Raw genomic sequence first — 121,896 nt, 5'->3', positions numbered from 1 at the left:
CTGTCTGTCTGTCTGTCTGTCTGTCTGTCTGTCTGTCTGTCTGTCTGTCTGTCTGTCTGTCTGTCTATCTATCTATCTATCTATCTATCTATCTATCTATCTATCTAATGTCGGTATTTTATAACACTTCCTTCAGATGAAAAATGATTTGCAAGAAGAGAGATTTCGCCGAAATAACCTCTTCACAGTGTCGGTTAATTTCTCTAGTTTTCCATAGGCTGTGTAGCCCAATAAGAAAATTATATCGAGTTTCATCAACATAGTGCACTCTGGCAAGGTGTGGTATGACACGAAAAGTCAAATAAATTCGCTTTTTCAAGATGCATTGCAAGACATACTAGAACAAAATTAGGTCCTAAAAATTAATAATGTAATGATCAATTTTTTCAGGGGCATCAAAGAGGTGGCAGTTCAGAGATAACGCAAACATGCCGTTTTTCTGGAGTCAAGTCTTCACCGGCAATGTTTCCGCATGTGGTTTAGTGAACGACGAAAGTAACCTTTTTCGTACCCGCGTAAGTACAATATGTCCTGGCAATCCAAACTAAATTGAGCGGTAAATACAATGAAACAAGAGCGTTTACATAAAGTGTTTGTGCTAGTTTTTTTGTAGGACTGAAATTAAGAACTCTATTGAAGAAGGGATTGCAAGAAAACGCACAGCAAAATATACCTCATGCATAAACCCTCCTTAACAAAGGAAAGTCAGAGAAATATAAAACACAATCATTGTGGTGAACATTAGTTAAAATTGTGCCCAGAAATGTTTGAAGTGCGCCAGTTAAAAAGTGTTGCTAAAATTGTAAAGTGGTTATCAATACTCCTCATATAGAGATGGACTAAACTTAGCCCACCCGCACTGACAGACCGGGAAAAATAATCACGTCGCATGCGTTCCATGAAAAACGCCCAGCCAAAAGTTGCAAAAACCCTGTGCAAGCGGTGAATAGAAATCGGGGCACCGTGAATAATCTACAAAGCATAATTTTTGTTGCCACAAACAAGTTACAGACTTTAGCCTTGCCGAATATTGACAGGCGATTAGGGACAAATGCCTCAGCATAGCGCTGTACAGCCGACACGCAATCTTTCCGATGTTGTTAACTGCGCCTATACGAGCTTAATGGTATTCCAAGGTACTTGGGCGGTACACACGTCCATAACACTACAGCATATACAGGTAGTGTAGATCTCCTCAATCCGAACTACAGACCACAACTCTTGGAAAGGTTCTTGTGGGCGGCCAAAACGGTGCCAAACTGTGCTACCACCGCAGCCCAACACCCCGCGTGCTTAATTTCCACTATGGGTTTGGACCTCGTTGTCTTCATCAGCGTCCATTAAGCTGGTGCGTACAGATCAGCTTGGCTGGCCACTATTTTAGAGTAGTGCGCCATCACTACAAATAAAATTTCTCTTGAAGCGGGTTTCGAACTCAGGCCGGTGCGAGAGATCAGCTTTGCTGACCACTTTATTAGAGCACTCGGCTATCGCCGCCGCACAACAGCCCGCGCGCTAAACGGCCAGTCTCTTGAGCTATGTTTGGATATATTCGCTTTCATTAACCCCCATTTCAGCGAGGTGGACAGAACAGCTATGGTGGCCACAGCATTAGAGTAGTACTTCATCGCCGCAGCCGGGCACTACGCGTGCGCGCTTTCGCATTCAACGCACGTAATTATTCCAAAGGGCCCTAAGTAATTTTTTATTGCTGCAGGGCTTTCGTATCACCGTAAAAGTCATCACTTGCGGAGGGAAAACGTTGAGTTCTCCGCTCACTTTCAAGACCTTTATAACGCTGATAACACATAGTTACTCATACGGCAAGGACCAGAAATAATCCGCTTGGGCAGTGTTCATTTGACAAAGTTTCTACGTGGCCATGTGAGGTCATTCATCCTGATATGGTAAGGTTAAACAGCGACCACGTTTTCATAGTACTTAGCTAGAATTGATCCAGTCGGTGCGCGTCAGTTACCTTCACCGAGTTGTCAGTTTGCCGATGGACGCCACCTGCGCAAGCTGAAAGAGCAACTCTTATGAAGATCACGCGTACTTGTGAAAGTAACCCATCTTACATTTGATGTTTTGCAACCACTACCATGTTTGGCGAAGAAACTTGCATAATACTGAACGTGTTACCGCTGTGTGCTAAAATGTGAACCACGAAAGTTTTGATTGAGACGGAGTCTTTAACAGGGACATTTCTTTTAAATTAGCAAATTGCCCTTATGGCTTATGTTTAGATTGTGGAAAGATAATTGCGCAAAGCAATTGCAAGGTGCTGAGCAGGCTCCGGCTCTTATTATTGTCCGTCAGCCAGATCGAACGGCATGTTCTCTTTTGGCCGTTAGTAGAACTTTGTTTTATCGTCTTGACCGTGCTATCGTGCACATATGGTCTGCTGGCGGCGGGCGCCAATATCAGCGTGCGACACTTTCAGACACGTGTTTACAGGCACGCAGACAGTGAATCTGCATATCGACAAATGCGTGCGGTTGGATGTGAGCGTCCGCACTGGGATATCCGGATTGTAAGGCCAATGCACATAGGTTAAAACGCGGGGGAAGCGAATACATTGGATTTGCGTAAATAAATAAACTTTGCGAACAAAAAACAGAATTTGGATTCCTTGGGGCGGAAGTATCACTCTGCCAAAAATCAGGTTATTGCATGCCGTGCGTGACATTTGTGAAATTTAACGTTGCAGATTTTTTAATATATACAAGGGAACAAATCTGGGACGTCCGGGGACCAACCGAAAACCGCTCTCTTTAAGAAAACAAAGGTATGTTGAACTTTTTCTTTTATTCAAAGCTTTTCAGAGCGAAACTCTTAGGCGCCCGTTCGTGCGTTCCGCGTCGTAGTCGTAGGCGTTGTCGGCGAAACCAGTGGTCCAAGTGGCAGACCGAAACGCCACCTGGAAGGTGGCTGGTGCGGGAAGATCCTGGAGAGTGACTAGCAGCGTAACAGGCCATCTGACAGCAGTGTCAGGTGGGGTGTAAACAGTTACAATCAAATTTTGCATTACCGACTACCGTAATCGTCTGTCAGTTTATCTTTTGTTTCGGTGGACTTGAACCACAATTAGTAATTACAGTATCAAAGTGAGCGTTTTATGTTATAGTTGTTAGCGAACTATTATATATCACATGTGTCGGTGCATTCTTCCAAATTGAAACGCAAAGTAGTGTCAAGTACTTATTTAGCAAAGAGCGGAAGATACATTGCAGTTGATTAGTGATCTGAATACAAAATCACTGTAAATGATAAATAATGACACTTATGGCCTGTTTTCATTTCTTAAAATCTGGCGCCTAGCTTCAGAAGAAATTACGCGAAACTTTGGTTGTTCATGTACTGAAGTGCTCTGTTTTGCATATTTCGAGTCGTTTACTAGAAGGTAAAGTGTCCGCTCACCGAGCTACAAATTATAGGACTGTTGCATAATTTTCAGTCATACAGCTTTTATGGATGTGTCTGCATGACAAATGAATGTTTTTTACGTCAATCTGTGGCAGTGCTTCGAGGGCAAAACTTTCGCTACAGCCATGTGCTTTCAGAATCGAAGGCTGTGCCCTCTGGCTCAAGTCCTGCCGAAAGCAGCGTAGCCCGAAATTCGGAGCCAGGATTGGCGGCGAGGCTGCTAGTAGGGCCGAATTCAATCACCCGTCCAGCCTCCATAACAAGGATCCTGCGTGGAAGAAACAGTGAAAGCAACCAACTAAAAAAACTGGCTATTACCAAACTTGCAAAAGCGCCCAAGATGGACTTTTGCCGTTCAAAGAAACAACGAGAGCTTTCTTTTCGGCTGCGGACAAAAAAGACGTCACCTATACTCAGTTAGGGCAGGAAACTTCCATCTACACCATTGTCCAGCAGATACAGAGGTCAGCGCTAATTCGTCCCATAGCGGCCGGAGGGAACCCAGCTAGATCTTCGTATCGTCGTCATGACCACTGTATCAAGCGGACAAAAACACCACCTCTAGCCAGATTCGAATCACCGTCCGTCAAAGAACGAGCAGCATCGTTTCACGTGCGCTCAGACAACTCAGCCACGGCCGCAGCCTTGTCACTCTACGGGCGCGGGCAGCACTCATTCAATTTTAAGCATTAGTCACCTTCACTCGCCAGATGCACTGAAGTACTTGAAACCGAGACTATCCTGAGTTGCCTACCCCTGATATCGCTACATGCAACTGTTTCACCGCTGACTCTGTCATAGCTAGCGTTCTTCTTTGTGCTGCCCACATCTGAGATAAAAAGTGGTGCGCTCCTTGTGTTGAGCGAAAAACATAAAAAACTTTCTTGTAGGCTCGTAAAGTAATGGAGTTGTCATGAACTTTTTTAAACGATGTGCTCCTGCTGAAAACTGCGCTCTAGCTTTCTCTTGACTTCGATAATTCGGCGGCCCAGCTGTGGCCGCCACCTTTCAATGGAAGTGAAACGCAAAAGGCGCCCTTTATAAATGAGTGCTTTTTGAGGGAGCGAAATTTCGTAGCAACTGTTTCAGTTCTAGGTAGACGCCTCAACCGCGACATGTTTTCCTGTGTTTTAAGTACTACAGATGGCGCCGACGTAGCCCTTGCTTTTAAAGACAAGCGATTTGAAAACATAATACTTCGGCGCACTTGGAACACGCGTTTTTACAAGCTCACACAATGGTTACGTTAGCCTGCGATTCATTTGTCCTGCAAATTTTAGCTTCCACCCTGACATTCAATCTTACCCGAAAACTATTCAGTATTTTTTTTTCTCTGAGCCTTCCCCTTCTAGAAAAAAAAGATTCATAAACGTTTTTCTGCTTCATGTCAATAAAATGGCTACGTAGGCAAAACATGTTAAATTACGCGGGCGTACTTGCATTGTTTTATCGACTTGTCACTAGTTGGGTACAGAGCCAACTGTACATTTAAGCGGAATGCATTATGACGTGATTCTTGTAGGTGCATGCGTCTATTCAGCGCGTAGAGTGCAGCTAATTGTAAAGGAAGGTATGGACACGTCAACAGTAAAGTAAAAAGCGCCTTCAGCGTAGCTGGATTATTCTTCCTACCTACAGCTGTCGGCTGCAAAATGTGAAGGCTTCCATCGAGAAGTATGTTGCTAGGTCCAAACTTTAGCCATTCAAGATCACTCACTTGTCGTAGTCGAGCACGGTGTCCAGCCTGTGGGCAATGGCCAGTACCGTGCAATGGGCGAAGCTGTCTCTCAGCGTTCTCTGGACCAGCCTATCTGTGTCGCGGTCCATGTGGGACGTGGCCTCGTCCAGCAGCAGCACGCGTGGTCGACGCAGCAGGGCCCTGGCTAGGCACACTAGCTGGCGCTGCCCCGCACTGCGCAGAAACAGTCATGGTTGGCTTGTTGCAGTAAAGGCAGACGAAGCTGATAGTTGTTCTAATTGGTACTATGTATGTCACGTTGTAGCTATGCTCTAAGGAGCATATCATGGCGGCTTGAGCGAACAAAAAAGTTCATGCACAGAAATAATTACTAAGAATATATAAGTAGGGTAAACCAGACACCCTTTCCGCCTGCCATTTTATTACTAGTTCAGTTAGCCTAGGTGACCTCTAATTCGGCAAGGTTACAAGTTATATTAGGGGTCTTTAATTAAGGCCAACTTGTAAACTATCGGAGCGGCGCAAATGAGTGTAGAGTTGCAAGAAAGCGGAAAGTGCGGAACGAGAACATAGAAGCAAAAGCCGGAGTCACAAATATTGAAAGACAGATAAAAGAAGAAAGGATACGGTTTTAATCATGCGTCCATCCAGAAGGAGGCACACAATAGAAAGCAGAGGATGAAACTAGAAAATATATGGAAGATGCTGGAAGGGTGACGTAGGAAGCAGTGGCAAGACGATGTGGAGAAAGACAAAATTGGGAAGCAGCTCAAGACGGAATAGGAAATGATGGCGCAAAGCAGGCGGCACTCATGGAATTGAGAGGACTTATTTAAAAACTGCCCACCACTTCAAAGACGAAGAGGCCTTCAGCCCGACATTCCCGTGTTAGCATGCGTATTTACCAGAAGTCTGCCGTGCAAGCATAACCGATACATGGAAGATGGATAGAAGATACAAGCGTCCTGTTTTAAAAGACGTGAAGGAAGTTCTCACCATCCTCGGATTTTTTTCTTTATTTCTTTATGCAGTCTGTCGGATGGAATGAATGGAAGATAGTAGCGTCACGTCTGAAATGGGTGGTGGCAGTTGCCGCCATATTCAGCTTGCTTTAACGGTGTTATAAATCAGTCTGTAACATCACCAGTTTCTTTAGATACATTTTTAATCCTACATTTCTAGCCTTACGACACCTCTCTGTTTTTAGTCACCTGTCAGCCTTTGCACTGTGGAAGGTATGCGCGACCTGACGGCGTAGATCCCACTTTTTGTGCACTCCTGGCATCTGCTAATTCAGTACACGTCCACCTGAGTGTGTCTGCGCTGTTTTAAATGTTCTATTAAAATTCCCACCTGAGACCGAACAGGTTCCTAACGCGCTCGATAGTTATCAAGGGGATTAGATGGAGAAAAAGTAGAAATGCCCGGCCTACTGGGCATTAACTCGGTGCGGACAACTACATTGTTCTGCATAGCCTCTTGATGAAAGCAAACATTAGTGGTTATTATTCACACAGGCCTCTTTGCACCTCCTCACCATTCTAAATCTTCCAGGTGCGGAATAAACTGTGATTTGATCGGAAAATTACCTAAGGTACAGCACGATGATGCTCTATGAACGATGCGGGCTTAGAATATGTTGCTGGAACCACACGCGACACCCACGGTTATTTATGTGTACTGCACGGCTGGAAGGAGATAAATTCATGCATGTCACGTAGAAGGCACACAACTCTCTTCACTCTACCTGAAGTTGTTGTCAACGTTCTCCACGTCCATGAGAATCTTCATCGGATGGCGTGACACGAAAGCCGTCAAATGCGCTTGCTCTAACGCCCACCACACATCCTCATCGGAGCAGGTATTAGTAGGGTCCAAGACATTGCGCAAGGTGCCGCCTGTCAAACAGGGGTCCTGTGTGGTGGCAGAGACAAAATATCGCTCATGAGCGCAAGGCATAAAAAAGTACTTGAAAGCGGTGTATGAAAGAACTTTATTTTGGAACCGAAACGTCCCATACAAAGAAACGGAAAATTTCATTTTTCCGAGAAGCCGCAATTATACCTTTGAGATGGCCATGTGCAGTGACAACAAAAGGTGCTGGAAGCAATTGACATGAAGCGACTGAATTTATTAAGGGACCATGAAGGCTCGACGAGTGCCTGAAAATTACGGCAAACACGCTTGTTCCGAGAACAAGTGGCCGTTAAAAAGCTCGCGTTGTTTTTGCGTCTGGGTGCAGTTGCTTCGGGTGTTCATGACTGCTGCGCTTGGTTTTGCTTGATTTTCACTCTATTTTTCATAACAAATTTTTTTTGAAAGTCTGTTCGCGCCCTATCAGCTTTTTTCAATTTGTCCCGCAACTGTTAATAGTCGTACATAAACCGCTGCAATGGCTGAGTGGTTCTGGCGTTCGGGTGCTGGCCCCCTGGTCGAATTATCGGCCCCAGCCCCGACTGCCACATTTTGATGCCGTTGGAAATCAAAAACTCCTGTGAGATGCGCGAGGCAAGAGCGCCTTTAAGGGTTACAGCTGTTCTAAAATAATTCGGAAGCCTCCAATAGGCGTCTCTTATAGCCTACGTGTCGAAGCTACACTTTCATTTAGAGAGAGATGCTTCATGTTTTCCTCTACAGCCCTGTTTTCCAAGTCGGTTCACCGCAACCGCGTAGTGCTCGCGCGGTATGCAACTGCTTTTCACAGGGAGCTCTCGACCATCGTATACGTATGCTAGCACCAGCGAGCCCGCCTGCTATGTTTGCGCTCACTTAACGCTTGAATAATGAAGGGAAACTTCAAGATGGCAATGTGAGTTTCTTGGTTATTCTATGAGCCATGTGTGTGTCACTATTTGGTTTTCCATATGAAGTGGCAAAGCAGCACAGTTGCTACATTAGCAAATAACATCGCCGCTGCTGAGCGTGCGTCCCATAGCGCACATTACTTCGATATTTGAAAACATTTCTCCTCTACGGATAATGTGCTAAATGTCACGTCTAGTTATCACTAATTTCCTGAATTCTGTATATATATTTGACCGCTGACCTCAATATCACTTCATAGGAATGTGGCTATCAGCAATCGTAGAAAGTCCTCAAAAAATTTGCTTGCTCATGCTGTTTGTTTGGACTGACAGGTAACGGCTGCGATAATTTGTTTCAAGCTAAATGTTTACTAGTGAAGTTACTGTGGGAAGTTAGCAGTTTAGGGGCCTTAGTAAGTACTTAATGCAAGTCCTTAGATGCACATTTTATAATTCTTTATGAATTTTTGTTCGGAACAGCTTACCACCCAAGTTACGCGCAGGAAGGCTAAGGTGGCTGCTTAATCTACACTTGAATAACTTCTCTGGCACTTTCCAAGCCGCACAGGTAATTGGTCATTTATTGGAAATGGATGGTTTCACATTGGTCCTTTGCAGGATCAGCCTTTATCAGTACATTTTCAATACTGGGCCTATTACCTCTGCTGCTTAGGATATGTGCAGGTGCATGCTATGCTGTTTCTATCATGACCTCAGGAAAGTCAGAGAGCAGTTTAACTGATCCTAGGAAAAGTGCGCCCTGCACAAAACTTGGCTTTGTGCTTATGCAGGACTGATAACGAGGCAAACGCATAATCACGTAAACCGAAGATAAAATTGTCAAATATTTACAAAGATTTTCCCAAGCTAATAATTCCCAATAAATATACACCATGATTAGACATACGATGTTTTTCTTTAATAGAGTCTGTAAAGAACGAAGGTTCAAAAGTTAGTGGTAACGCTTTCCAGACTATTTTCCATATTTTGCTTCGAAAATCATCCAGTATACTCCTTACAGCTAGGTAATTCCCCGTGCCACGAGGTTCCTTTTATGGCCATATTTATCCTCTGGTTTATCGCCAGCACTCAGCCTACTGGTTTTACGACTGATTCCAAGTATTTATTTCTAATATCATGAGTAAGGCTATTTATCCCTTCATCAGGAATATAGCAACTACCTGATCGTAGCAACTCAAGTGAAAATCCGCGTGCTGATAAAGGTCGCGAAATTACGGTGAAAGAAAATCGTTCGTACCTTTTCCAAACTGACCACTGTGCACACGGGAAAATCATAGAAAACATATTTCGGTGTACGCAATTATTTTTCCTCTTGCCGGAAACTAAAGCTAGACGAAAACGAAGACGGTGACTATGCTTAGAAAGATAGTTCAGAACTTTAGACAGTTGAATTGCCTTGGTGGCCTAGCAGTAGGTGGGCGGATATGGCCACACCCTCTTTTGGAAAAAAAAAATTATATCAATTCTACCTTTGGCAGACATGTTAGAACAGATGGCTTCAGAGCTGTGGTGCCTCAGAACACCGGTACATACAGGGCGTATTTTTTACCCCATACCTAAGAAAGACTTATTGTCTTACGCACCAGTTTTGTATAATTTCTGCTTGAGCTATGAAAGTAAAATTTGTGACAAGGTCAGCGTAGGTACAAAGTACGGAAGTTAAAAAAGATCATCTTGCCTGTGGAATGACGGTGACCACAGAACGCAGTCTCCGCAGTGGTACGGATGCTATATCGACGTCATCGATGCGAATGCATCCGGCGGATGCTTTCAACACGCGGAGCACTGCCATGAAGAGCGAGGACTTCCCGGCTCCGGTGCGGCCGACTATACCTACCTGAAAGAATCGGACACAGGTTGTGAATAAAAACTCTCAGGTGCTGATGCGGAGCGCAAGCAACAGTGAGTCCTGCTCTGACGCGGGTGGCGTCTGCACAGGAGTTTACAACTTTGTCCATGGTCACAGTTCAGAAGCCAACAATTGCAATGCAACAAGAGCACAGCAGTAATAGCGGCATTTCGGTCGAGTCAGGATGTGCCGACGTAAGATGCCAACTTGTTAAAAGCGAGGCTTCCTTCTGATGAGGCAGTAGTTTACGGAAGATTTGCTGTTCTCTAGTTTATAAAAAGTGCACGGATAATTACTTGTCACATCGTCACATCGTCTACAATAATTAAGAAGTAAGGCCGAAACAGCATTTCTATGAGCTGATATGTTTGTCGACTTCAAGGAAACCTGCCTTCTCGCGGGGCAGTACAACAAATGACACATCGTGAAGAACATCTGGCAAGATTCCAGGCTTGTAGGAGGCTGCGTATTTGTCAAACTCCAGCTTTCCCTTCGAAGGCCACGTCGCCGAGTCTAGCCGACCGGCAACAACGGGCTCGTGGCTACGGATACCTGGCGAAGTTTTCTCTCCCTCTGGTTCGCTGCCAGATTCTTCGTTCAAGCCCGCCTGGTTAGGTCGGAAGAAAAAGAAACAAAAATCAGCTATTGATGCAAAGTTTATTGAAAGGGAAGCGGCTATTGAATAAATTGTGGGCAGATTAGGTCTACGCAAAACAATGGATCAAAGAAAACGTGGATTGCGGTAATTATTACGAATCTAGCACATTGAACAAAAAGAAAAACTAGTCTGCTCACCATGGGCACATAACAATTGCATTTAATACGACATGCAAGTTTAAGCAGGATCACAGAAAAACTTGAATTGGGTGGCATTAAAACAAATCACACTTTTTGCTACTGCCTGTGCTAAAAGAAATTACGCGTCAGTGTTTCTTGAACAAAAGTATTATTTCTTGCAAGTCAACCTTCTAAATTTTATATCCAGATTAAACTCTCTAAGTGTTTGTATTTCTAACGTTTATAAGAAGGTTTGCCTGGTTAACTTCTTAATCTTTGAAACAACAAACTAATTGTAATGCTCACAGATTTCTGCATCAGTTCTGATTTCTCTGTCCCTATGTCAGTAAATTTCGTTAAGACAGTGAGTTGCTACGAATAAATTTTTCGGGAATATTGAAGAAATAGTGGCTATACAAAGATAAAGAATGTACACCTCAAAATACAAGTCGTTATCCGTTTCAAAATGCCTGCAGTGCGCTGTGTCGCTGAGATGTGGGCTTAGGCTTATTTGGGCGGAATTGCAGGCTTTACCGAATACACAACGCTGAGTGGGTTATGCCGCTTATTTTGAGATTTGTGTGTTTAACTGGCTTGGTTGCGGGGATTGAGTGACGAAAGCGCTTTGTCGGTAGTGATCACAAGCGTCAAATGTTTTTCGCTGGAACTGGAACTGCGTCGCCACCTGTCACACTGGGCGGAAAGTTATCTGTGCTTCAATGTGGCTTTTTCACCGGCTCATCAGACTTTCACGGTCTCCAACTGCAGGATATATTGAAGCCGCTCCATTCTTTTTTCAAGTTTATATACATGGTGCTTAACTGCTGGAGACGATATTGCATGAACCCAAACTTTGAAAAAAAAGTGCGCTTGCGAAAGTTGGTTTGAACGAAACCTACTGATAAAATACATCCGCTCAGGCATATTAATGGACGAGCGTTTCAGCGGCTTGTCCCGCATGACCCTTTTCACATCTTCCTCTCAGCTGCCCAGCCACCGAACATTTAATTCACATTCTTGTAATGCCTATTTAGTGTTTTCTCTGTGCGCATCTCGTTGCTCAGCAGTTTGCTATTTTAAGCGAATATTTATTACTACAATGTTCTGATAACTGGGCCGGTTCCAATACGAAACAACTGTTCGGGAAAATAAAATTTCCTGTTGATAAATAACGTCTTTTCACAATCGGCAACCAAAATATTGTGTCCCGAGATCACAAAATACTTGTTCAGTCCTTTCCAGTGACCTGGTACAGACCTCGGGAGGCAGTCGAGTGTAGTCCACGCAGCGCTCAACTGAGACGAACGTCTGGAGACAAAAGAACACTGAACCCGAGGAGCCCATTATGAGGAAAGCGACCTGTAAGAATGAAAAGCCTAGTCACAGAGAAGCAAATATATCACTTAAGGGAAAAATTCGTTGAAGCCACTTAGTTATCTCTAAACTGCGGGAAGGCGGAAGCCCTTTGCGACCCTTTGCACTGATTTGAATTGGCCGCGCCTGGCTTCATTTGATGACACAGAAGAACAGCTGGCGCGAGCCTGCTGCCACGTGATTTAGGTCCCGTGACCTAGGCGACGATGTAACGGACAGGCGGTCATTGAGAGTATGAGTGATTGAAGGCTGTCCCCTTCATTATTTCAATAGCTGCGACGAATAGTTGTCATTTCCAATTGCACTCACGTACAGAGATTCCATACCACAGACACTGCAGTACCGGAAGTTATGTGGGAATTCGTACGTCTACATATTAAGAAGTATATTTGGAAGAGCGGGGAACTAAAACACAGCTTAGAAATATGCCACTTGCAGATGCATTGTCTTGCTAAGTAAGTCGAGCACGACTCAAGTAACTCAAGCCAGAAAGTAAGGAGGGCAGATGATTACACTAAACTTCAGTGCTAAGGTGCCGCAGCTGCAGGAGACAGTTGAGTAGAGGCCAGCGGCAGAGAGCCTAACTGGTCTAGCAATGATTGTGAAGATGAAAACTTTAGTAGAGATCTCTCGTTTGGGCAGTTTATGTAAAAAAAAAACGAACCTCTGCTGTGGTTCGCAGGCATTGGCGCACGGCTTCTGACCTGAAAGACCCGGGTTCGATCCCGGCTGCGGCGGTCACATTTCGATGGAGACAAAATGCTACAGACCCGTGTACTGTGCGGTTTCAGAGCACGTTAAAAACCCCAGTGTGTTAAAATTTCCAGAAACCTTCAAGGCGGCGTCCCTAATAGCCTGGGGTACATTGGAAAGTTAAAGCCCGTTAACCCAACAAAATCAAACTTTATGAAAAACAAACTATTGATTTATTTAAATGGGTATCTTTCTTAAGTTACGGCACAGTTACGCCACAATTCGAACACAGAAGCCGCTTATTACCGCAGTTGTGAAATGAACCCTGAACGTTCTTTGTTCTAAAGAACTATAGGTCAAAACTGCTTTTGGCTCTTGCAATTCACATTGTTCTCTATCGTTCGCGAGTGACAAGCAGCGCCCCAGCGTCGTAAACTCACGCCCACAGATGCACTGAGAGCGAGCCCCACGGCGCTTCCGTTGTTGGCAACTTCTTGGCTTTGTCCAGGCAGAATCACAGCAAAGACCACAGACGCCATTACGACCAGGAACCCGCAGAGACCTCCCAGGAACCGCACGTTTCGGAGGCCGTTGGTAAGCGTGAGCAGCGCCCTCGCTGCAGCGTCGACTAGGCGATAGGAGTGCCGACAGAAGCGCTCCTCCACGCCGTACGATCGCAGTACGCTCAGTGTGTCTCGTGTCTCAGCCACGTGTTGAAGCAGGTGCGACGCCTGGACGCTCTCTAAACGGCGTGCCGCATTGCAGGCCTTGGCCATGATGACCTGCAGGTTGTTGCCTTGATTTGGACTGCTAGACAACGCTACACAATAATGCTATTTTAAAATTTTATGCTTTCTGATTCGCCAGCTTGTCAGGCGGCTTTTTTTGTTCCGCAACTAAATCACATAGACTGTTCCTACGGTTCTTTTTACGTATTGCTTTATACGTAAGGATGACGGCTGTCAAGAAAAGATAAAAGAGAGTTTTAGTTTCATGTACGTAGAGGCTTCACGTAAGTAGAGCTCTTACGAGTGACCAGTGCGCGTACGCAGAACGCAAAAGGTATGCGCGAGTTTCACGTACGTAGGTGAGATTCAGATTTTTACGTTGCGGTCACTGCGTTGCTCGCGTACATAGCGTTGACAAACATGGCGGCGCCCTGCCCGCCGCTTCACAGCGGTAACAGCTTCGTCGATAATCCCTCGACGCGATATCGTGTTCTAAACTGTTGTATTCACCTTCGATTTCCCCATTCTTCCCCTCGCAAAAAGTTTCAAGCGAAAAAAAAGCTTTGTTTTTTCAGATATAAAGGCGAATTCGCAGCTGTTAAGCCTAACGAAGCAGAGCTCCGACGCTCTTGAACAGCTTGACATTGACTCGTCTTTCATTAGAGCGGCTACAGCAGTGCCGGCATCTCTCAGTAGATGGCGATGGAAAAACGCGCGGCGTCTTTCGCGTAGGTGGTGGTGGTGGTAGTGGTTTTATTAAAAATAATAGTAAAAAGGAAGGAAAATATTTTTGCTTGCCCCAGCATCTGCCATCGATACTGAAGCAACTGAGCTGGGGCAGCGGAAATAAAGGATAGCAGGCAGAATGGAGAAATGAAATCAAAGAGGTGAGGGGACAGGAAGAGAGGATAGGGGCAGAAGTAATATGTACAAACTATTTACACAATAAGAAATAGTAGTGCGTAGGTGCAACTAAAATGGTGTGAAGCGACATGCGCGTATGCTGCGTAGACTTCTTACGTTTGCATACGTGAACTCAGTACGTACGTGAAACCAGAACTCTAAACTTAAGCCGGAGGTCATCGCTATTCCATGCATCACGAGTGCGTTATGTCGATGTTGCTAGTTTCTTTCATCATCTTTAACGCTTTAAACGGCTAGGGGCGCAATTGTGTGCAAAGCAAACTAGTAGATTTTTCTAACAGCGTGCTGGACCTAAGAGTGGCTTATCTGTCTTTTTCAGGTAAGTGTAGCGTCGCGTAAGATGCAAAGGGAGGTGTTTTACGATAACTGGTTAACACAGTTAGCAAGAATTTTTACAAAGAAAGTTTGGTTGCACGTCCTCTGCCATTTTCACGAAGACAGATTTCGTCACCAGCATTAATATAAGTTTATCGCCTAGCCTTTTGATGTTACAATCCAGAAACATTGTGAGTCTTTGGTGAAAGGTTGTTCATGCTTCTAGACATATTGGTCCTTGTTGTTTCGTGCCGAAAAACTAACCGATCAGTTTTCTTCAGTTGCGGATATACTTTTCCGGCGTAAAAATGTTTATTTTCAATATTTGCAGCTAACGGCGAAGGAAGCGGTTGATTTCACGCCATGGTAGTGTCCTCAATTCCTGCATGCGCAGTAGAGTTTGTGTTCAACTGAAAAAAAAAAACGACTGACACATTGGCGTACCATCGTGGCTAGGTAGAAGGCGGCAGTGACGCCTCCCAGCACCCCTGCGGCTGGTGCTTGGAAGCCCGTCACGACAATGCGAGCGATTACTGCGGGCAGTGTTTGCAGGATCTGCTTCAGCGACAGATAGAGGCAGCAGTCAACGTTCTCGAGCTCTGTTGAGAAGCGATTCAGAACACGGCCTCGTGGTGTAGAGTCGAAAAAATCCATCGGGCTGTCCAGCACCCGCCGCACCATCGCCCCTTGTAACCGGAAGGAGAGGTTCCTCAATGCGACTGCCAGGGTGAAGGCGCCCAACCAGCCAAGGAGGACTGTTTAATCATGCGAGCAATAGAGAGGTTTAAGGTGGTGGCGTGATTGACATTTTTATCATTAATCGTCACGAATTCAGCTTTAAAAACACCATCGATGAATAGTCTCAGTAAATGTTGACTCTGTTTCGAATGTAAGAGGAAACGCAAGCAAGTATTAACCAGGCAGCTTTAACCACAGCAACAATAAACCTGCGGTTTGTGCCCTGCACTGGAGTTGTTGATAAGAGATTTTATTTGTTAACCAATACTAAAAGTTCCTTGTTCGTTCATGCTCTGTGACACGGCGATACAATTGCAATTACAAAGCTTGCTGCTCACTGAACTATTTCAGACCCAGCTGCTGGGCTTCAGGCGTGGAAGGCGTTTTGAAGCGATGGCTTCAGTAGAATATGCCGCGTCCCGTCGATGACGCCCGACGTTGTTATGGCGCGAAACTCCGGATTGCTCTAAAATGCTTGACGTCCCACGAGGAGCGGCGGAATTGAAAGTAATTAAAAGATTTCATATAATTTTCTCAAGTTCTCAACATGAAACAAATGTCACTATGAAATCTCGGTATATTAGTTAAATGCACTGAAAACAACACTGGAGTAATTAAAGAGGAATTGAACCCTTTGATTTTGAGTAATGCATCATGGCGACACACGCACGTTCAGGCGGCTTGATTAAAGTGGAGTTTTTAATGTATGTCGTGTTTTCTTTCACGTAATGTGGAAGCTTACTGACCGAAATTACACAGGCACTAATTAAGGAATTAGTGACTAGCAAGCTGCATGCTAGAGAGGAGTGAGCCTGCGCGAACGACTACACGCTTGTGTCTTGTGACAGTGGTGCGTTACGCGTTCTGGTAGCATTGATAGAGGACAAGTTTTGGTAATATGCTAATGGAATCGAGTGGAGCCGCTTACAGGACACAGTAGCGCCGTCGTGACATAGCCTAATGGCTGACGTTAGGTGTCCCCGAAATTTCTCGCGTAGGAAGCATCAGTCCAGGAACTGGAATTAGCTACTGCACTTTGAAAACAGGCCCGTTCTGTGCCGAGCTGTTCAGTAGCAAACACGTAAATTTTAAGTTAGTGGCATTAAAAATTCCATAGCGGGTGGCCTTGCGTGTTGCCGTTTTCGGCCATTTATCGGAAAATCGAATGTTGTATCATTGAAAACAACATTATGAGTATTGCAGTATCACACCCTTAGATTCTTTTCTCTTTTACAACATTACTGTGTGTTTAGCGCTTGTGAACGAATATTTTGCTTTGAGGAAACGAAAATTCAACGTTCTTTGGTTGATGCTCTGCTGTAGGTCTCTGGTTACTCCCATCGCTCTTTCAGCTCTTTTCGCCCTCGTTTTTCGAAGCACAGCTCAAACAACGCTTTTATGGCGGCTCTTATACTACTTGAGCAAGGCGAGCGAGTTGGTGATACATATATGAAAAATTACAGCGCAGAAAACGGGGACTTCAAGGGTAGAAAACACAGGACAAGCGCTGACTCTCAACTAAAGTTTAATCACAGCAAACAGGCAAATATAAACGAACAGGCAACCGTTGAAGTCCCCGTTTTCCGCGCTGTAATTTTTCAAACTAATACTACGTGCCTGCTGGTTTTGTGCGGGATACAGCAGGTTCAAATCAAAGATGTCAGATTTTGAAAACACTTGCAAAGTCACGTATACGCGCTCTATCTTCAGCACTCTGTGTTCTCACACTCTTCAAGATGTTCACGAAACCATATATATCCCCCCGCCCCCCAAGTTTTGTCCATTTTGTTACATAAAACCACAGCTACAAGCTGGAATTAAGCATGCTGTTAAAATCAGAAATGTTGTAAGTAAAGTTTTTAAGCTTTTTTCGGTTGCTGATTTGAACTGGGCCTTCGGAGAAGGGAGATGCATAGCATGTAACTGCATTTTTCATTCCACCGCCAACCTTTCTCCGAGAGCAACCGAAAATAAAAAGATTTAGCATAGGGAAAACGCGGTAGCACAGACGTGTACTGGCTTAACGGATGTCGGTTGCGCAGGAGCAATGGTAGGGTGCAGCCATGCGAGGCCATGGCGCGTACGGAGCCAGCATCACAAATTTGCATACGCCTAAGCTAATATTTCTCCGCTATTCTAAATATATCTCATGTCACGTGGCTAGGAAAGCACCATGGACGCCGTTGCAAAGTTCTTTACGGCAAAGAGAACATCGACGGAAATGAAATTGATTTTGGGCAATTTTTTTTCTTAAACAGGAAAACAAGTGGGCAGCGGCTATTCGTTTTCGTCTGGTCTTCAGCTTAAGAATCGTGGCTAGAGTCGGCCGCGCTCGGTTTTACGGCGGCATAAAATCTTCGAGAAAGGGCGCCTGCAACACTCCAGTGGAACTGCTATCACTCAGGAAATATAGAATTGTCACTGGCGCGGCAAGCAAATGGATAACGCCACGCGCTTGTTTTGAACAAACAAGCCAATAAACCCCCCTCAAAATTTTGCACAACAAGAAAACCAAGATCATCTCCTCACCGTCCGAAAGGCAAATGGCCGCTAGACCCGCAATCCACACAGACGTTGGTGTCTCGTCGGTACCCGCGTCCGTCCACTGTTTCATCCAAACCAGATATGAACCCACTGCTCCTGCACGGGCTATGAAGCTTAGTGCAGCGACCACAATGGAGGGACCACTTATCCGTACTGCAGAGGAAAATAGGTCCATGGATCCCTGAAACATGGAAGTAACATCGTTCATAACAAAAGGTAGCTTTCTTCGGTGGTATTTTGTTTTCGTGGCCATAAGACAGCATTTCTTACTGTAGCTTCGTAAGGTTTTCGTAAGGAGTGTTTTTTTTTTGCGTTATCCGGATCATTTCGACGATCATCTAGTGGTCCTCGTCTTGGCATGCTGCGCAAACACAATGGCACTTCTAATGCGAAGGTGTAAGGGTCTACCTCCTACTTTTACAAGAATTGAAGCCTTATTTCTTTCACTAGCTAACAAATCTACGCTCATTCTTAAAACCAGTGACCTTCGACAAACACACATTCTCCTTTAAGTGAAATATGTTCAGCGATATGCAATGAGCAGCCGTCCCGCCTGCCTAAATTACCATGCTTGTTCACATTTTTGCAAAATCTATGCTCGATTGGATCATTCTCATTTGTACACGACCCTTTAATTTTTTCAGTGTGCTCTTCATCCCTACCATTACCACTCGACGTTCTGGACCTTGCTCATCTCTGGCAACCTTTAAATACAGCCGACCTTTGCGACATTGCCACCAGTTTTCATCGACACCGTGTGATGTGTTGTAAGAATAGTTTTTATGTCTTGCTAGCCCCCGTTGACCCCGTTGACAACCTCATTACTGCGCACACAATTTAGTCGCATTCAGATTAAAATAGCAGCATACTTTCCGGTACCTGCTTGATAGCGTAGTTAGCTCTTTCAACATATGTAACAAGCCCTAGCCAAGAAAGCACGCTTGCTGAGTTCTGAATGCTCAAGGCTGTACTTGCTGAATACACACTGCGTCCTCAGAAAATTGCACGTACCATAAGCGACTCCATACTTTCTTCTTCTGTTACTTGATGAGTAACTTTGCCAATTGCTTGAGTTAGGGCCAGGTTTCTGAAGCAGCAGTGACAGTAATGTTAAAAAGTTGTGGGTGCCGATATCTAAGAGTAAGGCAGGTAAAAAAACTGTTGGCTCTTTCATGGCAGTTATATTAGTGACCGCACGCGAAACCAAAGTATTTCGTTAACGTGAGAAGTTGCGCTAGTTTTGTTGTATTAATGGTTAACGAGCCAAAAAAAATTGGAAAACGGCAGAGAACACAACATAACCAAACTATTTGTTGTGCAGTATTTGTGCTCTGACCTTTCGAGAGATAAATAAACACTAATTTTCCTTTTAGATTGATTTCACTTATAATAACAATGATATAAAGCACATAATTCATACAGCTGCTGATACCCACCGTGGTGAATCAGTAATTTTGGCTTCTGTATCGTGATCTTAAATTCGCAAGATCGAATCAGGCCGAGCCAGCAGCGTTTCAAAGGAGGCAAATGCCAAAAAAGTCACTACGATGTGCGATGCCAGCACGCTTTATTGAGCCCCAGATGGTTTAAGTTAATACGGGCCGCTATAAAAAAGCGCTCTTTATAGGTCAGGTGTCTGTTGTAGACAAACTCTCTCAAACTACATCCATAGCAAAGATATATGAATTTTTTGGCACGCTGTGAGGACGTACATTCAAAATTCTCCTTTAAGCTTTAATGTTCCTACATGAAAAAGGTACATGCGTGATATGGAAACCCTTTAACTTTATTTTACTTAAGATTTTGATATATTTCTACTTACGTGCTGAATCCGTGTCTGCTTGTGTGCTTAGCATGAATTCCTTCCCTGATTGTGGTAGGGCATCTCGGGTCTTTGATAAGTTCACTGATGTCATCAAATATAGTAAGTTTCGAGTCGGCGACAAGCATAATTTGATCCATCTGCTTCAGGTAGCGAGTTTGGCTGCATACGATAACGCGTGTCTGGAAATGTAGAAGCTTAGAAATTATCCCCAAATGAGTTGCCCGCAGCATGCAATAGCTTGATCTGTGTACAAGTGACCATCATTTACTTTTATCTAACAGTTATTACATGAATGGACACAAAAATCACTGTGTGAAATAGTTTTGTGTTTCTGTAGAGGTCCAGTGCACTAACGTTTGACTAGAAAACACATCTAGGAGAGAAGCATTGTAAAATTGTATGTGCATAAAAATAATTGTGAAAGAATGAAGCGAAACCAGGATTAAAAGAAGAGAGCGTTTCTCAGCAAATAATCCCTCAAGTTGGCGGTGAGTTCAGTAAGGGAGCCATAACTATTAGTATCTACCTTAGCGTAACCCTGCGGGTACAGAGGAAAAGAGTAAGGGTTTTCAGAAGCTTTGCTTCTGGTAAAAATTTCATTCCTATCCAAGAATGAAACCCACCACCACAACTTCTCCGGGACAGGCGACGGCGTAGTGAGGATGCTTAAGGCTAAATACTCACTATAAAAAACGTTTCTGCTGTGAAGACCGATAATCCTTTAGTGAGGAAATACAAATGGGAAGGGACACTTAAGTATCGCCTTAGGGGTATTACTCAATAGTGCCATACCCTTAATTCCTGTATATGCAGACGGTAACCCTCTACATTCTAGATTACTGGGAGTCCTCATACGCAACCTGGCGCAGTGGTTAAGCGATGCGCAGGTGAACCCAGCGATAGGCCTTGTGTGACACAGGTTGCTCTTCCCGAGCGACCGATCATTAATTTTACTGCAATCTTCAACGGTGGGCAGTTTGCTCACTATTCAGTTGGCAGGATGTCATGACGCCACAAGGTCATGTTACCTAGGTGGTCCGCTTCCGTCCTAGGTCACTCTCCGGGCACCACCAGCCAGAGTCATGAGCTGGATTTTTTGCTCACAACGGCGACGCCGGTCAAATATAAACGCGGTCAAATATAAACTGATTGACTGGAATAAAAGTCAAATAGACTTACATGAGTGGCAGCATAAATTATCGCTGCTTCCAGCATAATTAGGTTTAGTGACTTCCACAGCTAAGTGCGCATGTGTTAGGATCAATCAGTAACAGTGGCAACGTTACGCCCAAGGCTTTGAATCAAGTGCTAAAAGTGCGCATTCTTTTAAAACAGAAGCATTTTAGCTTTACAATGAGGTTCCCTACGCACTCTTTTTCATTACCTAAAGAATACAGCGCTCATCAGGTTATGACATATTGCTTTAGACCTCCCGCTGGTCACTCAATGTAAGCGCTTATAAAAAGGCTAAGATTTCTCGGTGGGCGTCGACACATCAAGGTTAACTAAAATTCTTGGTCTTAAATATTGTAAAAAACAGTTCTATACAGTCTGTATTCACTGGCGCAGTCGTTCTTGGAATCGGCTACAGGACGGGCGAGCTGTCAAATTTCCACCATTTATAAAAGAAAAAAAAAACACCGTTAACTCTTCAATACCACCGTTCATCATAATAGGTCAGCCACAGATATCGATAATTCTTAAATCAGAGGACATATGCACAAATAAGAGACACGGCGGAAACAGAAAACGGCGGCTGCCTTCACAATATACTCCACATGAGCCGCGGCTTTTAGGAAGGCCTGTATAGCTTTTATGCTCCTTAGATAGGAAGTTTTGTTTTTCCTTTGTCAACATGCGCTCACTTTCTATGAATGACTTCAGCATGTTTTGATTCTAGAAATAGCGCTTATAATCACCGTTGTTTGTTTTGATTTTCGGTGTGCATTTGTTTTTTGTTCTGCCTTTCTGAAGCATAGGTTATAACCTCTTTCTTCGTATTCATTTAAAATAGTTGTTTCCCGGAGCTTTTGACAGGTATTCCTGCTCTTTGAGCTCAGAGTGGTGGCGATATTAGAGCTCGTGAAGAAGATCCTGCTTATTTTCCTACATCATAGTTTGCTTGGCAGAAGCGGATCAATGAATAACTGATAATCAAGGAAAATGAAAGCGAACAAGCATTTTCTTCAACTCGGAAACATTTGATAAATGAAGGATTATTCGCCCTGATTTTTGCAAGCTCTTCAAGGCTGTGACGAAAAAAAAATGATTTGTAGCTGAATTACTTGAGAGTTTTGATGAAATCACAGGTAAATTATTTTACCCACTTTTTCCTGCAGGATTCCTTTCTTTCCGATCACTTGTTTGAAGACCTTGGAAGCAACGCGGGCATCCAGCGCACTGAGGGTGTCGTCCAGAAGGTAGACACTGCTGTCGCTGTAAACTGCCCGAGCGAGGGCAATCCTCTGCTTTTGTCCGCCACTCAGTGTCGCCCCCTGTCGTAGGAAAGCGATAGCGCAAGGTTCACGCATGCTATGAAAGGAGCCGAAAGGGCAGTGCAATATGATATATAGTGCACTATTGTCCAGTCTCAATTTTACCAGAGTTCTCGAAAGTCTTTGAAAAGGATAATAGTGCGCGAATTGACAGTTTCAGTAGCAAAAATAGCCTGATAACAAGTCATCAATTTGGTTTAGGAAATGTCGCTCAACCCATGCTGTCCTTTTTATTCAGGAAGAAATGTTAGAAGTCGTGCAAACAAATTTATGACACGAGCGCCATACATGGATATCAGGAAATTCTTCAACTGTGCAAATCACACCATTTTAGTGAGTAAAATGAAACACTATAGGTTCAGAAGGATAGTGCTGGAAGTAATTCCTTCATACGATACACATCGATCGCAATATATTGCAACAGAAAATACAAATCGATTTTTAGAGAGATGATATCTGGGGTGCCACAGGGAAATATTGTGGAACATATTCTATTCCTTTTCTACAAAAAGGACATGGTAAAAAATTTTAAAATTGCAATTCTTTATCTATGCAGATCTTTTTAGTGTGTTTCTTTCTAGAAAAAGTTACAGCGCACGTTATAATAGAGGCAGATACTTTGGCTTGTAGTTTCGACGACTTGTGCAAGACAATTCGCCTAACGTTAAATGAATCAAAAACAAAGTATGCGTTGTTTTGTGCAGTCAGAACATTAGCTAAGGTGCCTGAATTCATTGTGCTTGAAGTGCCAAACCTTTCGACTGAAAGATGTGTGAAAACATTTGCTAGTGTATTTGCTGAACACATGTGCTGGAACCAGCACATACAGTTGCTATTGGATAAATCAAGCGAAGCAGTCCGTATAAGTAGTAGGCACCCATAAACTCTTCTAGCGGCGATTAGGAGACTGCTTTATGATGCTCTCTTCATCTTTATTTGTCCTATTGTGTATTGATTTCGGGAAATAGTACAGCTGAAAAGCTATACAAATTCACTATAGTCCAAAGAAGGCAGTCCGCGCGGAATCAAATGTTTTCTATTTACAACACACCGCGCCTCTCTTTTGAAAAGCGTAGAATCGTTCGAGTTCAGGGTTTGTACACATACACACTATTGTTTTCTTATAAGAAAGCGATGCAGGGCAGGTTACATGTTTTTCTCGACATTGCACAACTTGACCAAACCCCTGCAACTTGCGTTTTCCATTGTCAACCACTTTGACATGTTTGTTTCCCGCGCATGGTATGGCCGACAGAGAATTCAGCATAAAATGCCAACGATATTAAACCACAACGCCACAATGAATACTGACATCGCGACATTAACATAAAAATACATGTTTGTTTTCATAAGAAAAATGAAATGAACACATGTTTTTATAAGTGTATGGGTCAAGATTTCATAATTGTGTTCGGAGGGGGATCGCTACCACACTACCACCTTGACTCTAAGATGTGGATCCATTCTTTTTTTTGCTTTGTGCTTTATTCTGGTATTACTGCTTTAGCTTGTTTCACTATGCACTAAAGGCTATGTACTTGTAGCGGAGCGTTTCATTAAGAAAATATTCCTGCTTTATTAAGTCTGGCATTGTTCTTTACTATTTTTTAATGGATTTTCTTTTTCTTTCCTAAAGGGTGGCTGGAGCAGAGTCAAGCTGCACTGTAGAATATTTTGCTCCGGTAGCATTTTTCGCTTTGAAAAGTTGTGAAATTATGCTTCTTTGATTGTATTATTTATTTGCTCCAACCTACTTTAACTCGTGACTTAACATAGACACTTAACTCGTTCCTAAAAACAAAAAGTCACAAAATAATAGGTCGCAGGCAAACATTTTGTTACCTAATACCATATCTAGCCAATTATTTTGTTTGGAGATATCTCATTTATTAACTCCACCAACTTGGAACGGCAGCATTTGCAAGAGGCCGCAAAGCACTTGGCTGTAATAATAATAATAATAATAATGTTTTATTTTGTCCAACTGTTTACAAAGCGTACATTCCCGCACCGCTTAAGCACTGTTGTGCTTGTCTGCGGTGCCGGCAGCCTGCGAAATACACATGTTTTCTCGGTACCTTTCTAGAACTAAATCACTGGCTTGACAATCTTATCAAAGTACAACAAAAAAACAAGAGCACATGTTACCGTCGTCGCTATCTGGACAGCGGAAATTTTTGATTAAAGCACAAGATTATTCACAGTTTTTGTACACAAGCGCGACATGTCATCATCGTTAGTCTGTGGACAGATTGAATTTTGTTAGTAACTAAAGAATTGGGCAAGCATACACAGATACTACATCTTCTCTACGACACGGGGAAATTCCAAAAAAAAACAAAGTAAAAAGGCTAATATATATAATTACACATCTAGACACTTGAATAAAGAAAATGAAATAGTGAATGTGGAAATATACAACGTAACACATATACAGCATGTAATGTTAAGGTGCAAACCTTTTTATAGATTTTTAAGGAAAACATCCTTTAGTACTCGCTTTACCTTTTTTATCGATGTATGGCTGATCTCGACATCAGATAGTTTATTGAATAATGCAGGCACATAGTAAGCTCTGCACCGTTTGCCATAATTCCTATAAATTCTGGGGACGCTGAATCGTTCTATGTTTCTTAAGGTGAACTTGCTTTGAGGCTTCTCTGACTTAAACATATTGTCGTAATAGAACCTGGTATAGATAGTATTCGCATGATTAAATCTTATCGAACGACCATTCCATAATACAATGTTTATTCATTTTTTATGTACCCAGTAAAACACATTCATTGTTATCCTTGCTATCTAAAACAGATAAGGCTAGTTATAGAGGAAATATTGAAGCCAAAATACGTTAATTTGTGTCTGCACATCTCATTTAAAAGACGAAGCCCCTGCAACGGCCACAGCTTTCGACTGTTGACTTCTACGCTGGCTGTGGCGGTGCATTTTGATGGAGGCGAAATGAAAAAGTAGACGAGAGCAGTGGTTTAGGTTGCGCGCGAAAAACTCCAGGGGTAGAATTTCATTGCAAATCCTCAACACTGCATGGAATCAAATTTTAAAAAGTTGCTTTAAAGTCTGACAACCTATCGCCCGTTAAGATATACGGAAACCACTCTGCATGTAATAAACGTTTTCCGAAAGTCAGGAAACCGCAAAACATGAACTTTTTGAAGCTAGGTGCGATTGGTGGAGTTGGCAGGTGTTATACTGCAAATGTATGCTATCTGATACAGACTCATATGAATGTAGACCCCGAGATTAGTTGGAGCAGGTTCTGCATAGGAAGTGCAAAATGTCTTCATAGCTTCATTCACAGCAATTTACAGACACCATTTTCTCAGTACGCGAAAAAATTCCCGCGAGAACTTTTGGCTGACTAGCGCCAATAAACGCACCTTTTGTCCAACTTCTGTGAGGTCTCCTGCCGGGAAGGCAGCCATGTCTTTGAGTAGGTCGCAGGCACTCAGTACATGCTCGTAGAGCGTGACGTTTAGTGGCTTTCCGAAGAGGATGTTGTCCCTGATGGACATGTTGTAGATGCATGCAATCTGTGGAACGTACGCCACAGATCCCTGCAGAAGGAAGTGGCAAAGCGTTAAAAAGAATTTTTTTTGCTCTAGTTTCAGTATTGGGGCGGCTGGCTCTAGCAAACGGTATAGTTGTGTGCAATGTTATCACACGCTGCTAGATGTGATTACGGTACATGCATACATATCTGTAAAGCGCTGTGTTGTGCATGGCTTCATTGTAATATATGCATCTATTATCTAGCTTGCAATATTGAGATGAAAATTTCATGTTTTATTAACTGAACTCGAGTCCAAATGTGCACCTGCTAAACTTGCTGAATTTGCTATAAAGTCTTAGAGCTCATTATTGCTCCCCATCATTATCAATATTGCTACAGGTGCGGAGTGTCTATCGTTACCGAATTTCTTGAGATATTACTCTACTTCGCCAAAGCTCTTTTCGGCAAAAGTAAATAGATGTTATTTTTCTGGACGCTTCCATGGAAATTGACCGTGTCTCCAATGCCGAAACATATTTAGAGAATTTGCGATTTGTAGAAAGGGTCTCCAGATATTTATCTCATCATCACCATTTTGTACCAATCGGCGGCCACGTTTCAAGTACTTTCCCTGTCCTTTCTCTTTTTGCAACAGGCTCCGTTTCAGGCAATTTTCTGTTCCTTCTGGCAGCAAATAACAAACAAAGCGTAACACAGAAATAACACAACCACGTAGAATCCAAAATTAGATTATTGGCAGATGGTCGGTCCTGTACTTAGAAATAAAAAAATCCATCAAGGTCAAATCTCTAAAAATAATTTTGGCAAGATATCCCCAAATAGCAAAATGTGAAAACGAGAATTAACATTCACAAAACAACCTCAATGACGATAAAGGAAAAGATATATAACCTAAGTTTTGCTTAGCGCTAAACAACATCATTCGGCGTAACTATGTCTTCCTATGTAAAAGGGACGGATCGAAAATTGCATGTGGAAAGTAAAGCGATGCAAAAGCTGATGATCCTGAAATGAGCAATGCCTATTCTAAGGAGCAAGGAAACCTTTTCGTGCATATGACTATCATTAATCTGGTCTTAAAATACACAAACCACACGCACTTCCCGTTAAATCAAGCTAAAATTAGTGCGTTCGAAGTTATCGAGCGAAAAGCTGTGCGTTTGATCTTTAACGTATATAGGCGCAGTCACTAGCAGACTGAAATTCTGCCCGGAATCGGTCTTGATATTCAGGCCAGTTAAATGATAGCTCACCGCCTTTAATTCCTGCATATTCTCCTGCTGGCTATATATTAATGGCACGGGTGTTGATTACATCTATCAGCCGCAACCTAAAATCTCCATCTCTTTTGCATAAAAGACTAAAACCGAGTCCGCCCAATATGCTAGTTTCACCCTTTCGAAAGAGCCTGTCATAAGCTTCAGCTAAGACAACAAGACTAAATTTGTGTAACTCGCGATTTCGCCACGGTGGTACTCCATCGAGGAACGTGACGTCACAACGCGCGCCTCGCCGCCGAAGGTTACTGTGCTTCGCGCGCTCGCCGCACCATCTGGCATGACGTCACAGCGCGCCGCTCGCTGCCGCCGCAGTTTGGTAGGACGTGACACCGCGTTCCTCGTCGTTGCGCTCGCCTCAGCTCGCTTCGACAGCTGCGTCGCATGCGTGATAAGATGTCCAGGGATTGAAAAGGAGAGCTGCAGTGCGCACCAACCACAGCTGAGGCCACAGTATGGAGGGCGACAATTCTGATAAGCTGGAGGAGGCCTGGAATCGACAGCGGAACGAGATGAAGAGGAAACGAATCGCCCAGGAAACAGACGAACAGCGCGCCGAGCGACTGGCTAAACTCCGCCGTGAATATGCCGCCGCGAGAAAAGCATGTTTAACGTCCGGTGACTCGACCGCTACCAGCAGCGACAGCAGCCGGAAGAGAGACCTGAGTCCTGCTTCACTGAAGACGGCCCTTGATGAACGATGGAATTCTAAGAGACTTCAGCGGCGGGCTCAAGAAACCAAAGAAAAACGTGCCGTTGGCCTTAGAATAGACGAAAGAGTGACGCGAACCGTTCATTCCTTGGATAGCCTCGGTGCTGAAATCGAACATGAACCTACAGATCATACTGGAAGTTTATGCCTGTGCTTCACACGTTGTGAAATATGTGAACAAGGCCAACTGAGGAGTTTCACACTTGCTTTCGCTACATAAATCCTGGCCCAGCCGAGCTAAGCTGCAGCAATTTTTTATTTTTTGTTTTTACATTGAGCTTCCAGAAGTGTTTTGCGGCCATTTTACATGTATTTTTGACAAACAGGACACATTTGTAAGTTTTTCTCAGCCATTATTGAATCCGCTTTCGTGGGCTTAGCAATTGTCCGAAAGCGAAGAACTATCGAAACAGAAAAATTTAATTCAAAATGGCTTGCTCCTTCTGGATTTAATCTCCCGTCGTCCACACGGATAAGAACTGGTCGACCTGGTTTAACAATTGCTGTGGAGCATAGCTTCTCGGTTTCCCTAAAAAAAATTCGCTGCAGACACAGCAGGCTTATTTACGAATTCAGCCAATGATGGTGACACTGCGTTTTATTTTTGCTCTTTTGTAGCTTATAAAAGCTGCATATTCGGTTACAGTGCTGCCGTTGTAGTTCTTCGCATTCAGTTTATCAGGAATATGTCACGCGTATTCCGCCAGATATGAGCAGACTCCAGCCCTGTAGCTGATAACTGTAGTTGTCTGTGCTTCAGATTTGGCACGCGATTTTCATAACCGTAGATGTCGCTGAGGACGGCAGCAGACCAAAAAGCAACAAGGCAGGCGGTAACACCTGGTGTGAACCTTTCTATCTAATGTGGCCGTTTAAGAACCACCGACGCTCACTTTGCTATGCGTATAGGCGGACCTGAGTTGGCACACTCACTTTCACGCAGCAGCTCCCGCTAAGGATACGCAAGTAACCCTGGAGTGCAGCCAGCAACGCCGACTTCCCGCTCCCGATGGATCCCACCAGGGCGACCAGGGAACCAGGCCTCAACATGAAGCTCACGTCACGAAGGACCGCTTCAGGGAAGTTTCCGGGGCAGGTTGCGCCAGAGCCCCAGGCGAACGAGCACCGTTTCAGGTAGATCGAACCTAAAGGTTATGCTATATGTTAGCAAAGCAGCGGTTAAAAGCAGAAAATACAGCGGCAGTATAAGAATGCCCAGTGACTGCAAACGAGCGCAAAAAGCGGAGGTTGTTACCATTACAACTCTCTCCTGGTTGACGAAATAAACATAACATATGGCGTTTGCCTCTTACCCGCAGTGCAATTCAAAACTGCGCCTCTTTTATTATGTCTGCAGCTATGCGTGGATGCATTTGCGATATGTATGATTGTGTTTGTAAGCATGTACGTACACGCGCGCAGACGCTCAATTAAAATGACAGTGCAAAAGCTGTAGCTCACGCGCGCCCTTGGAAAAGCGTTGTGTAAACTACTTTACAAACGTAAAGTGATAAACTTCACGTTCACAGCAATAACATCCGTGCTATGTCACCTTAATATCAAGCCTGCCGTGGCGGCTCAATGGCTTTGGCTTTTGACTAGTGGCCCCAATGTCGCGATCTTGAATTCGCATTTAGATGGAGGCTAAATGCAAACAAGCCCAGATGCAGTGCGATGCTGGCGCGCTTTAAAGAGCTCCAGGTGATCTAAATTTACCCGGAGCCCTTGATTACGACGTGTCTCGCTGACCATGAGTCGCTTCAGGACGTTTGGCCCTGCATACATATATTTTTTTAGAAGCAAGCAGAAGCTAACGACTCCGGCAGAGACTGCAGATGGAGCTCTCGCATGCCCATGGATGACTAAATCAAGATAATCGGCTGTTACTTTTATCAGGACGTCCGGTTTGCCACTGTTTTACATTAGGTTCAGGCTGAGCCGCAAGCCTATATGCCAGACCGTACCTCGCCTTTCACCGCCTGCACAATCCACACCTTGGCGCTGTCTCAAACCGGATTATTAAACAGGGCTTGTCTTATAATCCGACATCGTCGATGAGGCGATGGGGACACCAGTGTACAGAGTTTTGAGAGTAACTATTAGATGGAACCGGAAACTATTTCCGCTGAGCAGAACGCGAAACTGTTTTGAGCTATGTATCTTTGTCAGCCTTACCAAGACAAGTTCGCAAGTATAGCATTCATTATTGATGTGTGCTTAGGAAAGAATAACAATTTGCTCCTGAGCAGTATAACTGGTCATAATTTAAATATTTGAAATAAACTTTTTGGACAATGAGCTAGTTTGCTTTTGAAGTTCACGTAAATTGGAACAAAAATATCGTTGGTAAAGAGCGTCAAATTCGCCTGATACTCTTGTTACCTAATTGCCAGTGTTCCGACTGCAAATTATACTGGCATGTACATTGACAGCGATTTATGCTGGAATACCCACATGGCTAATAACATAACCTTTGGATTATTATTTTCTTAGGCATGGCTTGTGCTGTTTCTTTACATTTCCGCCTACCTCGAAGGAGTGGATAGCTAGTATTCTTAAAGAGTCAATGAAGAAAACTGCATTCAATTTTACTTCTTCGTAAATACCAGTTCTGTGGCTTTATTCCATTATGCGAATGTTTTTCAAGCGACGACAACGTGACGCATGTGGAATGACCTTGGGATCACACAGATCAGAGGACGGCGGTAGAGGTGTGTAATAACAGTGAAATATATAACAAGTAGTCTTCTTTCGAACTAATTCTGATGCTAGAATACGCATCAGCTCTATTCTAGCGTCGGAACATGTATCAGAGTTTTGTATCTACATTTATAGCTAGTGGCAAAACACAAAAATTGCACATATCAGAGTTAGTTGGGAGCCTATTAATGTTTACATATTGCAGTCTCCCATAAGGCTAAGACTAAAAGAGGCAATAAAAACACAAAATACAAGCACAATCGTGACAATCAGCATCATATGAGGTACCATGACAGCGTGCGGAAACGGAAATTCAGAGCTCGTTACCTATATATCAGCCGTACCTCAGATCGGGAAACTTGAAGCAATGTGCAAATAACTCGAAGTAACAGAACAGCAAGCCTCATGCAAAGAGAGTAAGAGCAGGATTCTAGAAGTCGTGGAGGCCTACTGTTATTTAAAAATAACCTATTTCTAAAAGCGCTCATTGGTCATCATCACTAAGGTTATCACTTCTCTCACCTTCCGGTCGGAGTACGTCGTCTGCAGTTTTGACATCAGCTTCTCTCTCTGCCTCTCCGCAAGCATTGGCGATCCTTTTCAGCCCAAATATTGACTGCAAGTTACCAGAAACAAAACCTTTCGTTAGAATGGGGATCTATGTACGCAGTGATACAGAAAAGATACGGAAGTTTGCAGTAAAAAGCCGCAACCAAATATTTTTGTAAGGTTAGAGATCTGTGTACACGCTGTTTTATGAAACATACGGAAGTTCATAGCAAGAAGCCAGAAACAAATTTGTTCGCAACAATTGGCACGTATGGACGCACTGATAAAGAAAAGTTACGACAGTTCATAGCAAGAAGCCAGAACAAAATATGTTCGTAGGAATAAGCATCTATGGACACACTGATAAAGAAAAGTTACGGGAGTTCATAGTGAGAAGCCAGAACCAAATATATTCATAATATGTATCTATGTACAGACAACCAAAGAAAGATTCAGTAGTTCACAGTAAGAAACCAGGGCCCAATATCTTCGTAAGAATAGGCATCTGTAAACACACTGATAAATAAGAGTTACGAGAGTTCACGCTAAGCAGCCAGAACCAAATGTTTTCGTAAGTACAAGGATCTATATACACACTGATATATAAAAGATACATGAGTTCAGTCTCATTAGCGCTCCAATTTTAGTAGCCGCAAGCTGGTGACGGGAAAATGGAAGTTTAAATCGCTTTTGCAGTTGCTGCTGAATGAGGGGCCAGTGGTGACATACGCGAAGAACGATGCGGCCATTTATGACTCACCAATGTTATTAATCTTAGAATTACCACGATGTTGCTGTTTGTTGGGTCTAGGAGTGACAGCGCATAGATGCACGAAAAAGACAGTGAGGCAGTCAGGCTTCTCTCAGGGTAAAATTGAGCCAGTGCACTGAAGAGTATGATAGCCATCTGTAAACGAAAAGATGTCACTCAAATTACTAAGGGTCTGTAATGTACTCGGGGTTAAAAGTGAAAGAATCGGTCAACACAAAGCACCCGCCATCGTCGGATTTCTAATATTTCAGTTGAAAAAACATTCCGCCCTTTACTACAAACGAGCCTTAAAGGTGATTTCAAAAAAACAAAACTTTGCCCGTCGTGAGAAATGTCCAGAGTTAATGGCGGCTTGTAACTAAAGTTTATAAGTCTAGATACTAACGGAACCCATGATATGCAGATATTTATGCATTGTAACTTTGCCGTACTCGCTTTGAAGCAAACAACTTATAATTTTAATTCATCCTTCACAGGCGCACTGCTAATGTAACGGCAGTCCAAATAATTGTTGTTCACCTGATCATGCTACAACTATATAAATATTATGCGCAATTGTGGCTATGACTTGAAAACAGGGGCAAGCGCTGCTGAAGGACGCTGCATTTAATAGCATGCTTAGGTTGGACAACCTCAAATTTTTGTGGGAAAGCTCTATTTCGTTAGATATCCTGAAGTAAAGCCTCTCAGATACCTGCAGAAATAAAATAAATATTGCCATGACTGGGTTTCTAACGCGTGGCTGCGCAAAGAGATGAGCTTCACTGGCCACTGAACAACAGCCTTTTGCATGAGAGCGCGGCTCGTTTTCAACTTCACATCTCTGTGCGCTTAGAACTATTAGCCTTCTACCCTGAAAAATCCGCAGATGGGCGTGAAGCATTTGATATAGGAAAAGAAAGGAAACACGCATAACTGGTGGCTCCCTGGGTGGATCAACAGCGCTGAACCGTCCAGCAGTCAATGGAGGCCGCAGCATCCGAAGGGAGTCCCATCGGCCTCCTCCAAAGCTGTGCAACCGACTTTTGGTTGGTTCCCCTCTTTGGGTGTTTTAATCGTCGCCTGAGGACACATCATACACGTTTTGAGCTACGTGGCGGTTGTGACAGATATGTGCGCTGCATCCGTTGGCAGAAACGTGGCACTGGAGCAAACGCTTTGGCACTGACAACGTTCTTGCAGAAACGCGGCACTTGAGGAATGGCCCGCCGGTGTTCTTTGCGAAAACTGGCAATGACGATGCAAACGTTACTGAGTTGATTTTGTGTCACAAAATTCGGCGCATATTAGAAAGAAAGGGCGCAGCGCGTTAGCATTCGCGCCCACGCGTTGTAAAATAAAACGAAAAAACAGCGGGGAAGGACACCCGGAGAGTGCGTAGCTTTGCGTACTGCTGCAACTCAGCTCGCCGGTGCGGCGCCGAGGGAGGCATGGTCACGCGCGGCGTCGATTTTTCTCGAATGTTGAAGTTTTTGCTTGTTGTCGACGGTAAGGGGGTAACCTTGTCCGCGCCAAAGTGATATCCTCTCCACTTTGCTCCAGCGCCGATGACTCAACGTGCCGAGAATGACCTAGATTTTTCTGGACGGTGATTTCCGCGCTCGAACAATGCGTTAGCGCGCCCGGTGCGAGAAGCGGAAGGAGTTTTTGCAGTTGAAGCTGCGTGTATGTGCGCGCCTGCCTTGGCACGAAGAACAAATAGACGCGGTCTGCGCCTATAAATGAGGAGCTGCAACCGCTGTCGGTTAGCCCGAGCCGCCGTTTAAACTTCCGAGAAGCGCGCCCGTTCGACTCCCGGGAGAACACCACTCGACCAGCCAAGCACCAGCGAGGCAACGTGCGCCACCCTGCGGATCGGCCCCGTCGTGCTCCTCAAGTCGTCGGACTGTCGCAGTGCCCGGTGAAAAAATTGTGTTTTCATTATTTGTCTCTCTCTGAGTTAGTGCACTTTAGGTGCAAAGATTTTATTGAATTGTTATCTCTCTCTATTGTTACTTTGCATGAGTGCATTGCATTGGCAAGTCACTTCGTACGTGCTCATACGAGTGATTGCGAAATACTCTGTATCGTCTCTGCTGTATAAACTGTTTTGTTTTGTGAACATTTGGCTCCGACCCATTCTCTGACTTGTGACCGGCGAAAGCTGGGCACTAAACGAACAACCCCCTTGTCACTTGGTAGCTGGTCTCCGGCTGAGCTTGCCACGCTGAGTCGAGGGCATCTCCTCTATGACCGAGACCGCTACCCCTACACGCTCTAAGGGTGTCTGCGGGCGCACGCAAAAGTGCGCGTCGTGGCGACATATTCTGGTGTCCGCGACAAGACATTTGGTGTTTTGTAAGCGCAGAGAACTGAGGAAGAGCCGGAAGTAGTTTACGAAGTGGTTGTAAACGAGCGTTAAGCAGCAAAGCGGTATTATGAGGTGCCGCGCTGAAGCGGTTATTAAGGTTCACCGTGTAGAGTTAACCTCTGCCTTGAGAAGTTCAGTATCCGAAAATGAGCTTGAAGGAGCTATTTTAGGTTGGCATCCAGATGGGGATGTCCGGGGTTGAACTACGGAAATGGGTGAACCAGGAGAGAGAGAAAGCTGAAAAAGAGAGACAGTAGGCTCGAGAAGAAGCCGAAAAGGAGAGAGAGGGTTGAAAAGGAAAGACAGAAGGCTCGAGAAGAAGCTGAAAAAGAACGAGAGGGAGAATTCGAATGCGAAAAACAACTGCTTGGCATGAAGCTTGAGCTCCAACGTGCTGCGAACCACTCAAGGGAAGTTCATAGCACTAGAGAAGGCAGCGGCAAGCGGATAGATGCAAGCAGATTACTTCCCAGATTTGATGAAAGAAGGGACGATCTCGACGCGTTCCTAAGGCGATTCGAAGGGATCGCGGGAAGTCAGAATTGGTCAGACAGTGAATTTGCTACCATTCTTAGCAACTGTCTCAACGAGGATGCTCTGAGCGTATTCGGGAGACTTTCTCCGGTAGATGCTGCAAGCTACAGGAAAGTAAAGGCCGCCTTCCTTAAGCGATTCCGTCTCACCACCGAGGGACTTCGAGATAAATTCTGAACAGGCAAGCCCACAGATGGCGAAACGAACACCCAGTATACGGCAAGGTTAAGCCACTACTTTGATCGGTGGATAGAGCTTTCAGAAATTGCACAGGATTACAGTGAACTTCGCGAGCTACTCCTCAAGGAACAATTCCTGAGTAGCTGTCACCCGAGCTTGTCGCTATACCTGGAGGAAAGAAAAGCCAAGACTTTCTCCGAAATGCTAGATGTTGCCGAACAGTTTCTTGAAGCTCAAGGAGGAACGAATCTGACCAAGATTAAGAATACGAATGGAGGGCGCAGGGAAAACCGACAGCCGTGATGCCCGATTTAGCCCAAAGGCTCCACCAAAGTGCTACCTGTGCAACAAGTTACACCATTACGCATCTAAATACCGCAAAAGCGCTACAAACAGTAGTATAACAGCCTGTTTTAAGTGCGGCCAGAAGGGGCACAGAGCCGCGGTTTGTCCGAACCGAAGCAAGCCCATTCCTCCGGGTATCGTGTGTACGGGCCTCCTCAGATGACCACCTGGAGGAAGAAAATTGAAAAGAGTTTTGTGGAACTAAAGAACTGCAAGAAGGTACCAGTCGTGAACGCCGTTGTGAACGCGCTACCGGAAGCCGAAATGAACAGAATGCCTGTCCTGAAAGGGAAGGTAGGAGAAAAAACAATTACCGTGTTGCGAGACACGGGCAGCAGCACTGTAATAATAAAACGAAGATTAGTGAGAGATGAGGATCTCACTGGAACGAAGGGCCTTGTGCTGCTAGTGGACGGCTCGTTTCAGCACTTACCGGAAGCTGAAGTACATGTGTTGATTCCCTACTACAGCTAGAAACTAGCTGCACTGTGCCTGGAGCGCCCCATATACGACCTCATATTGAGAAATATAAAGGGGGCAATATTTCCGAAGGGTCTAGAAAGTAGCCACGAGACAAAGAAGTCCGAATCCCGCTCTTCGGAACGGCGTAGTGATCGCCAAGCGAAAAGGAAGTGGCGAAGGAAGCGCGAGCGTGCTAGCTCAAGCAAAGGAGCAGTGAAGCAGACAGACAAGCATGAAGACCGGCAGAGTCCCGCGGAGGAACATTCTGAGGAAGAAAAAACGTTTCCTAGGAAGGGACGGGCACTACAGCAGAAAGGTGTGCGAAGCAGAAAGAAAGGCCACGGAATGGTCACAAGGAATATAATAATAATTAATAATTGGTTTTGGGGGGAAAGGAAATGGCGCAGTATCTGTCTCATATATCTTTGGACACCTGAACCGCGCCGTAAGGGAAGGGACAAGGGAGGGAGTGAAAGAAGGAAGAACAGGTGCAGTAGTGGAGGGCTCCGAATAATTTCGACCACCTGGGGATCTTTAACGTGCACTGACATCGCACAGCACACGGGCGCCTTAGCGTTTTTCCTCCATAAAAACGCAGCCGCCGCGGTCGGGTTCGAACCCGGGAACTCCGGATCAGTAGTCGAGCGCCCTAACCACTGAGCCACCGCGGCGGGTTCACAAGGAAACAGCGAAATGCGAAATAAAGACAGCTTAAGAGGACAAGGTGTCTAAAACTCCCGCTAGGCTCAGCTTAGCGCAGGTTGTGGACATGTTCATCGTGGTGCTGTTGTGCACAACACTTCAGCTGCCTTTCGATCACACAGGAAAATTCCAGAAGGGGACAAAGAGGGCATTCACACCGGTCAATATTGTGAGCCTGTGTGCTATAACGCAGGTCCCCTGGAATCCATCGATTGTCTTGTTTGTGTGTGCATACCTAAGCGCACAATTCTTTTCAGAATCGACAAATTTATCTGGAGTGTTCAGATGGTAAGAAACAGAAGCCTATGTTAACCGACAAAAACACCCGCGAGTCGAGGAGACTCTTGTTGCGACACAAGGCAACTGTGAATGCCCTCACGCGCGCATTACGGAAGCGCGAGTAGTAAATGTATCTGGAAGTATAGGCGAAAGCATGCCTTGAACTTGAATGCTACCTGTTAGTGGTGGGTTAATGTGTTGCCGAGTTGCGGTATGTGTTGAAGTGCATTGTGACTACTGTCAATTGGCATGTATGTAAGAACATGAATGAATATATGTATTTTGGCATTCGCCACTGAGTTTGTGAGCGCAAGCATGTGCGCGCGATTTTTGTGTTTTGTGAATATTGTTGCACAATCTTCTTAAGAGAAGGAGCAGTGTCTCGAAATTCGGCGCATATTAGAAAGAAAGGGCGCAGCGCGTAAGCAATCGCGCCCGCGCGTTGTAAAATAAAACAAAAAAGCAGCGGGGAAGGACCCCCGGAGAGTGCGTAGCTTTGCGTACTGCTGCAACTCAGCTCGCCGGCGCGGCGCCGAGGGAGGCATGGCTGCGCGCGGCGTCGATTTTTCGCGAATGTTGGAGACGTTTTTGCTTGTTGTCGACGGAAAGGGGGTAACCTTGTCCGCGCCAAAGTGATTCCCTCTCCCCTTCGCTTCTGCGCCGATGACTCAGTGTGCCGAGAATGACCTAGATTTTTCTGGACGGTGATTTTCGCGCTCGACTATTAGGGTCGCGCGCTTGGCGCAAGAATGAAGAATTTGTGCAGTTGAAGCTGCGTGTATGTGCGCACCTGCCTTGGCGCGAAGAACGAAGAGACGCGGTCTGCCCCTATAAATGAGGGGCTGCAATCGCTGTCGGTTAGCCCGAGCCGCCGTTTAAACTTCAGAGAAGCGCGCCCGCTCGACTCCCGGGAGAACACCACTCGACCAGCCAAGGACCAGCGAGGCAACGTGCGCCACCCTGCGGATCGGCCCCGTCGTGCTCCTCAAGTCGTCGGACTTTCGCAGTGCCCGGTGAACAAATTGTGTTTTCATTATTTGTCTCTCTCTGAGTTAGTGCACTTTAGGTGCAAAGGTTTTATTGAATTGTTATCTCTCTCTATTGTTACTTTGCATGAGTGCATTGTATTTGCAAGTCACTTCGTACCTGCTCATACGAGTGATTGCGAAATACTCTGTATCGTCTCTTTGCTGTATAAACTTTGTTTTGTTTTGTGAATAGGTTTCAGGCCGTTTTGTTCAATTTGGTGTGCTCATACTGACCTAGAGAGTCGTATTAAATTAGCTCGCAATAGAAAACAGTTTGCTGCGCTTGTCACATTGGATGTCAGTAAAGCATACGAAAACGTTGAGCACTCGACTCTATTACTAAAATTACAGGAACTCAACTTCCCATGCTATTTTGTAGCGTGAATTTCTGCTTTTTTGGAACATAGAGAATTTTACTGCCGCCAAAATGGTGTTTCCTCAAGGAGATTTCTACAGACAAGAGGTGTACCGCAAGGATCAGTTCTCTCACCTGTTCTTTTTAACATTTTTCTAAGCTCAATTCTATGCATTCAAAATGTGAACACTTTGTGTACGCCGATGATATAGCATTTTTTGCAACAATAGGTGACATTCACACTCTTTATCGAACTCTGAAAAGTTACCTCAATGTTCTTGACAACTGGTTAGGAAGAATTCATCTGTCCCTTAATGTGAAGAAATGCGCATAATTAGTATTTCCAGTTTCTGTTCCTGTAAATATCTGCCTGGTCTATAGAAATAACATAATACCTCAAGTTCAGACGCTGAAGTATCTCGGAGTAATATACGACTCTACTCTTTCCTGGCGGCTACACATTGAGCAACTTTCTGCAAAAGGAGTTCGGCCCATTGGTATCCTGCGCAGGCTTTGTAGTGCTAGCTCAAGCATGATAAGGCATACACTTCTGATGATTTATAAAATGTGCGTCCGCCCAATTTTGGAGTTCGGGTGTGTTTTATTCTCGGGAGCTCCTGCCTATAAACTTCGCCCTCTTGTGCTGTTGGAGCGTGAGGCGTTGCGCCTTTGTCTTGGGCTTCTAAAATATGTCGCCAATGCTGTTCTGCACCTTGAGGAGCGAATGCCATCGTTATCAGCTAGGTTTCGCCTTTTAACAGTTCAAACATTTTTAAAATTGTGCGACTCACCTCTTCACGCTTCCAGTAATTATTTCTTAGTCTACCTTCCGCCTTTTTTAGTGCTGCCTGGTCTCGTTTTCATACCCCGCAGATATGTTACGTGCAGTCCCTCCTTGATCCCATAAATATTCATTTCACAGATGTCCGCCAATTGTATAACAACTCATCATCTGTCCAGATTGAATTCTATGACATTTCCCCATCGAATGCAAAGCTGCAGCCCTTCCCGCTTCTTCGGGGTCTATCGCAGGACCACCTAAGGTCCTTTCCCTCTCATGTTCTTATTGCTACCGATGCGTCGCAGGATCGCGAAAAGGCAGGTGTGGGAATTTTTTCGCCCTCACTGGATTGGTCTTTTTCTCTCCGTCTTCCTGACTTCACTCCAATTTTTCTGGCTGAATTAATAGCAGTAATCTTAGCCTTACGAAAATTAGAATCTACCGTTTCCCAGGTCGTGGTTATGACAGACACTCTGTCCATTTGCTCTTCCTTATCCTCACCCACTGAGTCTCGGGCATTACGTCTCTTTAAGTTCCTGATTCCGCTTCATCTAAATTCGGTAAGGTTGCTTTGGGTACCAGGTCAAATGGGTTTTCACTTAAAAGAGGTTGCAGATTCCTTATCTAGAGCCTCTCTCTGCGGCCCAATTGTTGCTGTCCTACCAACGTGTGCATATACAGCTGCGGTGAGGTTTCGCAGCTACACAATATTTCAGGAATTTGCTGCCTCGACTCTTACATCATCTCCCGAATATCAGCATTTTCTGCATCCTTGGAGTAGCAAAGTCTGGCGCTCACGCAGACTAGAGGTCTCTTTCACGCGCTTGCGTTGCCGGGTTCCACTTCTAAATTTCTACCTTCACAGATCTGGCCTGGCGGCTTCCCCACTGTGCCCTTTTTGTGCCGAACCTGAGATAATAAATCATTTCGCGCGGTTCTGCCGCCGCTTCTCTCATTTGAGGAAGCGTCTTTTGCAAATTCCATTTCATAAACTGGGCTTGCCTGTGTCTTCCGCGGTTGTTCTTTCAATTGGCGGTTCTTTGCTTGGACGAAGCGACAGGAGTGTGCGCTCTGCTGTGCAAAATTTTCTTCAAGAAACGCAGCGCCTCCCATTCTAATTTCTTCTTCCCGCTCTCAGTCAGTACGATGTTGAAACACTACAGGCATTGTATACTATTATGCACATTAAGCCATTGTCCCGTCTTCGATCTCTCTCCAAGTTAACAAGACCCCTGTCCTTCCGTCTTGCAATCTATCAGGCTACATCCTATTACCACACCTTTTCCCGTAACAACTTTCCTGTATCCAGCAATTAACCGCCCGTGCCTTGGCCACTGCCCCGTAGTGGGTATGTGCCAGCAACGTCTGAGGCCTTCCTTCCTTCCTTCTACATGTACTGCAGTGAAAAATGATCCCGTCTAGTTGCAGAACTCTTTGTTCGATGCCAGTTATAATGCCCACGATGGTTTAAGGCTTGACAGAAAAGCACGAAAAGCGGGTTATACTCTACGGTCACAAAAGCATAATTAGAGAAACGAGCATGTTCAATTTATGACCTATATTAACTCTGCTCACTGTTTACAACCTCTGAGGTGTATTTTGTCACATCTGCTATGAGCGTTCCAACTCGGAATACTTTTCGGATATCAAGTTTTTCTTTGATAACATATAAAAAATGGAAAGCTCAGAAACCGGCTTTGAAAAATTCTTGTTATGCGCAAGCTCCTAATGAGAAGTTTCGCGAGAAAGCATGTTTGTCGATGTCCTTGTGGTAGTATTGGTTCAACACGTTTATTAAAACAGCCTCTATGTTAGGCGTTTAACAGGTCCAGGGCCAAGGTGACAAGGGCACGTTGTAGGTCCAGGTCTCCGCAACGCACCCTCGTCACCTTGGCCCAGGACATGTTAAAAGTAAAAAAAAATCCATGCTACCGAGCAAGACCCGGGTAAAGGGAGGCAAGGGCAGACGAAGGGCGACCTGCATGGTGTGTCATTCTAAGAGAGTATGATCACGACACCAACCCATGCACACAGCCTGCGCCTTGCTTCTCGCAAAGACTCCCAATACAAACAGACTGAAGATTCCAGTTACAGGCGTGTTTTAGTTCGCAGACATTTCGCGCTCACGTGACCGAATGCGACCGATGAGAGGCCGGCAGGGTCAAAGGCGAATGCATGCATGCTCCACAAACATCCCGCATGGGACGCATTTTTTGTGTGTTTTAATTATTGCACTCCAACTGGCTTTAATTTTCGTGCGTTACCAGTTCTGTGACTACTGTTTATTTTATTTTAGTTTAAAATAGAGGCGTATTGAGATTGCATCATTTAGAAATTCATAGCAAATGTCAAAATATCTGGAGCCTATTTGTAAGCAATGTCGTTCGTAGGAGTTTTCTTCTATGCGCTGCAGAACCAGCAAAAGAAAATGTGTCCACGGCAGCAAATCTTTGCGGTATGCAGGTAAGTAGATTGAGTTTAACTCAGCGCAGTCACGTAAGCCAAATATTTGTATTGTCTGAAAGGTTAAGGGTGTGCACAGACGTGAGCAGGCCTGACTACAGCGCTAAATGTGGTTAGCAGGGGAATACATATTGAATTTTAAGCCAAGTATTGGTTTCAAAAGCTCTCAAACGCTGCCTAATACCTAGACGAATAATGAAAGCACAAACGCAGTGCCCCGCCACAAAACCGCTGCGCTAAGATTTCACGTTGTCTCATAGCCCACCACTCCAGTGCTCTAGACAAGCCTGCTCACCTCTGTACGTTCTGTACCCTTTGGTAATATTGCCACTCCATTGGTAGAGAACACAGCGCTGTAGGAACTTATTTCCCGAGAACATGCATCCCTTAAACTTTTTATGCACGCGGTACCATTTATAGATGCTGTAAGTGCATATAATTTAAATTTTTTTCCTTCATTTTGCTTCGTCCTGCATTTCCCAGTGCATCGCGGCGCTTATCAGGGTATCCACTCATCGCTGTTAGTCGAGGCGACCCGACCCGGCTAGACTGCGGCTATTAGCTTTCGTAACACAATGGCGGAATTGAATAGGCATGCTAGAAGCAGCGAGTAAGCCAACTGTCCGCAGAAATAAAAAGAATTAATGTTTCGCGAGTCCTCTAACTCCGCAATGAAACACAGCGTCAGAAACTTAAAACAATTATCTAGTGCCATACATAGGTGGCGAATGCGAGAAACCCAGATTTAGCGCTCACCACAGAGCTGGATGATACAAGAAGGCTGTCCATCAATCCGTCTCTTAAGTTGGCGCCGAACCGCTGCTGCACTTCATGATGCCTTAGCTGTGCCACTGAATGGGCGAAAGCTTCTTCCCAAGCGTAAAACTTCACAAGGCGCACAGAGGACAAAATGTCTGTGATCTTCTTGAGGTGAACGTCGCGGCACTTGATGACTTCCACCTAAAAGTAGAGCAAAGCTTTCAATGGGATCCTGGTCGTGTTTTCAGGTATTGTTGCCATACCGCTGTATCACGTAAGCTTTTTAATCAGAATTTGTCGCAGGACATATCCTCCAGACACGGCGTAGACAACTGCTTATGTGAATTAAGTTACCTCGGCTTCGTTTACTGTTTGAATTATATGTGCCGCCCACATCTGAAGCTCATATTTGTAACATTTAACACAAATGACAAGCGACAAGCCGTTTTATGTCGGGCATGCGTAATGATCGCAAAAAAACGTTTATAGATGCAGGTCTCCACGTTTCACTTAAGTATCAGTGTGGCTAAGGTAGCTATATGTGTATACGCTGGCGATTTTTGCGCGTATAAGGATTTTTAAAATCCATGCATAAGCTAAATCATATGCATAGTGAGTTCTCACACACGTTGGTCAAAAGATCTAAAGTTGACATCTTCAAAACGGTGCCGAGTCATAAGCTTTAGGTGTGAGAAACCGAAACAAATTGCGTGTCTCTGTCATCTTCTTCGTGTCTTTTTCTGTGTCATCTACTCATGTTCCCTGAGGAATCTGAAAATTTTGTTGTTTACTGCGACAGGTCCTTAATCCCTGAAGAAGGGAATAGGTCTGCATTGCGTCCATTTGCAGTTTCCTTTCACGCTACACTAACTTGCTGTTTGTTGCAAATATTGTTGCAGCGAAAAATAAGCACACTGTCAATTAAGCAGGCGCCTTTTTCATTATGACATCTTCAGGCCTCGACGCCGAGCTCGCAAAACATGCGAAAGTAAAGAAAATATATAAGCAAGAGAAGCCGAGGTTTCATGAGTAATTGGTATTATATTGAACTGTAGACGAAAGTTGAATGCGTTCCTCTTGTTTTCAGCAACGTTTTGTTTGTGTTCTTTTGTAGCAGGTGACTGGCATGCTACGAAGGCATGAGAATAAATCTGGCGCAAAAGCTTACCATCACAGTTTACCGTCATATGTGGCTCGTTTTAACTGAATCTCGATGGGACATCTGCATGGGCGTAAAGCTCAGTTCTCAAAAAAAAACGCCGCGACAGAAGGGTCAAGGCAGCGAGGGAAACAAATAATTTAGCGATACGAGCATCAAACTTTGTATGCATTACTATATTCATCTGAGTTATGTATTACGTCGTTTCGAAATGATAAATTTAGATTTTTAGTAAAAGTTCCTCAAGTGCTTCTTTATTGTAGTTGAGGGTTCGACGGAAAACCGTCTGGCGAGAAATATGCAGCATATCCTTTTAAACGAACACTCTCCAAAGTCATAAAGGGAAAAAAACCGTAAGAGAGTTGACGTTTCGGCACCACTACGGATGCCTTGTTCAAAATGGGATGAAATACGAGACGAGCTGCTGCTTATGTAGGGAAAACGTTGCGTATCGTGCGGACGTATATCTCGAGTAGATTACCCTGTGTCCTGTTAATCGCTTGGCTTGTCATTTGTATGTGAAGGGATTCCTTGAGCAGGCGAGTAGATAATGATTTTTTTTTCAAGTAAGTGCTCGTAATCTCAGTCAATCAAGTGGCCCGTGCTTTGCCGGTGTTTTAGGAGCCGGCACAAGTCGTCGGTCTCTATGGGCGTACGTTCTGGCAGAGACAAGTCGTTCTTCAGGGCATTCCTGCAACACTCGACTGCGACGTCCACCGGCACGCAAGTAAACATGGACCTCACGTCGAATGACACCATACTGTGATCATCGCCGAAAGTCGCAGTCTTCAGTTTTTCAATCAAATGTGCCGAGTCTGACGTGCTTAGGCGTGTTTCTTGCCAAAGGCGCCAGTACCCGGTGGAGATATCCCAACGTATTTAGTGGTGACCGTGTGAAGTCAACAATCGGGCGAAGAGGTACCTCCTTCATGTGTACCTTGGGCACCCCGTATATAGCTGGCGCCGAGCTGTTGTGACAAAGTAGGCGATTGTAAAGGTAGCCCTTGTGGGGGGGGGGGGGGGGGGCAGTCGAACTTGAAAACATCAGTAAGAAGTTTGTGCAGCTCGGACTCGATTTTCTTTGTAGGGTCTCGCGCCAGCTTGGCGTACGTCGTTGTGTCCTCTAAAAGGGCGTCCATTTTTCGCACATAGCCGGTGCGGTCTAAAACGACAGTGGCGTTACCCTTGTCAGCAGGCACGATGACGATGTCTTTGTTTTTCTGCAGCCTGGTCAATGCTGTTTGCTCTGCGGGTGTGACAGTGCGAGTCTTGTTTTTAGCAAGCTTAGAAAGAGCACCAATGGCCCTTGAGCGCGCTTCGCTTTGTAAGCTGGGGGCGACCTTGCGTATAGCCTCTTCAACAGTACATGTCATGTGAACAGCATTTGGGGGAACGCCAGTATTGAAATTGAGGCCTCGGGGAAGTAGGCTGCGTTCATCCGGGTCAAGTGTGTGCGAACTATCGCACTATCACACCCGCAGAGCAAACAGCATTGACCAGGATGCAGAAGAACAAAGACATAGTCATCTTGCCTGCTGACAAGGGTAACGCCACTGTCGTTTTAGACCGCACCGGCTATGTGCGAGAAATGGACGCCCTTTTTGAGGACACAACGACGTACGCCAAGCTGGCTCGAGACCCTACAAAGAAAATCGAGTCCAAGCTGCAAAAACTTCTTAGTGATGTTTTCAAGTTCGTCCCTCCCCCCACAAGAGCTACCTTTACAATCGCCTACTTTGTCACAACGGCTCGGCGCCAGCTATATACGGGGTGCCCAAGGTACACATGAAGGAGGTACCTCTTCGCCCGATTGTTGACTTCACACGGTCACCACTGAACACGTTGTCGGGATATCTCCACCGGGTACTGGCGCCTTTAGCAGGAAACACGCCTACGCACGTCAAAGACTCGGCACATTTGATTGAAAAACTGAAGACTGCGACTTTCGGCGATGATCACATTATGGTGTCATTCGACGTGAGGTCCATGTTTACTTGCGTGCCGGTGGACGTCGCAGTCGAGTGTTGCAGGAATGCCCTGAAGAACGACTTGTCTCTGCCAGAACGTACACCCACAGAGACAGACGACTTGTGCCGGCTCCTAAAATTCTGCTTGTCAAACACATACTTTGTGTTCAACAAGACGATGTACAAGCAGATCTTCGGGACAGCAATGGGAGCCTCCATTTCCGTAGTCTGCTCCAACCTGGCCCTAGAAACGACAGAGAGTCGTGCGCTTGCGTCGTTCAACCCGACACCTAGGTTTTTCCTGCGGTACGTCGACGACTGTTTCTGCGTCATACGACGACAGGATGCGGAAAAAGTTCTACGGCACCTGAACTCATTACAAGAGAGCGTTCAGTTTACGATGGAAGAAGAGAGCAATGGGCGCCTCCTTTTCCTCGACGTCCTCATCGAGCGAACAGCAAACGGCGTCACGACGAGCGTGTACAGGAAGCCCACCCACACAGGGAAGTACCTGAATTTTCATTCTGCGCACCAAATCGGGCAGAAACGCTCAGTTGCCGCGGCGCTTTACAATCGTGCCTTCAAGCTTTGTTCAAGCCCATGCAAAAGAACTCGTGAAGTCCGCCGCATAAGAAAGGAGCTTTCAAAGAACGGATACCTGCTTCAAGTACTGCAATCACAAGAACGACACGCTGCGGCCCCTCAAGCCGAAGCAAGAGCAGCCAAAAAGAAAACACGTGCAGCCATCCCGTAAGCCCCTGGTGTCAGCGAGACCTTATGCCGAATATTGGCTGACTACGATATCCAAGTTGCCCATATCCCATACAGCAAGCTCAGAAACCATTTGGTACGAGTAAAGGACCCGCTTGAAAAGACCAGCTACCCTGGGGTAGTTTACAAAATTCCATGCAAAGAATGCGGTGCAGCCTATAGAGTCGAAACAGGGGACTTCAGGAGACGATTCAAAGAACACCAGCGTGACGTCAAAAACAAAAAAGTGACTTCTAACGCTCTCACCGAACACCGGCAAAGCACGGGCCACTTGATTGACTGTGATTCCGTGTGCATACTTGAAAAAGAAAAATCATTATCTACTCGCCTGCACAAGGAATCCCTTCACATACAGATTACAAGCCAAGTGATTAACAGGACACAGGGCAATCTACCCGAGATATACATCCGCACGATACGCAACGTTTTCCATACATAAGCAGCAGCCCGTCTTGTTTTTCATACCATTGCGAACAAGGCACCCGCAGTGGTGCCGAAACGTCAACTCTCTTACGGTTTTTTTTCCTTCATGACTTTGGCGAGTGTTCGTTTAAAAGTATATGCTGCTTCTTTAATATGTGAAGAAAGCCCGATCAACACAATTCTGCCTTATTCCATTGCTCGCCAACTTGAGTGTTCGAAAACAGCTACTAAACAGGTACTATCCTATAATGTATGCCTCGGACAATGAAAAATATCTGAGCCTAATAGTTCTTTAACGTCGTGATGTTCAACAAGGCTCCCGACGTGAGGAAGAAGGGTCAACTGCCTCCAATGTTGAGTATGATTGCATTAACCCATACGAACCACCGTACGTTAGAAAGTACAGTGAAAGTTTGAAAGCTTTCAGACCAACGACTGAGTCTTGCGTTTCAAGTGGGTTGTGCTTTCGTCACCGGGGGGTGGGCCGACGCCCCTTAACTATGAAGGCGCGTTTCCTGTCCTCATTGTGTCAACTATCCATGAACCAAGTTCAGGGTAGTTGTTTCTAACGAACTAGAGATGGAGAGAGAGTGAAGCTCTTTATTAAAAAAAAACTGAATTTAGACGGAGTTTAAACGCTACCACGCTACTCTGCACGAGGGAATTGGGAAATAAGGGCGGAAGGAGAGCGGTGTGGAAAAAGTAAACTAAAATAAAACAAAAAGTGAGAAGATAAAATGTAGCCATTAAATGTATAGTAAGGTTCCTCGGCGGGTAATGATGTTATATATGAAATGATGTGAGTAGTCTGATAAATGGGCTAACAAAGTTCACTGCGAAAACTGTTCATGAGGGCAACATGCAATGGGGATTTAGGGCTTGTCAATGTGTCTAATGTCCTTGAAATATGCAAACAAAATGTTCATTGCATGTCTATGATGCCCAGGGCAGGCTAAGGGACCTAAAACACTTTGCATTGATAGAGGCACTGGGGAGTGTTTTTTCCATGCACTGTTTAATAGACGTACACTCATGGAGAATATGTTCGAGAGTTTCGTTCGAACCGCAGCTGTCACAATGTGGATTGTCTATATGAACAAAGTGGTATCGGAAGCCGTTTGTAAATGCTGGGTTCAGGCGAAGTCGGTGATAAAGGGTTTTCAGATGGAGAAGATCCTAGTTGGGAGTCTTTATCTGAGGGGAGGGTCGACTGAGTGCAGAAATTAGTAGCGATGTGTCCGCAAGCTCCAGAGCCGATGCGTTTCTTCTCAAGCGAATTATTTAGCCTTTTGGGACGCATCAGATTTCGAGAGGAAGGTTCGAATGTTTCGCCGATATTGGTGGCCTTTACGGGCCGCTTCATCAGCTCTTTTATTGACCAGAATGCCGCAGTGTGGTGCTATCCACTGAAATGTTACGCAGTGGCCTGCGACAATAGCAAACTAACGGAGATAGCCGATGTCAAGGAAATGGGCTGATGATTGGTGCTCTTACACAGTTTGGACAGGATCTGCAGGGATGCTTTTGAATCGGTAAAGGTAACCTATCGGCTGGGGCATCGGCGCAGGATATAGGAAACAGTTTCTTTAATGCCGTGAAGCTCCGCTGTCGTAAAGGAAGTCTTCCGCTGAGGCCGCTAAGACAGGACATGGCTTGTTGAGGGGACATAAAAGTCACAGAAAGGTTTCTTGAGTAGTTGAACCGCCATAAACATGAAAACTTGCGATGCTGCACTGATCCTCGCGCGAAGTTCTTAATTTGAGGTGAGCACGAGAGATTACTTCGTCTCGCACGCCGGAAGCCCTGGTTCGATTGCCTAAATCGACTAATTTCCTACTCGGTTTTAGTTATTATTTCTTCTGGAATTGTTCAAACACAGCCAATGCCGCTGACGTCGACGACAACACCGGCTTTTCTGCGACACGGGGTCTTTAACGCTATCTCGTTAAAATTTGTCGTTCTTTTAAAAAGTGTCCAGTTCATTTGTACAGATTTCCTCCGAAGCCAAGACACGCCAAGGCCACGAGAATCGTATGGTGAAAAACATACTTAAAAGTGCCCTTGATGTCAAGGAAAACATCTATCGGGATGTACCCAGCATGAAGGAATTCTTCAAGTGATGAGACGAGGGCGATCACATTATCAGTCGCAGACCTGTTTTGACGGAACCCGTTCATTTCTTGGGGATACTCATTTCGGCATTCGAGGAAACAAGTGATGCGTTTGCAGATCATTCTCTTCATAAACAAAACTACGCAACTCAGTAAGGCAATGGGCCCAGAGGATGCCTGGCTTGTTGGCTGATTTCGCCTGAGTGGACCTCAGCAGTCATCAAGGAAGAATTCCAATGTTCCAGGAGTCGAAAACAGGAGTTTTGGAGTAGCTTTGCGATTGCGTCATAGGTCACCTTATCGTGGCCAAGAGACGAGCATCTGTTTGATTCCGTAATAGCGGCGGATAGCTCTTCAATTGTGAAAGGAAGGTCCAAAGCTGGCATCCCCGCCTGTGAGGCGCCTGACTGACCATCTGCGGAGAGTGTCGAAGGTCCTGACCCCGCTGACAGTAGTCCGCAGTATTCCTTTGAGACTTCTTTTACGAATTTTTGTTCATGCAGAGAGAGTGGAGTGAAGGGGTGAAGCTGTTGGAGTGGCGTACGCATACCTCTAACGATCAGCCAAATTTTGGTTACTGGTTGACTACATCTTGCGTAGAACAAAACTCACGCCACCTTTGCCGACTGAGTATATCAAGGTAGCGCCGAACGGGACGTTGTGCCTGTCGGCAGGCACGAATGTCTGGAACGTTTTTGCGCGCGAAGCTTTCTTTTCAGCTCGCCTGCGAATAGCGCACAGCCATTAAAATACCTCATTAATTTCAGGTTGCCTATCATTCTAGCTATAATTCTTGTACTTTCTTTCAGGCAATGAGCCGTTGTCGATACCAATTCCTCATTCAGGGTTGTGGCAGTAATTCCTGTGCTCTCAGCGTGCTTGTAGCCATCCCAGTCTGTAGATTTTGTAAGGAATTTCTTTGGCGCCGTCTGCGCGTGGAGAGCTGATTGAGGAGAGGGCAATCGTCACTTCCAAGTGTTTCCAAATCGGTGCACCAGGAAAAGTGGTGGGCAAATGAATTTGTTACAAAGATAACTTCGATGCTGCTGGCAGTCGTCAGGCCTCATAGGTAGTCTATGCTGCCATCATTTAGGGGCTGAATTGAATGTGTTGACAAAAGTTTTGCAAGCTTGGTAGCTCGGGCCCGTGTATGTGAGCTGCCCCAAATTACATTGTGCACATTGAAGTCTCCCTAAATAATATGCGGAGAAGGTGTACTTCCTCTTAAGTTTTCAAGCCGCGGAGCATCTAATGGCTTGCCTGGCTCAAGATATAATATAATATATTTATACACTTGTCTGGGAAATAGTGTTACGAGCACACGTATTCGTTGTCGGTGTGAGGCGGGACATAAACCAAGGAGGCCGAGATATTCTTGCGGAAGCCTATTAGCTTTTTTCCGATGTCATCTGTTCGTGTTGATTGGTGAAATAAGTATCTATGAGGTCTAAAATTTGATGGCTACGAAGGGGAAGTGGTACGCTCGCACGAGGATAGCTTCGAATGCAAACTATGCGCGTTGCACTGAAAATGGCGCATGTGCGAACGATAAAATTGTTGATGGTCAGCTGCGGTGAAGCTGTCGCTGCTGAAGACATGATTATTTATGTCTGTTATTATGTCTCTGCGAAGCGTAGGTGGCCAACGTCAATGGCTCCATCGCAATTGTACAGCTTCTACTTCTCGGAGACCTCGTGAGAAGGGGCTGGCGCGGACAAGAGCTTTGATGGCTGCAAACAGCATCGGAATCAGTAGGCATGTAATACCTTGTTTAGAGATTCCGTTCTGCTACCTTTCGGTGATCATCATGTCGGGTTGCAGCGTGTTAGGCTGAGAGCGAGAGTGGCTGTTTTTCGTGGCTTTTGCCGAATGCTCCTACAGTGTTGAAAGAGGCGGTGAGCCGGCGGGCTTGCCACGTTTTGTTTTTACTGCTCCTGCATATGCGCTTCCAGCTCTCTTGTCTTGTTGCGTTGATGCACCTTGGTTAACGTCTGGCGTATTCGTGAAAACCATCTCAGGGTTAGGCGATGGTTCATATCGCTTGGGCGCTTTCCCTTGTACTTCCACTATAGTGCATGCAACTGTAGAGATTTCTTTTTAATGCACCCTCCGTATCAGGCAGGGTGCGAGCCATTGCAGTTCGCACACTTAGGTTGCTATCTGAATGTGCATTCTTTGTGTGAATGGGGAGTAGCACAGAATTTGCAGCGAACAGGCCCTGTGTAGTGCGTCGAGATATTGACATGCGTGTGAAATTCGTAGCACTGTGTTGCTGCCGCAAAATATTTAGTTCCAGAGGAAGTGCAGAATACAAGTGTTAACCTTTTAGGCACTGGTGAATCTTTGGCGAATTCCAAGATAACTGCCCTAGGAACGGGAGCGTGAGTAGTGAGCCTCCTTAATGAGATGACGCCTTGGTAACGTAGGTTCTCTTGTAGGTGTCCGTTTGGGTGTGTGATTGAAACATCTTGAATTTTTCTATAATCAGCCTTTTATGAGTGAAGTACATGGGCCTCCACAGCTAATCCACCCAGTTTAGTGACTGCGAGCAGTAGGCTTGCAGCTTGCAGTGTTGAAACTGTAACCATGAGGCTTCTGTCCTTATTAATACAATGGCTGAGAATTCAATCTTGAGACGATATTACAACTGTCGCCGCTACAACGTTGCGGTTCACTTTCCATCAGCTTCTTCCTGCAAGGTAGGCCTTAGGACCACAGGAACACCAGCAGCTGTTTTTTCCTTACAGGTCACAGCCGTGAAGGATGGTTGGTTCATCTCCTCTGCATCATCGCCCAAGGGCTCGCAGGTGGCTTGTTCTTTCCGCAGTCTCTTGTTTGCTGGGCATTGGTCTGCGGCTGGAGTTATAGTGGGCACTGGAGCAGCAGTTGCCACTGCTTCCGTGAGTGCAGCATGGAGCGCAACCGGCAGAGAAGTTCCACTTCGGGGCAGGTGCAGCATGGAGCGGCCAGAGGATCGCTTGACGTGCTTCTTCCGTTGTGCGGGTAGACTCAGGTTATTACAGAGCGAATACATACGCCGGAAAAGGTCTAACAATACTCAGACTCTGAAGAAACACTAAAAATTAGGGACTGGGCTCATATAGCCGGTCAGCTAATCCCGCACCAACTCCAGCGCTAGTCGCTTGCTTACATTTTTCTTGCGGCCGCGTTTATGCACATACGCTGATATCATCCTAGGTTTAAGTATACAGCAGAAAGAAAGACAGAAGTAATTAGTGCATGTTTTGAATTTCCCCCATCTTTCACTTCTTTTGCCCTATTATAGATATATGCTGCCGCACTTTTTACAGTACGCTGGGTCTTCCTGTGCACACAATATTGCCTATCTATTCCAGGTCATAGATCATATGGTTGCTTGCAATTTTTTTGAAAGAAACCATTTTGTTTATGCAGCGAGGCCTCAAACGTGTTTTACTTGTCTCTAGCTGTCCTGAATAACATATGTATGCGGTTTTAATTGCTTGTAATGCAGATTTATTTATAAGAACTTAATGTGGTGCAGTGCAAACCGTCACTTTTATGCATTCGACATATACAGTAGACTGTCCCCGAGTAACATTAAAGAAACCTCTGGAAGATCGCCTTCTCCTATCGTCACCAGAGGTGATTTCAAAGCATAGAAAGCATTTCGTCTTTTTTGGCAACCTATTATGAGCCAAGGCTTTCTAACGCAGCACCAGAAGGGATTTCAGGCTATAGTAACCATTCACCAAAATTGGCTTAGAAAGTGTCCTTTCGGCTGAAGGATAGGAATTAAATAGAAACAGCGAGAAGAATTTAGCTGTTCTTTCAAAAGCATAGGTTACATGTTTTCACTGAAGCGTAAGAACATCAATGTAGTCACTGTGACCAGCAAATGTGACAGCATTGAGCCAACATGTTTTGAAGAGTGGTGGTCGTCTACAGCGCAGGATAAACTGCCCTTTCGGCAGCCATAACTTTTTTTTAAAGTACTGGCATAGCAGATGTCGCATTTCCGGATCAAGCTGTCAGCTGCTATCAGATTGGCATCAGGACCAAAAGTGTTAGTGGCTATTGTCGACACGAATGCACAACTTTGCGAATGTAGACACCTGTAAAATGTACCACACTGCTAGAGGCGAGCATGCTGACCTTTTTTGCTTTCATGAGAATGGTTCCTCGTCATAATCTGCGTCTCGACAAGCAGAAACCAGCCGTTCGTAGACACTCTGTCGTTCTCGTCTTTCATGCTTTTTGCAAAGGACAAAATTTCGCACTCAAATTAGAGAAATAACAGCTGTTAAAGTACAGCCGGAAAAGGCTCAGGAGGGCCTGCGAGTTGTGTTCCCTGTGCAAAAATCACGGATACTGAAAAAAAACCACACCATAAAGAAGTGGAGCGAAGTAGCCACTTGTGCTATGTGGAGGACCCAGCATACATAAAAAGTACACCTCTGCAACTTGTAAACTAAAAAATGAATCTCAAAGAAATTTTACATAACTGTTTTGTGTTATAAGGCAGCATAATGCGCAAAAAATTTTAAAAAATCCTACCGTCAGTTTTTTTCTAATCGTTATAGGTTAAGGGAGTAATTACTCATTAGCACCTATTGAAGCGTCGCCGTATGGCCCCAAACGAAAGGCCTACAGTTTCTTAAAAATCTGCATAGTTAAAAAATTCGCCCTCACCCGGGCTTTAAATCCGTGATCATCGCCTACCGGACTAGTTGCTTCACCAACTGAGCTAACCAAATTGACCAAGTGGACCAAGTGGATTGGACCAACTCCTGTCCCACTTTGAGTTGTTAAGCAGTTCGCTCTCATCATACCATTTACCAGCCGTTCCAGTTAGCTGAGTTGGCAGTGCAACTGCTCCAGTTGGGCACGGCTCCCAGGTTCGAACCCCACACCAGGACGAATTGTGCTTCAAGAACAGTGTTTCTGAGAAAGCTGTATATTTCTTATGTTTCCGTATGGCTGTTCTTGAGATATTACTCTCCTATTCCAAGAAGCAGAAGACACAACGAGCTGTACCTAAAATTATTTTCTAAGTAAGCGCCCGTTGTCCGTTCTTCCGTCGTCCTGTCTCTAGTGTCGGGCTGAACGCCGAGGTATTTAATTATTTGGTTTTCCCGCAATGCAATACACGCCATGACGCTATGTATATGCGGACGTAACTTCCTCGTAAGCAGTGCGCCCAAAACAGAGATAGTATAGAGGAAGCCTCACTAGCCGCCATTCATTGAACATATGCTCTTCTATGCACGGCTCACTGCCGCGGTACGCGTATCTTGCGATTCTTGTGGAGCACTGCTATAATGTGCGGCCAAAGTTCATAAAGTTTGCGCGCAAATTCTGCCTACACCTCAACACCGTTTCCCAAGATAACAGTAGTACGCCATTACTGTGCTTGAGTCGTGTTGCCATTATTCATGTCAATCATATTTTTCTTTTGTGCGCCTATGCTTGTGACCTGGGTAATGTAAAGCTTCGCTGTGGGGAGGGCTGGAATGCGCCTCCGGATAGTGCCATTCTGGTTTTGTTTCTTGAATGAGCACGAAATGAATTTTAGAAGACCCTGGCCTCCTTGATCTTTCTCTTAAGACGGAAATATACTATGTCAACAAAGAATCATTATGCAGGAGCTGCCCGTTCAAGAAAGACTGACGGTTCTATTGAGAATAATGCATCGTGTCCCTCATCGATGCTCAGACACACCAAGAAAGTAAGCAACTACATTTCAAGACTATTTCAAAGCCTAAACATTGAACTGAAAAAGGATTTTGCAAGATAAGGAGAGATGTCTCTGATGCACCAGCGATCACCATTTAAAAGTCAAGTAAACTTGAAACATCCGCCTTTTTCAATATGTTTGGTATGAATTATTACTTTGATACTTTTTGCTCCTTTAATATGAGTGCACAAATTATTTCTGAATAGTGATCGCTGCTGGATCACACAAAGAACATTGCCCTGTTTAAAAGTATTACGGTATGTAAGATGGCTGCTGAAACAGAAGGCCTTTGATTGCAGTGCAGTTGATTTGGTTGCCGTACTTACAACCACTTACGAGGAACACTCCATGGCATGAATCACACAGAGAATACTGAAGAATTGGGAATTGTATATCATAATCATGAGTGTCTCTCGTACATAAAATGTTCTAACTAGTATTCGGCAAGCGGACTGGACGACGTTGATGCATATTACTCACCCATAGCTTTCCTTGCCGCATCGAAAAAGGAATCAGGAAAAGAAACGTGAGCAGCTGCCAGCAGACACAGCACAGCACGGGGAGGGTGCCGACATACCACCATAAAACGTATAGAATGACAGGCGTGAACAGAAGACCAAAGCAAGTCCCTAGTGCGCCTGAGGCGGTCGAGCCAGCCACCTCACAGTCGACGCCCATGAGTGACACAAGGTAGCTCGCCGGATAGCTTGGCAGCGCGCATGGATTCATGCGCATCATCTGTGAAAGAATAAACACAAGAGCACTCACATTTCTCATCACTCTGAGCTCGTTAGAACATTAGACTTCGCTAGAATGTGGGTCACTTAACTCACAAATTATTGTACACCTAGGCTAAATTTGTGTACATTCAAACAATCGCACACGTGGATGCCCTTGCATAGACTTTTGGTTGTGCTTGCGGACCCCCAACACATCGGTCTACACACAACCAGACGAGTCTTGAGATCATCTAGTCATAGCCAGACGTTTCTCCGGAGGTGTCGATAGGTGGCGATACGGATGCAATCAAGATACATCGAATTTTGTAGCGGTCACGCCCCATCTGGTGACGTCCTATATGACGACGGTTTGCAAACTACATTTCCGAGTACGACAACCGTGTGGCGCAAACAGGTGGTGGTTCTGCAATACTTGTAAGCTCGCCGTTACCATACAAGCGCCGTCATGACCTATCATTTCACAACAATCTCTGTGAATCTGTCTGGTTAGATCTTGATTATAAAGTTTTGCCTTTGAACAACGGTAGCACAATCGTCGCGTCAATATATCGCTCACCATCCTCGTCATACTCCGAGTTTTGCAGAGTTTGAAAAAATACTAAACATTATTGCAAATGAAAACAAGAACATTGTCATCTGTGGTGATATAAATATTAACATACTTGATGCCACCAGTTCCTGTGGTAGAGATTATTTACACAGCTATCTTAGTTATGGCATATCTTCCCTTATCAATTAGCCCACAAGGTGCAACTGCAGTCGGTCCGATACATTAATAGATCACGTTCTGTCCAACATCTCTAATTATCATACTGCAGGCGTTATCGATCAGCTAACTACCGACCATTAATCCATTTTTCTTAGCCCTTGGAATGTCTTAACATATCCCGCGTTTCAAGAAACAGTATAAATCTTCTTTCGACCATAACAAATTTGCTTGTTTGATTAATTCTACTGACTGGAGCCAGGTAACCACTGAAGAATGTGTTGGCATTGTTTGAGAGCACTTATCTACCCGATTTAGGGATTGAACTAATAAATGTACTCATGAGACTATAGTCACACATTGGTTCACTCTCCCACGGAATCCCTGTACCACGTCAGGCTTGCCGCGGTCAATGACAACAAAAAACAACCTTCACAAAAATTCTTTTATCACAGGTGTCAAGATTAGGTTTAAAAAATATCCTAACATACTTTCCATTCCTCTGAAACGTGCTAAGCGTGACTATTACCCAACTCAGATAATTGAAAATGGGAATGACACTAAACTAAACTGCAAACTCATTAAACAATTCCTGAATAAAAATACTCCTCAGGCGTCGCTCTCAATAATAACTAGTGGCACAAACGTGTACACCTACTCTGCTGGTATTGCTAATGCATTCAGTGATCATTTTAGTGCATCCGCTAGCATTCACATTTATATCCCATTCAAAAATCTGTCACGTTTCCTCCATTCATTTTATCTCTCTCCTACCACTGAAGCTGAAGTTCACGCAGTTAATAATGCACTCAAGGTGACTGGGGCTGGCTGCGACTTTATACACCCCTCAAAAGTTAAACCGGTTTCTCACATTATATCTACAATTATCGAAGGTCTAATTAATAAAATGTTTAAGGCGGGTGTATTTCCTAATTAATTGAAATTACTAAGGCAGCTCCTGTGTTTAAGAAAGGCGACCGCAATTTATTTAATAATTATCGTCGCATTTGTATCCGTTTATTTAGGACCAAATTTATTTAAAAAATTATTCTTGCGCGTTTGTTGAACTATGTGACAAAATTTAGCATACTTTCGCCACATCAGTTCGATTTCCGACTTGATTATTCAACAGAACATGCGTTCCTAACTTTCACCTAAAAGATAAAAAAAGTTATCGAGGAAGGTACATTTCTCGGAGCCATATTTATGGATCTCGCTAAGCCATTTGGAACTAATAACCACACCATTTTTTTAGCAAAATTAAATGCGTATGGGAATCGCGGCCTGCTCTTGAGTTCATTCGCAGCTACTTCTCTAACCGTTCGCAGCTAGTTAAAGTGAAATCTAGCCTTTCATCCACTAAAATTGTTAATGTGGGCGTTCCTCAAGGATCTATTTTAGGCCCGTCACTTTTCTTGTTGTTTATAAATGATTTACCTAAAGTGCTTCTCAATACTCACTGCCTTTTATATGCGGATGACACTATAATATTTACATCTCATAAATTTATTTACGGACTTCAGAACCAAATTATTACTTATATAAAAAATTTTCAAGCATGGTGCACTACTAAGCTGCTCCGCATAAATCCGTTGACAACAACGTATGTATATTTCACTCACCGCAAAATAGAATTAATACGTTTTGGTCAGTTAAATTCGGTATTTACTTAATAGTAATTTCGGACAGCGTTACTTTTCTTGGTGTAGTGTAGGTAGGCACCTTACATTTCACCTTCATGAACAGTCCCTGCTCCGGAAGATATCATTTGGCATTCATCTTTTAATCAAGAATCGCCCATATTTTCAGCCCCACATCTTACGTTCACTTCACTAAACCTATATCCACGGCCGCACTTCGTATTGTATTTCTTTCTGGGGCAACACAATTCAACTCATCGGTCTCCCCTCCAACGTCTCCAAAATTAGGTACTTCGAATAATGATATGTAGCCTATTTTGCTGCCATTCCTTGCAAATTTACTCCAGCCTAGATATTCGACCACTTAGCGAATTACATAAATTAAAATTACAGTTATTGTTTAACGGATTACCCACCATGACATATAACTTGAAGACTCCTCAACGACTATTTGCAATCCTAACAAAACTAGGTTTTCCGAGTGTCTTAACTTTCTCCTTCCGAAAGTTCGAACTAACTATGGAAAATTCTCCGCAATATTTTGTGGTATAACAATATGGAACTCTTTACCACACGAAGTTAAATCATCACGCAACTGCTTTATTTTTTATGCATCGTAATAAAAATTTTTAAGAATTGCAAATTATAGACCACCTCTATGCACCTTGATGTATTTTTTTCTGTTTTCTGATCCACTTTTATTGTTTAATGCTTCTTTTCTTTGTACATACGCCATTTTATGAATGTCTTTTATCTTTTTAACTAGTAGCAACTCTCTTAGTAATTTTAAGCTACCTATTTTTATTAGAAGGTCCCTCTGATGGTTTTTTGTCCATCGGATCTCGTATAGTATAAATATCAATTAATAATTTTGCTTGCATTATTGTTGCTCAATAAACTTGACTTGCATGGTCACTTTTGGTCCTGTGAATTGTTACCGACAACGAATTTTTCTCCGGGTTAAATATAAATGTTTAGCATTAAAACTGGAAGAACAAAATTATCTGTTTTGGAAAAACAGGCCTTAAATCTAGCAAAACTGGTGCAGTATACACGTTATCAAACATTCGCGATGAAATGGCCTGGCTTGAGGCTAAACTACAATCAGTGTACTTTCCCGCCGCCCTCCTCTAAAGCAGACAAACTTAAGAGCTCCAACATTAGCTGCCTCTTTCCCGTAAATGCATCGTTTGGACGAAGGCTTCGGTGAGTGTCGCTCTCGCGCATATAAGCGTCGAAACGACTTCGCAGTATTTCCGAGATGCGTGTCACGAAGTTGCAGAAGGATTGGAAACGACTGGAACCCTTTATGATGCCCTCCCATATGATTAAATTGTTGTAAATTCTCTCATGATACGCTTACTAAACATCCTAGTACAAAAGGTACACCCGCGTTTCGGAGTTAGTTAGAGTCACTACTGCGAATCTTTCGATTGCAGTTTATTAGGGCTTGTGCATGATTGCGTGTTATGCCTTTTCTAGCGAATTGTGTCCAATAAGCGCAATTTTTCAAATCGTCATCTTATAATAATATAAAGAAGATTAATAAACGAATAAATATCTTCAAAATATTTCCTACAATCAACCTTTGAATCAAAATGAAATTATTGTAAGTATAAATAGATTAAAAATTTCAACATGTCACCCGTACCACAGAACAAAATGTAACAGCGCATTGGGCAAAAATAGAAGCCCTTCCAAAACTAATATAGGATTTTTTGCAGTGAATGTGCATAAAGTCGGTTCTATCAGCATCAACACAGTCTTTCTCGGCTAACCGTATGACATGCACTACACCCATCTGGACCGCCGCTGTTTATTTTTTCATAACCCGCCAGAAACAAAGCACTTCGACTGGCCCCGGCTACACGAGTCCTGAATTTTCTGCCTTCATCGCAACATTTTTCTATGTTAGTGCGACAGCTATTACGTGCTCGCCTAGCTCTTTTAGAATTAACATGTAAATTGGGTGGGCCCGAAACACGTGAGCGCCAGGTTTGTAATCCGATTGTACATCGGACCGAACAGAATTTCTGCTTGCCTCCTGCAGCCAGTGCATATGTTTAGCGCAGTTCTTGCCTTCCATAGTCTCCTGTGTTTTTTACTGTTCCGTGAGAATTGCCTCTGGAAACACGCAAACGCTTGATGGCACGGCCATTGCTTTGTGATCTCCAAGAATTTCGGTCCGTAGTCTGCGCGGTATTCCGCTGTTAATGTTTTTTTCTTTGCACACGCTCTCAGTATTCCAGTCAGCGATAAAACTAGGATAGAGTTCGGAATGATTACCTAAGCTCTTGAACAACCCTATGACGTCTCGTATTGTTCCACGTCTAGTTTGCTACAAATGTAATTATCTCTTTGGAACGCGAGGCGAAAAAATGGCTAAACTTTGCCTAATATCAGACGAATATTCGCCGACCCCTACACGTCTGTCTGCAGAGGAGACAACTTTTCAGGTCATCTAGTTGGCGCGTATATGTTACACCGAAGATGTCAAGAAGTGGCGGTAAAGACGCAATTAACATACATCGAAAAGTATAGTTTTCACTTACAGTCTGGAGATGTCAATTTCGTTCCGGCGATTTATATGACTGACGGCGCATTGTTTCTCCTAAGAGGCTTGTAGTGCTATCGCAATAAATATCCTCGTCAGTCTTCAGATGCCCTGTAGTGAACACGAAGTGGATGAGGTTGCGGAAACATGCAGTTAATTTGATTACAAGTTTAAAATCTAGAGGGCGCCACCTGCCCCAATGTACATACTCCCCACATCCCGTTTTGCCAAAGCCTCTCACTAATTTCAATATACGGTTATTAGTGATACGTTTAGCGAAAACTCAAAAGAGAAGCTTGGGCTTCAGCTTGTGTGCTCCATATGCTTAAAGGGTAGCTATGTTGCATTTTTGTGGACATAAGACTGTCTAAATGGTTTAATAGGTCACCATTGGGTCTTTAACATTCTCACCGAATCACCCAGCTTTGCAGTGTTTGCTTTCCAAGCATTTCTTCTGCACTCGACATCAATTTCCTAGAGAAGACAAGCTTTTTGGTCCATCGCGAGCTTTACCGGCAATTTTCTTCTTGAAACGAAGATTTTCAGACAAGTTCTCAGCTGTTTTATAACTTTATTTAAAAGCGTCAAAGGTAACAGTCGTTTGTGAAGCTATTAAACGAATGTTCGTTCTACTCATATAGTTTTGAACGGTCTTTCTACGCCGAGCGGAGCAAATGCATCAGTAAGGAGGACATGTTATGATAAGTTTATTTATAAACATTTTTTATGCAGTACCAAATTAAAACGTTTAAATGAAAAATGTGCAGTTCAAAGAAGTGCGGCGCGATTGTCAATTGAGAGCGAACCTTACTATCGATCAATGAAATTGCTCAGGATGCTTTCGCGGTTCCACAACGAAGTATGAACCGAGGAAATCCCTTTGCTTGCAGTTCCTTCGAGATGTACGATGGTAAAGGTAACGGGATACATTTTAGCGGGAAAACTGAAAAAGAGGCAGTGTACTGGGCAGTTTTTTTCTGCACGCAAAAGAAACAACCCCAGCGACATGAAAGGTGGTGGAAAAAAGGAATCCTTTATTGTGTGCCAATTGATTGCTGATAATTAAAGCCGCACTCAGATATATATATATATATATATATATATATATATATATATATATATATATATATATATATATATATATATATATATATATATATATATATATATATATATATATATATATATATATATATATATAGAAACACTTATGAAGGCAGCCAACAATCACCGAAACTAAGGTGCATAGGAGAAAGTGTAATTTTTTTATCAGTTGTGCTTATCATCGGGATAATAATACTTATATTAATATATCGCTCTAAAGAAAATTACTTATAAAGCAGCAGAAAAAACAACCATGCCGCCGGTGGGATCTGAACCCACAACCTCCGAACTTTCCAATCTGCTGCTCTAGTGGGTATTTATGTTTTTTGGGTGTAAGCGAACCTTGAGAGTGTTCACCAGCGCCACCCTCGTCCATAGCGCTGGACGTAGCAGGTCCTCTAATACTGCGAGTGTGACGTGGAACGTCATCTAACGCCGAGGGCGGAAACTGTGCGAGAGCCCTCTTAGGCTACCTATGGCATCAAGACTGCCAGAACCGAGACCCTCGTTAAGCTATTAGCAGACAAGGCAAAGGAAATGATGGGCTCGTTTTTGACAAACTTATGAAGGAAGCCAACAGTCCCGGAAACCTAGGTGCATAGGGGATGTGTAACTGTTTTTATGAGTCTTATATATATATATATATATATATATATATATATATATATATATATATATATATATATATATATATATATATATATATATATATATATAGGTCGCTTACACCCAATAAACATAAATACCCACGAGAGCAGCAGATTGGACAGCCGTCGCCGTAGCTCAGTTGGTAAGAGCACCGGACGCGATATTCAGAGGTCGTGGGTTCGGATCCCACCGGCGGCATGGTTGTTTTCTCTGCTGCTTTATCAGTAATTTTCTTCACGCGATAGATTATTCTAAGTATTATTATCCCACTGATTAGCACTACACATTAAAAAAAATTAAACATTCCCCTATGCACCTTGGTTTCGGTGACTGTTGGCTCCCTTCGTAAGTTTCTCAAAAAACAAGTCCCTCATTTCCTTTACCTTCTCTGCTAATTGCTTGAGGAGGTTCTCGGTTCTGGCAGTCTTGATGTCATAGGTAGCATAAGAGGGCTCTCACACAATTTCTGCCCTCGCCGTTAGATGACGTTCCACGCCACACTCTACAGGACGTGCTACGTCCGCCGCTATGGTCGAGGGTGGTGCTGGTGAACGCTCTCAAGGTTCGCTTACACCCAATAAACATAAATACCCACGAGAGCAGCAGATTGGACAGCCGTCGCCGTAGATCAGTTGGTAAGAGCACCGGATGCGATATTCGGAGGTCGTGGGTTCGGATCCCACCAGCGGCATGGTTGTTTTTTCTGCTGCTTTATAAGTAAATTTCTGTAAGCGATAGATTATTCTAAGTATTATTATCCCACTGATTAGCACTACCCATTTAAAAAAATTAAACATTCCCTATGCCCCTTGGTTTCGGTGACTATTGGCTCCCTTCACAAGATTGTCAAAAAACGAGTCCCTCATTTCCTTTACCTTGCCTGCTATATATATATATACAGTGTAAAGAAGAAGGTGACATGCAAACCAGACGAATCATGACAAAAAAGAAGCTGGCCCTGCGCCTCAGCCGTATTGCTATCGCCACGAATGTATGTGCCTGACCTGGCTATCCTCGCCTTACATTTGGTGGAGATGCGAGGTGAGAGCCCTGGAATTGCGCAACCGTACATCCCCCCCCCCCTGCGTTGCACACCGACGTTCAACATCAAGCCGTATAAGTGGGCCAGTGGGCCCAGCTGTTACCTGCGCCGGCTCACTTCGCCAATGCGACCCGGCCATCTTTAGTAGGAACGATGAGCAGGACGTCGAAGATCGGCTCACGTCTTACGAGCGGGTGAGCTTTCACAGCAAGTGGGGCGATGCGACAAAACTAATAACGTAATTTTTATCTCAACGGCGTGGCTAACCTGTGGTATCGGAACCACGAGGTGGACATTCGATCTTGGTCTCCTTTGAAAACAACCTTCTACGAAGTGTTCGGTCGTCCTACTGTACGGAAGCTCCGCGCTGAACAACGCTTGAGCGAAAAGTCTCAGCAGGCCGGCGAAATCTTCACCAGTTACATCGAAGATATCCTTGACCTACGTGACCTTGTCAACCTCAACATGTCGGAAGCTGACAAGATTAAACACTTTAAGGGTGTGGACGACGACGCCTTTCAGATGCTGTTAGCGCGCGACTGGCGCACCGTTGCTGAAGTCGGCACCCTCTGCCAAAGCTTTGAGGAGCTGTGGAAACAGAGGCTCTTGACTCGTCAACACCGCCGACAGGTTTAGTCGACTGATGGGCTGACGCCAGCATCTTACACCTCCTCTCTGCTGCACCAGATCAAACACTTTGTTCGGGAAGAAGTGGCGCAACAGCTGTCTCTTCTGCCGAGCCCTACAGAGCGAGCTCCATATTTGACTCCGGCTCTTCTACATGCCGTCCAAAAGCAGGTTGCCGAGACTCTTCCACCCTGCCATGCGCCACCACCTGTCGTCGCTCCACTGCCATACGTGGATTACGTCGCCAGACCTCGACTGCCTACCTATTCTTTGCATCCAACACCTGCGCGTGCGAGGGCTCCTCTTCAGCCGGCTCCGCGAGTCAGCAATCCCTGGCGCACCACCGACAACAAGCCAATTAGCTACAATTGCGGCTTGCCTGGTCATCTGACCTGGCTTTCCCGTCGTCGTCTCCCAGTCTACACGCCACCTCCTCAAGCTCCCGCGAACTGGCCTTCCACGAGTCAGAACTCCGGGCCTGCTGAGCCGCCGTCGAGTCGTTCTTTTTCTCCTCACCTTTCGGCCCTCTCTAGACACCGTTCATCTTCGCCGAGGCGCTTCTCCGTTTCTCCTATGGGACATCGGCCCAATACCCCTCAGGAGGAAAACTAGGTGCCGCAGTCCCTTAAGCGGGAACTGCGTTCCCGTCGAGCCTTCTGAGGACTCGCATATTCCCTGCTAATCTGGTCGAAGTTTCTCTCGAGGGTATTTCTGTCTCGGCCCTTGTGGACACCGGTGCTGCGATTTCTGTTATGGACGAAAATTTTGGTCGTGAGTTGAAGAAGGTAAAGACGCCGATTGCTGGACTGTCGCTTATTACGACCAGCGCTGAGCATATCAAGCCGTCCGCAGCGTGTGCCGCTAGAGTTGATTCAGGACTCTCTCTACACGTTAGAATTCGTCGTGCTGCCTTACTGTTCCCACCCTTTCAATCTGGGCTGGGATTTCCTTTGCCGCCATGAAACTATCAATTATTGTGCTCAAGCGGATGTCGGGTTTTCTTCTCTGCCCAATCTTTTTCTGGGCGCTACTCTTTTTTTTTTACCCCTGTAAAAGCCCTCGCCGCCGAAGACATCAACCATCTTCCATGCTCTGCCGCTTTCGTTCACCTGTCTTGTGACTCTATCCGTGACGACACTGTCCTGTTAAATCCAGACCACACTTTTCTGCATCATAAGTGTCTTCCTCTACTGACTGTGTCCCCGCTGGCTTCTCGACACTTTCGGTCTCTAACCCGTTTTCCTGCCCTACCGCTCTGCACCTTGTTGAATGCCTCGGCATTGTGAAGCCCATCGCATCTCTGCTCATCCGCGAGGCGACCGACGATACACCGCTCCTCGCCATGAACGCGTTCAGCCCTCCTGCCTCTACGCCAGATCCATCTTCCACCCCATTGTTCTTGCGCTCCATCGACTCCCATATTCCTCCACCGCAAAGAACACAGCTTCTCGTCCTTCTTCATCGATTCCGCTCTTCCATCGACGCTCGCCAAAGTGCCTTGGGGCGAACTTCCACCGTCACCCATCGCATCGACACTGTGCCCAGGCGCCGCTGTGAAAGAGCCCCTATCGTGTGTCTCCAATCAAGCGCGAGATTTTTGCAGAGCAAGTCGGCCAAATGCTTCAAAACGGGTGATTCAGCCCTCAAGCATCCCTTGGGCATTGCCTGTTGTCCTTGTGAAAACGAAAGATGGCTCCATACGCTTCTGTGTCGATTACCGCCTCCTTAATAAGACTACGCGCAAGAATGTCTATCTCCTCCCACGAATAGACGACGTTCTGGACTGTTTTCAAGAGGCGGAGCGTTTTTCGTCCCTCGGTTTACGTTTTGGGTACTGGCAAGTCCCCATGGAAGCGGCCGATCACCCCAAAACGGCTTTTGTGACCCCCGACTTAATGTATAAACCTAATGTTATGCCGTTCGGCCTTTGTAATCCCACTGTAATCTACGAAAGGATGATGGACCAAATTTTTCGGGGACTCAAGTGGAAGAAGTGGCTATGCTACCTCGACAACACTGTCGTCCTTTCCCCCGACTTTAGAACCCTTCTCTCCAACCTGAAGCAAGTTTTGACCTGCCTCTCTGACGCCAGCCTGCAGCTCAACTTGAAGGAATGCCGTTTTTCGGCGCATCCACTCACCATTTCAGGACACGTCACTAAGGAAAGCGTTTGTCCCGACCCAGCCAAACTTCGCGCTGTCGCTGCCTTTCCCAAACCTACTTCTATCAAAGACGTGTGCAGCTTCTTAGGTCTGTGCTCTTACTTTCGCCGGTTTGCTCGCAACTTTGCTTTGTTTGCTGTGCCTTTAACACAACTGTCCAGCAGTTTAGATTTTTCGCTGTGGTCTTCGGCGTGCGAGGATGTCTATAAAACCTAGCGCCGCCTTTTCACAGCGCCGCCTATACTGCGCCATTTCGATTCTACCGCTCCTGCCGAGGTCTACACGGACGCCAGTGGTGTTGGCCTCGGCGCCATACTCACTCCAGTGCATCTGTGGTTTTGATTAATGCAAAATAAAAACATACAGAGCGCTACTTATAAGATACAAACACAAAGACGAGAGCAGACGCACGAGCGCTTCCCAACTAGCCTTACCCTAGTGAATTCTATGAATACGTTGTTGCCTATGCAAGCCGCACACTTACGATGACTCAATGTAACTACTCCATTATTGAAAAAGAGTGTTTGGCCATCGTATGGGCCATTCCAAAAATCCGCTCGTACCTCTAAGGCCTCTTTTTTGATGTTGTGAAGCACCATCATGCAGTACGTGTCAACATAAATGGATCACGCCCACAAGGTTGGAATACCATTTTGCGGAACGAAAACCTACTTTCATTCGTTTTTACCCCGGACATTCGACGAGTGGAATCACCTTCCCGCACCACTGGCATTAATTAATGATCACCATTTATTTCAAGATGCATTAGCTAACACTGTATAACTAGCAACCTTCTGTAATATTGTCCTCATATTTCTTTGTTTTGTTACTTTGTATAACCACTCCCCTCTAAATTTCATATGGCTGTGAAGATATCTTAAATGAATAAGTAAATAAATATTTACGCTGCTGCCAACTGCACAAGGCATCTCCTCATCGGTCTGCTGGAGAGTTGCAACCGCTCCCTTGACCACCACGCCCTTTCGACCGGATCGGCATTGATTTCTACGGTCGGCTTCTCCGCATACTGCGGCCGACAACCGTTGGGCTATCATTGAGGTTGATCATAATACGAGCTATCGCCTAAACCACCATGATTCCGTCTGCGACAGCAACAGACGTTGCCTCCTTCCTTTTGCAGTGTTTCGTCCTTCGTCACGGTGTACCTCGTGAACTGCTTAGTGACCGCAGATGCGCCTTTTTGTCCAATGCCGTCGAACCACCTCCCCCTATCATCCCAAGACCAACGGTCTTACCGAGCAATTTGACCACACCCTCGACGACATGCTTTCTATGTATGTCGCATCAAACCACACAAATTGGGATCTCGTCCTTCGTTATTTGCATTTTGCCTACACCACCGCTCAGCAGTCCACTACTGGCTTCTACCCCTTCTTTCTCCTTTAAGCACGTCATCCGTCTGCTACAACAGACACCATTCTGCCTTACCAACCTGACGCCTCGGAATATACCCCTGTTTGCGAATCCATGCAACACGCCGAAGATTGTCGCCAAATCGCCCGGTCAGTTACGACTGACACCCAGCATCGCCAGAATTTCCGCCACGACAACGCTCACAACCCATCGCATTACTCTACTAGCACGCTTGTGTGCCTCTGCATACTGACAAGTGCTCCTAGACTGTCCTAAATATCACAGCCCCTACCTTGTCCTAAAACGCACATCTGTTAATTACGTCGTCGAACACTTTATGCCGTCTACCGATCTCCGCTGCCTCGGCCGTGAAACAGTTCACATCCAGCGTGTCCAGCCTTACTACAACCCCGCCATCTTAAATTCGCCTTAAGTCGCCAGGATGGCTCCTCTTCTCCACGGGAGTGATTGCAAAGAAGATGTCACAGCAATGTGGCTCAGCCGTATTGCTATCCCCATGAAAATCTGTGCCCTACCTGGCCGCCCTCGGAATGTTTTCGCCGCTGCTCCCAGCTCCTTTCAATCAACCCCCAGTTACAATCTCTCTCTCTCTCTCTCTCTCTCTCTCTCTATATATATATATATATATATATATATATATATATATATATGTATATATATATATATATATATATATATATATATATATATATATATATATATATATATATATATATATATATATATATATATATATATATATATATATACCAAAAGTGATTTCTGGCAGCTTATTGGTCAATATAATATAAAATCACCAAAAATTGAAAAACATAAGAGGATTTAATTCACGACGTTTCGGCGGGAGGACCAGACTTTTCCGAGGCTGGTCCTTCTCAGAACACTCGATAAAAACTGGCCCTCCAGCCGAAACGTCATGAAATAAATCCGGTTATGTTTTTCAGTTTTTGGTGGTTATATATATATATATATATATATATATATATATATATATATATATATATATATATATATATATATATATATATATATATATATATATATATATATATATATATATATATATATATATATATATATATATATATATATATTGTACCTCGTGGTTTATTTAAAGCAGGTAGGAGCAGCGGCTAAAACATGCGAGGGCGGCCAGGTCGGGCACAGATATTCGTGGAGATAGCAATACGGCTGAGCGACATTGCTGTGACATCTTCACTCATATATATATATATATATATATACAATGAAATGAAAACATAATATATACCTGTTGAATTATAATTTTAGGCCATGGAATGAGTCAAATTCAATATTTTTTTCATCAACACCAAAAATTCAAAGACCCATATAGACATTCTCATTTGGTCTCCTTGGTATCAGTGATTGCTGGCTTCGTGAATACATAAATATGTGTATATATACGCACTGCTCTGCAGTGTGTGGCGACGTCGATTGTTACACTAAAAATTCTTATGAAATGAGGAGAACCGGAAGTAAAACGTGCAGTGCATAGTTGCAAAAGAGCCCAGTCGTAAGCACAGACAGGCTTCAGTCCGGAATCATAACCTAAATAAGAGAATAATGATTTCTTCTTAATCAAATGTGCCATTTTGCTATTTTTTTCTGTGTACTGGCTATCTTTCTATGCTACTCGTTTATCTCACACTTTTCAATTTCCGTTAATATTCAGAAATTTATTTCAAAGGAGCGAATAGCGCTAAAATTATATCATGCGGCATTCTTGACTCCCTGAAAATGATCACAGTATGTGACACAATGGTTAGCATCCAGGACAAGGCAAGACATCACAGTGTGGGGACTGCCTACCTTAGTGAAGAGTACACCTTGAAGCAGTGACCGGATTCGCACTCCTAGGTTGAACGAACTTGCTGCTTCAAAGCATGCCAGGAGAAATTCCGCTGTACAGCTCGCCACGAACAAAGCCACCAGCATGAAAACTTCGGCGCTGGTCTCAGCTTCCAGTAGTTTCCTTCAATAGTAAGAATTATGTAAAAGAGCATCGAAAGAATGAATAACGAGATGGACAAGGCGAAATGAGCAGGCGCCAAAATACGGTATAGCATTTATTGCTTAATCTCGTAACTTAATTCGGGGGGTAATAATATAAAACACTCGTCCAAATGACTAAAACCATCTGTTCTACTGCCAGGCTGGAGAAGCAGTAGCCTTCCTCTTTATACTGCGGAACAAACATACAAGGGTGGTGCTTTCGACACACGGAGTAATAGCAACTGCCATCTAAACGATAGACAGCGGTTGCTCCCATGCTGCACAGCACTACCTCTTGCGCATTTCGACAAAGCTTCAAATATTTTTGAGTTCAGTAAGCAGATATATAGCGTTGACAGCCAATTAAAAACTACAGGTGAGTTGGAGTGTAATAAAAAGCGTAAAACACAGTAGAAAGGCACCACTGTTTCTGTAAGAAAGCACAATTTAAGAGTTTGCAAAAATATCGTGCTCAATATTCTCGCCTGATCATAAGATACCACTTGATATGCCCATTAACAGCTGTTTCCCCTTACCAGTACTGATCAAAGTCTGTTAGGAAGTGATTGGCGCAGGCTAACATCCTCATTCAAAGGGTACTGTTCGAACTCTACAAATTCTCCTTGAAAGCCTATGTCATCGACAAGACAATTTTATAAAAGTCGTTTTATTACGTGTGCAAAGTTTTTGCGTCCTATGAGTAACCAGGTTTGATTTGTAAAAGCTTCCGTCAAAACTGTATTGTTGTAGCAGCTTTTACCCCCCAAAGGCAGCTAGGAAAATCTGCATAATTAGTGGAAAGTTTGAAAGCATACATTTAGGTATCGTTGCTATATTTGTGCTCTCCGTGACTGGCTTCAGCAGTCCGGATGAAAATGACATCACGGAGAATTTATCTGTGTTACAACGCTGCTATAAGATTTATAAGGTCATGGAGAATATTCCCGATAATTTTAAAATATATAGCTTTTTGGGCGCAATATTCCAGTGCAACGTTAAAAAAGTGAAGTGCTCCAGCTGATGCTAAAATGAAGTGATTCTTGTGAAATAAAAACGCGCTGAGAACTCAGTGAAGAACACATTTTTCGTCCGGATGTGAGTTTTTGTTAGAAGCTTCTTCAGACTTATGCAGGAAATCCTATGCTGAATTCCCTGCGTTGCAAGCCTGCTTATACAGCCGTAGCTTTGGTTTTTGTTTTTGCGGAAAAACAAAAGCAAGAGTGCACAGATGTTCCGTTTTCACAAAGTACTAACTGTAACTGTAACTGGCACTTGACCTTTCTAAACCTAGAGTGCGGCTTTCGAATTTGGGGCATGTTTGTCATATGGTGGATAAATTTAATCTAGAAGAAGCAATTTTCACTCTGGAGAAAATCTGTATTGACCAAAACAGAACAAAACAATACAACTCTCCACCACTGAGATACACATGATGTTGTACAACAGTTGTCTTGAGTAGTGAGCGATGTTTTAAAAGTGGCTTTCTAATTTTTTTGCCACTGTAATTTATTGACATTTTTTATATCCTAAGTTCTCCTGATCGAGAGCCAAGCAAAGTGGGCAATATCTAATGCAAGAACCGCCAAAGAGATAACAATTGCCAGTACAATAAGATCAATGAATACGCTTTTCACAAATAATTTGACATGCGCACGAAGAACATGAAGGCAACGAGGGTAGCCGGAATCACTCGAAAAGCAGCATTGTCCTTGAATAAAAGGAGGAAAAATTAAAAATAACGAACCCAAGCGTGTGTCCTATGTCTATGCATTCTTGGTGCTTACACAGTTCCTTCTTAAATACTTCACCAATAAACCACCTGGATTACGACATATCAACAGGTGGAAATGCTTACCCAAGGATTGGTATTCGCAGTATGACGCATGCTTGGTAAGCCAAGTTGGCCGCTGCGCAGGTGAGTGCATCTTGCCAGATCACGCGCACTATACAAGTCATGAAATGTTTCGCTCCTTTTCCTCTGAAATGCCTAGAAAGGGTGCAGATCACACGCCCAAAGCAGTTTAAACCCTTTACTCGATGCCAATGTATAGGAGCTGCGGTTCAATGAGCATCTGCATTAGCCTGCTAGAATTGTAATAGTCGTGTAAACTTATACGCGGATGCTGCGGGTGGCAGATGTGCTGGGCCGTGTAGTATCCTAATAAACAAACCGAGAATAATTGAGGGTGGTTGAGCGTGAAATGCCTAATGGCATAATATGATACTTACCCAAGTCTGAAACATTTCATTTTTTTTCAAATTCTTGCTTGGAAAGCGCTTGCTGCCTTTCTGACAAATTTCATAAACAAACACAAACGACATACGCTGACCTGATTCAATTTCATCTTTTGCCGAAGATTTTTCAGCAATGGCCAAGTTTAGACATCTTTATTAGTTCTACGTCGTCCTCTGGGGAACCAATTATTTTAAGCAACACATCGGCGTCACATCTGACACATTTGGAAACGTCACATTGTGGTTCTGAAAGCTGAAGCGATATCGTAAGAATCGGTGTGAACTCCATACACATGAATAACACGATTATTCATGTACGTATGCAAGATGCCAAGAGTACGGGATGTTTAGGAATTTCTTTCTCAACATAAATATCGTTTTGTACGGCGATCATGGAGTTAAACATATTGTATTCCTTGAATTGTGTCAGTTATCGGTACACTTTCTCCGCTTTAAGTGTTTTGTTATGGTAATAAAGCTTCTATATTTACCGATAAGTTAAAAAGGTCTCCCGAACCCTCATAATGTTGTCATCGTTATGGTTTCGTTACGGCGGTTAACCTCAAAAGCTACTCAGGTTATGAAACACACCATGGTGGACGGCCCTGACTAATTTTAATCACCTAGGGTACTTTAACTTGCACTGTAATTGTCTTGAACGGCCATTGAAATTCCTCGGCGTTACCAAATAAATACCACAACAAGCAGGTGAATTGCTGCGTCGTTAGTGCGAACAATATGGTACTGTTCCGAGACGAAACTACTCATGAGTCACATGCCGCACGAAGAGACATTTTCCAATAAGAATCGTTATAAGCACCGTCCCGCTTAATATATATATAGATGGCCACGTAATCACACTTTCGTCTATTTTTTCAGTTTCTAGCTGTCGCCAAAACTGTTTTGACACGTAGACAATATATTGTCCAGGAATTTTACTTAAATTAAGGGCTTGTCTCGCGGCTGTACTTAAAAAGTAAATATAGATATGCTTCCCCTGCAGAAAGTAAACGCATGTCTGAAATATTTTATTTTCGTATGAAATGAAGAATCAGGCTCATTAATGAATTTCGGCAGCCGCAGCACAAAAAGGTGGACCAGACGGGCGTTAACGCAGATCTATTTCTTTGAAATAAACGCGGCTACACATACACGTGATTAAGGAAATGATTTACCTCATATGCCATGTTCCGCAGTAAAACGAGCATGCTTAATTCTGGAATGTTTCCGCAATCCCCCGCATTACATAGTCTTGTAGCACTTGCGTGAAGGAAAGAAGGACAGAAAAGCACAGAAGTGCGCTCCATTATGTTCGTGCTGTTCCGTGTTTTCTTAAAAACGAAATAACTAAGAACACTCGTCAGTAAAGCGCATGCAAAACCGATTCTTTCCTCGTCTGATGCTTCTACGCTGCGGCGTCAGTTCTGTTAAAGTGACTTAGCCCTTTCCATGAAAAAGGAATACGCCTTTGGCTAAGTTCACCATCGCTTCTGAGCATTTTTTTATTCACATAGGAAAAAACTCCCGAGTCACTAGATGGCTGAGAGGTTTCGGTATTTTGTATTTGTTGAAGATTTTTTTATCTGTGATCAGAATGCTTTTCAACAAGAAGTCAGCCAGAGTTTTACATTTGTTGAGAATAAATTCATTCCTTTGTGCTAATCTGTGACTTTTGAAGATGAAATTCTCTATCTTCACATCAAGTTTTTACTCACAAACAACGATGTTTGCCGAAGAAGTGTGCCTCGTATCAACCAGCCCATCTTAGCATTTGGTTGCAATCACTAAAAGTTAATAAAGAGAGAAGTACTCAGCCTTTGCTTTGAAAAGTCCCTCGCAAAATCAGGTTACTATTTCCTGGACCTAAGTTTTTTTTCTCGCGTAATACGCTTATGTGGAGCAGGCGGCCCGGTTCCACTACTAGTTTCGGTTGCATAAATTATTTTGAAGCGCTTTGGTGCTTTTTAAGTCATCCTCAGGCACCCATTAAAAAGGAAATTGTGGGTGTGACCCCAATGGTCGCACCATTTCGCACAACCTAAAGAATATTCGTGAAAAAAGACCATGTGAAGGTGCTTTTCACTGCGCCCCACAAGCTTGAAAAACTTTAGCGCTAAGCAGACCATATGCTTCTCCCGAGCAAGAATGCTGTGCGACACTAAAAAACATACGTCGATTTCGTAATATGTGTGGTCTTCAGTTTTCCGCTATTGTGTGGCAAAAAGTATGTGGCGCAGAGTTAACAGCCCTAGTGTTAACGGCCGGCTGCGGTAACGCAACAACGTTACAGAGTATAATAGTGCTCTTTTTTTGCCAATTCGCTTTATTCAGTGACGAAGTTTGTACCCGTTTTGAATAAGTGCCATTAATTATAAGCCTTGATGAACATACACGAAAATTTACTAAAACAGAAAAAAATGGCATTACAAGGAAACAAATTCCAGGGACTCTTAATAACGCGGCAGCGGAGGAGCTATCGCTTCACAAGAACTGACCTCACTTCGTGTCTGATGATGTCAAGTCACTCAAGCCAATGAGTGAATTTTATGAGCGATGACAGGTTTTTTTTCCCGATGAGGCGTGAGTCTTCATCGCAGTATCAAAGAGGTAGCTTTCTTTATGAGTTCTAGGCTTAGAGTTACCTTTCACTGCACATTGGGGTTCCTCAATGTTAAAAGGCTTCCTTGCTAATGTTTTAGGCGATGTGGGTAAAAATCGGGCAGGTTTCATTGAATTAATATGTTGGGAGGGGTGCTCGTTTCTGTATTTCTGTCACCGTGTTTCTTTGTCAAATAATTCGCGCTCCTGAAGTACCACCGACTAACTCGGTGCACCAACTTTCCGCCTGTAATTAATGTGCAGCTCTCCACTACGCCGCCTATCATAGCCCACAATAGGTTTTTTAATGTTAAAACACGCTTACCTACATGTAACTGTTCTACCGTGCCCATAGAACATTGCAAACACGTTAAAGGTGAATGTTTACGAGTGCACGACATACACTGTGTTGTGCCCTGGACCGCCTCGAACCTCGCCCATTAACCGAGCAAAAGATCCTCGGTCCGTGGCCACAGCAGTCGACTGCCCTCAAGACATACAAGGCACTTTTTGCCTACTTGAGAGCGACTGGATTGAGTGACAAATTGTGACAGTGTTGTATGTGTGTGTGTGTGTTAGGCCTCTTCCCCTTCTCTCTTCCTCCTTTTAGCCCCCTAATCCCTCTTCCCCAGTGCAGGGTAGCAAACCGGAACCCCTTTCTTGTTAACATCCGTGCCTTTCCCTCCTCCTCTTTATCTATCTATATAGAGATGAATGCAAACGCCGCATTCATACTCTTCCGCGCTGTTTGTAAACATGCTGCGTTACTTTTCTTTGAGCTAAAGATTCTCGTTTTTTTAAGTTTTCCTTTTTTCATAATGGCGGCGGTTCTTAAACTCTGTAAAAACAGCGGAGCGCTGATTTTGAGAACGGCCGTCTCCGCCAGCGTGTCACGCACCTCGAAAAGCGACGAGTTAAGTTGTGTACACAGTTTTTTTCTCGACGATCTAAGCAGGAAGCAGTCACACTGCGGATGCTGCCTCATCATGTGAACCATAATACTGAGGGCCAAGAAGAAAAGTGGAATCCCCTCACAATGTCGGGAGAAGCGGCTCGGTTAGTTTCCTATTGGGGTTCGATTTGCTGGACTCAGCAGCGTTCTTAAAAGAAAGAGTGTTCAATGTAGCAACGTTTTTGTCTCGTTTATGGAATTCTGGCATTATTTTTAGTGGATTTGATGCAACCTGCGCTGCGAAGGGCTTCCCTAACTGTCTCGTGCCTTATCGCGTTTCAATATGTGGCTTAAGTTAATTATTTATTGCCAGAAAACTTCATGAGATAAAACTTTTTTTTCTCACAAGTATTCGCTATTGAATAGGGATATATATATTCCAATCATTCTTACATTTCTTAAAAGTCCTGTTTTTAAATACAAGACTTAAAAAGCTTGTATTAATAAGAGCATGTTTCACTGGCATTTCATCCATGTTATTACATTCCAAACCTCAAAGGTCTTGGATGAAAAAATGAGCGATATCCATCTATATCGACAAATTCTGCCGCGGCAGGCTAAATGTTAATTCCTATTCAGTGTCCTTTTAAACACCCTGTGGCAACCAACTCTTTGCTTACTTTTCCTGGAGCTTCGTCATAGCCCTTATTTGAGGGCGGCAGCGGAGTGCATCGCCCAACAGGGGCAAATCATCGTGCACCACTTTTTCCCTGATGGCAGCATTCCAAACGTGCCTGAAAGCAGAGCAGCGAACAAAAAGTTTGACGATGTTTGTGAAGTGCCACTCTTAAGACTGGCTAAAGGAGTTGCGTTCGTATTGTAGTGATAGCTATATGACGGTAGCATTTCGAGCCTTCAGCGTGGCGGTGGCACGTGATCGTGGCGGTGGCACGCGACGGTGGTGGCGGCGCCGCCGCCGCTACGAGGTTGGTCACGTTACCAGCCACGTGGTGCGGAGCAGCTGCTGCTGCTGGGCGAAACCGAGATGCCACAGCTGTGCGCATGCGCCGTGTTATGTAGGACGAAGACGAAGAAGGAACGCCTAGCGAAACCTAGCGGCGAAAGACTGACTTGTTATTCAACTGAGCAAGTTACATTTGGCCAGCTGTAGCTATCGCGTCACTCCATGTTTAACGAGAGCTAAACCACCGCCAATTTTTATTTATTGCTTTGCACTTCGATCACGGTGTTGATTTGTTATTTTGGCCTTAATTCAGCAGGACTATACGCTTACAAGGGCGCTTCGAACTAGTCAACGTGTTGAATGGAAGATTACAACGTAATTAACAACGGCTATATTGAATCTGTTCTCATAGTAAAAAAATTCGACATCACTAGTGTAGAAAAATGCAAAATCAAAGGCTAATTTTTACCCACAACAGGAACTGATTACGAAACGCCGATAAACGTACCTCCTTATATGTTCGGTCCTAAAACCGAATGGTGCAGGCCAACACAAAATAAAGATAGCCTACATTGCCCCACTCGTGCCAAAAAATAGTCCAGAGAGAGCTTTAGTAGAGGATGGTACACATGAAGGAGTCATTTCTTTCGTCGCGCAATAATTACCCAAAAGTGACGAAAAGCCGTTATTTCTAAATGAGCTAGTCGCTAAGAGAGATAACAGCTATGCAGTGAAACAGTGGACAATTTCACGGATTTCTTACCTGAAAACTGTGGTGCAAGCCATTCTGCCAAACGCCGAGTGCCTATCTTCGTTTCTGTCACTTGATACCTGCGGCATAGCATAACTCGCTAAACGTAAGGCAATACGCGGGAAAGCTCGAAATTATTATTAGGTAGCTCGAGTGCGTAGCACACTTTTCTTTTTATGTGTATATTAAATTCTAATTTGTCTGTTTAGGCGACAGATTTATTTAAGTGTGAGTAATTGGTTTAGCAACTCTTTTTGCCGCCCTTTTTGGTTCCAGCATAAAGGACTAGTACAAAGACACATGAATGTCAAAGAATACACAAAATACAATAATAACACGAAACCGAAGACACACTGTGCGAATAATTCACTCCTCTGCGGTGGCCCACTGCCTGCGGAGTTCGGCTTCTGAGCCAATAGATTTCGCATCAAATCCCTGCAGCGGCAGCCATTTTTTGGTGGAGGCGAAGGTGCGAATCGTCCACACCAAATTTGTGAATTGTTTCTTAAGCAGCAGTCGCAGGCTCTTTCAGGCAAGGAATGTCGATAACTAGCTTTTAAGGTTAGCCCTAGATGCAATCAAAGTCAAAATGTACCTAATTTTTGTAGCTTTTAAAATAATATTTTTGCTCTAAATATTGGTATGAGATATATCTATTTTGCTATGGCCTGCTAGGCAAATAGCTGATGAAAGTTGAGATGGACCATTTTTGTCACTTATACCTAAATTCTGCAAGCTGCCGGCGACATTGCGAGATATCTTACTCGTATTCATTTGAAAGGCTCAAATAAATGTGTAATGTATGAACGTGAATACTGCCTCGCGGAGTAGTACGAACAGCTGTGCTAGCGATCAGCTTCTGTTCTCAATGTGGAAGCTCCAGCTTGTTCCTGTGTCACTTTTGTAAATCAGGGAAGTATATTTAAAGCATATTTCAAGGTTTAAAGTAAAACGGTAATCGCACAGGCATAGGCAGGTATTGGCAGAGGCTCCAAAGTGTTCTATTTCATGGTTTGGCTGAGTTTTCTAAAACTTTTGTCAGCAAATATTATGAGGTAATTGGTGAAATTGTGTTTCATGTTTCAGCCTACAAAAATACTTGCTTTTCTGGTGTTGGCACTGAGCAAGAAAACTGTATAATTTTATTGTGATACTAATTACTTAATTACAAACTAAAAGTTAAGTTTTCTTTTTCTGTTATTTTAACTAAGTCCCGAGTTACTCATAGTATACGGCGTTCTAATTTCCATGCTTAGAGCAATGGGTTTACAGTGGCAGAATTAACCCTCGCAGTCTGGGAGTGATCAAAAGTGGGAACCACAGCTATATCCTGAAGTAAACCAAATGGCCAACTACTTTGCAGATGAGAGTTTTGTTACTGGCTTAGATATACAGTACTTGCTTCAAAGGCCTCTCGAGCATTAATCGGGAGGTACGCCATAAATAATGGCGCCCAAAATGTTTAAAGCTTTCTCCTATTTTTATCATTCACGCTGTACAAATGTCTTAAGATGCAATGCATACACAGGATTTCAGACTGTTCTGAGGCGCGCGCACTCGCCCTATATATCCCATTTATGTTCACCCGCGGGATATAAGTAACCTAGGCAAGATGCAGCTAGCTGCTCTTTTTAATCTGTCATAAACCACTACATCCACCAGCACCTCTTTCTTCCCGTCTCCAGGCTATTTCTGCTGAAGTTCTCAGTCCAAAAATATGAAAGTGCTGGTCCCAAAATGCGAAAAAAAAATTATCCCGTCTTTTCGACAAATTTTTGTGTAGTTTGGCGAACATGTCTATTTTCAAGGCAGAACTGGTTCGGATGGTAAGACAGCGGACTTCACAGTGACGCAGAAAACTCTGCGTCACAGAGGACACAGAAGATCCCAAAATACTACCAAGAATTTTGTTTCGATAGCAGAAAATTTTCTGTTCTGCTTTTCACAGGGAACATGAATGTTTTCCTTAAAATTTAATTATCAGAACGATTTTGTCGATGCATAGCATTCTAAAAGTCCTTTTAACAATGCCTGTGAGACAGCTAGAAATTGCAATGCGGCAACTTTCCTTTTCTACCTTTTTATCAGAGGGCCGGACTTCTGGCGTGTCTTGGCAGCCAGAGAGCAGAAAACATCCGGACACCGTCACGAGCAATACGGCATCAATTGTCCTCCCCATCTTGCAGAAGTCGCTCGCGACGCAGTGAATGATCTCCTGAAAGCGAATAACTGAATTTATGTCATAGGTGGGAAACCAAGAAGAGATAGCCGTAAGTAAAGGCGCCTTAAGGTTACATTGAACTTCAGTGGCACCTTGGTGAGAGCCAAGCTGGTAAGCTGGTGATAGCCAAGAACAACACTGAGGTATTCATGAAGAGCAAGAATATTGTTACAGGTTCTATTTACAAATAATATTTACAAGGCAGGTCGAGAGGAGCCTGGTGCGCCGGCGGCAGGATACTTGACTTTTTCTTATACTTTCAGCCGCCGCACGTCTTCTTCATTCCTCAGAGCCCATGCGCAGCACGTGACATTTCCCCATTCGCAGACGAAGCCCTTTGGGCCAGTCAATCACTCGGGGTCCCGAGAGTGGAATGGCTTCAGCCGGGCGACATGCACGACCTGGGTTGTCCTTGAGCGGCGTCCTTGCGTTGATTGGGGAGAGATGACATAGTTGATGTCATTGAGGCGAGCAACAACGATGAACGGGCCCGTGTAGTGGGATAGCGGCTTTTCTGATAAGCCACGCTTGCGTAGGGGCGTCCACAACCATACAACGTCACCGGGCAGGTAGGAGACATCCTTGCGCCGGCGGTCATAACGCTGCTTAGAGCGATGCTGTGATGCCAAGGTGCGTATCCGGGCAATCCGACGGGCTTCTTCAGCGCGACATAGAGTGTTGGCAATAGAAGGCTCGGTGTCGAGAGAGAAAGGTAAGATGCTGTCGAGGGAGCTTCGAGGCGGACGGGCATAAAGAAGGAAGAATGGGCTGTAACCAGTTATTTCATGCCTCGACGTGTTATAGGCGTATGTAATGAAGGGAAGCACGTCGTCCCAGTTCTTATGGCGGGAATCGACATACATGGCCAGCATGGTCGTGAGTGTCCGATTGGTACGTTCAACCAGTCCATTAGTCTGTGGGTGGTACGGCGTCGAGTGGCGAAAATGGCATGAACTAAGACGCAGAAGCTCTTCCACAACGTCTGCCGTAAACTGGCGACCGCGGTCACTGATAACAACTCGAGGAGGTCCATGCCGGAGGATGACAGCACGAAGAAGGAAGAGCGAGACCTCAGCAGCGGTGGCGCAAGGTAGGGCGGCGGTCTCACAGTAACGGGTGTGGTGATCAACGCACACTATAATCCAGCGGTTACCGTTGGACGAGCGGGGAAACGGGCCGAGCAGATCGAGTCCAACTTGTTCATATGGCGTGCTTGGAGGTGGCAAAGGATGCAGGCGTCCAGGCGGAGAAGTCGTGGGAAGCTTGAACCGCTGACACTGCACGCAGGTGGCCACGTAGCGCTGAACCATGTGACGCATTTTTGGCCAGTGAAAACGTTCTTTGATGCGGTTAAGGGTCCTGGCAAACCCCAAGTGCCCAGCCGTGACGTCATCGTGCATTGCCTGCAGAACAGAGGAGTACAGAGTAGCCGGAACGACGAGGAGAAAGCGCGCACCTCCAGGCGAGTAATTCGTTCTGTAGAGTAAACCGTCGCGAACGCAGAAAGGGCTTGCGGATGTCGGGTCACGGGCTTCGGCAAAAAGCGGCGCCAAGTGCTGATCCTTGCGTTGTTCCATCTGGAAAGTGCCAAGATCTGGAAACTCTTGGGAAACGGCAGCGAGATAGTCATCGACGTTTTCATCATCGGAAGTAGTAACCGTGAGCGGCAGCCGCGAGAGGCAATCTGCGTCGGCGTGTTGGCGGCCACTTTTGTAAGACACTTTGAAGTTAAACTCTTGGAGGCGTAACGCCCAGCGGGCCAACCGACCGCACGGGTCGCGTAGATTGACCAGCCAGCACAGAGAGTGATGGTCTGTGACGACTGTAAAAGCACGTCCATAAAGGTACGAACGAAACCGTTGTACGCCGAAAACAACGGCGAGACACTCTTGCTCTGTTACAGTGTAATTGCGTTCCGACTTGCTGAGGGTGCGACTTGCATAAGCGACAACGTGTTGATTGCCCTCATGGCGTTGGATAAGCACAGCACCCACGCCGATGCCGCTGGCGTCAGTGTGGAGTTCAGTCGGTGCTGTCGGGCAGAAATGACGCAATATTGGCCGCGAGGTGAGGAGAAACTTGAGCTGCCGAAACGCGGAGTCGCATTCGGGAGTCCAGTGGAAAGGGGTGTCTTTCTGCAGGAGACTTGTAAGCGGGTAGCCTAAATCAGAAAACATGGGAACGAAACGCCGAAAATATGAGCAAAGTTCTAGGAAACTCCTGAGCTCTTTCACTGATTTGGGTTCTTTGACACTGCTTACAGCTTCAACCTTCTGCGGGTCGGGTCTGAGGCCATCCTTGTCAACGAGATGACCAAGCACAGTAATTTGGCGTTCACCGAAGCGACACTTCTTCGAGTTCAGCACGAGGCCCGCTCTCTCTATGCAGTCTAGGACAATGGCTAAGCGGCTGTTATGTTCGGCGAAGGTCCTACCAAAAATAACAACATCGTCCAGATAACACATGCAAACTTGCCACTTCAGGCCACGTAAAAGCGTATCCATAAATCGTTCAAAAGTGGCAGGAGCGTTGCAAAGGCCGAAAGGCATAACATTAAATTCATACAACCCGTCAGGTGTCACGAATGCTGTCTTCTCTTTGTCTTGCGGGTGCATCGGGTGCACCGAGGAAAAGTAGGAGGCTGAGTGGAGGCAGTCAATGGGATCATCAACGCGCGGGAGCGGGTAAACATCCTTCTTTGTGACAGTGTTAAGCCGGCGGTAGTCGACACAAAATTGCCAAGTGCCATCTTTCTTTTTGACAAGGATCACTGGAGCAGCCCACGGGCTTGAAGATTCCTGAATGATGCCGCGGTGCAACATGTCACGGACTTGTTCATCGATTATCTGACGTTCGGAAGGCGAGACGCGGTATGGCTTCTGGCGAATCGGCTGTGCAGATCCAGTATTGATCATGTGATGGGTACGGGAAGCTGGAATCGGCGGTGGTTGGTCGCGACCAAAGTCAAACACGTCCGCATGCTTCATAAGAACGGCCACTAGTACCTGGCGGTCGCTAGTGGGTAGGGATTTGTTGACCATGGCTGGGAATTGAGAGTCGCTCAGATCGCGGCGTCTAGTTGGACGAGACACGTTGTCAGTGATCGCGGCAACTGGTACAGAAAAACGTTCTTCAAAGCCAGCAAGTTTTAAACCACATGGCAATACTGCAGGTTCGTTGGAATGATTGACAGTCCAAAGAGTGGCATGGCCCTTGGTCACATGGACGACGCTGCGGGGTACTAGCACACTTTTCTTTGCACTGTTAAGGGAACAAGGTTCCACCACAGCATCGAAAGCATCAGAAATCGTGCTCGAGGACACAACGGGAACGAATATGGCAGACATTGCTGGAACGACGGTATCTTCAGAGACAGAAAACACTTGGGCAACCACTGGCGAGTCTTCTATAAGAGCTGACCGAAGGCCAGGACTTAACGATATGCCACCACTGCGGAAGTCGAGAGTAGCGCCGCACTGGTGCAAAAAGTCAATACCGAGGATGATGTCATGCGTAGAACGAGGGAGCACCGTGAATTCAGTTCGGAACATGTGGCCAGCGATCACTACATTCACAAAACAAATACCAATCGGAACCAATGATTCTCCCCCGACACCCCGGAATATAACAGCACGATCCCAAGCGAACATTATTTTACGACACAGACGGTTCTTGAAAGTTGAACTCATCACTGACACCGTGGCACCAGTGTCCACTAAGGCCATGACGCAAATACCGTCCACTAAAACTTCAAGGCGGTTCCTTAACATAACAATGGGCAGAGTAATTGGCACTATCGATGATTCGGCGACCGCACCTCCATCGGGCGCACACGCTAGTTTCCCGGGGGCGGTGGGGAACGACGTTGGGGGGAAGGCGAGCGGCGAGAGCGGTGCGGAGGTGGAGTCAGACTTCGGTCAGAGGCAGGGGAGTCGTTCCGTGGTGGCGCGTAACTGGATGGGCGCTGAGACGATGTGAAGACACGGTCATGAACAGGCGCATTGAAACTCAGGCGAGGGTTCGACCATTGGCGCTGGGAGCGGGAAAACTGGCCCCGGCGACGGCAGAATGTAGAGATGTGACCGATCATACCACAGCGGTAACAAAGTGGTGGGTCGGGGGGGCACTCGGGATAACACTCCTCGTAGCCAGTGTCGAAACGACCATCGTACTCCGGCTGCCGCAGGTGGCGTTGCGGATGAGCTGGCGCCCTGGGGCCGGGGCGGGTGATCCGGGGAGCGTCGCTGTAATCAATGCGAGTAGCACTGGTAGGGGCCTGGGCAGACAAACTCCAAGGGGAGGAGCGGGAGGCGGGAGCTGCCTGCAGAGAACAGCTCCCATACGGGACCTCACTGCGGCGAGCAAGATCTTGATGCCGGGAGAGTTCGTCACGCACGATTTGACGAATGACGTCAGGGAGAGTCGCCGCATTCACAGGCTCGTGGAAATCCACGCTGGCGACGGTGGTGACGTTAGGCAGGCGACCGAACTTGGGAGTAATTCGACGCAGTTTGAGAGCTTCAAAGGTGCGGCAGTGCTTGATGATATCCGTGGGCGAGTCTAAATTTTCTTTACTAATAAGAAAGCTGTAGACGTCCTCTGCGATGCCCTTGAGGAGATGACCAACGCGATCTTTGTCGGACATACTGGGATTAACGACGTTGCACAGCTTCAAGACCTCTTCTATGTAAGTCGTGCAGGTCTCTCCAGGCACTTGCGCTCTCTGAAGCAAAGACTGCTCAGCGCATTTTCGTTTGGCAACAGTATCCCCGAAGCAGCTGCGGAGCTCTTCCATGAAGCGGTCCCAACTTGTTATTGATGCCTCATGGTTTTCGAACCAAGTTAGCGCGGTGCCATCGAGAAAGAAGACGACATTGGCCAGCTGAAGAGTGGCATCCAGCAGTTGTATTTGCTCACCCGCTTGTAATGGGTGAGCCAATCATCCACGTCTTCGCCAGCCTTCCCGGAAAACGTCCGCGGCTCACGGTAGTGCTGCCAAGCGGGCGGTGCGGCGCCGGTCGGACGTGCGTCGGCCTCCTTGGGCATTTGCACGGGCAACGGTGGCAATCCGGCGATTCTTCGGCTGCAGCGGTTGCGAGAGGGGTCCGTGGTGATCGACCCATCACCTCCACCACACTGTTACAGGTTCTATTTACAAATAATATTTACAAGGCAGGTCGAGAGGAGCCTGGTGCGCCGGCGGCAGGATACTTGACTTTTTCTTCTACTTCCAGCCGCCGCACGTCTTCTTCATTCCTCAGAGCCCATGCGCAGCACGTGACAATATAATAAAAACATGGCACGAAACACCTAGAAAACTGAAGTGGTCGTGAAACGCGATAATTTGCTTATATATATATTTGCGTGCCGTGACTCGCATCCGTGTATCCGGTTACCTGCTGACGTGGGCCACAATCCGATAGGTTGCCATGATAGGCCAGCGCTCTTTCGTGAAGGGCAACTCTCGAGAGTGGTGTCTACCTACCTCCTGCCTTTCTTTTACTGGAAATTTCACGCTATGCTCTCCGAAGTTTTCTGGTTCCTTGCGCCATGTTTCACATGTGACACAGATTGTTGAAAGTGGAGAGAACATATAAGCCGAATGGTTCATTCAGATTAACCTTTTTACCTTGGTTCGATCGATTTTTTTACTTTACAGAGTATCAGCAGCCATAAAACTAGCGAGATACCCGCCAACGAAAGGGTATAGCTTTGGCATTAAATCCCGAGGTCGCGTTACCTACTAGGTTAACAATTCTTCCGGTGAACACTGCCTGCTTGAATGTGATTGTTATACACAAGCTGGGAATTAGTGCGCTCGGCGACTGCTTTTCATAGAAATGAAGAGAAAGCACAGGGGTGGAGAGTCCCTAACTTTGTCATTAACAATTTATTTTCTTCACACAACGGTACGCCTGGCCGCCTGGCGATCTTCTGTTGCCCGGTGAGTTGATTACAGCACTGTAGCAGCTTGCGCCATCTATTGGGCTGTCGAGTAACTAGACGTGCCCTGTAAATTAGTTCTCAAGAAAACTGTTTCTTCCATGATTTTCAATGTTGACAGTTAGCAGTTGCGTTAGAAATGTGCAGTAAATAACGAATACTGACAATTAGCTGCGGTTTCAGAATAAGAACAATAATTGGAAACGGGTGCTATATTCCGCTCCGTGGGAAGAGAGGATGCGTTTACGCTCCGTAGCTTTCGCTTCATTTCCAGAAAAGGTTGTCGAGAAAAATAGCAATCTACATGCATCATAATCTCTATTGAAGGTACGAGTACATGCCAACGTGTGATATGGGGGGCTTGTCAACACCTGAAATTAGGAAGCCAAAGGGAAAAGGACTGCAGCCTCAACCTATTGGTTTGAGCATAAGCCTCCTATGCGGGAGGCATGGGATTCGATCCTCCGTGCCGCCGAGTACCCACCGGTCTCCAGTGCGGGCAAGCACTCCATTAGCCTGACCCACAGCTCCATTCAGGTGAAATGCTTGAAAATTTGGTCTATAAGAGCACTTTCGTTGGACAAAAAAAGTTTCTTTCATGGCACTCTTTGCCCAACATGTCTTTGCGCCAATCAAATATATCACTATCATCATAATAGGAAACGCCCTCGTGTACAGAGAGTTCCTCTTTCCAGACAAGAGAGGAGGCGTGACTTCAATGCATTCGGAGCATCATCGCGTAGAAGTTGGGCTATAATTGCAAAAAAAAATGGCGGAAAAGAAAGAGACTTCTCTTTCTTCGATTAAGAACTCTCAAGGCCTCCTTAGCTGAGCGTTGGTCATCACATATTTTAGAGCAGGTACGCTGCATTATTACGAATAACCGCCAACTAGTAGGTCAAAAAGAACGCAAAGTTCACACCGTTTTCTGAGAAGTAGCCATGATGTCCGTTATAACAGCCACCAGGTGCAGGAAGTGTGCGCCACATATAGAGAAAGACACACCAGTCTGGCGCCACCTTATCAGCAAGGTTGTAAAATTTGCTGACACCTGAATATGAAAAGGAAAAAATCGTCGGTATAAGCAAGTGCACAAAATTACCCACTAAAATATATTCATAACGCGCGAGGGCGAATTTCTTGAAGAATCTGCTGACAACAGCGACACAGTGCTGTGATGTCTGCTCAAGGCTTTTAAAGAACACACTGAAATAAAGCCCGCTATGCAAGCCGCCACTTGTCAGGGTAAATTCACTGCAGGGCCACGCTCTCTTTCACTGACACCTAACAGAATTTCTTGTGCGCCTCGTATGTTCAACCTAGGGTGCAAGTTGCCACTGTCATGTGGCACGACACACGTATTCCTAGAGCCACGATGTCACATTAAAACGCTCCGGTAACATCGCAGTTCATGCGGCTTGTTAACCGCGTCCGGAAACCTAGTGGAACGTAACGCTAAGGGCATGAGTTGAAAACGACTTTTCGATGACCCGGCTGTCTTCTTTCGCTCCTAGGCTAAGATGAGAGAAATCTGTTCCAGACTTTTTGCATTTTCCTAGTTTATCTTTCCACAGGTCTATATATCAATTCTACTAATGTTTTCCTTCAATTATTTTTTTCTTTGCTACAATAAGGGCCTATCGGTTACCGGCTGTAAGCGTTACATGTCTCATATTGTCATTTCTACTCGGTTATCATTGTATGGTGCCTGCTCTCTAATCACGCCTCTATTGTTATGAATCTCAATGCTACAATTGTTAATCGCTTTTCCGTACCTTGCTGCGGGAGTTTTTTATAGCCTCCAAATTTCTACCTATAGTAGACGTCAGTAAAGCCCTTAATGGCGCTAGTTAGTTTTTTATGTCACTCTGGTACAACTCAGCAAGGGATGAAAAAAACACACAGACATACACCACGTCACCTATCAAATTTTTATTCCCCACGGAATTTGTTTTATTTCACCTGCTCAAAGCACGAAAATAAAGAAAGAGCCCATAAATATTGATCGCGTCAGTGGGCTTGAGTCAGCGTCTCTTCGTTCTTTGTTGCTGGGAATCCGCGGAGAATCCGCACAAGCTTAAAACGTCGACCTATCGCTTCGTCAGCGTGACTGAGTGTTTACTTGGGCATTAAATACATTCTAGAATATCCTGAAAAGGCTTAAAACAACTCTCTTTGCCTCGCGGAACCGATCGAAGACTCAAGTGTTATGGAAGATCGGTTTAACCGTTGAAAATACAGAAACGTGCTGCAAGGCTTCCTGGCGTTGTTAACAAGGTGCATGACCAGCGATCCTCCTGGAGTCTTTCATTCCGTCATCGTGCCACCTGGCCGATTGATGCCCGGCCACATAGTGATGATGGAACCTTATTTAGCATTCCTGAAGAGCGAGGCGCGAACTTATGCGCATACTTTATCCCGCACGTGCTCCCACCGCTCCTGGGTTTTTGATTCTTCACCTTAGAGCATGGGCTCCTCAGTTTGTTCGGAGCAGAAAACGCAGCTATTACGTCATGTCGTTTGGCCACTTTTTTTAGCCTCTCCGAGGTGGTCTGTAGTTTAGGAAAGACAGTTGGCGGCTTATGCCTGTCTCGTGCTTTTCTGTCCCTTCATATTCCTTTTGCAACTATCTTGAGAACACCGTCCTCCACCGAAACAAGCACTTGCGCAGGGTGTCCCGCTGCGTTCATGAGTTTAGATAGAAAGTTGATGCTGTCGCTGACTTTCATGTCAAAGGGTTTTTGAGAATAAAAAACATCACAATGCAGCGCTTGAAAAACACCTTGTGCGAGGAATCGAAAGGCAAGTCCTTGAAGCAGTGGGTTATCCTGCGCAAATGCTCGTTTCAGTGACCGCCTGCGTCCTGAAGACAGTGTCAAAAGCGACGGAAAAAACATGAAAAAATCGAGACAGGTATAAGCGTCCAGTGGACTCCCGTTACACGCAGGCTGTCTCATATAGCCGAAAAATGCAACTGAATGGCATGACGTCACGTACAAGCATGAAGAACCTGTGTGCAAACGTGAACATCCCAATCCCCAGGAGCATTGAGGCCACGTTTGGTTTAATGCACACAAATAAATTCGCGCTTACAAGCCCTTCCGTAATGGTATATAAAATACCGTTGTCATGTTGCCGGGTATTCTTCGGTCAGACGGGAGGATGCCAGAATGTACGCTCTGGGAACATCGCAGTTCATGCGGCTTGTTAACCTTGCCATGAAACATTGCGGTCGATTGTTCTAGGTGCCAGGGGCACACACCACTGTTCCATAACACTACACTACCCCTCACCCAACGGTGAGATGCAAAGAACTCTGTTTGAAGCAATTTGCATAACCTGCCGAAATGAATACACGTTTCTGTGTGAATCGTGAGTCACGTTGACGAATCGAAAGGTCGACTTCTTTAAGAACGGAAAAAACCTTCGGCCTGGGCACCAGTCCAAAACTTAAGGGCGGAAAGATGCATACTCAAGTCTTGTGACAGCAACAATTCTCAATGTGTTGGCAAGATATAACTTTCATATTCGTTTTCAGAAGCATTGTTAAGTCTTTTGCTGGTTGTCCCAGCAAAGACCCAGTTCGCTCATGTGGTCATTTCTTTCGTACACATCCGATCCACCATCTCAAGTTTCACTACAGAGCATGCAAGGCGTCTACTGCACACAATATGCCAAATATACGAAAAGGTCTCTGAGTGCATTCCAGGCAAATTGGTGCATGGGTGACGCGGTGATCACGCAGCATTGCCTGCGCCTTTGATGGAACGCCAATGGAAAAGGACGTGCTTCTCATTTCATGCAACGTCGGAGAGCGCGGGGGGCCGCACAAGCCCCGCCGTGTTCTCCGAGTACCTTTCCGATCATATGCGATTGCCTGCGCTCGTTTGACAAAAACTGTGCATTTTAACATTTTGCTTTTCTTTTTTGGCCTTAATATTTAGGGACTCCAGGTTTTCAGACCCACTGAAGGTCGTTATATTAGCGTCGTACAAATGTCCGCATACAACTCACGCATGAATGCAGGAATCTTACCAGCGCAACAGGAAGACAGAGAAGTGCCGTCAACTGAAGAAAACCGAGAGCACCAGTTGGGAATGATAGCTCCATCCGCAGGTATGAGGAGGTCGCTTGCCATGTGCAAAAGTAACATGTCAACAAGTTGTAAACCTGAAGAGAAGGAATGGGAAGAAGAAAGACAAACGCCTTTTGGCTGTGTCGTATGACTGCGAGGCTTTCTCTCGGATGAGCATCGTCCCAGGTGCGTTCAGGAGTGCACAGCGGTTTTAGTCAGAACTTATACGGCGGTTAAACATAGGAAGAGATTTGGGTCACTGATTAACTTCCTTGTTTTGAATAATTTGCAATTGGTAGCTGCTGATAAAGAGGGTTGTTTTTTCGTCTTACCAGAAACGTTGTTTTCGGATAAGGCGATGTTATCTATTCAGAAGAACTTTCGACCGGTCTCGGCAAATACAAACAAGGTAAAAGGCATGGCAATGCAATTGCTTGAAAATTTGAATCTGGAATGTCTTAAAGGCAGTGTCAATAATGCAAAAAGCAAGTGTTTAAAGATTTTCTTCTCTGCTAAGACACATAAAACGGGAATACCGCTCCGGGCCATTGTGACAGAGAAGAACACCTGGCAACATGAAGTTTCCGGCTATTTACAGAAGCATTTGGCAACTTTATCTGTTAATGATCCTTTTCTGATTCGTAACACTGAGTGTGTCGTTACATTTTTACAGCAGCAAAACCCAGATTTGTGTACAGCCTTTAGCATAGATGTGGTAGATTTGTTCTACTCTCTTTCACACAAGGAACTGATGAATTCTGTTTTTAATTGAATTACTTCGAACAATGATGAAGAACAATTTGTAAAAAATGTGGCATTTCAGTAGCTGGGTTCATTGAGCTGTTATCTTTTTATGTCAAGTCTACCTTCATTGAATGGGAAGGTGTACTCTATACCCAAAAAGCGGGCGTGTTTATAGGTTCTAGAGTGGCGCCTGCTCTTAGTGATATTTTTTTGTCATTCGTGGATAAAGGTATTCAGAAAGGTTTCAGTGGGAAGACGTCACCTATTTTCAGATACGTGGTTTATTTTTTAGTTCCTATTGAAAAAACAGAATTCCTTGGACACATGTCTGGTGTGTTAGGAGTATTCAAAGCTAATACATGTGCTTTGCAGTTGAGCACTGAGGTTCCGGCTGATAACATGATAAAGATTTTAGATTTGTGTTTGCCTATAGAGGAAGGACTCATGTGTTGAAAGTACTCACCACGGGCCGAAAAACCGTTGCTGAGTTATAAATCGCATCATTCAAAGGTAGCAAAAAGCGGAATTGTTTCATCTTTGCCATCGGCGTTGTCAAAATCCTGTCACCATGCTATGAAGCAAAGCTTCGATGATGAGGCTAAAATGCTTAGGGATGCAGGTTATCCACATGAGCACCTCACTTTGGCTTGCAATAAAATAGTTAAAAGCTGAAAACCTGGGCTTTTCAGCTACCTTCACAGTATGAACAGAAACAGAAAAAGTTCGCAGTCCTTCCCTATGTACACCGGGCGTTCTCATGGTCTTAAAAATGTGGCCCACAGGTATGAAGTTGATATAGTTTTTTCGGCACCAAATAAGGTCAATAAAATTTGTTCAAGTGTTAAATATCAGGCTCGCAATCCTAACAAATCTGGTGCGCCTTGTGGCATTAAGCATGATAATTTTTCACCGTCCTCTGAGGGCGTGGTGTACAAAATACCGCTCTCCTGTGGTCAAATTTACATAGGTCAAATAGGACGGTGTATTAATACACTACTGAGAAAACATCTAAACTCATTAGATTCTAACCGCTCCACGAATTTCGTTGATCATTTCCAGGAGTGTAAATCATGTTTTCTTGCCTTTTACTATAGTGACATATTATATAAACACCCTGATCAATTGACCAGAGAAATCGTAGAAGCATAGAAGATGGGAAAGAAATCAAGATTGTGTGTCAGCAAACCATCCCTGCTCCTGCGTGACAGTGAGATTGCCTATCTTGACCCAACATAGTGCACGTGCCTTCTGGTTTTAATGTTTGGTTGTTGCCTGTGCGCTCATGTTTTCCTATTTGCTATGATTAAACTTTAGTTGAGAGTCAGCGCTTGTCCTGTTTTCTACTCTTGAAATCCCCGTTTTTCCGCGTTGTAAATTTTCAAATATGTATCACCAACTCGCCCGCCTTGTTATCGTATTTAATTTCTCTCTTCACTACACAACCAGATAGACCATGCACTGGCACCAATATTGGCCAGTTGCTCCGCAATTCCGAGCAGTAATTTTCCAGTTGAGCTCAATAAATTTAATTTCTGGATTGTACACCACTAAAAGCTGACGCTGGCGTAGCTATCGGCGTTGGCGTTAACGAAAAATCCGGATTGGTCGAAAAGGTGGCTGTTACAAGAGGCTACAATAGATGGCGCCAGCACACCAGCGACGCATCGCAGCCTTCACAGCCTATTGGCTCACGCTGCATTTTGTTCCGTGCATCTCCTCGCGTGCTTCGTTCCCGCCTCCTCATCGGCGTACTGCGTGCCGGTTCCCGCGGTTCGCTCTTCCGGCGGCCTGGTTTCCTGGGGATAGGCCGAAGTAGAAATTTAGTCTGCTACGCAGTAGACCAATCGCTGGCCCTTGTATTGCGATTCAAACATGCTACCGATAGGCTACGCAGGCTCGTTCGTATGACATGATTAAACAAGGACATTATATGCATGTCGTGTATTTTTTCACTTAATTACTGTGATTGAGAAAGAGGCAACAGTGCCTCTGCCTAAGTTGGCAAGAGGAGTCGCTGACACGCCAAGCCCTTAAAGGCGAATTTTAAGTGTCCTCCAATATTTCGTGCCTTCGTTTCGGAGCGCTCTCCCTTCGTCCGCAGCCAAGAACCTCCGAAAGGGCGAATTCGAGGGAAAGAAGCGCACTCGACGAGCAGCAGATAACACTGCGCGTTGCTCTGCGGCTGCTATTGCAGCTCGTTTGCGGTCGACTCTCCGACGCCGCTGCCGGCTGGCTTCAAAAAGGGCGTTCTTAGAGCCTCCTACCCAACAGGATGCAGAGTGAGTTCAAGAGCAGCTGTCTGCGTTTGGTGCGCTTGCTTATTTGGGCACGAATATAGCGCGGGTACCATGCCAGTGCGAGGCCAAATCTAGCGACTGTGCTGCAGTTTTGCATCCATTCTCCGTGGGTGTAAAAAAACTATCGATGTTCGTTTAAACCTAAAGCACTGAATTTAGTACGGGTCACTGTCATTCGTCACTTCACTTACCTTCGAATTTTTTTCGCGTGAAGAAGGAAGCGGGTCGTGGCGGGCTCTTGGAAACCGCGGCCGTAATGCAGCCGTCGAACAGCAGCGGCAATGCTACCGCTGGGACAGCTTTTGTTGAATTTTCTTAGTTAAGAAAATGCTTAGCCCAAGCATTTTTGAATTTTTTAATAACTACTTTATCGGCGCCTTCATATTCAAGCGATTTTTAACAAATCTAATAGAAAATGCGCATTGCAATCCTTCATCAAGGGGTTTCTAAGCAGATCAGCCAGCCTCAGGTCACCATATCACTGAGGTTGCACAATGCGCTAGTACGTCTGACTTTTCGTCTCTCAATGTGGTCTGTCTCTCCCACGCTTCATCTCTTCTCCATATCACAACATTCGACTATGAACGGGAATAGTACTTCCATTAAGCTGTGTAGTATCATCACTAACTACGACCGGCGTAAGCCGAACTTGTTTTCGTATGTTCATGCCAAATTTGTGCCGCTATAATGGAACGCAGGTATGGGACGGAGAAAACAGACACTTCCTGATGCAGATATCCGATATTGGCGAAGAAGTGAACATGTGGATAGCCTCACTTTAAATAGTGTTCATGTTGCTCGAAAAAAGTGTGTTTTCAGCAAAAGTAAATGTTCAATGGGCGCTCATTGCCGCGCGTATAGATTCGCGAGCTGCCAGATTCTCGGTCCTCCATTTGATCTTTCCAAGTGTCATAAGAACTGATGCTAAGCACTTCTAAACCACTGTGAAGGGCAACACGAATGGTGGTGTATATCTACAACAAAGGAAGAGCCAGTACCCGATTAGCTTTTTGCTAATGCAATAATTGATATGTTAAAGGCAGCATTATCGTCTTTATCAAGTTTAAAATTGCTTCCACATTTTCAGCCTAGTAATAAAAGTGGCATGAATTCAATGTTGTAGGATTCTACAATTATAAAAATAATTTTAAAAACTTTAGCAGTATCTGCTTCCGGAACTTCCATCATGCACCTTACGCTCGTACAAAGAACTTGTGAGTGATGTTTCATCCTAGTTGGATTCATTTTTGCGGAGTCCTACATCAGGAAACCTACCCATAGATTGCAGACACACCTCTTAATTAGCGGATGTTCTTTATGAGCAATATTTTTTTTTCACAGTTTGTAAGACTGCACCACGAAATCAATACATCTGCAGACCCCTCCTCGGGTCTCGTCTAGTTTTATGCTATTTCTTGTTAGAAATGCTCGGATGAGCGCAGAACTCTTTAAACGAAATATTTTGCTACGCACCGGAAGATTACACTATTTCCATCCGTATATTTAAAAAAACTATTTTGCTCCGCCGCGGTGGATCAGTGCTATGGCATTCGGCTCCTGACCGGAAAAGGCGCGAGTTCGATCCCGGCCGCGGCAGTCGAATTTCGATGGAGGCGGAATTCGAGAGGCCTGTGTACTCTGCTACGTCAGTGCATGTTTAGGTACTTCAGGTGGTCGAAATTTCCGGAGCCCTTCACTGCCAGGTCCCTCATTGCCAGAGTCGCTTTGGGACGTTAAAGCCACTAAATAATAAAAGTATCTTGAAATACTTTGCAGTTCCCTCAGAATTTGCATCAAACACGCACCGCATTTGTTTTTTATATCATCCTAAAATACCCGAAGCGAGCGCAGGGAAAAATTTAAAAGTAAGATTTTGTTGCCCATGGGAAGGATGCACTATTCGCGACCGTATTTTGATCATAGTATCTTACAATGTTCCACAGTTGCCTCACAATTAAAAGTGATATACTCGAAAGCTGCATGAACACTAGAGATCGATTGGAAGACAGGCAAAATTACACCCAAGAGAGAAAGAAAGGTGAAGGGAAAGGCAGGGGGGTTAACAAGGCGATGCCTAGTAGGCTACCCGACACGTGGGAAACATAATGGAGGGAAAGATAGAAAGAAAGAAAGGGGACAGAGGAAGGGAAGATCTGCTTTTCACGTGTCCTTCGTTGATTACTAATAGAATACACAGGACTCTCTAGAGGTTTATAACATCGAACTCAACTCTGAGTCCTTTAAAAACTTCAAAAGTGCCTTCGGAGTTCGGCACCCAGAATCTTGGCTTCTGTACGTGACGAGGATCTCAGCGACGGAGCGTTGCAACCAGGAGGACACACTCATGCCTGAACCGGGAACAGCCTGAAAGTAGGTCCTTAATAGTGTCATTGCACCGGCAGATTTCACAATCAAAAGAGTCTGATATTGCGATTAAGAGGCAGTGGATATTAGTACGTGCCATTCCCAGGACAAGAGCGTAGCATCGCAGCGGAATAGGCCGCACGGTCCACTGGTTTGAAGTAAAGGGCTGACGTGGTGCAATCGCATGTCGAGTTTCCAGGGGTAGACCATAACTCTAAACTCTTGTTTTGGTCGAGCACTCGCAGATGTCTTGCTGTGTCCGCTCTTGTCACTGGTATACGGAATTTGTTGTCATTACCGTGGACCGATCAACCTGTAGCCTCAGCTCCGTCGTTTCCGGCAATGCCGCTGTATCCTAGTAGCCACAGGACACTGATATCCATAAACCCTTTAGGCCAATATCTCTGACATCGGTATTATGATAAATAACGTAGCATAATATCCCTATCCATTAGTAAACCATCTTGAAGCTAACAAATTTTTAGCATTTCTTGACTTCGGTTTCGAAAGACTTTTTCCTCTAGCGCTTCTCTTAAATAGTAGTTTACCTTGCGGATCAACTAAGCCTGGCATGGCGAGCCGCCGAACTGCTGCGCACATAATTTTCTGCTTTAATAAAGTGTACTACTTCTTACGGTTACTAAAACTTCATTGACTTTAAACTTGTTACTGCATGCATATTTCTTGATTTCGCTAAAGGCGTGCATGAAATTAAGTTGACCTTATTTGTACGTAAGCTGAGGATATTGAACCTTTAGCCTTGCATGTTTAGTACAGTCATGCCTGCCTTACTTCACATGTTTAGTTTGTAGCTGTTAATGGTACTAATTCACCTCTAAAAACAACATCCGGAAGCTCCTAGGGGTCAGTGCATAGCACATCGGTATTCTTTACTTTTTTTAACGTCTTATAAACGCGCATTGGCTGTAATTTTTGTGAGTCTGCAAAAGATTGTGCAATATTTTTGAAATTAGGAACAATCCGGGTATTTATATTTTTACAGCTGGCCCAAATCCCATATTACGGCACATTCATCAAAACGCTTTTAAGTGCAGGACAGTGGCAATTTCTCGTTCTCACACCTGTAATCCCAACGATTTCTCGAAGATAATAGATTTAATGGCTTTCACAGCCTAACATTACTTTCGCGTCAATGTAACAGCCAATTTTTCCCGATATCACCATATCGAATAGTTGACGTCTAAAGCCGCCGCGGTGACACATTCGTTATGGCACTTGCCTGCTGACCCCAAGAACGCGGCTTCGATACCGGCCGCGACGGTAGCATTTCGGTGAAGGCGAAATGCTAGAGGCCCGTGTGCTTTGCGATGTCGGTGCACGCTAAATAACCCCAGGGGATTTAAGTTTCCCGAGCCCTTCACTACGGTGTCCTTCATAGCCTGAGTCGCTTTGGGACGTTATACCCCCATAAACCATAAGTTCCCGTCTAAAGCTGCGACTGTATTTCTGCATTTCAGATGAAAGTAATCACGTGCACCATTATCATTGAAGCTTCAAAGCTAGTGTTATCCACGATCTTTGCACTTTCACAAATGGAATACGCGTCATCTCCTTGAGACCTATAGCACATTACCCTAATGGATAGCTTGAAAGTGCGCCAAAGTCGTTCATTCCTTGCATTTTTGATTTCGCTGCTAAGCGGTATGAATATTGTGTTGCTTTCTCAATGTCATTTAGCCTTATTCGTGGTAACTTTTCGTCCCTTCTCTGTGAAGTTTATAAGTGTATATACCATGTAGGATGAAAGATTACCGAGGGCACTTAAGACTGCTCACGTGCTATGAATCCGAAAGCATTGTCTCATCCTGATTTAGGTAGGAAGGCTGATTAAAGATTCCTTTCAAATGAGGAACCTACTCACTAACATACAGTCGTAAAGAAACGCATACACTAGGTTCACGTTTATTCTCCCAGAAGCTACTTGGTTCTGTGGCCTATGGCTCAGGTGCACATGGCTAAATTTTCGAAACGACCGTGATATCACAAACAAGATTCCCCAAAATTTTGACGACTACGTTTGACACGAACAGCAGCATTCCAAACAGCCATTTGGCGTTTCAATATCTATGCAAATCTGATAGCACTATCATATCATACGGCACACCGTAATTATCCTTGCCTGCCAAGAACTTAATTCCGTAGAGATCTTAAAGGGAAGCTGAAGCACCTTTCGAAAAAATGAGTTCTCTACGTCATTTTATAGCTTTTCGTGTACTGAAAAAGAATATTTCCTTCAAAAAGGCCGGAAATAAATGCAAAAAGCTGTTTATTAGAAGAAAATACGCTCCATCTCCTCAGAGCGCGGAGCGAACGCGCTCTTGCCCATGATAGATCGGGACCGTCATGACGTCATCCACGGGGATCTCCGGTCGGCACCGATGGCGTTGCTGCGTAGCGCGTTGCTTCAGCTGGCTTTTACGGACTACGTTTTGTAAATTATGGATAATTCAAGCAGTGTTGAACTTTCACCATGCATGTTCGAGCCATTAGCAGCTTCAGAAAACGGCGGAACCAAAGACGCAGCGGAGTGCGCCGGCAGCGAAAGTCAAGTCGCCACATCTTCACGTGTTGCAAATCTCGACTGGATGGATGGGTGGATGACAGCTTTTATTTCCACCGGAAATGGAGACCCTTTATTACTCACCGCCCCCGGCACGCAGGCCGGGAGGGCGGGGGCCGCAGCCTCCGTGAATAAAGGCTAACAACGAGATTTTATGTCTTCGCGGAATCAGCCGCCAGGCGGATTGGGTCGTTTTTGCCGAGCGGGTTCTTCGCTGCGCAGAAGGATTTCCCAGCTTTCTCTGCTATCAATATATTCGTCAACTCCGGGGTAGTCGGCGCATTCCCATATTCTCTACTTTCGGGTAACCGTGGAACCGCCGCACCTGGCCGAGTGCGCCCAAACCTATTCCGAAATCGTTGTGAACTACAGACTACACAAGAGGAAACTGGTGCCACCGCCTGATAAGAAGCTAATAGAGAAGCGACATGGCGGCACCTGCAAGCATGAAATTTTGTTAACCCAGTATGGACCTTTCGCGTCCTACCAGGGTAACACGAAAACGAAATCTCGAGTGATACGTATGTTTTGCGTAGGTGCATGCGCGTTCAGATCTCTTGTGTAGCTGCAAGTGGCAATAAAAAAAAGCAAATTGCGCTGAAACGTTGTCGTGTACCGCTGCTGCAGAAAACCCTGGCCATCATCTTCTTTCCGGTGACAGTCTGTGTGTGTCTTCTCCTGTTCCTGCGTCTTTTTCGCTGTGTTTTTTTCTTCTCTAGACCAACTTCTTGTAACGCCTGTAAGCGTGATGTAGTTCAGATCACCGGCATGCTTGTACAAGTCGCTCGGGGTAAAGCATTTGTTTGTTGATTTATTTATAGTTACTTGCCTAATTACTCCCGAAGGCATTTTAGAACTACAATTGAATGCCAAACTGGATGAGTTGGAGTGGGTGCACTGCTGTACTGTGTAGCGCGAAGAGTCGAGGTGACCGGGAGGAAGGTACCGTCTGCGCTTTCCTTCTGTCGCATGTTCGTGCTGCTGTTCAACCATGAAACTTCTGCACTTACCCCCGTGCGTTATTGTTTTCTTTTGCATAATAATAATTGGTTTTTTTGGGGAAAGGAAATGGTGCAGTATTTTCTCATATATCGTTGTACACCTGAACTGCGCCGTAAGGGAAGGGATAAGGGAGGGAGTGAAAGTGAACACGCTTTTGAACAATAATTATGGCTGCGTTTCGAAGCTCTCAGTGCTGCTCATCAAAACTAGTGTGCTGCGATATATATATAGTTGCTGTTGTTGCGTATCCAGGTAACCAGCAGAATTACTTATGGCAGATATATGGGTATACCACGGCCAGACAACTTTGCCGTTCTGACTCATGGACAGATTTGCATGAATTCTGGCGCCATTGTCGATCGTCAGCCATGAAAAGGCGCTCATGAATGCAAAATTTTGCATTGCTCAAGTATACTAGGTTGATATAATCGGTTTTTTTGTTCAGTTAGGTGCAGCAGCATGTGCTGCGCGCTGGTGAAAGATTAAGAGAATTGCTTGTGCTGCCATGAGCTGCAAGTAATCAGGACAAACCTAAAAGGCACACAGTGCGTAACGAGCTCAAAAGAGTTCAAGACTGTGTACCTCAAAGACAGTTCTGGAATTGACCTTGGCTCAGCATAGATGTGAACCAGCTGGAAAAGGCAAAGAGTTTACAAACAGGTAAAAAAGTAATATAACGAAAAAAGAAATATTGATGCACATATTTTGTGCTGGAAGTTTCGGCATGCTGCGTAAGACCAGATTGTCTGGTTAACGTGGAAGAGGCTGTGGGAGGACCACCGATGGATTCTCTGTGTTGTGTGCTGTTCGAAAGAAGTACCATGTCTAACTGGTTTATATAGAGGCTTCAAGCATTACACTGAACGCCCGAACGAGAGGTAGTAAACGGCACTGGCAGAAGATTACGTTGATCTGTGGTTCGCCAAAGCGCGGGCCGCAGCGAAGCAAGCGCAGCCGGACGGCCGGCCGACTGTCCGTGATTGGCGTCACTTCCGCCAGTTCTCCGTTTCTGCCGTGCCCCCACCCGGCGCTTCCGGAAGCGACGAGGGCGTGCAGGTGGCGGGTTTTTAAGAAGCGATTGCAGCTCTGTTTGCGGATAGAATTGGCAAAAAAATACCCACATGACTTTCAAGGACCTTTCTTCCCAACCACAGCATTTCAAGCGATTTGAAAACCTTTTCAGCTTCCCTTTAAAAGGAATCATTCATTTACGTTCGCTGGAAAACATCCGCAATAAAAATAGAATCCCAACAATCTATAAACTTGAAATATTTAAAGCGAGACAAGTCGTCTCTGTACCGGATCACTTTTCCGATTTGTCTAGTCTGTATTTGGTTTTGTGAAATAAAGGCAACAAGGAAAGAAAAAATTTCTGAGGGCACTTAGTTCTGCTTATGTGCAGGAATGCGAAAGCACCACAATTTCTAGAACACGGGTTTTTTCCACGACGGCAGAAGTCGCGTATATATATATATATATATATATATAAGAGAAGTGGGCACTTCTGCAAAGACACATTTATTTATCAACGTTTCGACCGCGGTGCGGTCTTCTTCAGGACTGTGGTGGCCTCGCGTCAGATGGACGTGTTAAGTTTGTGAGCTGAAGAGGAGGGAGAAAGGAGTGTAACAAGCAAATAGCAACAACACTTCAAAAAACTGAACAAAAAATGAAAATAAAGATGGCGTGCGGAGAGCAGACAGGGACGATATTCGGGGAGGAAGCAAAAAAATAGAAAGAAAAGAAAAAAGGGGGAAAACTAGTATAGTAAGGAAGGACGGGGTAAAAAAAAGGAGATGGCGAAACGAGAGAAAGGGAGAGCAAGACGGTGCGGGGGACATGGGCAGCGCGGCGACCACAGCCGTACGAAAGCAAAACGTGCAAACAAAACACAAACAAAATGCACTAACACAAAGGGCGCCGCTGCACATGCGTGGCCAAAGAGGGGCCGCTGCGCAAATGACACTGGCAGCGACGAACAGGCCAAACCAGGCGCCTTTTAGTCGTCTCACTAATTGCCGCTGAGCCGAGGGCTAGAAAGTTAAGGAGGGAGTGGGCTAGGTTAACGAGCACATGTGTAAGGGGGTCTGGGTTTCACTGAACGGTGCACCCCTCTCCCTGGGCGGGTCGTTGAACCGACTTCGCGGGGAATACTTGTTTGTAGGGGAGGAGGGCTGGGCTAGCTGTGTACAAAGATTTCAAATTGTCGGAAAATGTAAGGAAAGAACGTCAAAAGCTTATCTGCGGATACTTTTAACCACCAAGGTTTTATTACTTTGCACTGATATCACGCCGTACTCGGGGTCCTAGCATTTCGCCCCCATCGAAATGCAATTCCTGCGGTCGGAATCAAAGCTGGTCTTTTCGGGATAGCAGCCGAGTACCATAAACGCTGAGCCACAGTGGAAGCAAAATTCGAGCTTGGTACACAACCTACCACATAAGTGAAGTCTAGCATGGTGACGCAGGGTATTCTTCGGCGTTTGGGGATGGTACGGCCGATTGTGCCCACAAGACTGAAGAGGATGAAGCCAACAGCGCCGAGCTTTAACCCGGCAGAAGCCACTGCATGGAGATTTTCGAGCTGCAAGAAAAATGCGATTATGTTTTTTTTATATTTTGTTATGTTGGAATATGTTTTCTGTCAATTTATCATAAAAATATTTTGCTAAAAGTTTCAATACATAGTTAGAAGAAATGCAGCGGCGAAAAAAAAATTGCCTGTGGTTTAACTTTAGTTAAACCTGGAGTGACGCGATAGCTACAGCTGCAGCTGGTTTCTTCGTGTCCATGTTCCTTCGTGATGCCAACTCTTCCGGGGAAGTTCCCTGTGCCCGAATAACCCATGGGCGGTATTTCCTCTCATGCACAGCTGAAATGCTCACTTGAGCATTTCGTCATTCCCTATAAGCATGCTAATAATTCAAGGTGTCCTGAAATTCTCACAACGCGTGCATGAACATGCGGTTCTCATTGGCCGCATACACAGTATAGCAGGCGAGCGAAAGCACCCAAGGAAACGATTTACGCGCGCACACAAGAAAGCATTAAAAAGAGAGCGTTGTCGTCCACGAGGCATTGTTGCACGATTTTGAGAGAACGAAGGATGCAGTAAACAACCATGGCGAACGCTAAAGTGACTGCTTGCTCAGATTTACGTTTAATACCTTCGTGATATCGTTTATCAAGCTGAAATCAGCTAACAGTTAGCAACAAGCTCCCCCTGTACCAGCAGCCAGGGCTGTAATTACTGCTCATAGACTAGAACACGCCTCATAGCAGAAGGGACCAGAGACACCGCATAACTTTTTCTGTACCGCGCCCATGAAGCATGGTCACAAGTGACATTGACATATTGTACACAATTCTAATGCTTCCAAGTGGCCTGCAATAAAAAAGGTTATGTAGTTATGTATGTTAAGTATTAGTTATTTAGCCCAGAATTAAACTGCACGCTTCCTGATAACTTGTAAATGTGCTATCAAGAGGTGAATTTTGGCGTGGAACTGAGAAGCGCACTGCGCAACTATTTTTAGTCAGCATGGAAAGTTCCCTGGTACCAGGAGCGTCTTGCAAACCATCCCGGCCTTGTCGATTTTTTTTCGCCTTCGCCATAAGTTTTTGTGCACTAGTAGTGTCAGTGAGCCTCACTGTGATGCCAGACAGATTGTTATTACTTTTGGCGATGAATACATCAAGAAATCCTCCCAAACGTCACCTGCTGTCCACGATTGAGCATTGTGCTCTACCTGCTGCCGCTGTACTACCTTTCAAGCCACCAGAAATTTAAGCACGACTTTCGCAGTTCTATTTATTAATTATTTCTTGAAAACATACTGCAGGGTCTCTTTAGGCAGGTACAGGAGTGTTCACAAAACATTCGTGTGGTCAAGACAGGAAGTGCACATACACACAAATAACCGGTGACAAACAAAAAAGTTTGTGATCTCAATTAAACCAACGAATTGTTCTACGGTCGTGCACGCTACAGCATCTTGAGGCAATATATTCTCAAAGGAAATGGCAGCCTAAAACGGAGAACTTATGGGCATTTGAACGGCTGACTGGTTTACGTACAATTTTTAATGGTTGGCTCTGAGGCCGTATTCCGAATCTGTGTCGTAATAAAAAGCATCATATTCTGCCGCCGCGGCGGCGCCTCATTGGTCAAAACACCGGAAGCGGATGTAGGTTCGGTTCCGAAAGTGAGCGGCGGCAGGATGTCACTGCGTTGCAGTTGCCGCAGGGAAACGTCCAGCGGTGCTTGTGCTCTTTGCCGACAAATGGAAAGCGACCAATGCAAGAGAAGAAACATTGAGCCACTATGTTAGTTGCACATGGGATTTTACTGTAAAGTGATAATATAAAAGCTGCTTTATAAGCCCAATCGACTTCAACAAATGGAAACAATAGCTCAGAAACTCTTTTCTGTACCCTAAAAGCCGGAGCTGTACTTAAAGAAAATATTGTACGCAACTGCGCATGGCTTTTAGGTGACAGAAGGTGCCCGCTACAGTCGAAGATCGCCTATGGTAAATGAAAGGCAGCTTGCTTGCGCATACAACGGCGTTTTGCTTGAAGGTAAAAGGAAACGGAGAGGAAAATTTGTGTCCTGTACTCGCTAACTGCACAAACCGCGCTCCATGCTGTGTTGAACCAAGACGCCATGAGGAATTGCCGTCTGCAACATCGCTGAACTAATTGGAGCTGTCATCGAACGGCCGTGCAGACGGTAATTTACGTTTCTCATCCCTTTACGCAGGCACCGCAAGAACCGCAAGATGCCGCTAATAGTTTTTTAATTTTTCTGCCGACAATAAATAAAAGAGATGAGCTAAAAAATCTTTGTGTTTCTCTTGGCAGACGATGTTTTCATAGGTTCGCCAAGGTACGAAGCGCAAGCATGCCCACACTGACGCCTGAAACCTAACTGGAAAGCTAACTTGCCAGTTCAATGCAAAGCCACACCACCGCGGCTATCGCGAACCGTAAGCGACGCAGAAGAAAACACCTCTGGCATGTTAAACTCGTCGTTGCAGCAGCGCATCGCTGGCCACTGACCATCCGCGCACATTAGCGGTTTCACGCTGGCAGGTGTTACACACGATCATGATGCAGGACGCTTCAGAAGCTAATAGAGTGTTCAGGAATAGGAAATGCACATTTGCGCGCAGTAAACGTAAGTAGTCTACGGGTCATTACGCTTTATGTTACGCCATTCAACATACGCAGACGACATAACTTCGGTGATAATGGAGCCATTCGGTTTGAATGAAGAGAACGATTTCTACCACAAACCGGTGCTCGCTAGGCCTAGAATATACAGAATCGTCCAGCGAAATAAAAAAAGAGGCCAAATTTATAGTCCATCCAATTTGTTGTAGGCAAGATAAGGCGAAACGAATTTCTCGTACCCTGTTCATAGCCAGTTCACATGCCTAAAAACGCAGTAACACCGACGAGTTCCCTTCGAAGCGAGCAGCTCCGCTTCAGAGCGCGCCGCCATGAATGCTATCCTTGAGCATCTGCTGCTAGAGGAGCGTACGCTATGTGTCTGACGTCACCGTTCGACTTCTTCGACCCTTTTCGCTGCATCCGAACCACCACATCCGCTTCCGGAGTTTCGACCAATCAGGTGTAGCCGCTGCGGCAGATTATGATGCTTTTTATTATAACACAAACTCGGAATACGAATCCTGGATGAGTGTTTGACTATGGGCTCCACTTTCCATCTCTGTCACCATCTCTGCCGCCATGTGGCCGCCATCTGTGCAGATACAGCCGTTGGGGTCGAAAACACAGGCTGCCTTCCGCGTGGCACTCTACAGCGAAGCCAATTTCTGAATGCGGTGAAGCAGACACGTGATGACATGCATCGATATTATCAGGCTCTTTAATGCAACAGCTGCAGTAAGAATTCAGTTCACGAGAATATGTATGTTTGGGTGCTAATCGTGAGTAAACGAGCTCGCAATAATTCCGGTGACCCGTGCAAGAGCCCGCAACAGCGCAGGGGCATCGTCCAATGTACCACTCAATTCCAACAGTGTAGTTGTGCTCCTATGACTGCATGTTTGCTGGATTAAAGCCAGCTAGCTTTCTGATCTGATCGTCCCAGCCTAATGAGCAGTCTTCATTGCACTGCTCTTCTCTGTTCGTTGCTTCCTGGAACGAAGATTGAGAAGCTGCTTCCAGCCGTACCGCGTGAGCCTTGGCTAGTGAATGTTTCCTTCTGTAGCTGAGAACACCACCGGTACCGGTGTGAAACTATTTTTATGCTTAGCCTTTAGTCACTTGATTTGTGGCCACTTTTTGAGCACAAGATGCATATCCATAACTTTTTATTCATATTACTCGCATTTATTACTTTGTTTTTCTATCACCTTCACTGCATTTTTCCACTTTACTCCGCTTTTTTGCTTGTGGTGTATATTTCCGTATTCATGTTTTTAATGTCTATCGTTAAGAAAAGCATTGACGTTAGCAGGAGTACTTGTACTTTCCGGCTTTTTCAATCAAAATATTTGGAGAACAAATCGTTTTTGCAACACCTCCAATAAATATTTGCTTTCAATAAGGCAGCAAGAAAAATTTTCTGCCTCCAAGTATTTGTCAGTCAAGGCTTTGGAAATTTCAGGAGTTTTATGCAATAGAAGAAGCCACATTATACCTAGTTCAAAATATCTTGAATATTTATTCTTTTCATGCTCACATCATGAATTACTGTATAACTTTCATGATTTTCACCAAATTTCGCATTAGACTAATAAAACTTCCCACTACTGCCTAACATTTCAGCTTGAAATGTGCGCTATCAAATTGTACAGTGAAGGGGAATTTGAGAGAGAACAAACCCTTTGCACAAGATTACGAATTTTCCGGTAATTCGTTTTACTGAACTTGAAAATTACTTCGAATATTATACTTCATGAGGAAAAAACTAGTCAGACAAAGGAAAAACTGCTTATCGCGAAACATTAGCGAGCAATCAATAAATGAGTGGTAAAACTTTGTTCGCGGTCATATTTCACACGACAGTATATTTATTAATTATGTGCCGCATGTAATGTGCTTCACGTAATTTCTATTCATAAAACAATTAAAAGAACACCAAAACCCAACCGCGGCACCACCACCGCGCCTCTAATAGCCCGCGCACATCTTCAGTACACTGAATGCCACATATCACAACGTTCAGAGACGCGTGCGAAACCCGGAGTCATCGGGGGAAAATTTTGTGACCGGAAGACAGCACTGTCAATAAAATTGTACGAAGGTGCAAGACATACGCAAGGGCATGGAACTAGACGCAGATTGTGGTACCAGTTCCAGTAATTTCAGATTTGGCGACGTCTTTGGCGACAAGCTAGAGGTAATGACTCCATCTCTGCTTTGATTAAAAGCTATTTCGGAAGCGGTCTCGCAAACCTCGGGGTCATTTGCGCACTGTGCCTTACGAGGTACGCACAAATGCAGGTAGCACGAAAACAGCTACAAGAACTTTTAAAATCCACATGGATAGTGTCATTACTGACAGCAATGAATGGCTTTTAAGAAATTTGTACTGGTTTGTTGACGAAAGAAGCAATCCTGCGCCACAGTGCATAACCACCCATGAATGAGCCATGTACAATTGATATATCACAGTGCGAATCAAGGCACACAAACGTTTCGTACGCCTAAAAACATGAAGGATGTGAAAAAATGTGAATATATGAGCAACTACTGCCCGGCAAATGAGAATGTACGTGCAAAGGACACTCATCCACTTAAATAGGGAGTGGGATTGCAATAAAAAATCCTGAAATTGAGTAAAGAAAGTTTTTAAGTATTTTGGGAATCCAAATTGAGGCCTTATTCGTAAAGCATTCTACTAATTCTCCGCATATTTGAAGGTTTCAGTGATGCCAGCTGTTATGTTTTAGCACGACTATGAAGTCCTACATTTAGTTACCGGTGGCTGTTTTGGGAGCGGCATTGCCGACATCCGAACGACATTAGCTATGCTTGGTATTCAAAGCAGTGCCACATATGAAAATTTACATCGTAGTTGTGAAATTAAGGAAACACGTTCCCCGCTATCTAAGCAATTTGTTTAAGCCTGTTTCGAAATTCGTTTAATTGTTTGGCACAGTTCTCTAAAACCAAGATCGGTTTATACTAAGGACTAGCAACAGCTAGTCAGCTTAGTCATGCGTCCCGTTTAAGTTATAGCCATACTTTTTGAGGAGAAAATGTGACTTTCACCGTTACTGTTCTGCTTAGCCTTAGCTGACCATGGCTGATGCATCACTTCTTTATTTAAAAAAGCGCATATAAACCAAATGACAACAGCTATACCGATTGTCCTAGCGGAACTCCAAACGGTACGTTATAAATGTACGTTTCACTTCGTTATTCTTGCTGGAAAGTAAGCCTCATATGAGTGTAATACTTTCTTTTACATACTATTCCACTAATGGTGCAGGCAGCCGTTCATATTTTATATTATTTTGTGTTCATCAGACCGTGTTACACCCGCACGGCCTGCCACCGGTGCCCTTAGTTCGCACATGCCACTGAGGCCATTGCCCGTAGATAACCACGTCAGCTGAATAGGCAGCTTCCGACTGCTCGCGCCGAACGTTGCGGGGCTTCAGACCGCTCGCACCGCATACATACTTTTACACCAAAGTCCTTCATTTTACACTGAATGTCATACCGACGTGGTGCTGACAGAAAACGTTTTGTGCCCGTACACCAGGTATTTCTTAGCCAAGTCATCGATCGGTGCCAGAAGTCATTCCCACCTAACCTGAGGGTATAGCCCACTCCAGCATGGCTTCGCGCTACTGAAGCGCTTGAAGCCCAATAATTTGTTCAGATAGAAATAAAAGAAGTCTGCACCGATAATGATCTGTTGCCGCCAAGGTCCGGCTACAAACGCTCTGGAATGCTACGAGGAAATGAAAGATCCTACCTCGAATAGGCAGTTGGTATACTCAATGATTCATGTTTTGCATTGAGTGGGGAATTTAATGTCTTTATGACATCAACTTTCTTGAGGGCACACTGGCAGTTCCTGCATGTTGATGCATGTTCCTACGAGCACTCTTTTAAGTAAACTAGCCAAAAGGCCTCAAGATGCGCGGAACGTCTACATCCATGATTTGCAAATGAAACGAGCGCGAAGGCGCCTCTACCTAACATAGGTTAGTGAACAGAATGGCTGCACATGACTAACTCTTTAACACAGGACTGTCAAAACTAATGAGTACAAGCCATAACGTCTGCAGGCGTGGACACTCTCAGCGGTTAAGGCACCTGTATTGCATCGCTTCTCATTATTCTAACTTCTTCGGACCTGCAGGCTATTGGAAAGGATGCCTTTTAGTTATCGATTAGGTGCGCAGCCATTTGAGGAAGGGTGCCTAAGGTATCCTTCCGCAGTGAAAAGCCATATCACCTTTTCTTCGATATAATGATCGTTCACAGTATCGGGGCCCAAGAGGATTCTTAATATGGCGAGGTTAATATGTAAAAGTATCGGCGTGAACATATTATGCTACTGTGCTCAAAGAAGAAACGCAAAAGCACTTCCACAGTGTGGACCTCTACCCACAAAAAAGAATCAATCATGCGGCACAGTCCACGATGTTGGTCTTTGAGTTTGTACTTTTCGTGCATTTAGGTAGGATGATTTTTTTCGGTTGTATACCCATAAATCTTTGGAAAGCGGTCTTGAGGGTTTATCGTCAACTAGGCAACGCAAGCCAATTAAATAGTTGACTTCCCTCAATTGCTTTCCGTGATTTTTTTCTAATAGAGAATAAAGATGAAATGAAGAAATCAAGTCGTTCATTACCTACCTCTGTATGGTCATCCATCTTTGTTAGCGGACAGCACGGGCAGCCTGAATCTCAATGCTCCAGCGGTGTGCGTTGTTGAGATGTTCAAAATAGCCTGAATATGATTTCAATTTTCCAAAGCCTCAACTCAAATTTTAGAGCAACGTTTCTGAAAGTTCAGTGCAAGCGCACGCACAGCCGCATACGAACAAGCCACGCGGTATACTCGCCAACCTTTTGTCGAACCATGTACAGTGCAGGTGCTTTTAGCGGCAAACAGTTATGGTGCCACATGGCACGTGTTTTGCAGCCCGAAAGCTGGGGCTTCAAATTGAAGGTTTAGGAAGCTCCAAGTGGGGTCGGTGAATCCCAGCACAAGAGCACGTGGCGCAAAACAAGTCTGCAGGGCTCTCGACCACCTTTCATTTACTCGCGTGCTGCACAGCTGCTTTCTATTGGAAGCAACAACTTTGACGCCTAATGATACGAGCTCTCGCTGCTCTGAACTTTTGGCTGTAAATAAATACATAAAGAATTGAAGGGAGTAGTATTGGTGTTTCCTGAAGAGGAAAATGCAGTTGTACAGCTTATACACGCAGGCATGCGGAGTGTTTCATCTAAGAAGTGCCAAGTCTGAAAACACTACATTGCTCTGTAGGAAGGTTTCACTATTCAAGCATATTTTAAATCCCCCTGACCACACTCTAAACATGAAGGAGTAGGAGGAGGAATAGGAAAGGCAGGGATGTTAACCGGAAGAATCTTCGGTTTGCTACCCTGCACGGAGGGAAAGGGGTGAGTTGAGGAAAAGATGAAGGAGAAAGGACAGTTGCAGGAAATTACGTCACTATGTAAAGTCACAGCGTTCAGTAAAGTCACAGCCTATCGTGCTGGCCAGAAGTCTTCAAAAAACGGAGCAGTGCCTTGGAGGCATTCGCCGCCGACGATCGCCGCGGCCAGTGGCCGAGAATCTTCATTTCAGTGTACCAGTAGCACAGCATGTTAAGAAATGCCCGTTTCTGCAGTTTTTTTAGCACATACATCAGATTTTTTTAAAAGCTTCAAATAAAACTTTCTTGTTTAGGACGTCGTCACTTATATATAAGATCCCGAGTCGCGCTGTTGGCAGCACCAGAACAGCTCCGATTGAAGGAACATGGTTACAGAAAATTATCTCTCTGTCTTGGTCGAGGGTAGCCGTTAGCGTAAATTCTTAAGAGTACCGGAGTAGCAGATTCTACACATTCAGTCTGACTGCGAGGTCTCGTCTCGGCCAAAAAGAACCACTCGCACGTAGCATCGACCGGGCGGCAGAGTTCATTTTCCAGGGGAACTGCCTTCTGCTGCCCTGGCTGTTTGCCGCGCCGAAAGATGGCGTCGTGGCTCCGGTCGCCAGGCAACAGCTTTTTTGGGGGGACCCAGAGCTTTGAAGGAACCAGTGTAGAGAAGGAAGAATTAAGATCAAACGGACAATGGAACCATAGGGGAAGAAAGAGACGCAAGCGCCAGGGCCAAGTTAATTCAGATATAGGTTTCATTAACATGCAAGGTGGCAGGAATAGACTGAAATGGGAGGAAATAGAAGAACAGTTAAGACAGGAGGAATTAATGGTATATGGTTTAGCGGAAACACATCTTAGAGACATGGAGCAACCACCCTGTAACCCAGACTACGCATGGGAATATTGCAATAGAACAGAGGGCAGCAGAAAGGGAGGTGGAATTGGGGCATTCATTCATAAAAGTATGAATTTTCAAAGGGTTAGACTGGGATGCAGGGAACATTTATGGCTAAAAGGAACAGTGGCAGGCAAGCAAACACTCCTTGGCTTTGTATACCTGTGGACAGGGGTTAATGCCAAAGAGGAAAACAGGAAAATGTTAGAATGTATTGCAAGCGACATTGATGAGCTAGGAGGACAGGGCGAGATAATTATATTAGGCGACATGAATGCACACATAGGAGACCTGGATGGGTACACGGATTCGACAGGAAGCATGCTGCAGGACATGTGTGACAGGCATGATTTAGTTGTATGCAACAGCACCGAGAAGTGTGAAGGGCTCATAACATGGGAGGCGGGGAGTCTGCACTCGACGATAGATTATGCACTAATGTCACAGAGGATGTATAACAGATTAGGGGTAATGAGCATAGATGAAGATGGTTCCAGAAGTCTAGGTAGTGACCACAAGCGTATTAAGTTGAGCTTCAGAAGAAAAAGCAATGTAGGACTGAATCAAGATAAACAATCAGGGGAAAATTTTTACTCAGAAAAGCAATTGGAAGTAGCAGCCAAACAAATCGAGAAAGTAATTTTTGAGGATAGTGAAACAGAATGGACTTATACCAAATTAACTCGATTACTGGAGCTAGAGCTAGCTAAGGTGCGAGTAAAGCTAAAAGGGAAAAGATACAAACCCAAGAGTTGGTGGGATGAGGAGGTCAAGAGGGCAATAGAAAAGCGCAAGGAAGCATCCAGGGAACACAGATATTCCAAGAAGAGGGGGGAACCAAAACCTGAAGTAGACAGAAAATGGGATACCTTCATAAAGTGTAGAAGGGACGCATCCTATTTGATTAATGAGAAAATTAGAAGAAAGGGTGCCCAATGGATGTCAAAAGTAAATAAAAAGGATAGAAAAGCAGCCCAAAAATTCTGGAAACATCTAAATGCAATGAGTAATAAAACTAGGCTAGAACAAAGGTTTATTGTTACAGATGAGGGTATTCGACTAGAAGGGGATGAAGCAATAAAACACATAGGAACAAGGATGACGGAAAAATTTTCAGCAAAGCACGTGGTACATAATTTATCGAAGGAGGATAGACCGGTTACAGCAATAGCTTCACTTGAGCAAGGAGAGTGGGAAAGGGCAGAGAAGAAGGTTCCTAGTGGCACATCAACAGGACCAGATGGTATCCCGATTATGTTGATAAAGAAGTTAGGACCAAAATCCAAGCAAACATTAATACAGGTAGTGAACAAAATGATAGTGGATGAGAAAGTCCCCGATGAATGGCGATTAAGTAGAATGAACATGATATATAAGGGAAAGGGGGACAAAGCAGACGTAAGTAACTATCGCCCCATAACAGTGACATCTGTGGTTTACAGGGTGGTGATGCAAATTATAAAGGATAGACTGCAGGCTTGGGTGGAGAACGAGGGGGTGTTAGGGGAACTACAGAATGGGTTCCGGAAACAAAGGAGGTTGGAGGACAATCTATTTTCATTGACACAGTGTATAGAAATTGCGGAAAAGGAACATAGGCCCTTATTGCTAGCATTTCTGGATATTAGGGGAGCCTATGACAACGTTACTCAGGAGCATTTGTGGGACATATTGGGCACATTGGATGTGGAAAATGGAGTAATTAATCTTTTAAAAGATATATATATATATATATATATATATATATATATATATATATATATATATATATATATATATATATATATATATATATATATATATATATATATATATATAGGTAACAAAGTGCTCATAAAATGGGGAAAAAATGTATCAGGGCCTGTAGAGATACAGCGGGGGCTTAGACAAGGATGTCCTTTGTCCCCTTTGTTGTTCATGTTGTACCTGCAAGGTTTGGCGGCCAAGCTAGAGGGGAGCGGACTAGGTTTCAACCTATCTTTTTTCAAGCAAGGGGAATCGATTAAACAGACATTACCGGGACTAATATATGCGGACGATATAGTGATAATGGCTGACAACAAGGAAGACCTGCAGAAGTTGTTAGACATATGCAGTACAGAGGGAGATGGATTAGGCTTCAAGTATAGTAAGGAAAAATCTGCAGTCATGACATTTAATGAAGAGGGCGGCGAGCATAGAATACAGGAGTGCTAAAAGTAGTGAATGAGTACAAGTATCTTGGGGTGTGGATAAATAACAGTGTTGAGTATCTGACAGAGCATGAAAAATATGTAATGAATAAAGCTAGTAGGAATGCAGCTGTCATGAAAAATAGGGCACTGTGGAATTACAATAAATATGAGGTGGTAAGAGGGATCTGGAAAGGGGTGATGGTCCCTAGCCTGACCTTCGGGAATGCGGTCCTGTGTATGAGGCCAGATGTTCAAGCAAGGCTGGAAATTAGGCAACGGGGAGTAGGGAGGTTAGCTTTGGGAGCACATGGCAATACACCAAATCAGGGGGTACAGGGTGATATGGGATGGGCGTCTTTCGAGAGCAGAGAGGCTAGCAGTAAGATAGCATTTGAGGAACGATTGAGAAGGATGGAGGAAAAGCGGTGGGCTAGGAAAGTTTTCAGATACCTGTATATAAAGAATGTTGACACGAAATGGAGAAAGCGAACTAGAAAATTGACAAGCAAATATCTGGACAGCAGTAAGGGGGCAAATCAGCAATTATCGGTTAAGAAAAAGGTTAAAGGAACAGAGAGAGCTTTGTGGAAAACAGGGATGCTGACGAAATCGGCACTAGAAACATACCGGACCTTTAAACAGGAAATTGTCAAAGAAAATATCTATGATAATTGTAGGGGAAGTTCTTTGTTGTTTGAGGCCAGGACTGGAGTTTTGCGGACTAAGACGTATAGAGTCAGGTACCAGGAGATAGACACTTTGGGCATTGCGTGCGGAGAGGAGGAGGAAACAGCTGAACACTTGATAGTTTTCTGTAAAAGGCTTCACCCTACAGTGGAAGGCAGCGGGGCTGACTTACCCAAGGCACTGGGGTTTAGGGATAGTGAAGGGAAAGTGGATTTTAAGAGGTTAGAAGTAACCAAGCGAAGGTTATCTGATTGGTGGCTAAAAGCAAGACAGGAGTAAAATTTCACAAGGCATGGCTAGGTGGCTTGAGCCACCGCCCGATGTAAAGGGTTCAGCCGTATCCACCCAGACCCCTTGCACGGAGGCGCACGGATTATGGAAGACACGCGCCGCCATAGAGTTTCTTACTATTAATTAGAGGGAAAGCTGGTGGCGCTGCACCTCAGCCACCATGGGCGCTCAAAGCATCATAGGGCCAATAGTTACTTGGTGCGGGACAGTAAGTTTTTTTCAGGAACACAATGAACACAAAGTGGCGTTAATGAGATGTCCCGTTCCGTCCATGGCGCAGATGGCTATGAAGCAAACGTGGTGGTCAAAAGCCTCAGTAGCGAAAACGCAACAGCACACAACGCCAAAGAAAGATTTTTAGTTTCCGAAGTGCCATTAAAAAACCTCTTAAAGTGTTTTAAAAACATGATTTCTGCAAACATCATTATATTTAAAATGCGCGTGTTAAGCGCGAAATATTGGCATTTGTGGTGTGCAATATTTGGTCAATAGGAGAGCAAGCGATCATTTATTTGGGGCAAATTTACATTTACATGCTTTTCTGCTAGCTTGTTCGAAATTATATATTGAAGGTTAGCGCATTATTGATTATCAACCGTTTATTTTTTCATTATTTTGTGGCCAAAATTTGTGGTTCTGCAGTCGGTAGCTCTCCGCCCCATGATGCTTAGAGCACCCATGGTGGCTGAGGTGGTCTCGAGGAAGCTCTATGCAAACTTCATCAGACGCCCCGCCAGCTTTCCCTCTAGTTAATAGTAAGAAATTCTATGTGCGCCGCTCTCGCTTCGCTCACACCACTGCTCACATCATTCACATCGCTCACATCGCTCACACCACTCACATCATTGCTGCACAGGCGATTCGAGGCTGCAGGCAACGCTGCCCGTGCAGCAGCTAAGCAAGCCCCTTGTTTTCTGCAGATCGCTACCTGGCACATGCGCATCGGCATCTACATGGTCATCCTGAACGAAGCACGGATCCTGGCACCACAGCAGCGCCCTTCTACGGCAGACCTGATGATATAAGCCGTCGCGGGAATCACCGAGCCATCATTGCTGCACAGGCGATTCGAGGCTGCAGGCAACGCTACCCGTGCAGCAGCTAAGCAAGCCCCTTGTTTTCTGCAGGTACAGTGTGACTGTCATATATTTTTCGCGAAAAATAGCCCTCGAATCGTTTGTGCACAATGACTGTTGCGTCTCTTGCAAAAGAACTCGAAGAATTCAAGCAAATGTTTGAAAAAAGAATGAAAGAAATGCTTCAAGCCATCAACGATTCAAAATCAGAACTAGCTCAGCGTTCGAAAAGCGAATTTGACGCATTAAAGGTTGAGATTGAAAGTTTCAGGTCAAGCATGACTTTTATGAATCAAACATTTGAAGAACTAAAGACCGCGCGAGCTGACATCGACGCCCAGTGCAAAACGCTTGCTGATAGCAACAAGCAGCTTGCTGATAGCAACAGGCAGCTTGCTGATAGCAACAAGCAGCTCGCTCACCGTGTGGCTGAGCTAGAGCAGTATTCCCGTCTTAACAATCTTGAGATAAAAGGCATCCCACTGACACAAGGTGAGGACTGCATCCAGATAATGCAGAAAGTGGGCGACGAGATCAGCTGTGCTGTTGGGACTGAGGATTTTGAAGTTGTGCATCGGGTTCCTACGCGTTCTGACGAGAAGAATCTGATAGCACGTTTTCGTTCCCGCGAAAAGCGAAATGAGTTCTTCGCTAAGGCTCGGAAGACGCGGCTGACAACGAAAAGTCTTGGTTACTCGGCCCTGCATGAAAATGTTGTGTATGTAAATGAACACCTCACACCATCTAACAAAAGGCTGTTTGGAGCGGCGCTGAAACTAAAGAAAGAAAAAAAATGGATGTTCCTTTGGACAAACAATTGTGTCATCAGAGCACGTCAGTCAACAGACAGCACTGTGTTCAGGATAACATCCGAGAAGGATCTGCAGGTTTTTTCTGAAACTTCAACCGCATCAGCCGTCTAGTGAATGCATTATTTTTCAACTTCAGATTTGGCAAATAAACTAGGCGGAAACAATCTTACTTCGGCTGTACATTTTAATGTCCGGAGCCTAAGGAAACATTTCGATGAGGTTGCTACCTTCCTACAGTTAACAAACCATCACTTTTCAATCATCTGTTTTTCGGAAACTTGGCTTCACCCAGAAGACGAAAAACTGTTCTGCTTACAAGGTTACAATGCTGAATTTCTCCATCGCAGTAGCAGTCCCCACGGGGGCGTTGCCGTGTTTGTTTCATCCTCCCTCTCATACAATAGGCGGGATGATTTAAGGAATAACGTGAATAAGTGTGAGTCCTTGTGGCTGGAAATTGAAAATTTTTTGCCTCAGTACAACAAAAAGAAAATAATCGTGGGCACTGTCTATCGCTCCCCTTCCTGTTCAACTGTTGACTTTTGCGACTCTTTCTCTGCTACGCTTGAAAAAATATCTATCGAAAACAAGAACGCGCTAATATTGGGTGACTTCAATATTAATTTACTTGATGGTACATGCCCAGGTTATGAAGAGTTCATTAACTGCTTTAGTGGATTTGGCTTTGAGTCTCTTGTAAACATACCGACCCGATGCGTGCCGCATAATCCATATACTTTGTTGGACACTATTCTAACTAATGTTGAGCTTTCGCCGAATGTGGGAGTCGCAGAGGTCAACATCACTGACCACTATCCGGTGTTTTTTTACTTTAGCTCCCATCATGACTACAAAACTAATTATGTTCAGACGAAACTAGATATGCAGGCTTACAATGATGAAATAACACGGGCAGATTTCTCAGCAATTTTTTCAAGCTCAGACGCTGAACAGGCCATTGATATGTTCTCAAGTCTCATAACAGCTGCAGTTACATCCTGTACAAGACATATAACGACCACAAGGTATCGCGCACCTCGCTGTCCCTGGGTTTCCCCACATATACTGGAATCATTGAGGAAAAAAGAGAACTTATATAGAAAAACAAAACGACAACCATTTAATACGCGTCTTTTACATCGCTACAAGATTCTATCTGAACAAATAAACCAGTCTCTTAAAAATGCAAAAAAAAACGTTTTTGAAACCAAGCTTATCGAAAGCAGTAGTAATGCGAAAAGAAAGTGGGAACTGATTAATCAATTCATAAACACGAGACCTAGTCAACAATCTATTAAGACTATCGCGAAAGATGATTCAGCTCTGCGCGACCCCTTACCAATAGCCAATGCGTTTTGTGAATATTTTTCCTCGTCTGAAACAGTTCAAAGCGTTGAAGTTCCTGTTCTATCACGTCAGCCACAGTCCTTCTTTCTAAGAGCATGCACGCCTCAGGAAGTTTTAGGTGTAATAAGCAACCTAAATAACACAGGTGCTGGATTAGACAATATACATTCTTCCCATATTAAAAGTGTCAAGCACCTAATTTGCGAGCCTCTCTGTCACGTTATCAATGTCATTTTTGAAACAGGAGTTTTCCCTACTCAATTAAAACGGGCTAAGATAGTTCCAATATTTAAGAAAGGCGACCGATCACAAATGCAGAATTACCGCCCTATTTCTATACTTCCCTTCTTAAGCAAGGTTGTAGAAAAGCTACTAGAAATACAAATACATTCCTATTACGCCAAATTTAATATCTTGTCTCCTTTTCAATTCGGTTTTAGACGTGGTCATTCAACGGAAAGTGCCCTATTATATTTTTCTGACTGGATCAAAACACAACTTGACAGCGGTATGATAGCCGGCGCTGTCTTCATAGACTATACTAAAGCCTTCGATAATATTAATCACTGCATTCTTTTTTCTAAACTCGAAAGCAATGGTATTACAGGCCCGGCGTTGACCCTGATCAAAAGTTATTTATCCGACAGGTACCAGAGCGTGTGCATTGAAGGTAAATTGTCATCTCCTAGACTAATTAATAAAGGAGTGCCCCAAGGTTTAATTCTAGGTCCCCTCCTTTTTCTAACCTATATTAATGACCTTCAGACTTACTTAAATACAACCCAATGTCTCTTGTACGCTGACGACACAACCATCATGGCAACTGGTAACACGCCTTCTGAATTAACCACAAATCTTGACTCGTTGCTGCATTCTTTAGAGAACTGGAGTCACGCTAACTGTATTAAAATTAGTCCGTCTAAAACCAGTTTTGTGGTATTTCCCGCCCCTCAAAGAAAAATTACTTCACATTTATCAATAACTATCAACAATGTTTCAATACCGCAAGCACATTCTGCTACATTTCTAGGTGTGATAGTTGACTCGAACCTAAAGTTTAATCATCATGTTGCCTCCGTTGTTAATAAAATTCGTTTCGGAATAAGGGCTCTCATCAGAACAAGGCCGTTCTTTAGCTTAGATACGTTGCTTTCAATCTATTACGCATTCATACACTCCCATATTAATTACTGTATCACTTCATGGGGTAGCACATACAGAATTCATCTTTATATACTCATTTCTATGCAAAAACAAGCACTTAGAATCACCACTTTCTCTTCTTTTACCAAGCCGTCTGCACCTGTGTTCCATTCACTACATGTCCTGCCCCTTGAACATCTTCACAAATTTCAGGTCCTGGTTTTTCTTTTCAAAATCATCAATAAGTACATATGTGTTAATTTTGTCCCTGAAAATATAATTACAAATAATTACGTCACGCGTTTTGCTTTGTCGAACAATTTATTGTTGCCAAAAGTACGGACTAATTATGGAATGCAAACTACATCGTTCTTTACCATCTCCACTTGGAATAATTTGCCCCTTCACTGAAAACCCCAATGTCATTGTACAAATTCCAAAAAAAGTTAAAACACCACTTGTTCGAATCCTTAGATGTTTAATAATGTTTTTGTGTTTGCAATCACTATGTAACATTCATTTGCTGTACACTTCTTTCCTTTTTGTCGCTTTATTTGCCTTCCTTTTTTTTCCCTCGAATTGTTGTGCATGCGCCGATTTATGTATTCTTTTCATGTAGCCATAGGAGGCCCTATTTGCAGTCTCGACTTTTGGGCCTCCTGATGTATATACCCCATAAACCATGTACTGTAAATACGAAATAAACTTGATTTAATTTGAAAAAAAAAAGGACTGCGCCATAGAGTTCTAATTATTACTCTAGAGCGAAAGATGGCGCCACCATCTGTGTGAGTTTCTTAAAGGGCACTTCATCCACTGTGGGAATGCCGGGAAGACAGCGTGGGCGTACTTCGCTTGGCCCTAACACTTAACTGCGACTGCAGAAATGAAAATTTTCGCAAAACACACAGTGCAAGGAAGCGTTCTTTTATGATCAATATGTCATCTCTTAAATTATGCTTACAGTACATCGCAATAACTGAGCAGGAGAGCATATACGCGTAAATGATTACCATATTTGTCCATGGCGAGAAAGGGCTTTCTCTTCATGCCGCCAAATATAGCTAGCCGTGGAAAATAATGTATTTTGTTTTGCAGAGACACATTTCAGCGCGAGGATTCTTTCAAAAAATTGTGTGTGCTTTAAATACTACACTTTAGAAGCTTCCGTTTTCACATTGTGTCAAACAGAAACGTTTCACTGGTGTACCCTGATATTGCGGGACGTTCCCTATTCCGTGCATAGGCTATGTTTGTGCCGCGAGAAACTTGACCGAATGCCCGCTTTCCTGTGATAAACTATAGTTAGCGCGCACTGAGTGCCGGCTCTGGGCATGTTCTGGCGCTACGCTTACAGATTTTGCGAAGAAAAACGTGAATTAGAAAGTGCCAACTTCTCCTACCCCAAGTAAGTGACGGCCGTGTTGATGCTGACATGTGTAACATGCGGGCATCTGCTTGAATTAATTCATGAAGTGGAAGTCGTTCCTGCATGCAATGCGAGGGCCACCGACAGTCTTCAGCGTGGTGCTCGGCGTGGCAGTGGTCGGCGGAGCGCTAGCGCATCCGTCGCAACCGCAAAGGAGATTTGACGCGGGGCTTTGGGTCGTCTGCTACAGCGCAAGAGAGCACCGTGTGTGCTCTGCTGTGAAGTGCGCCTAACTCACTTTGTGCTTACTGTGAGTGCGGTAGCACGCTGTCTGCTATTTGTGTGCAGCCAAATTTCTCCACCCTTCATAACATCAATTTATTTTCCAAAATTGAAGCGTGATTCAACTTCGAAGCCAAATTTTATTCAACTGTCACACCGTCGTTTGCATTTACTGGTCAGATTCTTGCGTGTCGATGCAGCAATTTCAATGACGGCCCTTTCTAAAAACTTGGCGGTGGTTTAGCTTTGGTTAAACCTGGAGTGACGCGATAGCTACCGCTGGCCGAGTGGAACTTAGTCACGTGACCAGCCCCGTGAATCTCCAGTGATCAGCCACCCCGCCGGCAGCTGCTCCAAACCACGTGACCAACCACGTCACACCATGGCGGCGGAGCCACAGGGCGGCAGCGCAGCCATAGGTTGGCAGCGCCGCCACAGGGTGGCTGTGCAACCACAGGGAGGCTAGTGTTCCTTTTATATGCTTCTGCAGAAAGCAGAGTTGCGCGAAGGTCCGCCATTTTGTTTCAAGCTCTGCGGGAAAGATGCTCCTCGTGTGGCAGGAGCCTCACGAGAAAGCTGTTTAGAGGCTCTTCTCCTCGTCAATGTTGGGCCTTTACAATACCCCCGCTGTCGGATAACAAAGCAGACAACACTCAAGATGGGAAGCCCATGGCCCCATCCTCGTCCTGGTGGGGCCTTCACAATACCCCCGTCGGATAAAAAAGCAGACTGTGCTCAAGGTAGGAGCGGCTGTTCCCCTGTGTAGTGTTCCTGTGGGAGCATATACAGCAACACTATGCCTGTGAAGTCAGCTTCCCCGCGGAAAGTTGAACACTTCACGTCACGAAAATCATGTGATCGCCTCTCGGCGAACGGCGTTCGGAGCGGCAAGGGAAAATAGACGCGACACTCATCTCCCTGCGGGAGCATATACAGGAAGACTAAGGGTGGCACCGCCACGTTGAAGGCTGGAAATGCTACCGTAATGTAGCTATCGCTACAAATTTTTTACAGATATTAAGCGTTTGCATTTTGCGCTTGAAGAAAGGTGATTACCTTTCTTAACCCCTAGTATACTATTCAGGCGCATAAATAGTTCTTTTCAATGAAAATAAAACTTCGGTCCTGAAAGAGCAAAACTGCATATAACTCCTAGGCAGACACGCACAGACCATCTCAGAGGCGTTTCGAAACGTTTGTCAGCGTCTTTTGACCACACGCCATCTGATGAGATCTAAATGTGTGCGAATTCGAGGCGCGCAATCCACGCGCGCGACATGTGATCTATCTTATTGCGACGAACAGGTACGTGAAATGAAGTGGTCAGCTGTTTGCGCGCGGCACAGTCGAAGATCGGTATTGTGCGGCGTCGTCTCATGATCGGTCGCGGCTACACCATGAATTCCGCTCAGACAAAGAAAGGGAGATTTACAGCTGCACATGCCGCTGTGGCTGAGTGGTTAGGGCTCTTGGCAACTGAGCCGGAGTACGGGGTTTCGAACCCGACCACGGCGGTCGCGTTTCGATGAAAGCGAAACTCAAAAAGCGCTCGTGTGCTGTGCGATGTCAGTGCACAGTAAAAGATCCCCAGGTGGTAGAAATTATTCCGGAGGCTTCCACTACGGCACCTAATTCTATCTTCCTTCTCTTAGTCCCTCCTTTATCCGGTCCTCACGGCGCAGTTCGGATGTCCATAGAGATATGCGAGAAAGTTTATGTGCTTCTTCCTTTCCTCAACAACTAATTTTCTTTTTTTTTAACTGCTGCACTTTGAAACGATCACCTAAGCTCATCCGCTGATGTGATGAAGACCAATGCTAGCTCAGGCCACTGCAATAATTGTGCACCTTTATATGATGAAGGCTTAGCCGCATACGTGTGAGCGGTGCCCGCATTGTGATTGGGAACGTAGGCTGTAATTTTCGTGATGGCCTTAACAATGAACGGCTACTGAAGACCCCACGGATACTGGTTTTGTGGAACGTTTTTTAGTTCAGTAGGGCTTGTTTCTAAAGTGGGGCCCTAGTATGCGATGCGTGAAAATTACTGCTGCTTCATCTATTTTCTCAAGACGACAAGAAGAACTGATTAAGTGCGCTCCGTTTCCGTGAGGACGATCGACATGAATTCGACTATGCGTTTCTGCCAAGCTTTGGGAGCTGCATATACTTCAACTTCGACGACGTCACTTGAAGGTTTGCTGCGCGTGCTTTATTACACTCAAGAGTAAGGTGCTTCAGCAGTAGATTGCCCAGCCTTGTGCCAGCGAGTACCTCGGTGTGCCAGCGAGGACAGTAACTTTGAAAACTGTGACGCGATCGAATGCGGTCGGACAAGTTCATGGAACCACATCTTAACAGTCTTCCGGGCACGTAACGCCGGATCTTTAACAGCCGAGCCTTTTCGGGCAGCGTCGCTTTCCCGCCGGGTAAGCTTCGGAACAGACCTGCGTGTTGCAGGCCTGGCCGAAGGGTGCCCTTTGCTGAGGTACTGCCTATGAAGGAATGGCGCATATTAATGCGACAGCGTAAAAGATTGCGTTTCGAAGAAAGGCCGGCGTCGGCGTAAGTTGTGGCGGGAAAATCTTCATCGGTAGAGAGGGAAGTGCCGCAGAAAGCGGTTTTGCTAAAAAGAAAATGGGGTGGTCAAGCGGAATCGAGCCGCGGTCGTTTGGGTGGGGAGCCGGCCACGCTGCCTCTACACCACTGAAGAATGTTCGTTCAGCAAAAGAAATAAAAGCCTTGGACGAATACCTCCCACCGCAAAGTAGGGGAATTAAATAATTGGAACAGTTAGTCAATTAGCGTCAATAATTAACGTCCCCTGATAATATGTACCCAGATGGCCGTTAAAGCAGTGTGTGATGGCAACAATCGCCTTAATGTCTTCGAAATAGTGCGCCAGGAGACCCCCTCTCCCCCTGCCACCCCCCCCCTCCCGTGGCTGCAGGGGCCCTTTACTTTTAAATTAACTTAAATGTCAGTGACGTGTTTTCTGTTGTCTATAGATGACAAAAGCGAACAGTCACCGAAGCCGAGGAGCACAAGGATGTTTTTTTTAATTTCGTGGTGTTATCAATGCGTGATTAATAGGGTACTTATTTAAAGATAACTAATTGGAGACCAGAAGAAGAAATAACCATGTACCGCCAGTGGGATGATGTAGGTGTCAGTCTTTTCTTCATCAAATCACAATAATGTTTCGGCGTCCTAATGAATTTACCAAAGAAAGTGCTAGAGGCCTGACATATCTGTAAGAACGAGCACACATGTTTAAGTGAACCATCTGTTTTCCGGCGAGAAAGGGAGTTTTTATATCTAGACATGCCTCATTCATTTCTACTCTTTTGTTGTTTTGCTAGTATGTACCTATACTGAGTTTGGTGAATAAACTCTATGAGTTGCGAGTCAGCGCTTATGGTGTCATTTCCTTCTACGTCCGTCGTTTTTTGCGCCGTTTTTTTTTTGCCAAGATAGTGAATGCAGATATATTGAGCTCGGAGGGTACAGCGAAACAGTTCGTTATAGAAGTAAACTGCATTATATAAGCTTATCTCTAACGTATAAACTTGAAAACATTGCTAGTAAGGAGCATCTTACAGCGGCACGCTACCCGCCGTCAACCTGGCAGCGCAGCGCTCGCTGGCCTTTGCTTCGAAGCCGCAGCGCAAGTTGCTTTGGGACTAGCTATGGACGATTATAATGTGTCTGATTATGTTACAAGAGCAATATAACTAGCCTAATCTAAAAAAATTAAAGAAGAGGTGTGTCGTCC

At 44.8% G+C, this 121,896-nt stretch overlaps 2 protein-coding genes across 2 annotated transcripts; both read right to left on the bottom strand.

Moving 5' to 3' along the window:
• Window positions 1–3,162: 3,162 nt before the first annotated feature.
• On the bottom strand, window positions 3,163–42,164 carry LOC144134115 (multidrug resistance protein mrp-7-like). Its single transcript, XM_077667093.1, has 17 exons — window positions 41,990–42,164; window positions 31,743–31,889; window positions 30,956–31,049; window positions 28,667–28,878; window positions 25,611–25,787; window positions 22,045–22,212; window positions 19,715–19,896; window positions 18,904–18,979; window positions 17,878–18,073; window positions 15,055–15,365; window positions 13,084–13,425; window positions 11,834–11,935; window positions 10,187–10,406; window positions 9,629–9,783; window positions 6,873–7,039; window positions 5,144–5,338; window positions 3,163–3,694 (listed from the first exon to the last, which is right to left on the bottom strand). Exons 1-17 carry the CDS (start codon window positions 42,020–42,022, stop codon window positions 3,544–3,546), a joined length of 2,928 nt encoding a protein of 975 aa, XP_077523219.1. The 5' UTR covers window positions 42,023–42,164; the 3' UTR covers window positions 3,163–3,543.
• An 8,930-nt stretch (window positions 42,165–51,094) lies between these two features.
• Window positions 51,095–107,464, bottom strand: LOC144134114 (uncharacterized). Its single transcript, XM_077667092.1, has 11 exons — window positions 107,286–107,464; window positions 99,875–100,021; window positions 88,410–88,544; window positions 85,297–85,425; window positions 78,288–78,425; window positions 76,223–76,290; window positions 75,176–75,289; window positions 70,626–70,757; window positions 68,588–68,750; window positions 54,620–54,877; window positions 51,095–51,412 (listed from the first exon to the last, which is right to left on the bottom strand). Exons 1-11 carry the CDS (start codon window positions 107,301–107,303, stop codon window positions 51,095–51,097), a joined length of 1,620 nt encoding a protein of 539 aa, XP_077523218.1. The 5' UTR covers window positions 107,304–107,464.
• Between the last annotated feature and the right edge of the window lie 14,432 nt (window positions 107,465–121,896).

This window comes from Amblyomma americanum, chromosome 5, assembly GCF_052857255.1.
Source record: "Amblyomma americanum isolate KBUSLIRL-KWMA chromosome 5, ASM5285725v1, whole genome shotgun sequence".
Taxonomy (NCBI): domain Eukaryota; kingdom Metazoa; phylum Arthropoda; class Arachnida; order Ixodida; family Ixodidae; genus Amblyomma; species Amblyomma americanum.
Note: the sequence above shows the minus strand (reverse complement) of the source record. Positions and strands in the feature narration are given on the sequence as shown.

Coding starts and splice junctions, on each gene's coding strand:
- LOC144134115 (XM_077667093.1), bottom strand. CDS start 42,022: ATGGACAGCCTTCTTGTATCATCCAGCTCTGTG. Junction 25,788..28,666: donor GCGGGAGCTGCTGCGTGAAA/GTGAGTGTGCCA, acceptor TTCCTTCTGCAG/GGATCTGTGGCGTACGTTCC. Junction 19,897..22,044: donor AAGGAATCCTGCAGGAAAAA/GTGGGTAAAATA, acceptor CTACATTTCCAG/ACACGCGTTATCGTATGCAG.
- LOC144134114 (XM_077667092.1), bottom strand. Junction 88,545..99,874: donor TGCTAGACTTCACTTATGTG/GTAGGTTGTGTA, acceptor CCTTCTCTTCAG/GTTTACAACTTGTTGACATG. Junction 70,758..75,175: donor ATGACGAAGCTCCAGGAAAA/GTAAGCAAAGAG, acceptor CACCCTTTCTAG/GCATTTCAGAGGAAAAGGAG.